The 144,179-nt window shown below is 43.0% G+C and overlaps 4 protein-coding genes across 6 annotated transcripts; 1 reads left to right on the top strand and 3 right to left on the bottom strand.

Annotated features, from left to right (window-relative positions):
- Positions 1-32,932: 32,932 nt before the first annotated feature.
- On the bottom strand, positions 32,933-79,881 carry GYS1 (glycogen synthase 1). The gene is made up of 16 exons (XM_075839843.1): positions 79,585-79,881; positions 66,165-66,346; positions 60,489-60,680; positions 60,207-60,395; positions 58,985-59,129; positions 52,508-52,625; positions 49,835-49,955; positions 49,646-49,752; positions 48,215-48,274; positions 47,977-48,055; positions 45,339-45,452; positions 42,915-43,041; positions 36,636-36,731; positions 36,386-36,549; positions 35,500-35,580; positions 32,933-34,623 (listed from the first exon to the last, which is right to left on the bottom strand). Exons 1-16 carry the CDS (start codon positions 79,700-79,702, stop codon positions 34,303-34,305), a joined length of 2,214 nt encoding a protein of 737 aa, XP_075695958.1. The 5' UTR covers positions 79,703-79,881; the 3' UTR covers positions 32,933-34,302.
- Positions 79,882-85,849: 5,968 nt separating this feature from the next.
- Positions 85,850-120,955, top strand: RUVBL2 (RuvB like AAA ATPase 2). 2 transcript variants are annotated; one of them, XM_075839839.1, is made up of 16 exons: positions 85,850-85,947; positions 89,743-89,794; positions 92,324-92,379; positions 93,512-93,653; positions 94,226-94,355; positions 96,284-96,350; positions 97,336-97,442; positions 98,658-98,751; positions 99,113-99,236; positions 106,371-106,465; positions 106,568-106,686; positions 111,358-111,477; positions 111,801-111,930; positions 114,483-114,597; positions 115,947-115,995; positions 118,784-120,955. In XM_075839839.1, the coding sequence occupies exons 1-15, from the start codon at positions 85,933-85,935 to the stop codon at positions 115,952-115,954; spliced, it is 1,374 nt and encodes a 457-aa protein (XP_075695954.1). In that variant the 5' UTR covers positions 85,850-85,932; the 3' UTR covers positions 115,955-115,995; positions 118,784-120,955. The 2 variants fall into 2 exon arrangements, with proteins under 2 accessions (XP_075695954.1, XP_075695953.1); XM_075839838.1 differs by lacking the exon at positions 115,947-115,995.
- LHB (luteinizing hormone subunit beta) lies at positions 120,451-124,711 on the bottom strand. The gene is made up of 3 exons (XM_075839842.1): positions 124,540-124,711; positions 122,341-122,509; positions 120,451-120,836 (listed from the first exon to the last, which is right to left on the bottom strand). The coding sequence occupies exons 2-3, from the start codon at positions 122,506-122,508 to the stop codon at positions 120,606-120,608; spliced, it is 399 nt and encodes a 132-aa protein (XP_075695957.1). The 5' UTR covers position 122,509; positions 124,540-124,711; the 3' UTR covers positions 120,451-120,605.
- Positions 124,712-130,729: 6,018 nt separating this feature from the next.
- SAXO3 (stabilizer of axonemal microtubules 3) lies at positions 130,730-139,903 on the bottom strand. Of its 2 annotated transcripts, XM_075839840.1 has the most exons (5): positions 139,700-139,901; positions 135,097-135,297; positions 134,027-134,188; positions 132,598-132,725; positions 130,730-131,195 (listed from the first exon to the last, which is right to left on the bottom strand). In XM_075839840.1, exons 1-5 carry the CDS (start codon positions 139,793-139,795, stop codon positions 130,787-130,789), a joined length of 996 nt encoding a protein of 331 aa, XP_075695955.1. In that variant the 5' UTR covers positions 139,796-139,901; the 3' UTR covers positions 130,730-130,786. The 2 variants fall into 2 exon arrangements, with proteins under 2 accessions (XP_075695955.1, XP_075695956.1); XM_075839841.1 differs by lacking the exon at positions 134,027-134,188 and having other exon boundaries at positions 139,700-139,903.
- Positions 139,904-144,179: the final 4,276 nt, after the last annotated feature.

Below are 144,179 nucleotides of genomic sequence, written 5' to 3'. Positions count from 1 at the left end.
CGTCCTTGGCTCCCTCGAGGAAACCTCCTGTTCCCGTTCTCACCCCTGAGGGGGTGGAATTCGAGGTGGCCAAGATTGTGGACAGCAAGATGGTCCAAGGCTCCCTCCAGTACCTGGTCCATTGGAGAGGACTTGGGTACCCGCCCGGGATGTTCACGCTGGGGTATTGGTCAGGAAGTTCCACCTTCGTTTCCCCAATAAACCAGGTCCACTTAGAAAGGGTCCGGTGGCCCCTCATAAAAGGGGGGGTACTGTAAAGGATATGCCAGGCACAACTTCTGTGTATACGCCCATAGGTAATCAGTCTGCACCTGAGTCTATGTCTCTGAGACTGACTCCATCTTCCACCACTCAGGATGGCAGGCTTAGGAGTGGAAGAGCCTATCGCAGCCTGGCCAGACGGAGCTAGCTCCCGCCCTCTGTCTATTTATACCTGCCTTTCCTGTTCCTCCTTTGCTTGTGATTCTTCTCGTGTGGTTTCCTGGCCCAGCTACAGCTACTAACTATTTGATCCTGCTCCATACTGACCCTGGCTTACTGACTACTCTCCTGCTCTGAGTTTGGTACCTCGTGCACTCCTGGTTTGACTCGGCTCGTTCACCACTCTTGTTGCTCACGGTGTTGCCGTGGGCAACTGCCCCATTTCCCTTAGCTTTGTGTACCCTTGTCTGTTTGTCTCATGCACTTACTGAGCGTAGGGACCGCCGCCCAGTTGTACCCCGTCGCCTAGGGCGGGTCGTTGCAAGTAGGCAGGGACAGAGTGGCGGGTAGATTAGGGCTCACTTGTCCGTTTCCCTACCCCCATCATTACACCATCTTAAATAAATTAATCTGTCCATACAGTGATAGCGGAAGGTTCCTCCAAGTGCTCAACTGTCTCTCGGTGACTACCACCAAAGGGTCCAGATTCAGTTCCCCAAATCTTGCTATACTAAGGGAGATCTTGATCCCTAGATATGTAAACTGGGAGACTATCTGCAATGGAACAGGGAGGACTTGACGGGAGCAATAACCAGGAGTAAGTGGGAACATAACTGATTTGGCCCAGTTTACTGTTAAACCAGAAAAGCTGCCGAATATATCCATCAGCTCAAACAAGGAAACCAAGGAAGGACCAGCATCCGTCAAATACTGGTCCACTCCACGGTCAGTAGTAACCAGCTGAGGTGAAGAGCTTGGCTTGTCTGGTATTGAATTCAGAGCAGAGAGCAGCCTAATCTTTTTGTTTCACAGACACTAGCACTGGAGGGGGGGGGGGACAAAATGGAAAAACAAACATTTTTGGATTACAGTATGGGACAGAACAGGGTCAAGGAGAAGAATATTGTGACCGTTCTTGAAAATATTTTGTATTGCTCATTTATCTTTTAACTTTTGTACCCCTTTAAGTGGCTCTTCAAAAGGGTTAGGCTTAGTAATGCGTAATGCACTCAGGTCTGTGGAAACATGGACTTCCATTGCTTGCAGTAGTAAGATAATACCCTCTTGGCTATTTGACATGGCATATACTGTAAGTTTACAGAAGCGGCTCCTTTGTAATAGGTGTGGTCCCATAGAGGAGAACATATAGTGTTTACTTTATAGGACGGGGCTTATTATCCTAATGGTGAGGGTTACTATATATATATATATATATATATATATATATATATATATATATATATATATATATATATATATATATAAAACAACATGTATACATTACAGGGACCTTATATTATACACTAGGTTCTACTGTTCTGAAAATCTGTCTACACAGAGCCCATTGTGAAATATTTGCTAAGGAATGGCCATTTATTTTGATATATTCTCCATGCGGATGCTGCAGCTTTTTTTCCTTTAGTATGTACCTAGGGGGTTGTTATCAGTGGTCCCCAAGGAGTCTGTGATGGTATGAGTGATCTAAATGATGAATGATTCCTCCATTTTGGATTTCCTCATATACCCCTCATGGTCTCCTATTAACCCAAGCTCTAGGCAGACTATTGATTGTTTTTCACCAGTGTATAGACAGAGATGGCCCTGTCCCATGTCTATGGATAAACCTAAATAAAATTGTCACATAGGCATTTTATATAGGTCAATTTAAAGAAAATGTGTTGTCATCTAAATCTATCAATCTCTGTCATTCTTATGGAGGCAATAGGCTGTATTTATGGGGTCACTGTGGCCAGCTCTGTGATGAGGAAAGTAGCTAGTGCTACTATGAGCTAAAATCGATGGCAAGCTCCGTTATGGTGACATAATGGCTGAATCTGTTATGGGGACCCTCACTAATTGAAGGACATCTGTATGCCTGTACTCCTAGGCTGACACAGTGTTTTCTAACGGGTCTGACAAGGAAATATGGGGGAGTGGTCAAAGAATATGTGGGTGGAGTTTATATATGAAAAATGGCAAGCTATGCTTCCTTTTGTAAAAATAGGCTTACATAATTTAGGATTATATTTTTGTTATTTTTAAGTAAACCATAATAATTGAAAAACGTACTTTCCATCACCTTGGTAGACTGACACTTCCTGAAATTATCTTGGCAGAGATATCATGAAGAATCCTACCGGTATATGTTTTGGCAGAAGAAGTGACTTATCTTATTATATAACAGCATGTGTTTGTTCTGGAATAACATAAAACGCATTATGACATCTACATTCAGATGTAGCAGGGCTGAATTTGTCATTAGACAAACTTTTTTGGGGCACCTTGAATTTTCTTGTGGACATATAGAAAACAAAACAGGTAACATTGCACCAAAATGACACACATAGTTCTTTTAGGCTATATTCACACTACAGGGAAAAATGTCAGTGTGAAGGCCGTTTTTTTAATGGCAATCGCACGGCCATTTCTTTTACGGCCATCACATGGCAATTTTCAGAACGTAGTTCTATGGCTGTATTCTAACGGCTGTTTTTTTTATGGCTTATGATTACTTGCCGTCAAAATATAGGACATGTCTTATTTTAGGCCGTTTTAACGGCTAGACGGCCCCCATAGAACTCAATGGATCGTTTTTTAACCCGTTAAAACTGTTCCTGGCCCTCGGAAAGGGATTTCCTAGGCACAGCGCAACTTTATGTGCTGAGCCCATGAAAGCCCTTGACGTCACACTGTCCGATGCCAGGGCTTTCAACTATGGAGTCCCCGGCCAGAGCATCGAGAGCTCTCTGGTTCGGCACTTATGTCTTGGGAAAGCCCTTGACATCACTGTCCATATATAGACAGTGACGTTAGGAGCTTTGAGATGCCGGAATCACCGACAAGAGCGTCGACAATGCTTTAGCCAGGGATTCTGCACCTGGAGGAGCCCCTGGCATCCCTATCCATATATGGACAGTGACGTCAGGTGATCATCCTGGAGCGAAATATCCGACTAGGGCATTGCTGATGCTCTGGCCGGGGATTCCGCTCCTAGAGGGAGCCTATGCCGTCAATGTCCATATATGGACAGCGAAGACAGGGGCTCCTCCTGGAGCGGAATCCCCGGTCACAGAGTTGCCGATTCTCTAGCCGAGGATTCCGCTCCTGGAGGAGACCCCTGGGGTCACTATCCGTATATGGACAATGACGTCAGGTGCTCCTCCAGGAGCAGAATCCCAGGCCAGTGTCGGCAGTGCTCTGACTGGGGATTCCGCTCCTAGAGGGAGTCCCAATGGCGCTATCTACTGGGGAGGTGTAGCACTCTGCACAGGGTGGAGAGTGGGTGTCTATCCACTCCATTCTCTTTAGGAGTTTCGGCGTATAATGTAGTCTGTGAACTATCATAAATGTGATAAATTGATGTGCATGACTTAAGGAGATCTTACTTATACCCCTATCGATATCTGAGCATGGATTTGAGGATCTCTCTCCTATATCCCTTGCCTATATGTCTTGTGAGAGGATTAAATATTGTGAAGACATGATTGTTCTTAAAGGCTATGTACACCTTTGAAATAATTTTTTGTTTTTTTTAAATAAAAATGTCTATATAAGTGTGTTTGGTGCAACTTTCTAAATGCTTTTTATTGAAAATTATTTAACTTTTTGAAATACAGCTGCTTTGTATCCTGTATATAGAGCAGCTGTATCTAGCGCTGAGACCAGTATCTGTCAGGTCAACGGCACAGGATTGAGCTGTTACCCATCGCATCTAAGTTCAGAGATGCGCAGGACCCGCTGACACTGATGGATTCAGGTCTCAGCGCTACATACAGCTGCTCTGTATACAGGATACAAAGCAGCTGTATCTCAAGTAAAAATAATTTTTAATAAAAAGGCTTGTACCTCTTTCCAAAATAAAGAAAGGGGACATCACCCCATTGATACCTACTCTTGCCCAGGGTTCACAATATAATATTTTGCACCATGTTGTGAAGCGGTCTCCAAAGCCACACTTGCTCAAAATCTCCAAAAGGAAAAGCCTCTCCACCGTGTCAAATGCCTTCGTAGCATCTAGGGAAAGTAAACCTCCCTCTTAAGTATTCAGGTATATTGCAAATTTTCAAAGGTTCTTCTGATGTTACAAGAATTTTGACATCTGTTTTTAAGAGGGAGATTGCTCAACATGGAGGGAATCTTTCCCCTTTTTCAATATAGTAATGATCTCTGTCTCATTCACTGAGGGGGGTAAGTTCCCTTTCTCATAGGCAAAGTTATATGCGATGAGGAGCTCTGGGAAAAGAATCCTAGAATATTTCTTATACACTTCAGAAAGTATGCCATCTAGGTCTGGTGATTTATTATTAGAAGTTTTGCTTAGGGCCTTCACCATTTCCTGTAATGTAATAAGACCTTCAAGTTTGTCACTTTGTACAGAGTTCAGAATGGGAAAAATGAAATGATCTATAAAAAAAAATTGTGAAATTCTTTCTTTTTGCGACCATAAAAGGCACATTTTACAGGAAAAGAAAGAATACAAAATCACAGCAACATAAGAAAATGAATGTGATGGACAGTTCACAACATTCATGGCACTTTGGTGAGGCAGGAGGGCTCAACGATTAGAAGGTCAATAAGATAAATAATAGTGCAAGACTGTGGACAGGGATAGAGAAGGGGGAGGGGAGAGAGAGGGAGGGGGAACAGGGGGGGGGGAGTTTGTTACTCCAGATAACTATAGGTAGATGTGGGAGCGGAGATCACATCACAAAATATGGTGATCCATAGCAGTGCGGAAGAGGCCTAGGTGGTAGGGTCAGCAAGGCTAAAGTCTTGGAGAATATCCCTGTAGGAGACTGATCCTTGAAATACGATCCATTGAACCCATGTTTGACAGAATTTGTCATGAAAATTATTGAGAGAGGATGTTAAGTCTTCCATGTGCATAATGTCATTGACCTTGGAAATCCAGAGGGATAGAGTGGGAGGAGAGGTTTGCTTCCATTTCAGGGGGATGCAATAACGTGCTGCCATCACTAGGAAGTGGAGCAGTGAACGCTTGTAAATTTAGGCAGGAATATCGCAGTGGTGGAGAAGAAAGAGAGCCGGACCCAAGGTTATTCCGGTGTCTGTGACTTCGCGGATCACCCGCTTGACCACTTCCCAGTATGATGCTAAAAGGTTGCAGGACCAGAAATTATGTGGGGGGTTCCATCTTCCACACCGCATCTCCACCAAAGGGGGGATGCATTATGGAACATGGTAGGTAAACATGTTAGGACTCTGTACCATCGAAGGCGTGACCGATGGCACAACATGACTCCAACTTTCTAAGGCACAGGAACAAGGTAGCACGGGATACTGGATACAGGTACGGGAACACTGTAAACAGGATAACACTAAGGGACTATTTGCAAGACTAACACGGGTAAACACAACAATGCTCAGGGAAGGAGTAAAGGGGCAGGGCCCTTCTTATAGTCCAGGGTGATCATGGTCTAATAGATGATTATTTTCATGTGCGAGCACAGGCCCTTTAAGGCTGGGCACGAGCGTGCGCGCGCACCCTACGGGACACAGCAGAACGGTGCGGAAGTAAGCGCTGGCGTCTCCTAGGGAGGAGATGCGGGCCAGCGCTCACAGATCCATAAATGCGGCTGTCGGGGTTAGAGTAATCCCGACGGTCCGAGATCTACACTGACCTTGGTTCTGGAGTTGTATATATATATATATATATATATATATATATATATGTACTGAGCTTGGTTCTGGTGCTGTATATATGTACCAAGCTTGTTTCTGGTACTATATATATGTACTCAGCTTGGTTTTGGTGCTGTGTATATGTACTGAGCTTGGTTCTGGTATTGTATTTATGGACTGATCTTGGTTCTGGTATTGTATTTATGGACTGAGCTTAGTTCTGGTACTGTATATATGTAGTGAGCTTGGTTCTGGTGCTGTGTGTGTATATATATATATATATATATAGGATATTGAATGTGCACATATAGGTCTAAACGTAATGGGTGAGTTTAATATAATGAGTGTCGGTAGGTATGTATGTTTATGTAGAATACATAGTGTGGAAATCCAGTTAAACATTCTGGACAGGGTGTTTCTTTATTTAGAGTCCACTTTAATACAGGGTGTATTTGGAATATTATAATTGTTCTATTTGATTATTAGAATCATTTTCCATGGCGCGATACACACTGAAGCACCGCGACACCCCCCCCCCCCCCCCAATGCACCTATGTCATTGTCCGCAAAACAGGGAACCTGTTGTTAAAAATTTTAATCCCACCCCTGGATAGTTCTGATGAACCACAAGTTGCAATACTGAGAGGTAAAGTCACAGCCTCAAGGAAGGATAAAGGCATATAACATTTTGTAACGGTGACATTCATGGATGTTTGCACAATTACCTGTCTAACCACATACCATTTCTCTAAAGCGTGAATCTGCACAAACACAATGACTCAGGACTTAAGTAGTACTCCAGAACACAACGCAGGCATGTCAGATAACAATGGTAATAAAAAAATAAAAAAAGCTAAAACAGGAATGTAAAGGTGAGCTATTATTGTTCTTATTTCCTCTGACATCTTTAAAGTTCAAGTTATGAATGATGAGAGAGGGGGCTCAAACCATGAAGCAGTAAGGGAGACCATGCAGCCCTAGCACAGAGTTAGATGTTTGAGTTAGGGGATCCCAGCTCCAAAAGAAAATGTTCGGAAGATGGCGCTGCCCTCCCGACCTGTGGAGCCCATATGTTGGCGGACGGAGAAGGAGCGGAGGCATTTCCTCACCTGGATATGGTGGATAATAGAGAGAATGTGTTGATGGGTTAGTAAGTGGGCTGGGAGCCATAGGGGGATAAAAGAGGTAAGGAGAGGTGAGGTTCGTACCTTTTAGAGATCCTAATAAGCAAGACAAAATATTGGCTAAATGTTTGATAAGAAGGTTAGTGTTTCGGGAGAGTTTCCATGATTTACCACCTGTGCTCTTTAATGGCTGGAAGTTTCATAAATGACCAAAAGTCTTTGATCTGGAAAATTGATATCACACAGTAAACAAGTCAGAGTCAAACATTGTTAATAATTAAGTTTCATGTCAAGATTCATATTATGCAACACTGACCGGGATCTGCTAACACATTGGAAAAAATGGTGGGAAATTACGTTGAAAGTGTAAAACCGAAAAAGAGAACGTGATTGTGCCTGCCGTCCCTCCCACACCTGACACTTATTTCCTATAGTAAATATACACTTGTTTATTAGGGAATGGTATTTATAGCAACGTCCTACAATCAAACTTTATCAGGCTTCATGGTAGCCCAGGAGGAGACAACAGCCTGTGCCTACTATTTCATAGACTGAATACAATATGTCACAGGCAGCTCATAAATGAAATGCTTCGGACTACTACTAGTGTGCTTAGGGGTTAGTATATTTTATGCTGGTTGATTTATGGGAGTGGAGGGGTTAATTCTAGCATCCCTGGTAGTCTAGGGTGGTGAACTGGTTTAATGCCAGAATCCCTGGTGGTCTAGGGGGTAGTGCAGGCTCAATGCCAATATCTCTGGTGGTCTAGGTTTTTAAAGGGGATAATGCAAGAATCCCTGGCCTAGGGCATTGAAAAAATTCAGAGGTGGTCGAGTGTAATGCCAGCATCCCTGGTGGTCTGGAGTAGTGAAGCATCCCTGGTGCTCTAGGGTTTTCGAAGGGGTAATGTAAGCAACTCTGGTAGTCTAGGAAAGGGAAAGGCTTAACTATTACTCACCCACCAAGGCTCAAGCAATATCTCTGTAGCTTCTGGCAAGAAGGCGATAGCCTGATCACATTCAGCTTCCTCTTCCTGCCCTGCACTGTTCATAGACATCATTTTAGGGTAGGGGATGGAGATGACTGTGGCAGTGATTTACCAAACACAATAATCCCTATGATCAGCAATGAGCATTCTACCCAATCGCTAGTAGTCTGGGAAAAATGACGCTGCCAAGCCCCTTTAATTTCAAGGCCTGGCAATGTGAGCCCGCTTTGTCCTATTGAATGCCTTAGTGGTAAATAGCCATGGTCAAGTACTGGTTTTCAAGATTTCTTCAGCACAACCTATTCCTGAAAGAGCAGCACATGGCATTACTTTTCCATAGTAATTCATTAGGTTGCACAGATTGTCTAATAGTTGACTGCTACTCTAGTAACTGACATTATTGCAGGACACCAACAAACTACAAAGGTCAATGGAACCTGACACATCATAATGAGTTGAAAAAGCCAAATCGCACGAACATAGCCCTCAAGACCCACTAGGTTGTTTTCTTAGTCTAAACATAAAAGTTGTGGCTCCTCGTATGAAAAGGAATGAGATGTTTCCATATATCTTATTCTTTTAAATAGAGAGTGACCATCCACATGTAGCTACAGTATAGCCACTGACATAGCCAGTTCTCCATTGATGTTGCCACCTCTCTATTGGTTGGTTGGCATTGACCGCCGGGGTCTCAGCGGAGCCCCACTGATTCTTTTTCATGTTAAACTATATACCCATCTCACAGGCAGACACTATATAATAAAGTGATTCAGCAAGACAGTCATACCACAATATGTCCCAACCATTTGGGACTTTTTTGTTCATTAGCAAGGAATTTTACTGATGACCAGTGTTCCCTCCGTGTCACAGGCAGCGTCAGGGACTGCTAAAGGAGCCCTACCAAAGAAAACCCCAACAAACAGCAACTTATATCTCAGCCTCCCACACCCCTGTGAAAGAGACACAGAGGGATTACAGGGGTTAGTGGCTTATTACATCTGAATTTTTAGGCATTACGTGGAGTTAAACAAAAAAAAATTAATTCCCCCTGCCCGAAGGACCTAGTTTGAGTAGAACATTGATGACATTGTGAGGATGAGCCGCCCTGTATCTAGTTTACACATATTTTACATAGCATTCCTTTACATGCTACCACCTTTATATCTGTCTCCGGTACATTTTATGACATGTGCCTAGGGTTAATAGCTTCAGAGGAAGCTCCTGATCTCTTAAGTTGACCTGGATACATGTCTTCATTCTGGAAAGGACATAATCTAAAACTGGCCAGATACATATCAGTGAGACATTTGAGAGACATTTCTATGTAGATGTCCCTCATCCATGGATGAAAAACGTACAAAAGACTCTTAGAACCACGTCCCTCAAAACCTGTGTTCCCCAACCAGCCTTCTAGACCCCGCATGTAGCTCTTAGGCCCCCCTCATATGGCTCCAGTCCAAGGCTATTGGTAGCAGAACGTTTTATTGTACTTTTGTATTGTACATTATTGCACAATGGTTTGTGATGTCATGGCATTACTGAAACTTGGCACCAGAGTCAGATCCATAGCTGTATAAGCTGGTTCCTGCGTCAGAATCTTGTTTGAAGGACTTGGCACCACAGTCAGCATTGTACTGTAGAACCGAACTGTGCAGTAACGTTGTTCACATTGAACGTTTGTTGCTTATCACCAGTAATTAATTCATTTTAGTTTATTAATACAGATAACATTCCTATAATTTCATCCATTTTTGGAACGTGTTCAGAAATATTTTTGACCAATTTAATGTGGCTCAACATTACCTGTTATACTTCAAAGGGGTATTCCCATTTCACAGGATATTGCTGCTGCCAGCTGTTTTGCATCTGGAATTGGGAGTTAGTGGATCCTGATTCTACTAATAGATAGGCAGAGGAAACTTGAAGATCCTGGGCCCCAAAGCAAAATCTGTAAAAGGGCCCCCAACTACTATGTGTAATTTACAATGCTGGTCTCCTCATATGGGAAGAGTGGCCTATTTGGCTTTATTTGACTCCGGGGGCCGAGGTGAGACTGCAGCCTGTGCACTCCCTATAGTTAGGGTCTTCTTGATGGCACATGCTGTGTTTATGCCATAAATGCTTTATATTGGAATACCCTTTTAATGCAGCTCCCAAGCTTATGACACTTATGCCATTGAGTGTGTTATGGAATTAGACCATGACTTGTGCTCGATTACGTGAGTATTTAAGAGGGTTGCCTTAGGGTATGTTCACACGCACTAATTACGGACGTAATTTGGGCGTTTTTGCCCCGAATTACGTTAGAAAATAGCGCCTCAATAGCGCTGACAAACATCTGCCCATTGAAAGCAATGGGCAGACGTTTGTCTGTTCACACGAGGCGTAATTTACGCGCCGCTGTCAAATGACGGCGTGTAAATAGACGCCCGCGTCAAAGAAGTGACCTGTCACTTCTTTGGCCGTAATTGGAGCCGTTATTCATTGACTCCAATGAATAGCAGCGCCAATTACGTCCGTAATGGACGTGGCGTTCAAGCACCTGCACATGCCGTTACGGCTGAAATTACGGGGATGTTTTCAGGCTGAAACATCCCCGTAATTTCAGCCGTTACGGACACCCTCGTGTGAACATACCCTTAGACTAGAAAAAAGGTCATTTTTTTTTTTTTTTACAAAAAGTGCCAATTTTGTGCCGTGGCTATGTCTGGTATTGCAGCTAAGCCCCATTTAATTTGCTTATGGCTACACGGAGACATTTTGAAGAGCTACTGACAGCTGCAGTCCACAAGATTGCAACTCAATGTATTCCTTTGGTCTGCAGCTGTAGCTGGATAGTTATAAATCAATCAATTAGTAGAACTACAGAAAGTATCAGTGTAGCCTTAGAGAATGTTCACGCATTTTTCTCATCCGGAATTCGGCGCCAAAATCCACTCACAAACTGACTCCCATTGAGTTTTAATAAGAAATCCATGTGGCAGTTCAAACGACATAGATTTTTCCGGCGCGGACCTGAAATCTACGTCAATAACTGACACGTCACTTATTGATTCAGATTCCGCATCAAAAACCTGAAGGTAATTATTCTTCTCACTCCTCATTCTGTCGTCTGAACATGGTCTTAGCCTCAATGTGTGGAGCTGTGTCTGGGAATCTCAGTCAAGCCAAGGAAGAGAAGCAGCTGTATGTTACAGAAAAACTCCAGCGAGACTTCGCAACGTCTGAAAGTCTTCGGAATATATAATTACAATGCGAAAACTCCACTTTTCCCCTTCAGCTATATTCCCTTGTTCTAATAAAATCATAAAAATGCTGCAACAAAAGTAACAAAAAAAATATCACTGTGATAACATCCACTATTAAAACGCTACTGATCTTACCGAACCAAAGAAGAACTCAAAGATTTGCCCTCAGGTCTTTACACAAGTAGAGCAGACGTTATCCTGACCGCACACAAAAAATAATCTAATACAGATACTGTAATAAATGCAGAGACACAACAACCATCCCATGTTAGCAATGAGGACCTGGGCTGGAGACCAATGATGTTCTCCATGCAAAGGCATGCTGCAACTACTGGTTCCACAACTCATACAGAACCATACGTTATTACATACAGACTTACAATATCAGAAGACTGTTAGATGTTTCATAACGTAAACCCATGTTCATCATAAAATATATGTACTGCATGTATTTATTCCATTACCGCTAATGTCAAAGGACAGACAATTATATATATTCTCACTCTTACCTGCTGCTATGTTGTGTTCCGTCCCCTTGTTAGACCAGAGATTACTGTGTATATGGCGCACAGTAAATGAAACTCTCAAAATAGGCGTGGTGACACCTGATAAAGTTACACATACCTCGAGCTACTAATGTGAATAGTGAACACCTGTCTACAGTAACGCTAATGTCCACTAGAGGGACAGGGGGACTTTAGTTACCTGGTTTTTTTGGGCATGGAATTGGGTTCACATCACTGTATCCTTTTACTGTTATTACCCTTGTTTTCTTTCCTAGGTCCTGTGCGACCAACGTTGTTTGGTTATTTTATTTTTCTGACATGTACAGTGGATATAAAAAGTCTACACATCCCTGTTAAAATGTCAGGTTTTTGTCATGTTACAAAATCAGCACAAGATAAATCATTTCAGAACTTTTTCCACCTTTAATGTGACCCATAATCTGTAGAATTCCATTGAAAAACAAACTGAAATCTTTTAGGGTGGAAAAATAAAAATAAAGAACAAAAATAATGTGGTTGCATAAATATGCACACCCTTAAACTAATACTTTGTTGAATTACCCTTTTACATTATGACAGCATTTAGTCTTTTTGGGTAGAAGTCTATCAGCATGGCACATCCTGAGATGGGAATTGTTGCCCACTCTTCCTTGCAAAAGTGCTCCAAATCTGTCAGAATCCGAGGACATCTATGTACAGCCCTCTTCAGGTTACCCCACAAAATTTCAATGGTATTCAGGTCTGGGCCATTCCAAAACTTTGATCTTCTTCTGGTGAAGCCGTTCTTTTGTTGATTTGGAGGTTCTGCTACGGGTCGTTGTCGTGCTGAAAGGTGAAATTCCTCTTCATCTTCATCTTTTTTTTTAGCAGAGGCCGGCAGGTTTTGTGCCAATATTAAATGATATTTGGAACTGTTCAGAATTCCCTTCACCTTGACTAAAGCCTCAGTTCCAGCTGCAGAAAAACAGCCCCAAAGCATAATGCTGCCGCCAAGGTTCACTGTGGGTATGGTGTTCTTTTGGTGATGTGCAGTGTTGGATTTGCGCCAAACATACCTTTTCGAATTATGGCCAAAAAGTTAAACCTTGGTCTCATCAGACCATAACACGATTTTCCACATGCTTTTGGCATACTTTATGTAGGTCTTTGCAAAACATAGCCGTGCTTGGATGTTTTTATTTGTTAGAAAATGCTTCCGTCTTGCCACCCTACCCCACAGCCCAGACATATGAAGAATACGGGAGATTGTTGTCACATGCACTAGACAACCAGTACCTGCCAGAAGGTCCTGCAGCTACTTTAATGTTGCTGTAGGCCTCTTGGTAGCCTCCCAGACCAGTTTTTAATCTTTTCATCAAGATTTGTTGTGCCAAATGTAATCCAATTCTTGATGACCGTCTTCACTGTGTTCCATAGTATATCTAATGCCTTGGAAATCGTTTGGTACCCTTCTCCTGACTGATGCCTTTCAACAATCAGATCCCTTTGATGTGTTGTAAGCTCTTTAGGGACCATGTCTTTTGCAGTCACATGCAACAAAGAAAATGTCAGGAAAATCCTAATAGAACAGCTGAACTTTATATTGGGTTACTCAGAATAACTTTAAATAATGGCAGATGTGTACTGACTACTATTTAACATGAGTTTAAATGTGATTGGCTAATTCTGAACACAACCACATCCCCAGTTATAAGAGGGTGTTCACACTTATGCAACCACATTATTTTTGTTTTTTATTTTTATATTTCCCCTCTAAATGATTTCAGATTGTTTTTCAATGGAATTGTACAGATTATGGGTCACATTAAAGGTGGAAAAAGTTCTGAAATGATTCTTGTACTGATTTTGTAACATGACAAAAACTGGCCTTTTAACAGGGGTGTGTAGATTTTTTTATATGTTCAGTCCTGGCCAAAAATGTTGAGACGGACACAAATTTTGGTTTGCACAAAGTTTGCTGCTTCAGTTTTTATAGTGGCAATTTGCATTAACTCTAGATTGTTATGAAGAGTGATCAGATTAATTGCAATTAATTGCAAAGTAATTCCTTGCCATGAAATTTAACTTAATCAAAAACCCCATTTCCACTGCATTTCATCCCTGCCCCATATGACCTGCTATCAACATTTCAGTGATCTTCTCGTTAGCTCAGGAGAAATTGTTAACGAGGACAAGCTAGCTGATATCACTTATAAGAGCAGACTGGTTGCTTTAAAAGGGAGATGGTGCTTGAAATCATTATCTTTTTCTGTTAACCATGGTTACCTCCGAGGAAACACGTGCAGTCATCATGGCTTTGCATAAAAAAAAAAGCTTTACAGATAAGGACATTGCTGCTTATAAGAATGCCCCTAAATGGACTGTTTATTGGATCAAGAACTTCAAGGAGAGAGGCTCATTTGCTGTGAAAAAACACTTCAGGGTGCCCAAGAAAGTCCAGCAAGTGCCAGGACTGTCTCCTAAAGAGGATTCAGCTATGGGATCGGTTCGTCATCAGTGCAGAGCTTGCTCAGGAATGGCAGCAGGCAGGTGTCAGTGCATCTGCACGCATAATAAGGTGAAGGCTTTTGGAGTCTGGCATGGTGTCAAGAAGGGGAGCAAAGAAGTCACTTCTCTCCAAGAAAAACATCAAGGATAGACTGACATTCTGCAGGAAGTATAGGGATTAGACTGCAGAGGACTGGGGTAAAGTTATATTCTCTGATGAAGCCAACTTCAGACTATTTGGACATCTGGAATAATGATTGTCTGGAGAAGAAAAGGTGAGAGCTACCATGATTCCTGTGTCATGCCAACAGTAAGGCTGGGTTCACACGACCACATTAACGTCTCAGTGCAGGGAGCCGGGCTCCTAGCATCATAGTTATGTACGATGCTAGGAGTCCCTGCCTCTCTGCAGGACAACTGTCCAGTACTGTAATCATGTTTTCAGTACGGGACAGTAGTTCCACGGAGAGGCGGGGACTCCTAGCATCGTACATAACTATGATGCTAGGAGCCCGGCTCCCTGCATTGAGTTCGGTCCGGGACTTCCGGCCGAAATACGTCCGTCCATTACGGACGTTAATGTGGTCGTGTGAACCCAGCCTTAAGCATCCTGAGACCATTCATGTGTGGGGTTGCTTTTCATCCAAGGAAGCATCCTGAGCCCACTCACTCACAATTTTCCATAAGAACACTTCCATGAAAATGGTATCTAAACATCCTGGAAGAGCAACTTCTCCCAACGATGCAGGAGCAATTTGGCGATGAACAATGCTTTTTCCCGCATGATGGAGCACCATGTCACAAGGCAAAAGTTATAACTGAGGTTCGGTGAACATAACATTGAAACTTTGGGTCCATCACCATGAAACTCCCCAGACCTCAACCCCATTGTGAACCTGTGGCCAATTCTCAAAAAGCGGGTGAACAAACAAAAACACAGAATTTGTGATACACTCCGATCACTGATTAGGCAAGAAAAGGTTGCCATCAGTCAGAATTTGGCCCAGAAGCGGATATCCAGCATGCCAGGGCGAATAGCAGAAGTGAAAAAGAAGTGTCAACACTGTAAATATTTAGTCTTTGTAAAAAAATTTTGTGTTTGCCAATAAAAGTTAAAAAATTTATGAAATGCTTAGAATTCTACTTCAGTGTACCATAGAAACATCTGACTAAGGCTGTGTTCATATCAGCGTTGGGCTCCCGTTCATGGGTTCTGTGAAAGTGAATAAAATGCATTTAAGCGATTCCGTTTTGTATAAACTCCATCTTGTATATCTTGCATCCATCTTGTATTCTAAAGAATCCATTTTGGGATTAAGAGGTCATCTGTTGCTTTATGACAGTATATTCACGCTGGGATCATGTGTCTCTCTGTTCCTTATCTGAGTCTGTTACAAGAAATGTGTACTGACCTTGAGGGTTGCAATACTATCAGAAAGGTCTTTCATGAAAATGAATGGGTCATAAGATAAGATTGTATTCTGGCCTGAGAAATGGTTTTATTCAAATTGCAGGTGTTGGCTACCAGTTAGGTTGATGTAAAGTTTCATGAGAATTATAATTTTACATTTAAAAAGTCTTTCATGCCTGTGATTGGTTCAAGACGAATATCTCTTCATTGTATGCTATTGGCTGAACCAGACTCAACGTCACATTGTAAACGATTGGCTGAAATTAAGCCTACACCCTTTTTGAAAGATTTTATTGTAATTGCTTTGATCACTAAAGTCAGAGAAGGATATTTGAGTATAGAAGCATGGTCTCTGTCTCTTACTTCTCTCCGATATATCAATATAACCTATGATTTGGATCTGGATACGTTTACTGGGCGGGTATCGGTTGACATACCCATTTAAAACTTCACTCTAATATATTTTGGCAATGATTGTATCAACAGGTTCCATTATAACTTTCCGTCAAAGGAACCCATTAATGGAAAGCCAAACGGAAACCATAGCTACCGTTTGCATTACCATTGATTTCAATGGTAATGCTTCCGTTGCATTTGGTTTCCGTTCCGTAAGGTTTCCATTTTTTAGCGGAAACAATAGCGTAATCGGCTTCTATGGTTTCCGTTTGGCATTCCATTCATGGGTTCCTCTGATGGAACCCATGAACAGAAGGCCGACACCGATGTGAACAGGCCGCAAAAAAATCTAGAAATACTGAAGCAGCAAACTTTGTGAAAACCAATACTTGTGCCAGTGTCAAAACTTTTAACCCCTTCCCTCTGCATGCATTCTGGGCCCTAATAACCAAGCAATTTTTTTAGTTTTTCCGTTGTCACATTCAAAGAGCTATATATTTTTTATTTTCACGTGGACATAGCTGTATAAGATCTTGTTTTTTGCGGGAGGAGTTGTATTTTTCAATGGCACCATTTCGGGGTATGTAGAATTTTTTTATTAACTTTTATTAACTTTTTTTTGGGGGGGATATAAAAAAAAACAGCAATTTAGCCATGCTTCTATACATTTTACATTTATGCTGTTTACGGTGTGGCACAAATAACATGCTACCTTATTCTATGGGTCGGTACGATTACAATGATACCAAATATGTATCGTTTTTTTCATGTTTTACTACTTCTGCAAAATAAAAACACTTTTGAATTAAAATTTTATTTTGCATCGCTGCTTTCCAAGAGTCATAACTTTTATTTTTCTGTCAATGTCGCAATATGAGGGCTTGTTTTTTGCGGGACTTCATTGCTATTTTGGGGTACATGGGACTTATTGATTAACCTTTTATTATAAAAAATTTTTGGGGGGGAATGGGAAAAAATAGCAATTTTTCCGTTTGTTTTTTTACAGCGCTCACCTTGTGGTTTAAATATTATGCTAACTTTATTTTTTGGATCATTACGATTGCGGGGATACCATATAGGTGTAATTTTCATTTTTACACTTTTACTAAATAAAACCATTTTTTTTATGGCAAAAAAAAATGTTTTCTTTTTTTTAATGTGTACCTTTTTATAAATTTGTATTTTACATAAATTATTTTTTCAGTCTCACTAGGAGACTTCACTATGTGATCTTTAGATCGCAGATATAATGCTTTTGTATACTTCGTATACCAGAGCATTATTGCCCGTCAGTGTAAAACTGACAGGCATCTATAAGGACGTGCCTATGGCACATCCTATTAGGTATATAGCCAGGGCAGATCTTGGGGCCTTTGTTAGGCTCCCGGCTGCCATGGCACCCCATCAGATGCCTGCAATTGCATTTGAGGACCGCCGATGGGTGACAGAGGGAGCTTCTTCCCTCTGTAAACGACTCAAATGCAGCGGTCGCTAATGACCGCGGCATTTGAGGGGTTAAACGGCCACAATCTAAGTAAACTTTGATCGCTACTGTTGGAGCAGGAGCCTGGCTGTCATTAGACAGCCGAGCCACAGCTCCAGCCTGCACAGGAGACCCGTGCAGGATGGTGATTAGGCCACTGTGAAAAGGCGGCAGCCTAGAATAAAGCCCCTTGATGACCGCCATGAAAAAGTGTATCGGCGGTCATTAAAGAGGCTCTGTCACCAGATTATAAGTGCCCTATCTCCAACATAATCTGATCGATGCTGAAATGTAGATAAGTGTTTTTTATTTTGAAAAACGATAATTTTTTAGCAAGTTATCTGGTCATTCACAGAGTGATCTCGTGAGATTACGCTGTGCCGTGTGTAAATCCAACAGAAATTTTACCAAAGTGTCGGGAGTGTGAATAGCCATCGCATCCCGGCTGGAGGTGATGTCTATTCACTCTCAAGACACTTCGGTAAAGTTTCTGTGGGAGTATGTGACAGCACAGCTAAAGATGAATGAAAAGAAGTGTATGACGCTGATTGGTCACTGTATATGTCTTGTTCTTTTATTGAAAACTTTAATAAAATTGATTAAACTTAAAAATATGTTGTTTGGGTACCTTTAAACAAATTAACACTCTTAGCAAAAACTGATGCACTACGTCATGCCTAGTGCAGGACCTGAGAGGTGATGCATAAAATAGTGAATCAAAGAACACCAAAGATAGAAGTCGCACAGTGTATCAGTATCAGAGCGTTCCTTTAAAGGCTATGTAAACCTTTAAAGGGCAATTCTTTTTTTAATAAAAAAAGATTAGTCAGTGTGATTAGTGCAAATTTGTTTTACTTCTTGAGATACGGCTGCTCTGTATTTTCTATACAGAGCAGCTGTATCGTTCGCTATGACCTGAATCCGTCAGCCCCGCGGACCTGACGGGTTCAGTGTCAGCGGGTCCTGAATGTCTCCGACACGCAGGACCCACCCGTAATCTATCACATCTAAGGTATGAATTTAAATGTCAGAGACACACAGGACCCGCTGTCACTGAACCAGTCAGTCCTGCAGACCTGACGGGAGCAGGATTTAGCGCTACATACAGCTGCTATGTATAGAGAATACAAAGCAGCTGTATCTCAAAGAGTAAAAGTTATTTGTAATAAAAAACTATCTAGAAAGTTGCACTAATCACACGCACGTATGTATATATATATATATATATATATATATATATATATATAAAATATAAAATATATAGCCTTTCAAAGGTTTACATTGCCTTTAGCCCCTTCGCTGCCAGTGGTTTTTGGACATTTTGCACCTCTGGTAGCCAGGACAATTTTCACACTTTTAACATGTACAAATAATCCGCAAAACATTTTGAAGCGATTCTGCATAAATCGGACGAAAAAGCGCAAATTTACTGCTAAATGTCAATACAAACTAACCCTGATCAAGAAGTGCAATTACCTAAACTTGATCTTATATGTTAACTAATACAGATTTTTTTTAAGTGGAACTATTAGTCTATGATTATATATGGCGAACGTCAGTAGATGAAAATGCATTTTCTGACTGATGGAAATCGTTTCTATCCATCAGAAATATATTAGAAATTTTTCTCTAGTGCTAATGGGCCAGAAGATTTTTTTGCTAAAGATCAGGTACAGACAGGATAGGGTCAGGATAGGGACAGTGTAAAGTACACCACACACAAACATCAATAACGATTGCTTGGTGCGACTTATTTGACGCCGCGATCCAGATGCTGATAAATGCCTGGATAGTGGAGTCAATAAACGTCCCAATTAGGCACATTGAGCTAAATAGATGTTACTGCTCACCTTCTTACTCCTTTTCTGAAAAAAAAAAAAGACATTGCATATATGATGAAGAGGGTGATTACATGAAGAAAAGTTAATGTTAGCCCATCCTTGGAGTCATCTACAGCTAGGGTGCAGAGGCTGGCTAGCAAATTTTAGCCTGGGGGGGCAAGTACACAGCACTGGTCCACGAGTAGCGGCCCATCCTTAACCGGTTTACCTCCGCCTGCCGTATAAAAGGTGGCAGAGGTAACTGGTCTTTAAATCCAGCCGATGTTAAAAGAGTGATGTTTTCCTGTTGGGATCACACACGCATGTGCAATCTCTGATACAGTGCTAGAATGACGATAAAAAGTGCTTAAAGGCAGGGCCGGCTCCAGGTTTATGTAGGCCCTTGGGCAACAGAACTTCAGTGGGCCCCTTTGCGGTGCAACTCGAGCGGCGGCAGTATAAAGGCAGAAACACAATGCCAGAAGGATGTAACCATGGATCACTCACCAGTCACATGTAAGTCATGGGCCAATGAATCCAGATAGTGCCGTTTCTGCGATGTGTGAATCTTGATGTAACTGTTACATGAGACATATATTTACCCAAAAAAAAAAAACTTTTACATACATATCGGAGATAGCATATCTATAAGACTAAGGCTCCTATAGCTGCACCACTGGATAGAATTGGATGCATTTTCTCAGCAGACAGTATCACACATGATAGGCTTAGATATAGGGCACAGCTCGCTGACATTGCGGCTCCAGAAAAGAGAAGTTTAAGAATTGATTTGCTTTTTTGATGCGTTACTAATTTACTTTGCGTTTGTGTTTTTTTACAGGTTCAGATGTTGGACTACTTCGATGACGGCATTTTTTATTCTCAATAAATTGGTTAATGAGGGTTGTGTGGGAGTTTTTATTTCAATAAAATATTTCTTCCATGTCCTTGTATTTTTTTTTAAACTTTATTACTACCGCCTTAGTAATGACCGCCCTGGTTTTCTGGGAAGAGCCGCGTACGATCCATTACCAGACGTCTCTTCCCAGTACCCCTGGTGGTGGTGGGTACCAGGGTAATAACGGGGGTTAGTGTTAGCCTCTGTACCGGCTAACACTAAGCCCGTCTTAGTAATGGACGCGGTCTATCAGCCATCGGCCATTGCTAGGGCGGTAGTAATAAAAGTTTAAAAGTAAATACAAAGACATAGAAAAAAAATATAGAATTTAGTCCGTTGTCTGTGCTCCCATATAAAAGCTAATCCCCCAGTTTGGTGCCTTTGCTCCAATAAAAAAAACAACTCACCTAACACGTTCCCATGACGAGCTGAACGGTCCCGTCACTGCCTTCTTAGTGGTACTTGGCGCCCCTCGCATCTACAATAACAAAGCGGTGGGCGCAGATCACGTAATCACGTCAGTGTGACACGATTACGTCATCTGCGCCGCAACGCATTGTTATTGTGGATGCGAAAGGCGCCAAGTACCAGTAAGAAGGCAGTGACGGGACCGTTCAGCTCGTCATGGGAACGTGTTAGGTGAGTTTATTTAAATTATTTTTATCTGCTCCTCTCTGCAATCTACCACGGACGGCTATAGTTCATTTAAGCAGGTGGGCGGCGTAAAGCACCCGGCGGCCGTGTGGGCCCCTACAAGAGCAGTGGGCCCCGGCACTTGCCCGGGTTCTGACACCGGCCCTGCTTAAAGGGTTTGTCTGATACCAGAAAATCTAGGTACTTGTATAGCACTTATAAAAGAAAAAACGTATGAATATAATTTCATTTTCATGCCTTATCGTGGTCCTGGAAGTGGAGCTTCTCCCCTTAGCTGTGATGTGTCGACGCAGCCTCAGGCCTCATGCACACGACCGTATTTTTTCCCACCCGTAAATACTGGCGTAAATACGGGTCCGGTGTCACAAGTATTCCACCCGTTTTGCACCAGTATTTACGAACCCGTGCCCGTAAATATGGGTCCGGTGTCACCCGTATTCCACCCGTATTTACGGGCACGTTTTTGGCGGCAAAATAGCACTGCACTAATCGGCAGCCCCTTCTCTCTATCAGTGCAGGATAGAGAGAAGGGACAGCCTTTTCTGTAATAAAAGTTAAAGAAATTCATACTTACCCGGCCGTTGTCTTGGTGACGCGTCCCTCTCTTCACATCCAGCCCGACATCCCTGGATGACGCGGCAGTCCATGTGACCGCTGCAGCCTGTGATTGACCTGTGATTGGCTGCAGCGGTCACATGGCCTGAAACGTCATCCAGGACGTCGGGCCGGATGTCGAGAGGGACGCGTCACCAAGGCAACGGGCGGGAGACCGGACTGGAGGAAGCAGGAAGTTGTCGGTAAGTATGAAAGTCTTTTATTTTTATTTTTTACAGGTTTATACTGATCGGTAGTCACTGTCCAGGGTGCTGAAAGAGTTACTGCCGATCAGTTAACTCTTTCAGCTCCCTGGACAGTGACTATTTACTGACGTCGCTTAGCAACGCTGCCGTAATGACGGGTGCACACATGTAGCCACCCGTCATTACGAGAGCTCCATAGACTTCTATGGACTGTCCGTGCCGTTATTACGGCCTGAAATAGGACATGTTCTATATTTTTCAACGGCACGGGCACCTTCCCGTGAGAAAACGGGAAGGCACCCGTCGCCAATAGAAGTCTATGAGCCCGTTATTACGGGTCGTAATTACGACCCGTAATAACGGGAGTTTTTACGGTCGTGTGCATGAGGCCTTAGGATGCAGGGAGCTCCCACCCCTCTCTGTGCGTCCATGACGTGATGGACTTGGCTTAGCTAATGAACTGAGCCAAGCAGCCAACCCCTTCTCTGCAACGGCTGGAAGACAGTAGCCCCCTGTCTAGTCTGCTAGCGTCCCTCCTCCTTCTGCTCGCCTTATTACCGGTTATCTCCCTTCCCCCCCTTGATGGTCAGTAAGGAGCTATGCTCTTTCAGTGTGTGCTCTCTTTATTACAGGGGGCTGCTTTCTTCCAGCCGTAACAGAAAAACGGGCTGGCTTATCTAACAAACTGAGCCATGAAGCCAGCTCCTTGATCACGTCACTGACATATAGAGAAGGGGGAAGGAGCTATTGTGTCGGTACGTGACAGCTAAGGGGAGGAGCTCCACTTCGGGGACCACGACAGGGCATAGAAATCAACTGTGCAGTTTTGAAAATGAAAGTATATTGAGTGTTTGAAGTTTACATTTGCTAAACAATTAAGAACATTTTCTGGCGTCGTACAACCCCTTTAAACAATACCGTAAAAATTCCAAATTATATTGACACAATAAAGACACATATGTTCACTACATTTTACAAGCAGACAAAACGCACACTCACCAAACACAGGCATGCACACATCCACTACCTAAATGCACTTACGTGTTATACACACACTATGCACATACGGGCACGCACAACGCACAATGCATATCTAAGTGAGGTCTGTGCGTGCTGGCCCGAGAGTGGACCACTTCGGTCACCTGACCTCACTTCCATGACGTGAGGTCAGGTGACCGAACTGGTCCACTCCCGGGCCAGCAAAGTCCAGTCACCTGACGTCAGTGACGTGAGGTCAGATGACTTAAGTCAGGTGACTGGACTGGTCCACTCCCGTCACAGCACGCACCCGACCTCACTCTGACTGCTGTGGTTTTTGTGCTTTTGTGCTACAAGCAGTTACAAATGTGACCGAACCTGTTTTAGTCCTTGACAACTCTTTTCCTAATATATAAACAAGAAGGAATAGTAAGGGTAGTAATACAAACACCATGGGCACGTCAGAACACATGAAGGACTTAAAGGGGTTTTCCCATCAGAGACATTTATGACATATCCACAGGATAAGTCATAAATGCAGATAGATGCGGGTCCCATCTCTGGGACCCGCACCTAACTCTAGTACGGGGCCACCTAAACCCCGTTCTACTGCTCTGTGTCGTGGCTGAAACTTGTGATTTCTGACCATGAAAAAGGAGACCGCGTAGCTCGCTAAACTACGCTGTTTCCAGAAGTCCCATAGTACTGAATGGTAGTTACGGCTGCTTCCGTAATACATGGAAATAATCTGGAATACAGAGATTAGAAAGGGGGCCCCTAAACCCCGTTCTACGAGATAGCTGGGACCCGCATCTGACATTTATGACATATCGTGTGGATATGTCATATGTCTCTTATGGGAAAACCGCTCAGTAGAAACATCGTCAATACCGGCGAACATCACGCGCCTCACCAAAGAGAAGCAGTTCCAGCCATCACATTAGGGATGAGTTAATTAAATGTTTGACCAAATATAGCAGGCGATAATTTTGTATGGCCCATGAAGGATGTTATTAATATGCAAATGGCCCTTGACAGAAAAAAGGTTCCCCACCCCTGCAGTAATTGAAGAGTTTTTCTGTATTTATTTATTTTTTTAAAGCTTGTATTAACAGAGAATGAAAACATCAGAAACGTTGTCAGTCATCCACTTAGGCTGGCTTCACACTGAGTTTTTTTGCAGGCGGAAAATCTGCCTCAAAATTCAGTTTGCAATTTTGAGGCAGATTTTCCTCTCCCTGTACGTCGATTTTCGCGGCATTTTTCACCCATAGCCATTGAGCGCCGCGGGCATAAAACGCTGTGAAATACGATTTCTCTGCCTCCCATTGATGTCAATGGGAGGTCAGAGGCGTAAACTCCCGTAGATAGGGCATGTCCCTTCTTTTTCCGGCGAGCCGGTTTTTCCGCTCGCAGGAAAAATCCGCCTCTGCCTCCCATTGAAATCAATGGGAGGCATTTTCGGCCGTTTTGCGGCGCGGTTTCCGTGTCAGAAAACTCAGTGTGAACTCCCCCCTAACATTTTCTGATTCTTGGCTGTTCCGCCACTGACTGCTTCCTAAATGCTTCATTTTTTATCACTTGGTGTCATAGTGTATAGTCCATAATATTGTCGGTCACATTACCACAGCATGATGTAACATTGTTTTGGACAATAGACATGAGCCCAGGAAACCATGAGGGGTGGAATAGCCAAAAATCAGTAACGTAAGTCTATGGTATGTATTTCATGCACAGACCAGATTGATCAAGAGAGAAACCCAGAAACCCCTTCAATTAATGCATTTCTTCAAATTATACAAATATTAAACCTGTTCTCTCAAATTGAGTGTTGGGGACAGGCCTGCCATTACAAAACTTTTGGGCCCATACTGTTCAATGACCAGGGCCCTCATAAAATAGGGGGGTCCTGGGGCGGTAGATCATCTACCCCTCCTCCCCTGTAGGGACAACAGGACAAGAGTCACCACAGCACAAGCCTGTCACATCCCCACATGGGGGCCCCCCCCCCTTCATGTCAGCACTGAGAATGAGCAGGTGTGCGCCAGTATCCGTTGCCTGCAATGCCGCTTGCAGAAGGGGCTGGAGAACCTCTTTCTTTCTCTGCTCCAGGAAAAGTGGGAGCTGGCTCTTCGATCTGCTCTTCTTGCAATCATGGTACAGTCAACAGCCTTTTACGTGGCTGCAACCTTTCAGGGGATTTCGACTGATTAAACAGTCACTGGAGCCTGCCCAGTTCTAGATAAAAGTCACTGGAGCTTCTCCAGGCAGCTCCAGTGTCTGGGGGTGTAACTGTGCCTTGAATAGCAAGTGGTTTGTATATTAAGTGGAGTTCCAAAAACCGGAGTTCAAAAGAGGAGTTAAAGCCCAAGTAAGTGCTCTTCTACTTCTTTATCTGTTTGGTTAACACCTGTTCGCTGTTTTTTTGTAACTGGGATAATGGACAGCAAGATTGGAGGTTTTCTTCAGTGCACAGTTTGCCATATGTATGCACGACTGGAGCCGGAGTTCCAGGGTGAATATCTCTGTGGCAGATGTGAGCATATTGTTCACCTGGAAGCTCGTATTAGAGATCTGGAGGAGCAGAATGCAACACTGAGGAGGATAGACAATTTTGAACGGAGCTTGCTGCTCACAGAGCATGCAGTTAGTGGGTTACAACTGGAGGGTGAAGACATGGGTGAGCAGGATCAGGTAAGTAGCTGGGTTAATGTAGTTAGGGGCAGTAGAAAGGGGTCAAAGACAAGGAAGGCCGATCCGGTTTCTGACATTCCAGGCAAAATTGCCAAGTTGGGTGATGATGCGAGGGTGTCAGTCTCAGAAATGGCAGCCCTAGTGGATACTGATCTCCCTAACAGCCGGGAGAACAGCCCAGCTAGTAGTCGGCGGGATGGTAATGCAGGTAAGCCAAGACAATTGATAGTCGTAGGGGATTCTATAATCAGGAAGACGGATAGAATTATTTGTCGCCAAGACCACCTCAACCGAATGGTTTGCTGTCTCCCTGGTGCCAGGGTTCGGCATGTGGTGGAACGGGTGGACAAATTGCTGGGAGGGGCTGGTGATGATCCAGCTGTCGTGGTCCATGTCGGTACCAACGACAGAATAAATGGTAGGTGGAGGAGCCTTAAGAATAATTTTAAAGAACTAGGCTACAAGCTGAAGGGAAAGACCTCCAAGGTTGTATTCTCAGGAATACTGCCTGTGCCATGCGCATCACAGGAAAGACAGCGGGAGCTTAGGGAGTTAAATGCATGGCTGAAGTCTTGGTGTAGAGGAGAAGGATTTGGGTTCCTAGAGCACTGGGCTGACTTTTCATTGGGGTACAAACTGTATTCTGCAGATGATTTGCACCTAAATGGAAGGGGGTCCGCTGTGCTGGGGGAGAGAATTCTAGCTGGGGTGGCGGAGTATTTAAACTAGGGCTGAGGAGGGAGGTCAATGTAGAAAAAAAAGGGGTAGCCAGGTTAGAGAGGGGTCAGACTATATTGGTGGGGGGAGAAACAGAATGTGGGGAGAGGACTGGACAACAGGATAAGGAGATCCTTTCGTTACAAAACATCAGTGTAAATAAAAAGGACCGATTAATGTCAAATCACATTTCTGATAATAAAAGTGAAAAACTGACAGGCAAGTTAAAGTGTATGTTCACAAATGCCAGAAGTCTAGCGAGTAAAATGGGGGAGCTGGAGGCCTTGATACTGGAAGAAAATATAGATATAGTTGGTGTTGCTGAAACATGGCTGGACTCTTCACATGACTGGGCTGTAAATCTACAGGGTTTTACACTTTTTCGTAAAGACAGGACAAATAGGAAAGGTGGTGGTGTATGTCTGTATGTGAGAAGTGATATGAAGGCGAGTGTGAAAGAGACAATAGTGGGTGAAGACTGTGAGGAGGTTGAAACCTTGTGGGTGGAACTAGAAAGGGAGGTAAACACTGAAAAAATTACTTTTGGTGTAATCTATAGACCCCCCAATATAACTGAGGAGATGGAAGTTCAGCTATATAAACAGATGGAGCGGGCTGCACAGGCGGGTACTGTAGTGATAATGGGAGATTTTAATTTCCGGGATATTAATTGGTGTCATGGTTCGGCTTCAACTGCAAAGGGGAGACATTTCCTCAACCTGTTGCAGGAAAATTTTATGGGCCAGTTTGTGGAAGACCCGACTAGAGGTGAAGCTCTGTTGGATCTGGTCATTTCTAATAATGCAGATCTTGTTGGGAATGTCAATGTTCGTGAAAACCTCGGTAACAGTGATCACAATATAGTTACATTTTACCTATACTGTAAAAAACAAACGCAGGCTGGGAGGGCAAAAACATTTAATTTTAAGAAAGCCAATTTCCCCAGGATGAGGGCTGCAATTCAGGATATGGACTGGGAAGAACTAATGTCAAATAATGGAACAAATGATAAATGGGAGATTTTCAAATCTACTTTGAGTTATTATAGTGCAAAATTTATTCCTACAGGTAATAAGTATAAACGACTCAAATTAAACCCCACATGGCTTACACCTTCTGTGAAAGGGGCAATACATGACAAAAAAAGGGCATTTAAAAAATACTAATCTGAGGGTACAGCTGTAGCCTTTGTAAAATATAAAGAGCTTAATAAAATCTGTAAAAATGTAATAAAATTAGCAAAAATACAAAATGAAAGGCAGGTGGCCAAGGATAGTAAAACAAATCCTAAAAAATTCTTCAAGCATATAAATGCAAAAAAGCCAAGGTCTGAACATGTAGGACCCTTAGATAGTGGTAATGGGGAGTTGATCACAGGGGATCAAGAGAAGGCAGAGTTACTAAATGGGTTCTTTAGCTCTGTATATACAACTGAAGAAAGAGCAGCTGATGTAGCCGGTGCCAGTGCTGTTAATATATCGGCTGATATACTGAATTGGATGAATGTAGAGATGGTCCAAGCTAAATTAAATAAAATAAATGTGCACAAGGCTCCGGGACCAGATGGGTTACACCCTAGAATTCTTAAAGAGCTTAGTTCAGTTATTTCTGTCCCCCTTTTCATAATATTCAGAGAATCTCTAGTGACTGGTATAGTGCCAAGGGACTGGCGCAGGGCAAATGTGGTGCCTATTTTCAAAAAGGGCTCTAGGTCTTCCCCGGGTAATTATAGACCAGTAAGCTTAACATCCATCGTGGGGAAAATGTTTGAGGGGCTATTGAGGGACTATATACAGGATTATGTGACAATAAATAGCATTATAAGTGACAGCCAGCACGGTTTTACTAAGGACAGAAGTTGTCAAACTAACCTAATCTGTTTTTATGAAGAGGTAAGCAGAAGTCTAGACAGAGGGGCCGCTGTGGATTTAGTGTTTTTGGACTTTGCAAAGGCATTTGACACTGTCCCCCATAGACGCCTAATGGGTAAATTACGGACTATAGGTTTAGAAAATATAGTTTGTAATTGGATTGAGAATTGGCTCAAGGACCGTATCCAGAGAGTTGTGGTCAATGATTCCTTCTCTGAATGGTCACCGGTTATAAGTGGTGTACCCCAGGGTTCAGTGCTGGGACCACTATTATTCAACTTATTTATTAATGATATAGAGGAAGGGATTAATAGCACTATTTCTATTTTTGCAGATGACACCAAGCTATGTAATATAGTTCAGACTATGGAAGATGTTCATGAATTACAGGCAGATTTAAACAAACTAAGTGTTTGGGCGTCCACTTGGCAAATGAAGTTTAATGTAGATAAATGTAAAGTTATGCATCTTGGTACCAACAACCTGCATGCATCATATGTCCTAGGGGGCGCTACACTGGCGGATTCACTTGTTGAGAAGGATCTGGGTGTACTTGTAAATCATAAACTCAATAACAGCATGCAGTGTCAATCAGCTGCTTCAAAGGCCAGCAGGATATTGTCGTGTATTAAAAGAGGCATGGACTCGCGGGACAGGGATGTAATAATGCCACTTTACAAAGCATTAGTGAGGCCTCATCTAGAATATGCAGTCCAGTTCTGGGCTCCAGTTCATAGAAAGGATGCCCTGGAGTTGGAAAAAATACAAAGAAGAGCAACGAAGCTAATAAGGGGCATGGAGAATTTAAGTTATGAGGAAAGATTGAAAGAATTAAACCTATTTAGCCTTGAAAAAAGAAGACTAAGGGGGGACATGATTAACTTATATAAATATATTAATGGCACATACAAAAAATATGGTGAAATCCTGTTCCTTGTAAAACCCCCTCAAAAAACAAGGGGGCACTCCCTCCGTCTGGAGAAAAAAAGGTTCAAGCTGCAGAGGCGACAAGGCTTCTTTACAGTGAGAACTGTGAATTTATGGAATAGCCTACCGCAGGAGCTGGTCACAGCAGGGACAGTAGATGGCTTTAAAAAAGGGTTAGATAATTTCCTAGAACAAAAAAATATTAGCTCCTATGTGTAGAAATTTTTCCTTCCCTTTTCCCTTCCCTTGGTTGGACTTGATGGACATGTGTCTTTTTTCAGCCGTACTATGTAACTATGTAACTATGTAACTCTCCCCAATCTCCTGGCGTAGGAAGTTATCCAGGACTCCGATACAGCTCCATGCACGCTTATCCTGGTCTACACTTCCACAAGCCTTACCCGATGTTTGTGTATAATCTTCCTTAATGATCGCCCTAAGGATGGCCTCTCTGATGGTCTCCTTCCCCTGCTTGGAATGTGGACACGGCCGAATGGTTCCCAGGTTGTTTGGGGCAAGAGGGGGCTGTATGGGCAACATATGGAATACGTCGCAGCCTTCTGACAGGGTGGTATATGCTGGGAGTCCTCCCGACATATACCTCTCACGGAAGGCCACAACGTAATGTGAATAGGCCCTAGGACGGACAAGAGGAATGGTAACACCCAATTGTCAATTTAATCATACATTTCCAGGATCAATAAGGGAACATGTGGATGCGATTTTTTAAGTCTAATCTACTTGCCTGCAACAGTCTTAGGTTATGTTCACACAGTTTCTTTGCAGGCAGAAAAATCTGCCTCAAATCTGTGGCAGATTTTGACCTACCTGCACTTTCTTTGCCGCGTTTTTCGGTCATGGCCATTGGAGCGCCGCGGGCAAAAAAACGCAGCGACAACCATTTTCTCTGCCTCCCATTGCTGTCAATGGGAGGTCAGAGATGGAAACACGGGAAGAGAGCTTGACGCTTTTTTTTATTTTTTATTTTTACAAGACAGGAGATCTGACAGATTCTCTTTAACCCGTTAGTGACTGCCCCATAGTGTTTTTACAGCGGCCACTAATTCCGATGCAATAGCCTTTTTACGGCGCTGCATTAGAATAAATAAACAGAGCAGGGAGCGGTTAAATCTCCCTGCTCTCAGCTGCCATATTAGTATCGATCTCATCCGTTTAACCCCTCAGATGCGGCGCTCAATAGCGAGCGCTGCATCGGAGTCGTTTTGGAGAGAGGGAGAGAGCTCCCGCTCATCGCACTGACACCCAGCGATAAGATCGCCGAGTGTCTGTGTCTCCGATGGCAGCCAGGGGCCTAATAAAGGCCCCCAGGTATGCCTGCTAGGTCATGCCTCTGGCATGACCTAGCAGATGCCTGTCCGTTTTACACGGACAGGCATAATACACTGCAATACAGGAGTATTGCAGTGCATTATAAATGTGATCGGATAATCGCATGGTGAAGTCCTCTAGTGGGACTAGAAAAACAGTTAAAAATAAATAAGTGAAAAAAAAAAAAAAAGGGAAAAAAAAATTAAAAACCTACTTTTTCCCCCTTACAAAATGCTTTATTTTGTTTTTTAAATCAAGTAAAAAAGTTCACATATTTGGTATCGCCGCCTCTGTAACGACCCCAACTATAAAACTACAAGTGACCCCGCAAAAAAAAGCCCTCATACAACTGCATAGGCGAAAAAAATCTAAGTTATGGCTCTTCAAATATGGAGACACAAAAATAAATAATTGGGAATAAAAATTGTTTTCACTGTGTAAAAGTAGTAAAACATCCAAAATTGATATAAATTTGGTATCGTTGCAATCGCAACAACCCGCTGAATAAAGTTAGTGTTATTTATACCACACGGTAAACGGCGTAAATTTAGGATGCAGAAAAGTGTGACGAAATTACAGGTTTTTTTCTATCCCCCCCCCCCCAAAAAAAGTTAATCAATAAATTCTATGTATCCCAAAATGGTGCTATTAAAAATGACAACTTTTCCCGAAAAAAACAAGACCTAATACAGATATGTTGACGCAAAAATAAAAAATAAAAGATATAGCTCTTTGAATGAGACGATGGAAAAACGTAAAAAACGGTTATTCAGGTTATTAAAAATTGACAGCCTTTCTTTAGGATAGGCCATCAATATTAGATCAGTAGGGGCCCGACTGTTGGCACCCCCACCGATCAGCTGTTTGAAGAGGCCGCGGCGCTCATACAAATATTGCACGTGTTATTAAAAACAGAAATAACCATGTAAATAATGAAAAGGCTGCGGCGCTCTTATGATGACAGATGATCGGCGGGGGTGCCCACAGTCGGACCACCAACAATCTAATATTTATGGCCTATCCCAGTAAGTGTGCTGTATAAATTTGCAGTCACAGGTGTTCTTCCACCTGTATACACGTTTTGTTTCATTTTGTTGGAATGTGCTGCTCAAACTTTTGTACTGTTTATGTGATTCATATATGAGGGGTTAGTGACTGCCTCAGTTTCTTGATCTTGCACTCCTCCCATTCCGCCCTGGGTGATTTTAATTAGTTTAATGCTGGTTCCTACCATCCCCAGATATATATGTAGGCTTAGTCCCAGTTCTGGGTGTATGTGCATAGTAGGTCCCCACCTCATGGAGGTCTCCTTGTCGCGGCAGGTGGGCTCATACAATTTGATCAAAATGTGCGCTAAGAACCTCCCTATTTGTATGTAGATTTAGCAGTAATGCAGATTTATTAATATTTAGTGGCTTAGGTGGCATTAGTGTTCGCAGTGTGCGATCCCCATTTTCTTGTGTGCTGTCCTAGTAATATGCCATCAATTTTAAAGCAGTCCTACATACATAAAAGTATGTGGACACCTCATGTTTGAGTACAGGTGTTTCAGCCACACCCACTGCAAAAAGATGCAAAATTTTTTTAATAAAAATCAAATCAAGCACACAGCCATGAAAACTCCATAGACAAACATTGGTGGTGGTAGTAGTAGTAGTAGTAGTAGTAGTAGTAGTAGTATGGGCCATACTGAAAAGCTAAGTAATTTTAAAGGTGGCACAGTCATGCCACCTTTGCAACTTCAGTTCATGAACTCTCCAGAGCTTAAACTTAGAATGTCCAACCAGCTTATAGGCTGGGTTCACACGAGCACATTAACGTCCGTAATGGACGGACGTATTTCGGCCGGAAGTCCCGGACCGAACTCAGTGCAGGGAGCCGGGCTCCTAGCATCATAGTTATGTACGATGCTAGGAGTCCCTGCCTCTCTGCAGGACAACTGTCCCGTACTGTAATCATGTTTTCAGTACGGGACAGTAGTTCCACAGAGAGGCAGGGACTCCTAGCATCGTACATAACTATGATGCTAGGAGCCCGGCTCCCTGCACCGAGTTCGGTCCGGGACTTCTGGCCGAAATACGTTCGTCCATTACAGACGTTAATGTGCTCGTGTGAACCCAGCCATATATAGTTGTGATGGTATGGAGTCCATAATTTTGGCCATATAGTGTATGGACAAAAGCCCACTATCACATCACTGTATGATGTGCCAATTACGGTAGCCCTTTAAAAACGTAAGTACATCGGGGCTGGGGCAAGTATTTAGTTCTAGGGATGACGACAAGAATGGTGGAAGTGGCAAGAAATATGTATTGTGTCTATGTTTCTCCATCACAACAGACGAAACAAGCACTGTATAGTCTAATGCTGCATTCATACTCGCTTTCATCTGTCGCTTACTTTTGGTAGGTTAGCAAGAAGTAGGGGAGATCAATGGGAACGTGACTGCAGGATCAGACTACACAGAGTTTGTTTGTAGTCTGTTACCATGGAGACAAAGCTCTTTGAGTAAGCTGTAGATACAAAAACAATAGAAGATTGACTTTTTGCAAAGTTTATTCAGTGCTTAATTTTTCATTGTAGATGCAAATAAAAGGCTTAAAAAATTGGTTGCAAATGAACACGGCCTTTTATTCTGGCCATAAAAAAAAGAAAATAGCGGACCACAAGGTTTCATCAGATTTAAAAATTTATTTTTAAATACTACATATTTGTATGTGAGAATTCAATCTCAACACCCCTACCATATGATCACTCACAGATATGAAAGATGAGTCAGAGCACTATCTGTCGTGATCATGAAAGGCTGTGCCGAGGGACAAGCAGAGTGTAAAAAAATACAATTGGAAACCCAAAAACCTCTGAATGTCAAACATTGATGGATTCAGCTCGTGAGAAGGGGAACACAGTGTCTGATGGGCGGCCATGACAACCTCTTCCCGACTGGGGCAGTCATGCACATGGGCCAGTGAAGGCATCAGTATAACCTTCCTGCCTACCTGAGAGCTCCTGGCGTGTCCAACGTTCTTTGAGATAAGGACCTCCAGCTTCTGATGTGACAATGCCTTGCTACGAACAAGTCCTCAGCATACAGTTACATACCTGGCTTAGATGATCACACAGTGCAATGTGCTCAGATGTGCTATAACCTACACAAACCGATTATCCTTTATTTTCTAATCTGAAAGCTATAATCTTGTTATCACTTCTGGATTACAGCAAATCTGCACATCTTGCAATGCCATTTACAATACAAGTTATACAATACAGTCACATTCTAGTAGCTCACATTCTACCACAGTAGCACACATAACCAATACCCTGAGACCATTTCCAAAACTAGCAGCTTTATCTTAATGGTTTATGTTGCTGGAAGACATCCTGTGGGAACACAATGATTTAATACATGGCACAGACATCAGGCATAGCCAACACTAGCTACATTGCCCTATACTGTGAATCACACTATGGACTGACAGAGGGTACTCTAAAAAATAAGAGGTAAAGGCCATTACCAATAACTGTGGGGTTTAGGCCTTGGTATACAGATATATATCCTCAAATAGCCTTTGCATGATAAGTGAAGCCAAGAAATTAGACAATAAAGGGCGACCGATGATACTTTGGTGGAACCAAGAGGTATCTTGGTGGCCACTGCCCCTCAACAATGATCCTAGGTGACATAATCTTCAGAATCAGGCAAAGAACAGATACTTAGAACTTAATACCAATTGATCCCCTTGAAGCCCTTTAGCACGTTATTGTTGCAGGCAGCAGCAAATGACTTGGGAAAAGCTGCAGTCCCTTTGACCCTTTAACGATGTTCCTCTTGTACTGCTTCTGTTCTCATCTTGTCTTGGAAAGGACCCATAACTTGTCTTCATATTAGAGGTCGTTAAGAGAAACACTTAGTTCCTCTCCTCAATGAGCGAGCCGGTGGGACTGCTTAGGTCACTTGGGCTACTTGGGTTAGTAGGAGTGCTGGCATCGCTCGCATTACTGGAGTTGCCAGCATCAACCGAGCCTTTTTTGGAGCGTTTGCGCCATTCAGGAACCTGTGCTGCATTTGACATTGTTGGTTGCTTGATATTCTGACGATCTTTCTCGGCTTCTTCTTCCTCGTCATATCTCTCATCGTCTTCTGTTTCACTGTGATGTGGACTGGAGTGGCGGGACAGGGAAGGAGAAGGGGGCACAGAGGCTGGACGTGGATAACGGAAACCGGAAGCCTGAAAATAAACAAATCTAGTTTGGTATCTAGCGCATGAAACGTCACTGCTCCATACCATGGCCCAGATAACAGTGCTATAATTCTTTCTGTATTGCAAATGACAGATTATACGTAACCGACTTCCAACCCCAGCAGTCACATTTGCATTGCAAACCAAAATATCTTCCATACTGCATAATGAGATGTGCACATAGTAGTAGGTTGAATTTTCCTGGGAACCAAATACAAAATCTGTATGGGGGGCTCCCAACCATCATTTATAGGACTATAGTCCTTCAATGTCGTAGATGGGTATTTGGGCCTCCTCAGGAATCAGGAGGGAGACTGCAACCTCGCCCCCCATAGCGACACCACTGGACATGCACAAAAATACAGATGACTGACATTTACTATAAATACACAGAAATGTGTCAAATATTAATACTAATGTATAACCTTACAACAGCCTCATATAAAAGCATTTCTCTCCACATTGCTTGCAACACCTAACACACCTTTCCATGGCCCGATTCTTACATTTTTTTCATTCCTCAATTCAATCACTTTATATTCATTCATGTGGTATTCTGCTTTGTTTACTTCCTGGAAGCAGTTGTCAACAGTTCTGACATCACCCTTTTCTTTACAGCAGTAGGTGGATGCTTTACAGTCAAAGTTTGGAATGTGAGCTATGTAGTGTAGCCTATTTGGCCACTAGATGTCAGCCTGCATGCAACTACACTAAAAAGTAATAAATATCAAATATGTAAGGAATATTAATCTAGATGTATTTAATTTTTTTATTAAAAAGAAAATTGTTCAATTGCAGGTAACATTTGTCAGCCTAAAATAATAAAACATTTATACACTAGTACATACTACAATTTGTACTTACTGCTGTTGGTTCATGAGGCTCATACGTAAAGTTGTCTGGGAACGCCTTGGCCAGGGCCATGTGCCGAGCGTACATGTAATACTGACAAAAAAAAAAGTAAAAAACTCAATATTAACAGAATTCATGTTTATACATTCACATAAAAGTTGCAATATAGAACTAAAAGGAGAACAAACAGGCGTTGTACAGTTCTAGAAATCTAGTCTTAAGTGGTTATTCATAACTCTTATATAAAGGGTATGTTCAATCTTGCTGAGACTTGTCCCAAATCAATGTTTTTTTTATTAGAATGCTGTGCCAAAAGAAACGCCTAAGAAATTTTGCATGTCTATGGAGACCCACAGCCACTTTTATCTGTAAATATTTGATTGTCTAAACTCTCGGACTCCACTGGTGTAATCTTTGCCTTTCACTGTGTTTCCCTTTAAGGCTTCGTTCCGACGTCCCATATGAGCTTTCCGTCGGAACGGAGCCCTGACAGACACAAACAGAACCCATAGGTTTCCGTTTCCATCATAGATTTCAATGGTTTCCGTTTGTCTCCGTTGTGAAAGGGTTCCGTCATTTTGACGGAATCAATAGCATAGTCGACAAAGCTATTGAATCCGTCAAAACGACAGAACCCTTGCACAACGGAAACAAACGGAAACCATTGGCACCGGATCTGTCACCATTGAAATCAATGGTGATGGAAACGGAAATCTATGGTTTCCATTTGGGTCTGTCAGAGTCCCATTCCGATGAAAATCTCAGACGGAACGAGACCGTGGCGCAGATATGAACGAAGCCCAAGTGCCACGAGTTTAGCTGTACTGTGCAATGAGATGTAATGTAGATAGCACAATACAATATCTGACTTCCACTTATAAGTGTTATTATGAATTACCCTGGCCAGATATTTCCAGTCCAGCAGGTCAGAGAGGCGCTCTGTGCGGTTCCTCTGAATGATGCGCTGACGACGGGTTTGCTGACAGAAGTTGTAGAGGAACGACGTGAGCTGAGTGCAGGAGTCGTCCACGCAGCGGAAGCGCCGGTCTAAGATGTAAATACCTGCAGGAGCACAAGTCCTCATTATAGAGAGCATGGCATTAAATACCCACTCCAGAAGGATGCATTATAAATGTAGAGCTGCTTACCATAGGCAGAGGGGTCAGCAATATGCTCCTCCATGAAACAGCCAAATCCTGACAAGTTGGTAGAAATGCTGGGAATTCCCATAACGGTACATTCAGCTGAAACAAGATTAAAGGGGTATTCCGGAACTAAAAAATTACATTTATTTAAATAAAACAATGAAAAAGATATAACTTTCCAATGTACTTACGTTTCATCAGATGGCTGTAGCGTCGTATATCCTCCTCCGTCGCCGTCCCCTTAGCAATGCAAAATCTGCACTTCCTGTGCAGACCCGTCCATTTGGTCTTCTGCCTTGCTTCCGGTTTCCGGCTTACACACTGTACGGTTACGTCAAAAATGACGTAACCGTACCACGTGCTTCTTTATTGAATTAGAGCATGCGTGGTGAACACACTCCACCGCGCATGCTCTGTGAAATTATGTGGCTGCGTCTTCAGCGGCCGTGTATATTACACTGCGCATGCGCAAGGTTGAAGGTGTGTAGCGGTGTGTATACGAAGTTGCAGGAATAACGGCCGTTTCGGCCGTCTTCCCGACAGGTGCAGGAGCTGTGACAGCTGCTGTCTCGTACAGCAGCTGCCGCAGCTCCTACAGCGGGGACCGATCGCTGTGTCCCCGCTGTCTAACCCCTTAAAAGCCGCGTTCTATAGAGATCGCGGGTTTTTAGGGGTTAAGTTACCATCGCCGGCCTGCTACACGATAGCGGCCGGCGATGGTTACTATGGCAACCGGACACCAAACAAAGGCGTCCGGCTATGCCATCGACGGAAGCCTAGTGGGTCCTGACAAAGTCAGGACCCACTATGCTTGCTGTCAGTGAATAGCTGACAGTTCTAATACACTGCACTACGGATGTAGTGCAGTGTATTAGAATAGCGATCAGGGCCTCCTGCCCTCAAGTCCCCTAGTGGGACAAAGTAATAAAGTAAAAAAAAAAGTTAAAAAAGATGTGTAAAAATAAGAAATTAAAAGTTAAAAAAATCCCCCTTTTTTTCCCTTATCAGTCCTTTTTTATTAATAAAAATATATAAATAAACGATACATAATTGGTATCGCCGCGTCCGTAACGGCCTGAACTACAAAATTATTTCGTTATTTATCCCGCGCGGTGAACGCCGTAAAAGAAAATAATAATAAACCGTACCACAATCACAATTGTTTGGTCACTTCACCTCCCAAAAAATGTATTAAAAATAGATCAAAAAGTTGCATTTACCGAAAAATGGTACTGATGGAAACTACAGTTCGTTACGCAAAAAATAAGTCCTCGCACGGCTTTATTGATGGAAAAATTATAAAGTTCTGGCTCTTAGAATAAGGTAACAAAAAGTGAATGATTTTTTACAAAACGTATTTTATTGTGCAAACGCCATAAGACATAAAAAAACTATAAACATCTGGTGTCACCGTAAGGCCGAGTTTACACGAGCGTGTGCGTTTTGTGCAAGCAAAAAGCGCGGCGTTTTGCGTGCGCAAAAAGCACTTAACAGCTCCGTGTGTCAGCCCTTTATGATGCGCGGCTGCGTGCTTTTCGCGCAGCCGCCATCATTATGACACTCCGTTTGGATGTTTGTAAACAGAAAAGAACGTGGTGCTTTTCTGTTTTCATTCATCCTTTACAGTGCTGTTGCGTGAATCACGCGCGTCCCACGGAATTGCTTCCGTGCGACATGCGTGGTTTTCACACACCCATTGACTTCAATGGGTGCGTGATGCGCGAACAGCGCACAAATATAGGACGTCGTGCGTTTCACGCAGCGGACATACGCTGCGTGAAAATCACGTACCTGTCTGCACGGCCCCATAGAGTAACATAGGTCCCTGCGACGCGCGTTGCAAAAACGTATAATACGCTCGTGTAAATGAGCCCTAATCGTATCGCCCCATAGAATAAAGTGAATATGTCATTTATAGCGCACGGTGAACGCTGTAACAAAAATAGAATTAAAAAACAATAGAATTGCTGTTTATTAGTCACCGCGCCACTTAAAAATAGAATAAAAACTGATCAAAAAGCTGCATGCACCCCAAGAAAACTACAATGAATTCCTCAAGTGGTCTAGTTTCCAAAATGGGATCACCTTTTGGGGGTTTCCACTATTTTGGTACCACAAGACCTATTCAAACCGGACATGGTGCCTAATAAAAAGGCGGCCTCAAAATCCACTAGGTGCTCCTTTGCTTCTGAGGCCGGTGCTTCAGTCCATTACCGCCCGAGGGCCACATGTGGGATATTTCTACTGCAGAATCTGGACAATAAGTATTGAGTTGCGTTTCTCTGGTAAAACATTTTGTGCATAAACTTTCTAAATGCTGTTGTGAATACTTTGAGGGGTCTAGTTTCTAAAATGTCGTGTTTCATAGGGGTGTCTAATATATAGGCCCCTCAAAGCCACTTCAGAACTGAACTGGAAGCCCAAAAAAAATAATTAGGCAATACTTCGCTTCTATACGAACTAGTTAGCGATTCACAGTGTGATGAAGTAAGGGGAAGCAGCGCTTATACGAGCGGTGCACCCCCTTCAAACAGCCGATGACTTTTCAGTTCACAGGTAGCAGAGTTACATGATGGGGAATTTGTTTTCCTGTTGTGTAACTCTGCTACCTGTCAATGGAAAAATCAGCTGCCAGAGTGAAAAATGTTTCCACACAGAGGAGTACCGCAAAGAAACACCTGGGAATCAGACATGATGGACTAACATTTTTCCCTGTGGTGGATGACTTTTCAGTTGACAGGTAGCAGAGTTACATGAAGGGGAATTATTTTTCATCGATGGCTAGTTAGGAGCGCTGCTTCCCTTTAGTTTTTTCTTGCTCACTGTGAATCTCCGACACAGGATGCAGCGGCGATCCACAGGTATTGCTCCTTTTATCCCAATTCACATGTTAGAATTCAATTTTTTTTATTTTATATATATATATATAAAATACAGTATTTAAAACTAAGACTGTATAAACAGTTAATATACATTTAGAAAACTTATAATTATAAAGACCAAACTTTACGTATCATCATATAGGGTCAGTGTTGTTTAAAAACGCAGATATCCAGTGATTTCAGCTTGTGCTAGCAGTAATAGAATGAGAGCACCAAAATGAAGACTGGGATTGCAGAAGTTAGTAGAGCTGGGTGTAGTAGGCGGAGCAAGTGCACTGCTGCATGCACATTGCATGCTGGGACTAGAGCAGTGCATGCAGGGAGGAGAAACACAGGAAGAGAAGAGGAATGAACTTACTGAGCAAAACAAACCTCTCCAGGTAAACAATAGGGAGTAATGTTACTAAAACCATTTATTATCAAGAAAAAGCTAGACAGAGTGCACTAATATCTTAATAGAGGAACATTGCATTGATTTAAGAAATAAAAAAAAGTATTGGAAAACCCCTTTAATAGGATCCAGATAATGACTTGAGTACTTGTCATTCTGAATTTTTAGTGTGTCTATCACCTATGTCCCGCAGATGGGGCTACTTGTGGGCTTAATGTGAAAAATCAGACAATGAAAGGGCTCTAGGGTACAATTAAAGGGGCAATAAACTACTCTAAATGCAAGGACTTGACTTTGATACAATGTAAATTACAAACTTATAGCATCTTCAAAGGGGTTGTATGAGATTAGAAAAGGGTCTACTTTTTCCTAGAAACGCCTCTGGTTCATGGGCTGTCTGTTATAGCAGCTCAGCTCCATGGTCTTGAATGTTGCGAAATTGCAATACCAGACAACCCATGGATAACAGTGGCACTGATTCTGAGGGGGGGGGGGGGCTATTGGACATGGCCTGAAGGTATTTCAACTTTGCAATATGTCAACATTTTTAGGCTTCCATGTGGGTAAAATGAAGGCCGCCATTTTTAGGCTTAAAGAGTAACGGTCATTCCGTAAAACTTTTGACTTGTTGTAGTGACATGTCAGAAGTTTTGATCAGTGGGGTCCGGGTGCAGAGACCAACACCATTTGCTGAAACAAAGGTGTATAAGTGCTCAGCTGATTGATGTGCGCCTACGGCTGTAATGGGATAAGTTTGGCTCAGCTCGGCTGTTCTCGGAGAGGCAGGGTTAGCTGAAGATGGCTCATTGAAGTCTATGAGCCTGTCCAAGCAGATGCGGTCCCTGAAACTTATTTTCTAAAAAAAATTAGTGACTAGTTAAATGAGCTACGGTTAGATAAAACAGTGAACAGTGGCGGATTAAGAAGACCATGGGCCCTGGGCTGTTACCCAAACTTGGGCCCCCCTTCTCCACCACCACCCTGCTGCGCCGTAACTATTGCTAACACTACCTAAACACTAGTACACAAAGTAGGCACATTATGCACAAAGTACGCACATTATGCACAAAGTACGCACATTATGCACAAAGTACGCACAGTACACAAAGTACCACATTATGCACAAAGTACGCACATTATGCACAAAGTAGGCACATTATGCACAAAGTACGCACAGTACACACATTATGCACAAAGTACGCACAGTACAAAGTACGCACATTATGCACAAAGTACGCACAGTACACAAAGTAGGCACATTATACACAAAGTATGCATAGTACACAAAGTACACACGAGTATGAACATTATACACAAAGTACACCTTGTAAACACATGAATATGGACATTAAACACACATGAATATGGACATTAAACATACATGAATATGGACATTAAACACACATGAATATGGACATTAAACACACATGCACTTACCTTTTATGTCTTCACTGCAGCTCTTCTGCTCACAGCACGACACAGAGCCCGCCGACAGTCTCCCCTCCCCCATGTCCCGACAGCTAGCAGCAGAGGAGAGATGTTTAGAGCAGGGAAGGGGGAGCTTCTAAAGCAGCACAGACCACGGCTGCTAAGTAGAAGCGAAGCTCCCCTCGCCTGACAGGTGCGGTCCTGGCACCGGGGCTCCCTCCGGTGCTAGCGACGCCACTGGACATGAGGGGGTTCGGGCGGTCATGGGCCCCCTGGGAGCCTTGGGCCCCCTAGGAGCCTTGGGCCCCGGGCGACCGCCCGAAACGCCCTAATGATAATCTGCCACTGACAGTGAACCCAGCTACATGAGAGGCTTTTATATACTGCCTGCATCCAACTGAAAAGGACATTTAGAGGAGCAATGTGAGAAGAGCCGTCAGTTGTTCACAACCAATCAGCATTATGTAAAACCCACCCATCGATGACGATTGGTTAAGAGCAACAGCCAGACATTGGTCTCCTCACAATGTTTTAACAGCTCTTAAAACGGGTCTTATATGTTGAACACTCCCTTTTTGGTAGAAGGGTCCCCAACAATAACATGATCACAGCATGTGCCACTGCCGGGATCTCCAGCAATTAGCTGTAATCTGTGGGGGAATCCTGAAACAGGTGTTAAAATTCCCTGCAGCGCCACCACAGGTGAAATGGAGCATTACAAAGCAACCATTGTAATCAACGAGCTGTCTGTAAAATACATGGACATGCCTGGTCATTAAGAGCAAGAGACTATTTCCAGCGGTTCTCTCTTCTGGCTAGTAGATAAGGATCCTGAATGGGCCCCCTTCCTCTATTAACTTAGAATTCTCTAATATATATGTATAAATTGTATAAATCTTACTACATTTCGACCTTTGTCTGGACCAGATTACAAAGACAGACTGCTCAGCAGCAACTAGTTTGTCATTTTCCATTTATCGCTAGGTCAAACAAAGCTCAAAAGCACACTGTGTGAAGCAGCTTCATGCTGATAAGACAGCGTCGGAGGCTGTGAGGAGGCTCCACCTCCGGAGAGTCGCTGGTGTTGACACCCACTTGTCTAGTATAGCCTCATTTGCATATTTAGAAAAAAGCTCATAACTTTCAAAATAATAAACGTATTAGGACACAATTTTCACTAGTATTATCAGGGTGACAGCGACTATTAGATTAGCTAGGAGATCGGGCATTAGTAAACTAGTGACAGATCCTCTTTAAGCTATGCTTACCTAGCAGGGCACATATACATTATCTAAAATACACGGTGTTAAAACTGCATCTCTAAGAGCATGGGGAGTGCTATAAGCAGGGGACATTTACTTACAGGGACACCCACCACTGTGGGGACAATATCTGTGTATAGACTTCAATACAATTGTGTAATCTATAGAGAGAAGCTACCTGGTTGAGAAACAAGACACATATGGAAACTCTCCCTGCATGTTCCAGTCTCCTAGATCATCTCTCGGAGATCGAGTTTTAAACACAGGAAAAGGGCAACGAACTAAAATGAAAATATGGAACTGGACAATCAAAGCTTACCGGGTGTGTAACCCCAAGGCTCATAGTAAGAAGGGAAGACTCCCAAGTGGCATCCCCGTACAAACTCCTCATAATCCACAGGTAAAAGAGGGCTTGTAGAGGAAAGAAACTCTGGATGGAAAATGACCTGTGACAGGAGGGAACGGAAAGAAACAGAAAAACAGAGATAGAGAGTCAGTAGGAAATGTGTTAATAATCAGATAGAATATAAAGCGAGGTACAGTCACACTGGTGCAACCCAGTTTATGCCCGTTCTTCTATAGCAGTAGTGCACCACGGCAGAATCTCTGCAGCAGCGCCACCGTCTTTCTGCTGAACAGACATACCACGGATGTAAAATACAGCATCAGAACGACTGGCTTCCAGACCTAAATAATTATTTTGTGATCGCACCAAAAGCTTCCAATGGGATTTAGTATTTCTCACCAAAATGTGTTGGGTTAAAATAAAAGGGATACATTATGTATTTTTTTTTTTCTGCGGATTTCCCTTTTAAGCACTTAGCACGAGTATGCACTAAAGATACGAAACCTCAAAAATGAATGGGTTAATGTGTTAGTGGCTAAAAATAAATCTGCGACCTATCCAAGGGTAAACAACACCTTTAAAATCCAGGTGACCCTGAGACCTCCAAAAACAGAGTTTGGGCACTAAAGTTAGGACTAAAAATAGAAATCAATTGAGGTTATAACATGAAGCCTATCTGAACGTCAATTGTCAAATGGCTACCTAAATCTACTGGTTTTGGGCCAGGTGCCACACACGGATGTCAACACAGGTTAAGGCCCTATAACGAACTGTACAGCAAAGATCCCAATAAAGAATATAACTGAGCAATAAAATGAATGACTATTATAGAGAAGTGAAGGATGAAGACCATAATTCATTGTTGGTGCCACCTTGAAGGAGTTATCCCACCACAACAACTTATCACCTATCCTATAAATAGATAAGTGTTTGATCGCTGGGGGTCCCACCTCTGTGACCCCCACCGATCAAGAGAACGGTGTCCAGAATCCCCTTCTGTACGGTGCGCCAGGTCACGCATGCGCCCTGCCGCTCCATTCATTTTCTACAGGAATGACTGAGATAGCCAAGTACAGTGCCCGGCTATCTCCGGCAGTCCCATAATGAATGGAGTGGCAGGGGCGCATGTGTGACCTGCCGCTCCGGTCATAAGATGATTTGGGACCCCCGTTCCCTTGATCGGTGGGGGTTCCAGTGGTGGGACCCCAACGATCAAACACTTTTCACCTATCCTGTGGATAGGGGATAAGTTGTTGTGGTGGGACAACCGATGTCTCAGCAGATTACCACAGGCAATATGCATAAATCCAAGCTGGGATAAAGAAAATTCTCTGAAAGCCACTTCTTTTATTTTCTTAACTCCAAATCTCACAAGCTTCTAGTAAACAGAAGTAGTACGAGGCCTTCACGGAAGATACAGGATGCAGAGTTTTAGGTGTGGTCCCCTTTTCTCGAACATTCCCTGTATTACAGACTACTGACCTTTACACCAACAAGTCAATATCAAGTGTCAGAGAATGTTCCCCATCACAGATTGGACTTACACAAATGGCCGGCTGCTGATTCGGAAGGCGAGGTCCCAGAATCAGGAGCTAATGAGGCATCTGCCCAGGACTGACAATACGTGATCCTGGAACAACAAGAAGCACCGTTCTGTATTACACTTAGTCATTCTTAGATCTCTGTTTGACAATAGCCTTCCGACATGTAAGACATAAAAGGAAAAAGAATGGAGGTAAACAAGGAACTATGGTAAGCACAGTGGGAATTTGAGTAAAAGCAATAAAGGTATACACACATTACAGAACAGCCAACACTTAGTGACCAACTGAACTCAGTTAAGGGACGACAAAGATCTCTTCTAGTCGGCATGATCGCTATCGCAAACTGAATCCCTCTGTTGGGTATTTTGTTTCTAAAGCGAGGCACGGTTTTCTGGGATTTCAATGAATAGCCTATCCTTCAGATTTGTTATCAATTTATGAACAATAGGGGCCTGATCTCTGGGACCCCTATCCAAACAGCAGCACTAAGTGGCATCGGTGCCCCTGCCTGCAGTACTTGGCACAGCGCCAGCCATACGAGTGCGACTCTGCCTAGTACTGCAGTTTAGCCCTATCCAGTTGTATGGGCCGAGCTGCAGTACCAGGGGCCATCAATTGAAAAAAACGGAAATCCTTTAAAATGCCAAAATTGCAGGGAATTCATAGGGCTAAATAATACAGCCATTAAGAACAACAAAATAAAGTGTGTGTAATTTGTAGCATGCGAGTAGCTTTACAGAAGAAAATATACGGCCCAGGAATCAAGGGAACAAAAAAACAAAAAAAAAACAACGCACAGTCGATGATGTATGTGTCGGTGAATGCAGTATATGAGACACCAAATCTTCCTCACCTTCACACGGTCAGCACTACTGTTAAACAGACCAATCCTTCTGATAGTATTCAAGATGGCATCTGTGGAGTCATCCAGCATGTTATGGGTGCAGATTGGGGGAAATGATTGTCTCTGTAGGAAAAGTCATTGAAATACAAGGTCAATTATACATACATAGTAATACATGGCTAATCGATGCAACTTGAAATCAAGTGCACACATCGACGACAGATCTGTTCTTATTAAATAATTTTTGGAGTGACCATTAATATGAATGCTCATTTAATAAAGTAATCTCATGCAGACAATCCTTTTTTATAATAATAATAATCTTTATTTATATAGCGCCAACATATTACGCAGCACTTTACAATTTAGAGGGAACATGAAACAAACAATATCAGACATTACATAGTGACAAAGTTCATTTACAATTCAAACCTGGGGAGTGAGGACCCTGCTCGCAAGAGCTTACAATCTATGAGGAAATAAGGGAGACACAAAGTGTGACAGTGTTTGTTCTGTACAATGGTCCGGCCATTTTTATACACATGCGGTGGTAACATAAAGCTGCATGAGCCGGTCACCAGCCAGTATCCGTGTATGACAGACATGAAGAGAAGGAGTGTGAGGGAATCTTATTCTGATGACTAATCTAAATGGAGGGCCATGAAAAGGAGTCAGATTAGGGAATGTTATAGGCCTGTCTAAATAGATGTGTTTTCAGGGCACGTTTAAAACTGTGGATAATGGGAATTAATCTGATTGTCTGGGGTAGCACATTCCAGAGGACGGGTGCAGCACGAGAGAAATCTTGGAGACGGGAGTGGGAGGTTCGGATTATGGAGGATTTTAATCTAAGGTCGTTGGCAGAACGTAGAGCCCGAGTAGGGTGGTAGACAGAGATGAGGGAGGAGATGTAAGGAGGTGCAGCACTGTGGAAAGCTTTGTGGGTGAGAGTAATAAGTTTGAATTTTATTCGGAAGGGGATGGGCAACCAGTGCAGTGACTGGCACAGATTAGAGGCGTTGGTGTAGCGGTTGGTCATAAAGATGAGCCTGGCTGCTGCATTGAGGATAGATTGGAGAGGGGAGAGTTTAGTGAGGGGAAGACCGACTAGTAATGAGTTACAGTAGTCAAGACGAGAGTGAATCAGAGCAACAATGAGAGTTTTGGCAGTTTCCTCCGTAAGAAAAGAGCGGATTCTGGAGATGTTTTTGAGGTGAAAATGACAGGAGCGTGAAAGTGATTGTATGTGAGGAGTAAAGGAAAGATCTGAGTCAAAAATAACACCGAGACAGCGGGCGTGCTGCTTAGGAGTTATGATCGAGACAGCGGGCGTGCTGCTTAGGAGTTATGATCGAGACAGCGGGCGTGCTGCTTAGAAGTGATGATAGTGCCACACACAGAGATGGAGACATCAGGTTTAGGGAGGTTAGTAGATGGTGGGAACACAAGGAGCTCAGTTTTAGAAAGATTCAGTTTCAGATAGAGAGAGGACATGATGTTAGAGACGGCGGACAGACAATCACTGGTGTTCTGTATTAGAGCAGGGGTGATGTCACGGGAAGAGGTATATACTGATAAAACATTGAAAAAATTCACGCCACTCACCATTCAGTAACATTAAATTAAAATTCTACTGAATGGTGAGTGGCGTGTATTTTTTCTACTTTTTTTGTCTAATCCCACCACTGAGCACCACCTGTTGTGGATTCAATTGAACCCATTTAGATCTATGTGGCCCTCTGATTGAGACTTTTAGTGCTCCAAGAGCCAAACCAGTGCCAATCTTTTTCTCTTTGAACATTTGCCCTTTTTTTGTTATACTGAAGCTGGCTCAGTAATCAGATATAAAAAAAAAAAAAGATAAAAATTTGCTGTAATATAAATAGTTGCAGAAAAAGACTTCAGAGCGGACCAGAACCCACAGCGCAGTCCCAGGAAAACCAAGGTGCTCCTGGGACTGCGCTTTGGATGCTGGTCCGCTCTGAAGTCGGTTTCGGCAGCGCTTCATTTCACAGCAAGTTTTTACCCTGTTTTTCATACATTGCCGAGTCCAGTTCTACCGATAAGCTGCAGCCATGGAGTATTCAAGAATGCATTAGCGTTGTACATAAAAAAAACACAACCCTAATAGGAGAGTTTGTTTCATAAACCACCCTCACCCCCAAACACCCTGTCCATCGAATTTTACCCTATGGTTCGCTTTGTGACTTTTTACATTACGGCTCAGTAATCAGTCACAGCTCTGGTTTCAAAGACCTCTGTTCAGCTGTAAACGATGGCCGCTCACACATTTCCCTTATAATGGCCACTGCAGGGAAAATCTAGTATTACGTGTCAGCCATTCAAATGAACGGTTGTCCATCTAATACATAGATGGGCTAGATCCGCCAGAGTAAGAGACGTTCTTTGTGATCGGCTCTAGCTAATAAGAGGGGTCATGAGTGGGACACAAATCTCTGACGTCCATATACCCTATGGAAAGGGGCTATCTTGACAAGACAATCCCTTTGAGAAAAGGGGCAACGGGGTGTTGCCCAAATCAACTCGCCGGTTTCTGGCAGATATTCGCAAAACCTTTTCATTTTGGTGTACATATTTTCTACAAATAGCCCAAAGCATTCTCATAACTATATTTAGGAAGTCATACCTGTGTAGCAAAAATAGCTCTCTTCATCATAGTAAAATCTTCTTTATCCAGCATCTTATTCATGTCAGGTAAATTCCCCCTGCAAAAGAAAATTAGCCAAATTGTGACAAATTCCTTCCCCTGTCACATTTAGACCAGTTTTCTAGATTACATTTTTTCTTAAAGGTGACATACCCCTTTAAATGGCGAGACATAGACTAGACAAAGTATTAGACTCATCAGTAGGTTTCTCACTTACACTAGTAGTGACTCATACAGTTTCTTCCCAAACTTCTCTTTCACTGCGTTCGCTGTATCCCTGCGGAAAGACAATATAACATGACTGAGAAGCTGAGGTGGAAACACAGTTCACTCATGAGGTTCCCGTTTTCTTAGATAGTTAAGGACATAGTAAACACAGTTCGCTCATGAGGTTCCCGTTTTCTTAGCTAGTTAAGGACATAGTAAATAAAGTGAGCAGTTTTATGGACACAAGGACGCAGTTGACCAACTTCCTATTCTCAAGATCTTAAAGGAATTCTATTACCAGGACAAAACACCTTTAAAGCATACCTCCATCGAAAAACACAACATCCCAGTGCTCTTAAATCCTCATGTATTAAAGCTCATCAGTTAGCGCTGCAGAGCTCTCCTTCCTCCTAATTCACAAACTGGAAGTTTTCATGGTCTGCCATGTTGCAAATACAGTGGAGCTGCAGCCCGGTCACAGTCACATTACACTCTGCCCTCCCACACTGCAGAGAGACTGCCTCGTTGAATCAGCGCCAATGCTGAAGTAATAACAGGACTTTATTAGCTGGAAAGTTTTCTAAACATACACAAAGACCGCTTGTAATTCCCTGTTCGGGTAAGATATTTACATTATTTAGCTGTATCTGTCTTTCTCTCAGCAGGGAGGAAGTAAAGGGCTGCAGTAATTCAATTCTCCTCATATGCCCTATATTGAAATTCATTTAAGGTAGGGATGTTACCAGATTCTTTGAGAAAAACAAGCCCACCCAACATCCTGAAAGTGTGAGCTTTATGTTAAAGTGACATGGAGTCTGCCAAGTGGCTGAGCAGGATGCTCAATTAGCAGAGGGCGTGCTTTAAGGTGGCTCAAATGTTCACGTTAATAGCAGTGCCCCAAGAAAGGAATCGTTTTTGGTGGCAGATTTCCGTAAACATTTATACTAGCGGATTGCAGAATATTCATATAACAAGCAATGACTGAGCGACACACGCTGCTACACAGCAATTCTTCCCCTAATATCCTTTTCTCATTTGATTCTATCTTTAGATTGCCATCAAAACTGAAAAAATATAAAGAATTATTTTATAGGTGTCCCAGAAGATCAGCCATTTTCCTCTCCTCACAAACCACAGATCTGACCCTCGCTAACTGTAAGGCAATTCTGTGCAGCAGAAGCTCTCCCCCACTACTTTGTCTGAAATAGCAAACTAGTCATCTAAGCCCCACCCATTTAACAAAGCCACACCCCCTTCAGTTATCCACCAGCTAAAGATAGTAGGTATTAGTAGTAAAATTTACAACTGTGTACTATAAGATTTCAACAAGAGTGTTTGTCAGTCTGCAGGATTTTCTATTTGCTCCTGAAACAAACATGGAAACAAGTTTTTTTTACTTTTAGCCTTAATTTCTAGGTTTACTGTTCCTTTAAGCACTTACCATAGTTGTTTCCTTACTGCTTGACCCTTTAGTGTTTCCACATTAAAATTATTGGTCCGAGCAGGCATAATGAAGAATGCTACAATTGTGAGGTCACTGTGATTCACCTGGTGGAAAAAAATAATAAATGTAACTGGTGTCCAGTGATAATTGGACAAGACGCATATGGCAGCCCTGCTTTATTCTCACCCTAAGAAGATAATTGAGTCTGGCTAAGGCCTCCAGAAAAACATCCGCTCCCTTGTTCGAGAACTCATAGCGACCAGCGATGAAGAAAAACAGGGTCTTGTCTAAATTGAAGTCCAGGTGCCTAAAAGACAAAACAAAATAAAATAAAAATTTGCATTCATTCAGAATAAAATAATGAAGGTGCCTTATAAAGGAGAGATAATCAGAGAACACTCTCCTCACTGACCATTCCTAGGCGGGTGAATTTCCTATTACGGAACCATATTTGCTGCATATAAGAAAATAGAGGATGCAATATGGGCCTGTATTTTTGCCTCCATTATTTTCTAGGTGAAAAATGCGTTACATAAAAGGAAACTCGCCCATTGGCGAAATGCCTTAAATCGAAATATGTAATTTCCCAGATCTCCACATTTCTTCTCAATGATTACACTAAGTAACACTGAACAGTTACATAAAAACTGATTGCATATGTTAACCAGTAGGGGAAGGAAACTGTACAAAATGAAGCAATATTTCTCAATGTCTTTAATATTAAAGAGAATCTGTCGCTAGTAAGAAGACCTGTAGGACACCTACATTATGTTATGGACGATATATCACCCACTGAGTATTAAAAAGGGGAGGGTGAAGAGAATCGGCACTAATGATAAGATGCAGTGACTACTGCCTGCACATTGATCCCTATCTGTCAATAAGCAGTGCTATGGAAGGTTATATGGAGTCCTGGACTATCATGTGATCCTTATCGGTGCTGCTGACTGGTCAAGAGAGTGTTCATTAGGGGATGGAAGGTTCCACATATGCTCATTACCAGAGGCGCAGCTAGGTTCTCCTGCACCCGGGGAAGTTTCAGATTGGCGTCCCGTCCCCCCAACTTATTTCTCGACATCTCCTTCCCCCTCGCCATGTTTGCTTTCACTACAAATCAACGAGGTGTAATTGTTTTTTCACCATTTTTTTTAATGCAACTCAAGCATAAAACCATTTCTACATTTTACAAGCGATATAGTTATATAAGGGAGTTAACAAAAATAAAGTAAATAAATTAAAGTGGCCACACACAGCCCCCTGTAGATAGCGCCACACACAGCCCCCCTCTTGTATATAATGCCACACAGCCCCCGTTGTAGATAGCGCCACACAGCCCCCCCCCTTGTAGATATCGCCACACACATCGCCCCCTTGTAAACAGCGCCACACACAGCCCCTCTTGTAGATCGTGCCACACAGTCCCCTGTTGTAGATCGCACCACACACACAGCTCCCTCTTGTATATAGTGCCACACAGCCCCCCCTTGTATATAGTGCCACACCGCCCCCCCCCCTTGTAAATAGCGCCACAGTCCCCCCTTTGTAAATAGTGGCACACACACAGCTAGCTGCCCCCCATGTAAATAGCGTGACACTGCCCCCCCCCTCCCTCTTGTAAATCTCGCCACACTCCCCCGCCCCCTCTTGTAAATAGCGCCACACGGTAAACAGAGCGGTAGCCTACCGCTACTACTCTCCACTCTGCCTGACGTGACTCACCGGAGGAGCCAAGGAAGTCATGCAGCCCAGGCCGGAGTGGAGTTCCTTCTGACTAGGGTCGGTGACAGCCCGGGAATGGAACAGTCCAGTCACCTGACCTGAATCCTTTGACCCCCATGTCACGGACGTCAGGTCACGTGACAGGTCAGGTGAGATGACTGGACTGGTCCACTCCCGGGCCGTCACAGACCTCAGTCAGAAGGCCGCCGCATGAACTACTGGCTCTTTCTAACGCTGATCGCTGCTGCATGTGTGACATACAGGGCGCCTAACAGTAGAGATCAACTGGTCTGCGGCGCCCCCCCTTCCCTACCACCTAGTTGCGCCCGGGGCACATGCCCCGCCTGCCCCCCCTAGCTACACCCCTGCTCATTACCATATACAATGCAGTTTATTTTAGCACATCATCCTTTGGCACTTTGAGATACTGTTAAGTAAACGCACCCACTTTTTTACTGGTATTCGGGAATCTAGGAGTCACATTTTCTGATTTTATGTTAACAGAATTGAAACATTGTAAAATTAAAAATTCGGAAACTTTCTAATGTACTCGGTTTCAATTCCTCTCCATTTTCAAGATATCTACTTGCTGTCTTACATCCAGAGACAGAAAACTTGTCCTGATCTATTTGCACATCTTATTAAAAGTATCACAGCAATCCTGGTGCTAAACAGGAATATTTTGAATTACTGGCTGCAAGCAGAGATCTTGAAAATGGTAAGGAATTAAAACACAATGGGGAGAAATAACATTTCAATGCCAGTTTTTTGGCGTAGAAATATTGTGAACGGCGCAAAAGTTGCAAAATTCGCGAAATTTGAGCAGTTTTCCCCACCCATGCTAATTTGTGGGCGGAGCTTGGTGAAACACGCTTGGGCATCTGCAGTCAAACACATGTACTATAATTTATGCCAGAGACTGGCGTGAATCATAGCGGAAATCTACAGCAACTATACGGCTCAGTGGTAAAGTAGTTATTTGTATTTCTTTATCGGTTGTAAAAAGGGAGATTTGGCACCCCTTGCCTTTACCTGCTCTGGCCTTTCAAGAAGTGATTGTGGTATACATTTTGCTTTAGTATTGTATCCTTTAAGATCTATTTAACTAGGTTAGAACGGAATGTAGTGAGAAAGTCTTACCCGTAAAAATGACCGCGGATAAACTCCTGGATGCGGTTCTTACTCTGAGCATGGAGGTTCTGAAACTCGTGCATGGCAGAGAACTTCTTTACGTTTAAACCGTTTGGGGTCACAACATCTGAAACAGCAGAACAAATGACTGGGTTAGAGTTCCCAGCAAACACATCATCCAATGCAAACGTACAAGTTCGCTAAGTTTTAGCTATATGGCGGCTATGTGCCTGGATAAATAGGAGCAGCAACCACATTATAAAACCACCTCCACTTAGACAAATCGGTCTGCTCTCTTGACACGTCAATTTAAGTAAATACTTATATTCCCCATAATAATAAAAAAACAATTCTGAAGCATCTTTTCTTGGAACTCTGCATTGTGCCATCATACTGTTTTTCCTCCTGGAAACGTATGAATAAATTGACAGCTTGTTGTTACTATTACTCTGGTCAATGAGGCGTGTCCATACGCACCGACATTGTCCAATCAATGCTGACAGTGTCAGACTGTGTAGGGACACGCAGGGCCAACCTTAGGGGTGTGCGACCTGTGCCTTTGCACAGGGCGCATCACTCCAGCAGGTGGAAGGGTGCGCTGCGCTGGCTCCCTTCCCCTGCAAATTTCAGAAGCGCCCGGGCCCGGCGACTCAGCAGTCGCCTTTCCGTCCGGGCGCTTCTTCACCCAGTAGCGTCGCTACCACTGTAGCCGCCATAGCGGCTGCTAGCGGCGACACCGGGTATAAGGGCGCCCGCACCGGGGCCCCCCCCATGGTCAGCGGTGCAGCTAGAAGCTGCTGCTACAGAGGTAGGGACGGCACTATAGCAGAGCAGGGAAGTATCTCCCTGCTCTGCTATCTACTAGCGCCACTGTAGCTCCCTGTAGGAGCGGAATCCCCGTGTGGCCAGGGCGCTCTGCTTGCTGTCTCTGTCCATATATGGACAGGGACATCAGGGGAAACTCCTGAAGCGGAATCCCCGTCCACAGCATTGCCAACTCTGTGACCGGGGATTCCACTCCAGGAGAAGTCAATGATGTCATTGTCCATAAATTGACACCGACGACAGGAGCTTCTCCTGGAGTGGAATCCCCGGTCACAGCGGGATTCCACTTCAGGAGTTTCCCCTAATGTCACTGTCCATATATGGACAGAGACATCAAGCGGAGCTCTCCAGGAGCGGAATCTCCGGCCACACAGGGATTCCACTCCTTCAGGGGGCTACAGTGGCGCTATATACAGGAAGTGCGGCGCTCCCTGCGGGGGAATATGTGAGTGGCGGGCTGATGGTCATTTTACGGTGAGTGGCAGGCTGATTGTCATTTTACGGTGAGTGGGGGGCTGATTGTCTTCAAGTGGTTTAAACCTCTGACCTCCAATTGAAATTAATGGGAGCCAGAAAATACCTGCGTCGCCCGCTTGGAGTTTTTTTGCCTGCGCCTTTTGCATTAGCTTCAACGGCTTAAGAAAAAAACGCAAAAAAAAAAGTCAAAACAACGCTGTCCATTCTGGAAAGAATTTTAAGGCAATTTTTTTTGCCTTACAAATAACGCTGTGTGGACATACCCTACGAGTGTAGTGCTTGTTTTTAGCCGTTTTCTGTCTTTCTCGAAACAATTTTTGGTAGGGGTGACCTGAGGAAATTTTATTTTTCCAGTGATGCCTAGAGTCAGAAAAGGGAAACTCTGTACTAGGCTACAGGATCACACCGGCCTACGCAAGGATCCCGTTGTGGAGTAGCTCAGTTCGTCGTGGGAACGGGGCCTAGGTGAGTACAATTTGTTTTTGTTTGGGGGCACTGTCTACAAGGTGGAGGTGGGGGGGGCTTAATGGCACGATCTACAAGGAGGTGGGGGATTATGGAACGTCTACAGGGAGGCTGTATGGCAAAATCTACAGGGGGCACTATACTGTGTGGGGGCCACTAAGCGGACATTATACTGTGTAGGGGTACTACAGGGGGCATAATATTGTGTGCACAATTAGAGGTCAAAATACTGTGTCCTTGAAGGGGTTGTAATATATTAGGTTATTAAATATTATTATGCTGCATGAGGGCACTAAAGGGGCATTATACTTTTTTTATGGGGCACTTTTTTTTAATGATGGGGTGGGTCGCCGAAAGATCATTTCGCACGGGGCGCCATCTATACTAAGGCCGGCCCTTGGGACACGCCCTGGCAAGGGAATGGTAATGCCCAGCTGTCAATTTGTTCATACATTTCAAGGAGGAATCACAGGAATGGCACACTGAAGAGTTCTAAGAAAGGATGTTCCAGAATTATTTAATGGGGAATAAAAGTATTTATTAAAACAGACATGTCAGGAGGGGTGTCAGGTCCTCTTTAAAGCATACTAGTATGAAAGGGGATTCCTTGGTAATACTGGGGTTGTAATTATCATCATTCTCCTTGTAACTACGACCACCGGAGAACAAAAAGACAAAGGAAGCCCTAAGCTAGGACAGATCATTATAGTTGAGTGGGGCCAGCAGAGTCAATGATACAGCCCCAGCATCGCTAGGCATCAACCTTTTCAAGTGGAGATTCCTTTTAACAATTTCCAAGCCTCCAATGGTGCTATATATATATATATATATATATATATATATATATATATACAGTGGCGTAGCATAGGTGGGCCCATGTCGCCCCTAGGCACGGGCCCCCACCATGGCCGGAGGCTCCGCTAGCTGCCGCTATGGCTGCTACAGCGGGACGCCACTGAACACTACGGCAGAGCAGAGAGGTATCTCCCCGCTCTGCCATTAAACAAAAGACATGTATCCCCTCTCCACAGGATAGGGAATACATGTGTGATCGCTGGCATTAATAGGGAGAACGGGGGACTGAAAGTCCCCTGAAGATCTCCATCACAAACCTCAGACTTCCGGGGTCTGTGTCGGAAGCTCCGTAGAAATGAATGGAGCGCCGGTCGCGCTTGTGCGCATGTGTGACCAGCGCTCCTTTCATTTTTAGTGAGCTGCGCAGACGCCGGAAGTCAGAGGTTAGTCATGGAGAACTTGGGGGGACTTTCGGTTCCCCGTTCTCCCTATCGCTGCCAGCGATCACACATGTATCCACTATCCTGTGGATAGGGGATACATGTCTTTTGTCGGACACACTGTAGGTCGCATTTTTTTGGGAGGGGGGACGCTGTATGGCGTTCCCTACAGGGGGGGGGGGGGGAGACGCTGTATGGCGTTCCCTACAGGGGGGGGGGGGAGACGCTGTATGGGGTTCCCTACAGGGGGGGGGACGCACGCTGTATGGCGTTCCCTACAGGGAGGGGGAACGCTGTATGGGGTTCCCTACAGGGGGGACGCACGCTGTATGGCGTTCCCTACAGTGGGGGGGCGCTGTATGGCGTTCCCTACAGGGGGGGGTGTATGGCGTTCCCTACAGGGGGGGCGCTGTATGGCGTTCCATATGTGGGGGGGGGCGCTGTATGGCGTTCTCTACAGGGGGGGGCTGTATGGCGTTACCTACAGGGGGGGGCTGTAGGGAACGCCATACAGAGCCCCCCTTGTAGGGAACGCCATACAGCCCCCCCTGTAGGGAACGCCATACAGCCCCCCCTGTAGGGAACGCCATACAGCCCCCCCTGTAGGGAACGCCATACAGCCCCCCCTGTAGGGAACGCCATACAGAGCCCCCCCCCTGTAGGGAACGCCATACAGAGCCCCCCCCCTGTAGGGAACGCCATACAGAGCCCCCCCCTGTAGGGAACGCCATACAGAGCCCCCCCCTGTAGGGAACGCCATACAGCGCCCCCTGTAGGGAATGCCATACAGCGCCCCCTGTAGGGAATGCCATACAGCGCCCCCTGTAGGGAATGCCATACAGCGCCCCCTGTAGGGAATGCCATACAGCGCCCCCTGTAGGGAACGCCATACAGCGCCCCCTGTAGGGAATGCCATACAGCCCCCCCTGTAGGGAATGCCATACAGCCCCCCCTGTAGGGAACGCCATACAGCCCCCCCTGTAGGGAACGCCATACAGCGTCGTCGTCCCCTGTAGGGAACGCCATACAGCGTCGTTGTCCCCTGTAGGGAACGCCATACAGCGCCCCCTGTAGGGAACGCCATACAGCGCCCCCCTGTAGGGAACGCCATACAGCCCCCCCCGTAGGGAACGCCATACAGCGTCGTCGTCACCTGTAGGGAACGCCATACAGCGTCCCCCCCCTGTGGGGAACGCCATACAGACCCCCCCTGTAGATAACGCCATACAGTCCCCCCTGTAGATAACGCCATACAGACCCCCCTGTAGATAACGCCATACAGTCCCCCCCTGTAGATAACGCCAGACAGCCCCCTCAGGGGGGGGATGTATGGCGTTATCTACAGGGGGGCTGTATGGCGTTATCCATAGAGGGGGCTGTATGGCGTTATCTACAGGGGGGGCTGTATGGCGTTATCTACAGGGGGGGCTGTAAAAAAGGCACAATCTACAAGGGGGGGGGGGTTGTGTGACACCCAGGGGAGGGGGGGCCCAGTCTTTCCTAGTTACGCCCATATATATATATATATATATATATATACATATACACACACTACCGTTCAAAAGTTTAGGGTCACTTAGAGGGCGGGGGTTTGCGACAAATTTGTATGTATATATATATATATATATATATATATATATATATATACACACTACCGTTCAAAAGTTTAGGGTCACTTAGAAATTTCCTTATTTTTGAAAGAAAAGCGCAGTTTTTTTTAATGAAGATAACATTAAATTAATCAGAAATACACTCTATACATTGTTAATGTGCTAAATGACTATTCTAGCTGCAAACATCTGGTTTTTAATGCAATATCTACATAGGTGTATAGATGCCCATTTCCAGCAACCATCACTCCAGTGTTCTAATGGTACATTGTGTTTGCTAACTGTGTTAGAAGGCTAATAGATGATTAAAAAACACTCGAAAACCTTTGTGCAATTATGTTAGCACCGCTGTAAATAGTTTTGCTGTTTAGAGGAGCTAAAAAAAACTGACCTTCCTTTGAGCTAGTTGAGAATCTGGAGCATTACATTTGTGGGTTCGATTAAACTCTCCAAATGGCTAGAAAAAGAGAGCTTTCATGTGAAACTCGAGAGTCTATTCTTGTTCTTAGAAATGAAGGCTATTCCATGCGAGAAATTGTCAAGAAACTGAAGATTTCCTACAACGGTGTGTACTACTCCCTTCAGAGGACAGCACAAACAGGCTCTAACCAGAGTAGAAAGAGAAGTGGGAGGCCCCGCTGCACAACTGAGCAACAAGACAAGCACATTAGAGTCTCTAGTTTGAGAAATAGACGCCTCACAGGTCCTCAACTGGCAGCTTCATTAAATAGTACCCGCAAAACGCCAGTGTCAACGTCTACAGTGAAGAGGCGACTCCGGGATGCTGGCCTTCAGGGCAGAGTGGCAAAGAAAAGCCATATCGGAGACTGGCTAATAAAAGGAAAAGATTAATATGGGCAAAAGCACACAGACATTGGACAGAGGAAGATTGGAAAAAAGTGTTATGGACAAACGAATCAAAGTTTGAGGTGTTTGGATCACACAGAAGAACATTTGTGAGACGCAGAACAACTGAAAAGATGCTGGAAGAGTGCCTGACGCCATCTGTCAAGCATGGTGGAGGTAATGTGATGGTCTGGGGTTGCTTTGGTGCTGGTAAAGTGGGAGATTTGTACAAGGTAAAAGGGATTTTGAATAAGGAAGGCTATCACTCCAGTTTGCAACGCCATGCCATACCCTGTGGACAGCGCTTGATTGGAGCCAATTTCATCCTACAACAGATCAATGACCCAAAGCACACCTCCAAATTATGCAAGAACTATTTAGAGAAGAAGCAGGCAGCTGGTGTTCTATCTGTAATGGAGTGACCAGCGCAGTCACCAGATCTCAACCCCATAGAGCTGTTGTGGGAGCAGCTTCACCGTATGGTACACAAGAAGTGCCCATCAAGCCAATCCAACTTGTGGGAGGGGCTTCTGGAAGCATAGGGTGAAATTTCTCCCGATTACCTCAGCAAATTAACAGCTAGAATGCCAAAGGTCTGCAATGCTGTAATTGCTGCAAATGGAGCATTCTTTGACGAAAGCAAAGTTTGAAGGAGAAAATTATTATTTCAAATAAAAATCATTATTTCTAACCTTGTCAATGTCTTTATATTTTCTAGTCATTTTGCAACTCATTTGACAAATATAAGTGTGAGTTTTCATGGAACACAAAATTGTCTGGCAAACTTTTGAACGGAATTAAGTGTGTGTGTATATATATATATATATATATATATATATATATATATATATATCTCAAAGTTAGTAAAGTAAAAAACATTAAATAAAAATGCTGAACTATATGTTATGAAGGGGGAAGTGCCTGAGAAAGCACGTGAATAAAGCTGGCATATACATACGATATCTACTGATAGTCCCCTGGCATGCAGATCAATCACTTTTATGATGTTTTACCATCTTCTTTCTTACCAGGCTTGCGTTTCAGCAGATGTTCAGCTTCTATTGCAGTGATCTGAGAGACCGTGGTGAAGACATGGCTGCACTGAACCGCAGCACGTTCCATACAGTATCTGTGATAGATCTGACGATCTCCAGCTTCCTTATCTACATTAAACTGCGACAGACAAACTTTGATTAATGAAATTAATCAGCAGAAAACATGCGGTCTGGAAATTATATAATAAAACCGCATTTGGTTATATGGCTCTAATGAATGCACCCACAATAAAACAAGATCTTATAAACCGTAAACCATCGACTTACAGTACAATTCTGAGTTAATAAAAAGGAGTCCACCATTCAGTAGTGGAAAGCGAATACAGAAAGAGTCTCTTAATCTGGAGGACCTGGCCCGTCTGTGCGTTGCAGGAATAGTCAATAAATTCAATGAGCAATGTGTAATGTCTCATTTATCCTGTCGGGGCACTGCAGGGACATTTTACACTTCCTGCTGGATTTCCCTGCAAATTACAGCTAATAACTGAAGTCCAAGCAGGGGGATACGATACCTGTAAGTCCAATTTATGGGGGACTTTTACAACAAAAAGGGACTGTTGAAAGTGGACAACCCCTTAAAGGCCCCATTAATCAAGCAATTACTAGTAGACTTCTGAAATGGTTATGAAAGTAAGATGGCGGTTTAAAACTTTACTACATTATACGTAGCTTTTTATTTGCATATTCAATCATATTGTTAGCAGTACAGTAGTAACTAGAAGTACAACCATTTACATGTTACAATTGATTCCGTATCCATTCCTACCTCACATAGGAAGCTACCAAAATGCTAGTAAACGCACTTATAATATCTGGGCGAGACTGCTACAACATCGTCCTCGATGGCCTAACAGACTAGCACTCACAGTCCTACACATCTTCTCTAATTCTTTCAGACCACACTACATGCAACCTCCACTCAACCAATGAAAAACCCAATCTACCAATAGTTGGTGGTCCCAGAGGTGAAGCTCCCACCTATCACATTAATGGCATACTGTGGGTCCAGGCGGATCTCTCTATTGAGGTCTATAGGAGTTATGGGAACAGCTATCCTGCGGATATGCCTTAGTTGGATTACATTGGAAAATAAAACGTACAGATTATATAGCTAAAAATATCTTAATAATCCCAAATACCTAGCACAAATAACCTCTAGCTACAATCTGACATTTATACAGTGTAGTATTCTCACCGACTGAAGGTGGTTGTAGAAGTCCACGCTCCCAGCACACAGATAGCGGCCCAGGAGAGTGGCATGAGTGGTGAAGATGGTTGCCACTGGGAGTTTACGAACTCGACACATACATAAGCCAACGCCAGCTAGCCACTCGTGGAAATGAGCCAGGATAAAGGGCTTCTCATCACCACATTGTGCTGCGAACTGAGAACATGAACAGTACGGACAGGGTATTAATGGGTGAAATGGTAATAAAGAGTGTTTGCATTGGTCAGCCTTACAGGTTGGCACACGTACCTCACCCAGGAACCACGCTGTTAAGAAGCCAAATAATACAGCATCGTTGGCTTCTCTATCATACCATGGGATCCCAATGGTGCAGCTATCCCAAAGCTCAGTCTTCCAGCGGTCGAGGCTCCAAGCGGTGGCTGCTATGTCGATGAGGACTACGTATGGACTGCCTTCTATCAGCCAGCGTCCAAAGTAGACCTAAGCAAAACAAAGAGTTACAATGGCTACTAAAATTGCCATCTTTAGAGCTAAAAGATTATATAATTTTATCTTTGGGATGGTTTGTATAGTGGTCTATCGTATTACACCCGAAATTTCAAAACACATCTATCTCTACAAAGCCTGGACCTCAAATCCACCGCTATACAGATGCTCATCCACATAGGTAGGTCTGAAGCATTTAAAAGGAGTTGTATCAGGGAAAAAGTTGTATCCAGAAACATCACCACTTTTTTTTTCCCCATGGGCCTTGTCTAGTATTACAGATCTAGGAATAGGGCTAAGCAGCAACACAAGACACAGCCTATGGACAAGAGTGGCGCTGTTTCTGGACAACACGTAGACCGGTTTATCTCTAATCTCATATAGCCCATTTTAAAGGAAAACTTTATCAAAACCTGAAAACTCTACTTTGAGCATCTTTTGTCTAGATCACGCACTAACGGGAAGGTTCATACTTCTGTTTTCATTCAAACTAATTTGCTATGGAAACAATACAAAATATATTTGATACTGTCCACTAGATGGCAGTGCAATATACTTATTGCCAATGTAAGGCTGAGTTCACACAGTTTTTTGCAGGAGGAAAATTCTGCCTCAAAATTCCGTTTGGGATTTTGAGGCAGATTTTGACCTGCCTGCACGCCGTTTGCTGCGACGCGTCCGCCTCCCATCTAAATCAACGGGAGGCATTTTCTACCGTTTTTTTGGCACGGTTTCCACGTCAAAAAACTGGGTGAACAGGGCCTAAAGGTCAAAGTTGGCTATACTGCGTGCAGAACTCAATTTCCAGATGAAGGTTCGCTAGGACGACATGCCGCCTGTCATTACTGTTTTTTACAGATGATGCCCTACAATAGGCTGTTAGTATCTCCTTTACAACTGGAATTAACTCTATTTCTAGGCCAAGAAGACAACACTGGAAGTAGAGAAGTACAAGAACAGAGTCTTACCAATACCCATTATAGTATATCATTGTACATATGTACCTAGACCAACAGCTGGCTTTTCAATGAAACTTTCTCTTCTCTGCCCATCCACCTTGGACATTCTTCCCTTGTAGAAAACCGGATACACAGTAATTCCTCAATATTCGCCTACTGATAAATCCATACCTCCCATAAAACGTAGAGAAGGAACTTTTAAGATAACGGAGAGGAGTCGAACGCGTTGATGCCATCAGCAGAAACCAAGAGGTGTTTATATAATGGCGCAAATGGTGCCAGATCACAGGCAATGGTCCCGGCAATAACAAATATGATTTTCCTGCTACTGCTCTTGTTAAATAGAAGTATATTATGAAGAGGTTATATATGCAGCTCCTCAATATACAAGTGTTCAATGAACCTTTGTTTTGCAAAAATGTATTGTATAGTGGCCTTAAAGAGAATCTGAATTGTGTGTGTTATCTCGGTCTTCTCCATGGCCAACCGATGCCGTGTGGCAACCATTACGGAGTCTATAGGAGTGGTTACCCAGATTTCCATAATAATCATGTAGCATTAAAAGGGACACATGGACATCCCCATTATTAGCCAGAGCGAAGAGCGAACAAAGTGCAGCTATCACTCTGGCAGACTTGGCCCAGCCAGCTTTTACATGGACGCCCATTCATTTGAACATACGCCATGTCAATACTTCATTACCAGGCGAAGCTTTGCCCGGACAAGGGGCGTTCAGCGGATGTCTGCTCCAGAATCCATTTATAAAGAGGTTGCCTTCATAAAAACAACCCCTTTAACCATCGGTGCCAGTCCGAATCAGGGCGATTAGTCTGACCAATGGTATGGATCAAGAGTTTAAAACGGTGTTGAATAACGGCCACTAACATACAACACTACAATAATGCTTCGTATTCTACGTGCAGATCTAATTCACTTTGCAAATGTAAGTTATTCATGTTAGGTTGATTATCTTTGACCTTCTTGTGAAAGACACGACCTCATTCACGAGGACTCCCTGACCTCCACGTGGTCACCTTCTCCCTGATCTCTCAGCTGTCGGGACATCACGGATCTTCAACACCAAACTAATTCTGTGATCCTGTTTGGGAACTGGAGGGCTGACACAAGTGTGGTTTACAATTTTTAGAGTTGACCTTTTCAATGGGCAGTAACCGTATCCCTGCATAACACAAGGTCACTGCGGAGGAACGCTTAAATTAGCGCTCAAACATGTGCTCTTGAACTAAAGGGGGTGGGGAACGTTTTTAGCAATGTCACAAGATGGGAGGTATTCTCTTCCATACGTAAGAAAAAAAACATGACCGTAAGACGCTGAAGGGAATTCAAAAGGAAGACTGTTGGGGGCTCAGCCCAGATTGATCAGTTACTTACTCCACTCTGCTGCATAGAACAGAACCAAAGGGGAATTCTACCTAAATCTTCTGATCGGTCAGGGTCCATGAACTAGCACAATTCCGTAGCGCACTCAAACTTATTTGCTGCCACTTCGAGATATCCGGCATTGTATCGTTGATGATAAATCCCCAATGAAATCAAAGGTGCATGACACAGGGATTCAAAGAACACCACAGAGAGAACCCCCAAATCACGCCCACCCATTGCGCTAGGCATAACACAGGGTATTCCTTAAGCCCATGGTGTTCTTTTAGAGGAGCACTTCCACAAAGTTTTTTTTATTCACTGGCCCATTGGAGAAGCACATTATGTAAATTGTGCTGAAGTGGCTGTATGTCAGTTTCCCTCACAGCCTTGATGTGAGTCTTAGGCCCTATTCACACGGCTGGAATTCAAAGAACGGCCGTCACACGGCCACAGTAGGAACAATAGACCACAAATGGGGCTATTCAAACGGCCAATTTTTGGACTGCCCGGTAAACCGAGCCGTCCAAAAACGGAGCATGCCCTATTTTCGGCCGTTCTCCCGGCCGCACGGCTCCCATAGAAGTCTATGGAGCCGAGTAAAGCACGGCTGCCACTTGGATGTGATCCGAGTGACGGCCGTGCTTTCTGACGCTCACTCACTCTCTTGTCCTCACAGTGCGAAGTGCATGTGAGAAGGAGGAGTAGATTGTTTTGCTCCCTGTTGTAGCAGAATCCCTAATCCCAGGCCACCGCTTCGGTGGCCAGGGATTCCGCTCCAGGAGAAGTCCCTAACTTCACTGTCCATATATAGACAGTGACGTCAGGGACTTCTTCTGAAGCGGAATCCCCGGTCACTGCCGTCCCTGACACAGCTGTGGCCGGTGATTCCGCTCCACGAGAAGTCACTGTCCATATATGGACAGTGAAGTCAGGGACTTCTCCTGGAGTGGAATAACCGGCAGACGGGCCACTGTGGACAGGGATTCCGCTTCAGGAGCAGGGGACTGCTCCAGGACAAGCCTAAGGTGTCACTGTCCAAAAATGGACAGTTAAGTCCGGGACTTTTAATGGAGAGGTCCCCTACAGCGCTGCCATCTACAGGGGGCTGTGGAATTATCTACAGGGGGCAGTGTGTGGAATTATCTACAGGGGGCAGTGTGTGGCAAAAAAATTGACAAATTAAATGTATCACTTTTTAAAACGGACGAGGAAAAAAAAATGATGCAAAATGGGTCAAAATCAGCCGTTAAAAACGAAGCACGGTCCGGAACGGAAATGGATTCAAAACTGCCGAGAAAAACGGACCAAAACTATCCCCATCGTGTGGCTAGAGCCTTAGAGGAATGAACGGGGACACTGACTTCCTGTCCACACAGGAGACGCTGTGGCGGTTGGAGAGAGTCTCATCACTGGTCACATGACACAGCTGAGGAGCAGAAGGGAGGGGATAATTCCCACATACAGCCACCGGTAAGATGATTACCTTCACCGTAGCTTACATAATGTGCCTCTCTAATGGGCCGGAGAATAAAAAAAAAATGGTGGGAATGCGGTCACCAGTATTTCACCTATTAGACCAGCAATACCTGGTAGAAGTGGGTTAAAAATCATATTTATGTAACCTATAATTATCTTCTAAGTCGGCTCTGTACCTTTACTATTTTGTTTTTTAGTGTTACTGTGCCATATGCTAATGAGCATAAGAGTCATATCTCCATTCCTCAAGCCTTTCCAAGTTAACCCCGCCTCCTTCCTTTTGATGCACAGCTCCTCGCCTCCCCCAGCACACATGAAATCCCACGCTTGCGCATCGCTGTCCTGGCGGGTGCGCACAACGGGACACCATAGCGGCGCATGCACAGTAACTAGATTTGAGGCCCGGACGAAGCAGGAAAGGGTATTGGACCATACAGGACAGGCGCATGCGCCCATCATCTCAGGCAAAATTTTGGCATTCAGAGCTGCCAGTTTTCCGCAGTGGGCGGGCATGAGAGGAACGAACGAGACTTCCGAATTATTACAAAAAAAAGGCGTAAAATGTTTGCCGACCGTTATTTACGGTCAGAGGAGGAGTTTAGGAGCGGGGATAATGGCAATAAACTTTTGACAGCAGCGGCCAGCAAGGGGTGAGTAGAATTCAATTGGTGAAATGCTGGTGACAGGTTCCCTTTTAAGTGTCGTGGTTTTTGATCATGCAGAATCTCTGACACAGTATTGCATGTCTGAGACTGGGGGATTAGAGGGGTGTACATTCCTCCAGCGATGTGTCGTCGGTTGGCGTTTGAGCACCAGGACTATAGCCATATTTGTTTTTCCGCACCATGAGCCGCTGCTCTTAAGATTTGTATCTCAACCTGGAAAACATCTACAAAGCCTCTAAGCCGTCCCAGGGGTCTGGGCACCCAGTCTCCATTAATGTGACATATCAGAATATTAGGCAGGTGTGATGCACAACGGTCCTCATGACTCAGGTATAGCACAAGTTTAGTGGAGGAATAGACCGCACCTCGTGTTTGTGATGGGTACACATTAAGATCACCATATCTTTATAGGTTATCCTGTACGTGCAGATGGAGAGTTCATTTGTAGTTAACGTGTAGTGGCACCAGAGTGGCCGGAACTCACATCACCATATTTCAGGCTGTACAATGCTCTAAGGGTTATCGCAGTATGTTATTCTCTCTGTATGTGGCAAGACGGGCTAGGAAATCATAGCCTGGGCATCAACAAGCGGATTAAAATATTCACATTAAGACAAAGCAATGTTGTGATAAGAGCGAGACCTTTCCTGTTCTTGCAGCCCTTATGAACTGGTTGTGGCACGGCAAAAGGCCAATCCTTCCCTTTTCTACAAGAGAAAACCAGCAAACCCCCCACCCCGTGAAGGTCTTCTTTATAAAAATCGCCTAGGCCTCAATGCTAATGGAAGAAATGGACAAATGGCTCCACAAGACGATTGTCAAGTCAAATGCACTCACCCCTCAACGAAAAACGGATCTGAAATGAAGGAAAAGAAGGCGCAGCCAGACATTCAGACTCGGACGAGATGAAGTCATTGAGCGGTCTGTAGTCATATTAAAATACATGAAGGTAGAGATCTGAAATGTAAAGAAATACAGTGACGAGGCCTCCTCACCTTACATCCCTTTGAGTTCATGGAATCCATAGTGCGCTTGATGGCAGGATTTGGGGGCTCAATCAGCTCAACCTGAGTCCGTACATTGTGCTCAAAGTAGGGTCCGATAAGGAAGTAATTCTCTCCCCATTCATCTGTCGTGATCTTGGCTTTGGTCTGTATAACCGTATAAATTCCGCCCACTAGGGAAAAAAAAAAATAAAGGAAATCTCTTAATAAAACCATCAAGGAGGACACCATGAAACGAGGAATGTATTATTATCTATTCCATAACTACAAGGACATGAAATAAACATAATCCCAATGGTCACATCTCCTGATCTACAAGGTAGGATTTTCTAACAAAATTAAAGGGGTTGTCCAGTTTCAGAAAAAAATCATGGCTTGTTTCTTGGCATATTTAAAGGTTATACATTTTTCTAATATACTTTATTAATTTCTCACATTTTTCAAGATCTCTGCTTGTTGTTATGGAGTAGGAAACTTTATATTTACTTCCAGTGAACAAAATTCTGTCCATGGTCATGTGACGGACACACGGGTGCTGGGATTAGACTCCGCTCTGATACACTGTAATGAGCCATGCACCTGTGTCCATCACATGACCTGGATAGAATTTTATAAGCAGAGATCTTGAAAATTGTGAGGAGTACAGAAAGTATTAGAAAATTGTATAGCTTTTAATTCTACAAAAAAAATAACATTTGCTTAAACCGCACTAACTTCTGCAAGGACATACGAAAACATCCTGCAGATTGACCCTGATTTTGTGTAGAAAAATAAAAAAATAGTAATTTTTTTTAAAATCGAATAATCTATTTTTTTTTACGCAAAAAAAATCTGCATTTAGACAAACATATGATAATTATCATGTTCTATCTTTGTGCAGACTTTTTGTGACATATGAATAAAGATTATTATCTAATTGTATCTATCGAATATCATATATATTGATGTATTGTACGGCTTCAACCTGGGGCTGCACGGAGACTTGGGCCATGACAGGTCGGACGCCCAAAGAGATTGCCATGTCCCGCAGCCTACATTGCTAGTAATGAAAGTCAATGTGGTTGTGTCGTGACGCGCACGTTACCGCGACATGATAGTTGCAAGAAATCCAAACTGTCGTATCACGATTACTTGCAGGTGGCAACGAGACCACATTGACTTTCATTACTTGTGGTGCTGGCTATGGGACATAGCGATCTTTGGCTGTGCGATCTATGTCGCGACCAAAGTCACCATGTAGTCCCAGCCTTAGGGCAATTTTACATGTGGCGGATTTGCTGCAGATTTCACCTGTGGATCTGCGTAGGTAAAGTCTGCAGTGGATTACAGTACAAGGCAAGTAGATGAGATTTTACAAATCTCACCCACATACTTCAAACCTTTTTTGCTGCAGATTTTCTAATCTTTTATACGTCGTTAAATGAATACATTGGGGGAGAGGTGGGTTTAATTTCCTCAAATACATATTTTTTTTTAAAAAATACATTTTGGGGGTGTTGACAGTGTAATGGCACTTTTCAACATCTGTAATGGTCATATGGTGTTGGCAAACCAGCTTCGGAAAGTGTGCTCTCCATAAGCCATTCATTGTAAGCTCTACCGGTCGGCAGAAGTAGAACATACATATATATATATATTTATTTTGGAAGAGTAATAAGACAACAATTTTCTTTTAAATTGGCACATGTCTAAAACTTGAAAATTGGCCTTTTCAGGAAGGCGAGGGGGGGGGGGGGTAAAGCCTCTGGTCAGGAAGTGGTTAAGAAATAAACATTTCGGGCAGCTGGGTCTGAAGTAGGGTTGTTGCGATACCACAATTCCAGAATTTAGACACCAACACTTTGTGTAGTATTGCGATTCTTGATACCAAAACGATACTTTGCCAACAAAAAAAAAAAAAAAAATGAAGAAAAAGGTTCTTCCATTTTCTGATGTGAGGCACGTGGTGTGATGTATTTTAAACCACCATGTGCCTCACATTTAGGCCTCATGCACGGCCCGTGATTACGGCACACTTTTTAGCGGTCCGGGCTCCCGGCCAATGCACGCACCGTGGAAACCATGGTCGTGTGTAGGGGCCCATAGAAATGAATGGGTCCGCATTTTTGCAGATGAAATGCAGATGCAAAACCACGTTCATGTGCATGGGGCCTAATAGTAATTAACCCCATCATGTACCTCAGTCATAATGGACAACATTGGGTTAATGTGTGAGATATATGATGGGGTTAATTACTATTAGGCCTCATGCAGGGTGCTATCCGTTTTTTTCACCGATAGCACCCAGACCCATTCACTTCAATGGGCCCATGCACACTTCTGTTATTTTCACGGATCCGTTGTTCCATTCCGTCAAAAGTAGAGAATGTCCTAATTTTGTCAGTGATTCCGTGACAGCTCTGTCAATGGGTCAGTGAAAAAAAACAGACGGCACACGGAAGGCCGTGTGTCGTCAGTTTTTGACGTATCCGTTGCCCTAGCAACGGCAGGGCATGCCAAAGTTCACAGACTGGGACATGTGACAAGTTCAAATGAGGTTCAATACCTTCAGGTTTTTTTTAACGGAAACACAGAAGCCAAACAGAAGCACAACGTCCGTTTGAACCTGAAACACTGAACGGACACAGATTACACATGGATACCACAACAGACACACTGATCCGTGATAAACGGCCGTGAAGACGGTGATGGAAGTGTGCATGAGGCCTTAAAGTGAGGCACATGGAGATACTAAATTCATAACACCTTGTGCCTCACATTAATAAGTGAAAGAAATTTTATTTTATTTTTTACAGGGTACACATCATAAAAATGGCGCTATAAATCTGCTGTGCAGGTTATTACAGTAGAGACGATACAGAATATGTGTATATTTTATTTAGAGACTACTATAGTAATGTTTATTGTAAAAAATCTGGGTGTGTATTTTTTTTATTTAGCATTACTTTTTGACTTTTTTATTTTTAAACTTTAATGTACTGGTATATATCTATATCCTAACAGGAAATATGATCCTGGGCTGTCTGCCCATATATGGTATGTCCCTCGATCGCATCACAGGGATTCCCTGTGACGCTATCCACAGGGCATCCCACTTCTCATTTGAGCCTTGAATGCTGCGGTCAGCTTTGATCGCAGCATTCAAGGGAATAGCGGCAGTGATCAGAGGTTTCCCGATTTCCACCGTTGGAGCGGGGCTGCGGCTGTGTATTACAGCCATTGCCCCGCTCCTGACAAGTGCGCACGTGCGGTCTGTTTGAGGTGATGCGGCTGGTGCTGCACTAATGAGCGCTGGGACTGAACATGGGGTGTTTTGCAGTGAGCCCGCCATGTTCTCAGTCTTCAGTGCCGGCCGCATTACATCATGCTAACCGCGCGCATACACTTGTCAGGAGCGCCCCGCTCGGACTACATTGATGTATTACAATACTGCGGCCACACATCTTAGTATCAAAATACATGAATTGACGGTATTAAACCGTTTGAGGGTGCATGGCCTCTAAATAGTATCGATATTTTGATGCATCGTGCAACCCTAGTCTGAACACTGCAATTACGAGAAGAATGCGGATATCAGATCAAGACACATCCCTGGTAACAATATCAGCCCACTAGTTTACAAAAAAAAAAAAAATAGGCACATGGTTGGACGTTATCATGCCATGTGATGAACCTGTGCAAACAAAGCCTGGAACTCTACAATAGCATCAGGAGGACTAAACGATCCAACATTTGGCAGCATGGAACCGATGAAAACCGATGCTTCGCTGTTTAGTTATTATCGTCTGAAAATTCTGACGGCCTAACATCTGTGGAGGAGAATCCAAAAATTTGATTTTAATCTAGATTCTAGAATGATGCCAAAAAGTAACAAATAATCAGAACAGAGTAGAGAAGTTTCCCGTAGGGTTCGGTAGGACACATTAAAGACATCAGTATTGTGGGGGTCCTAAACTGGGACTTGCCTCTTTTTCTAGAAAAGTCGGCCACTGTGATCAGTGAAGCAACCAAACCACGCCGGGACGGCTTGTAGGCATCTCACACAAAGCAGCGCATATGATGCACATGGTGACCAGTACAGAATGTTCTAGATTACTGGAAGTATTTTGGTAGCCCTGAATAAGGGAGAGATCCAAGTCCCTCACCGATGGCTCAGCAGTTTTAGCTAGTGCAGGAGGTATGAAATTCCTCACTGTGGTTTGCCGGGATCATGTGTAATATACGACGGAGCCAAGAACATCTCACAGGATCAGGGAGATTGACGTCATCTTGTGTCTAATAATCCTTGTGGAGTGATGGACATAAACCCGAGCTTCATGAGTCCCAGAACCCGATAGGCCTTGACATTTGGCGGCACCAAATTTTAAGTGAAATATTCCACGGATATCGATAAAAGGCTTTGCTTGGTTACATTTACACCTTTACAACTATCATATATATATATATATATATATATATATACACACACACACACACACACACCACTAATTATTTTCTATACATACTCTATTAACGTAGTAATACTGTACAGTGGTAACAAGTAGAGATGAGCAGATTTCCCAAACTTAGTTTCAGGTCCCATTTGGACCAAATAAATTAGTCGCGAATCAGAAGTGCCCAGATTGCCCTGAAAAGTCATGAATGACACTCTGAGGTCTTCTCAGACAAACCAACCCTTTTCAAGCTCCTTAACTTGAAGCACTAGAGCATCAAGGGTAGCTACTAAAAAATTAACTTTTAATCATTAAAAACAAAAAAAAAGTATTAATAGGCGAACAGTACAGACAACACACTCAATTATAGGCTGTCAGGCAATCACAGTCTAAAAAAGGCCAATCCAACAAACTGACCAGATATCGTCGAAATTACACTACCGTTCAAAAGTTTGGGGTCACCCAGACAATTTTGTGTTTTCCATGAAAACTCACACTTATATTTATCAAATGATTTGCAAAATGACTAGAAAATATAGTCAAGACATTAACAAGGTTAGAAATAATGATTTTTATTTTTAAACTTTGATTTCGTCAAAGAATGCTCCATTTGCAGCAATTACAGCATTGCAGACCTTTGGCATTCTAGCTGTTAATTTGCTGAGGTAATCGGGAGAAATTTCACCCTATGCTTCCAGAAGCCCCTCCCACAAGTTGGATTGGCTTGATGGGCAGTTCTTGCGTACCATACGGTGAAGCTGCTCCCACAACAGCTCTATGGGGTTGAGATCTGGTGACTGCGCTGGCCACTCCATTACAGATAGAATACCAGCTGACTGCTTCTTCCCTAAATAGTTCTTGCATAATTTGGAGGTGTGCTTTGGGTCCTTGTCCTGTTGTAGGATGAAATTGGCTCCAATCAAGCGCTGTCCACAGGGTATGGCATGGCGTTGCAAAATGGAGTGATAGCCTTCCTTATTCAAAATCCCTTTTACCTTGTACAAATCTCCCACTTTACCAGCACCAAAGCAACTCCAGACCATCACATTACCTCCACCATGCTTGACAGATGGCGTCAGGCACTCTTCCAGCATCTTTTCAGTTCTGAGTCTCACAAATGTTCTTCTGTGTGATCCAAACACCTCAAACTTCGATTCGTCTGTCCATAACACTTTTTTCCAATCTTCCTCTGTCCAATGTCTGTGTGCTTTTGCTCATATTAATCCTTTCCTTTTATTAGCCAGTCTCAGATATGGCTTTTTCTTTGCCACTCTGCCCTGAAGGCCAGCATCCCGGAGTCGCCTCTTCACTGTAGACGTTGACACTGGCGTTTTGCGGGTTCTATTTAATGAAGCTGCCAGTTGAGGACCTGTGAGGCGTCTATTTCTCAAACTAGAGACTCTAATGTACTTGTCTTGTTGCTCAGTTGTGCAGCGGGGCCTCCCACTTCTCTTTCTACTCTGGTTAGAGCCTGTTTGTGCTGTCCCCTGAATGCAGTAGTACACACCGTTGTAGGAAATCTTCAGTTTCTTGGCAATTTCTCACATGGAATAGCCTTCATTTCTAAGAACAAGAATAGACTGTCGAGTTTCACATGAAAGCTCTCTTTTTCTAGCCATTTTGAGAGTTTAATCGAACCCACAAATGTAATGCTCCAGATTCTCAACTAGCTCAAAGGAAGGTCAGTTTTATAGCTCCTCTAAACCGCAAAACTGTTTACAGCGGTGCTAACATAATTGCACAAGGGTTTTAAAGTGTTTTCTAATCATCCTTTAGCCTTCTAACACAGTTAGCAAACACAATGTACCATTAGAACACTGGAGTGATGGTTGCTGGAAATGGGCCTCAATACACCTATGTAGATAGTGCATTAAAAACCAGACGTTTGCAGCTAGAATAGTCATTTAGCAAATTAAAGAAGTATAGAGTGTATTTCTGATTCATTTAATGAAATCTTCATTGAAAAAAACTGCTTTTCTTTCAAAAAAATAAGGACATTTCTAAGTGACCTTAAACTTTTGACCGGTAGTGTATGTCAAAGGGTAAGGGGGTAAGTATCTATTCAATGACCACCGCCTCAATAAACTTCAATAATTGCAGCAAATTATATAAGTAGTAGGAAAACAGGTGGATCTTACCAGACTTGTAGGACGATTCAGCGTACGGCATTCACCGAGATAAATGATAGCAGATGCTTTATCCCACCAGGTCTGGAATAACTAGACAGTAACCACTATCTCCAAAACTCGCCCTACTGCTAGGAGAACAACAGGCCAGATATTTAGACCTGTTACAGACCGTAAAAAAAATTAGGAAAAATGGCCAACACAGCCCTATCCCTATACACTATACAGACCCTATTATATAATTATATCATCCCAACGCATTTCTTCCCTCTTGGGAGTCATCAGGGGGATTCAGAGTATATATTGAGGATATATTTGACAATTATTTTTTTTTGTGCTTTTTTTTTTATTAAAAACATGGAAATTATTATTTTGAAATTTTAGATAAAAGGGGTCAACCATTATTGAAGACAATTTATGTTTTATTTTTTTAGAAATAAGCTGCTTAACGCGAAGGCAGCATTAGAAATGTCAAAGTGACAGCAACATAAATACGAAAATGGTCATAACTTGGCCAAAAATGCTTGTTTTTTAAAAATAAAAACGTTACTGTAATCTACATTGCAGCGCCTATCTGTGCAATAGCAGATAGGGGCTGCAAAATCTGGTGACAGAGCCTCTTTAAATTGGACTTGTACTGATTTTGAATATTTTTGTGGACGTCTGCTTCTATTTCTGTAGATATTATTATTGTCTGAGCTGTCCCTTCATTTTTATGAGAAAAATGGGCATCTCTTATCATGTGGCATTTATAGACTTCAGTCTATTATGGAGCCGCTGTGTGGTGCCTACTCCCCTACAAGTAATGTCTCTAGAGAAGGATGCTTCAGTAATATGGCATGCCATGGAGTATGCTGCCATATTTTTTTTTGCTCATGGATTCTGCATGAATCTGTGAGGAAAAACCAGTGGGTCTACCATGTAAAATTAGAGGCAAACGGAGGTACAGTCTGGGCCTATAGCAGTCTATAGGCATCATGTTACATCCATGTGCATAATGCCTTAAAGGGCTTATCCAGGCACGGACAACGGTTGACCTACCCACAGGATAGGTCATCATTATATGATCGGTGGGGTCCGACAACCGGACACCACACCAATCAGTTGCTCCGGCTACCTCATGTCCATGCCGGAAGCAGATGGCTCCAGTCACAGAATAGCGGCTGAGATGCAGTACTGCTCCTGTTCAAGTGAATAGGAGAAGAGCTGCAGTTCGCAAACGGCCGCTATGCAGTGTACGGAGTCATCTGCTTCCGAATACTCCATACCATGCATAACATTTGGCGCTTGGAGGCAGCCGGAGCGGCTGATCAGTGCAGGGTCCGGGTGTCGGACCCCCACCAATCACCTATCCCGTGGATGGGTCATCACTTGTCCATACCTGGACAACCCTTTAAGCTACCTATACACATTATATGAATGTCAGCCGGACCGGACGATCATCCAATGTGTATGGAGGTGTCCCAACTCTCCCTTGACGTCAGGTGTTGGAGGAAAGAAGGATCGGGCACATTGAACTTCAACATTACTCACCCTTTGTTCTGAAGTGAGATAAGCCGCGGTCTGAGGAGTCTGGCAGCAGCTTACTCCACTCTTCCCATTGGGTAAACATGCACTTGCGGCCGAGCCAAGCATGCGTGCGTTCAGGAGGAATAGCTGTCGGCTCATTAAGTCAAAAGCTATCTAAGGTATATGGCCACCTTTAGTCTTGCATGACCTGTGTAGAATGGGCAAACTATAGACTGCCATGAACGTCAACCTATAGTCTGAGGAAATGCAAAAAGTACAGTAGGACCATCAAACCGTTGTCCACTTTCTGGACAGCATTGCATTGGTCTTGTAAGTTGTGTTGGTGTTTTGTTTTACTGAATCCGTTCACGAGCCAGAAAATTAGATAACCAATATCTCAAGCCACGTTGGGGCACATGTCAGAAGCCAGCCATGACAGAACCTCCATGGTGCCGATATGGTAATCTTGTAACGTTTCGTATAAGGATGAGAGGATTTATATATTCTTTTTCCTTTAGATAGAATATTGCAGCATGCTTTCACAGTGACTTCATACAGACCCCTAGAGGCAGGACAAACCAAGTGGACTATATATTTTAGAACACAATCAAGTAATGGCTAGAAAAAAAATAAAACCATAGTAGATCCAATTTTTAACATATCAGTCAATTATCACCATCTCGGACCAATGAACGTGACAACATTGACACATTTGGACTGGTTTGTTCGAGAATCATCTAATGTCTATGACCCCTGAATACATGGAGATTATTAGTTCTCTTTTATTCACTGGAATTTCTTACAATTTCCGGGCAGAAAACCACTGGATCAATCACGACAGGACATTCCACACTCATTGGCATTTTCCATCTTTAGCAAACAATGGAAATAGATACAGAAACCGCACAAGAGTGATCCGTAATGGAGAATGTTCTAGAACGTCTCAGAATCAATGCAATTAGTTAAAACCAAAGTTCATTCTTCATTGATAACTATTGTGGGGAAGTCGCTGCTCATAATAAATTAAACATCGGATTATAAAACAATATTGGCTCCAAATCAAATGTTTTAGAGGAATGATCTGATAAATTTCTGCTGATCAGTTCATAGAAAGGTGTTTAGCGTTAGATATTCTGTACGTCTTATCGCCTCCTTTTGTCATAGTCTTACTGTGTCTATTTCTACCCCCTCCAATGATATACCCATAGATATTAGATGGCTGGACATTACCACTGTTGTAGGTCCAAAGACCTTCAGTATGGAGGATATCTTCAAAAAATATACATTCAAGATTATTTGCGAGTACTCGGACAGCTATTTGGATGAGATTTTTTTCTTTTTCGGTCAGCCCTCATTGAGACTCTTCGAAAAGGCAGAGATCAGTTTTCCACCCCTGCTGTAAAAGGGAACTTTTAATGCTGCTTCTGAGGAACTCCAAGGAAGAACAAGGTTTCGTGGAAATTTGGTTGGGAAACATAGGTGTTAAAAGGAACACCAGCCTTTAATACATCCCTCTCATCATTTCCCCATGTATTCCGCCTAATATAGTGGTATAGCCTCAAAGCCAACTCCTATCAGTACCTGAAAATTCCCATGACCCCCAATAACCTCCCCCTTTTACAGAGTCACACTCAGCGGAGATACGGGTATTTAAGATTTACCAGAAGAAAAGCTAGTGGTCTCATGTTTTTTTGGAATGTTTTTCTAAAAAAAAAAAATCGCAAGCGACTATAGACAATACTATAGTATGAGATCCCAGCTAAACATCTTCCCATATACCATTGTATGCTCATCTACTCATTATACTGCTCTCGGAGTGAGTTATGCTCCGGTACTTCAGGTTGCCTAGCAGCCTTTTGTCTTCCTGTCTGGGTGACCATTTGAATGCACATGCACCCCTCCTCCAACTCCGGTTACAGAAAGCATAGACATACAGCATCCAAAAACATTTTCAGGGCGAACCAGTAGGTAAAGTAAAGATTATAAGTTATAGGAAGTTTATAGGAGGCTTGAGGGATACTTTGTGTAGCAAAGGGAGATGTAGACTTTAATAAAAATATGTGTAACTCTTCCATGTCACGGCCGTTAAAACGTTTTAACGGCCATCACACGGACTCATGTATTTAAATGGGTCCATTCACATGGCCGTTATTTCAACGGCACGCGTGAAGGGTCTGTGGAAAAATAGTTTCGCGTTTTCATGCATTACTCCATAGAATCTGGTCTATGAGGGATCAGTGTTAACGTGTCCCGCACGGGAGCACCTCGCACGTGAAAAACTTCAGTTTTTCAAGTCAGAGGTTGCACATGCTCGTCTGATTGTAGCCTTAAGCATCATAGAAACCCAAGTCAATTAAACTTCTGGGATTTCCATCTGTCCATTAAGGGTCCATGTAGATGCTGCAGTTAAAACCGCATCGAAAAACTAGATCAGAAACATCGCCGCAGATTTTCTAGGAGTATTACACACTGGGAATCTGCAGTAATTTACAGTACAATATCTGTGGATCTGGTTTTCAAACCCTCATCTACACGTAGCCGAAAACATGCGGAAATCAGAGAAGAATCATGATTTTCAAAATGCATAGGGTGAAATCCATGGCAAATCTGCACCAAAATCCACATGTAGAATACGGGGATTTTGCAGGAAATTTGCTGTAGATTTCACCCTATGCATTGAAAAGCGTGAAATCTTCGAAGAAAATCCGCAGCATGCCTGGATTTCCACTACGTGTGGATCGGTTTTTGAGAACCTGATCCACATGCATTGTACTATAAATGGACACAGATTTTCACACTGAAAATCCATAGCAGTTCCGTCACGTGTGAGCATGGCCTAAGAGTGGCTCCTGCTCCGGCAGACCTGATGCGTTATATGGACGGCCATACATCTAAAATCCCCATCATGTAATTCTATATTATTTGGGGAATTGTATAACCAGGCACAGCCAGGGCAGAAGTGACTGGGGGTTAAGTTAGAGAGAAGCTGTGCCCAGCTTCTCTAACCCCCCATTGGCTTTCATTCAAATAGGGGTTGTCTTCACGAACATCCCCTTTAATAACAGAGATTGTTGGTATTTCGAAGAACAGAAATCAGACTTGCCATGATGTTCTTATCGGCAACGAGCGTTCTATGCCCGATAATTGGCACGTGTATGTCACAGACGTTGGGTGACATGGACAAACCCTGGCATTATCAATGGGGGTGGTGGAGAGCATGATCAGGACATGTGCAGAGTACACCGACTAGTTTACTACAGAACATGCTACAACCAAGTCCCTGCCAGGAGACCGTACAATGGCAGGTGTCAGGCCGAGCCTTCATGCCCAGTGTTTGCTGAAAGAGCTGGCGCTGAATCAAGGAACACACAGTCTCACAGTGAACTTCACAGGCACCCGGGCGCAAGACGTAAACGGCACTCAGCGGCTGCAGCCGTAATATAGTCACATCTTCTCTAGGACCTTCTCGTATAACAACTACTTTTTACACCTATTTTAATAACTTTACTTTTATTACATTGTAACCACTGGATATTTTGCATGTAGCATAGAATCTAAAAAATCTTTAAATCTGACATTTGAGTCACAGACATTATATATGTCATCAATGGATAAATCGCTGGGACACCCACTGATGCCGAGAATGAAGGGGCCACAGTCTCTCTCTGACGCAGTGCCCTTCCCTACCAGTGAATGGGGATGCGTTGCAATTTCCTACATAGCCCAAGGTCTGCGTTAGGGAAAAACCAGAAAGGCCGCTGCTCTTCCCTAGCGACCCCTTTAGTCTAAGGATCACGGGAGTACCACCAATATGACAATGACGGCATAGCCTATTTATATGCAGATGTATGTGGTGAGAAGACAATCTTACAGTGCAGTCACCTACAGGTATATGAGGAAATTGCATAGATAACAATTCCCAAATCATGAATGGAATTGCTGACTTTCGGAGCAGCTGGTGCTTTCTGCTACTACAGCAGGACATCCAGGGAAGTCAAATTCTCTGTATTCTTGTCTGTCTTACAACGTTTGCGGAATCTATATGTGAACTATAGGAAATAGGATAAATCTATATAGCTCCACTATCGGACCATCAACAGAATAAGGGCAACTTCAGGTGACCGTTATATGTCCACATATTTGTGGATGCAATAGGGTGCAGTCACACACAGCAGATATTGTTGCAGAAATCCATATACCTGTTGCAGAAACAACCCCATTCAGATAATTGGAACGGATTTTCAGTCGCAGAAATTTCTGCAACAAAATTTGCTGCATGTGATTGCATTCTTACAGCTTCAAGACTCGGACCACGTGTGGTTCTGATGGACAGAACATAGATCACCATGGAACCTATTGGTTCTGTACAACTGTGAATGGTCCAGGTGATACCTTTACAATATGGACACAAATACAGGTGCAATAAGCACGTCTCTGGAAGCCCTACAGGAGGTTATATACATATATATTGTGCGGGACCATCAGAACCACATATAGATCCCACCAGACCATGATCAGCTGTGTGATCAGCTCTAGATATTTCCAGGTTTTCCCTCATTACTGTACAATAGATACAAACTGAAGCAGTTTTTAAAAAAAATGTTTTTGTTATTTAAAGGAGACTGCATAATATAAATGAAACACTAAAGAAGTCAATGGAGATATATATATATAGATACACGCACAAGCACAGAGCAGCAACACTCACCACAGGAAAAATGTAGACAGGTGCCAAGTAAATGGTGTAGTATATATATATATATATTCTGACTCTGGTACTTGACGGCAGCTGAAGAGGTCTGGATGACCCCAGCGGGCAGGATGTGGCCAGGTCATTTTGTTTTCCATTGGTAGCCATCTCTTCTGCAGGAGCGCACCATCCACTACTAACCCATCGGAGAATGAATGATTCCTCACCCGCCCTCCGGGGTCATCTGGACATGTTTGCAGAGAAAGACTGAAATTCGCCCAGAGGTCACCATACACACTCAGACTTTTCCAACCCCATGGTGCCATTTGGACTGGGGAGATAATGAACGCTTCGGCCATGTTGGAGAAGATCTTTGAACCGTCCTTCCATCTTCGCATAGAATCGCCAAGGTCATGCAACAGGAAGCGGTCCATCATCTCAGGTATACAGAACTCATATCTGGGACCCAAAAGACAACCCTACGCCGACGAGCTGCCATAGTGGGCACCAGATAATTGGTGAGGAGTAAAAACACACAAACCCTTTTTTTTTTCCATTGCTCTTCACATTAAGTACAATGACCTTACACAATGCAAAAGAGGAACCCAGAACTGCAGGCAGGGGCACATGCCAGCACACACATAGCCACTCACCTTTATTTGCCACTTCCCATGCCACCTCGAACAGCACACTGTTGTCCAGGTCCAGGTCATCATCCCAGTCATCCAGTCCGCTCAGAGAGGTGACTGATAAGCTGCGAGCCAGGGGCATTTTGCACAATGCCTACAGAGATGTACTACAAGTTACAGTGAAGGGTTCAGAAGCCCACCGCAGAATGGGCTGTCCTTGAGGTGCCAGCTGCTGAGAAGCTCTCCTGCTCCCGGCAATGACAAGCGCCGCTCCGGCTCACTACCTCCCCCTGCAACACTGACAGCAGGGAACTGCTACAATGTAACGCCGAGGAGGGGCGGGGCTAACACGTTCTCTGTATTCTGGCCTATGAGTCACGAACCTCAGGAAGCTCTGATTGGTGGAACGGAGCCACGATAAAAGTTTCTTCTGAAAGATGAGGCAACGGTGGAGAGCAGGGATTGGCTGAGTGGTACGTCAGTCACTGTGATTGACTTTCGAGCTTTGTCTACGTGCAAGCAAAGACTGACTGTCTTTATGTGGCACAGGCAGAGTGACATTGTGAGTGTCATGGCCATAGTCAAATGTGCGAACTATTTCAATTATTGTTACGAATCCTTCATTTTCTGACTTATGCCCAGATAGCGTAAATGCACGAAAAGTAAAGATTAACGATCAACAATAAAATTATAGTTTATCGGTGATCAATATCGATTGTCCATACATAAAAATGATCGCCATTGTCAGCAGCAAAAAAGTCGCTAATTTCAACATTTACAATGCGTATGTCTGCCCTTCACTCTGGTGAGAGTCAATGTTGGGTAATATATCAAAAACTTCCTGCGGTGTTAGCAATAAAGCATTTAGGATCCATTAGGTTCTGTTCATGTCTGCGCCGTGACTTCTGTTAAGAAAAGCCACAAAGCTATACCAGATCCATACTACAATGCAACCAAGTGGTGCCCGACTACACCCATTGACTTGTAATGGGGCCCTTTGCAGTTCCTTTGAGGTTTCTGTCATTTTGGTGAACGGAACCTGGCGGTGTGAAAATAGCCTCAACATATTCTTTAAATTCCCTAAATTGTTACAACCATGAGATGGATTAGAAATCCATTACCAAGACAGACCCTTTAAAGCGACTTTCCAGGCTCCCCCTTACCCTGACGTATTTCCATTAGTATATGTGCGGAAATGCCCTGATAATCTTTTTACTGGTGGTAAAGTTACTTGTAGTTTATAATCAATAATCATTCTGCCCTTTCTGTAATAGAAATCAGCATTCATGCACTGACTTCCTGGTGGGCTTGTGTTTATACACAGCAGCCAATCTGAAGAGGCAGAGCTGCAGTGGGAAGGAGAAAGCAGCAGCCATAACCAATGATGAGACAGGAGGTGTGTCTCAGACTACCTCAGATTCCCTCTGGTCACTGTAGCTAAACTGCAGTCACAGATCACAGCTCTGCCCTAATGGAGTTGAGCTAAAAAACAGCCAAGCGTCAATTACTGAGCAAAATAAATAGCAGACAAGCAACAGCCATTGGTACCACCTAACAGCATTTTTTAGCTCACATTTTTTTTTCTTACATAATCTTATTTTTATTACCTTTCACAATAAAATATACAGAAAAGAAAAATATAAAGCAGTACCATATTGCTAGCAATTCCGTTCCTCTGGAAAGGGTATGTTGCACAGGTTCTTGCCACCCAATACTAAAAGGTGGCAAGGAGCCCATAGTAGGCTCATGGTCTGCCTGTATGGCACATACACCCTTCCGAAAGAAAAAACACTTTCAAATTCAATAAATTATTAATATAAGGATAATGAGTTTTTAAGACGGGAAGCACAGGTAGATTTTATTGCAGATTTCATCTGGATTTCTCCGTGAGGCTGGGTTCACACGACCTATTTTCAGGCGTAAACGAGGCGTATTATGCCTCGATTTACGTCTGAAAATAGGGCTACAATACGTCGGCAAACATCTGCCCATTCATTTGAATGGGTTTGCCGATGTACTGTGCAGACGACCTGTCATTTACGCGTCGTCGTTTGACAGCTGTCAAACGACGACGCGTAAATTGACTGCCTCGGCAAAGAAGTGCAGGACACTTATATACATTATATGCAGGACACTTATATACATTATATGCAGGGCACTTCTTTGCAACATAATTTGAGCCGTTCTTCATTGAACTCAATGAAGAGCAGCTCAAGATTTACGAGCGTCACAGACGCCTCGCATAATGCGAGGAGGCGCTTTTACGGCTGAAACGAGGCAGCTGTTTTCTTCTGAAAACAGTCTGTCATTTCAGCCGTAAAAGCCTCTCATCGTGTGCACATACCCTCACGAAGGCAGATTGGTGAGTCACCTGGGAGCATCAGGCCAGAAGACTCAATGAGGCGAGCTCTACTGCAAAAGATGAGGAACGGGCACGTGAGGTGTCATGAGTGGTGTTGATACATTTAAAAAGATTTTTTAAACAATTGACTTTTGCGGTATGTCCATAGCACTCCATTGTGAGTGAGCTTTAGTGACTCAAACCGACTATAATTTTTCATACACCCGGCTATAATGTAGCTCAGATTTGTACAGAACCATAATAGGGCACACGTAGGAGTTCACAAGGCCTTTAGGGTATGTTCACACGGCCAAATTTCAGACGTATACGAGGCGTATTTTGCCTCGTTTTACGTCTGGAAATACGTCTCAAATACGTTGTCAAACATCTGCACATTACTTTCTATGGGTAGAACGCTGTATTGTCCACATGACGCGTAATTTTACGCGTCGAACGGCAATTACGACGCGTAAAATTACGCCTCGTAAAAAGAAGTGCAGGACACTTCTTTGGACGTTTTTGGAGCTGTTTTCTCATAGACTCCAATGAAAACAGCTCCAAAAACGGACATAAAAAACGCCGCGAAAACGGTGTGAAAACGCCGCGAAAAATGCGAGTTGGTAAAAAAACGTCTGAAAAGCAGGGTCTGTTTTCCCTTGAAAACAGCTCTGGATTTTCAGACGTTTTTGTTGACTACGTGTGAACATACCCTTAGGGTATGTTCACACGAGGGCGTCCGTAACAGATGAAATTACGTGGATGTTTCAGCCTGAAAACATCGCCGTAATTTCAGCCGTACCGGCATGTGCAGGCGCTTGAACGCCGCGTCAATTACGGCCGTAATTAGCGCTGCTATTCATTGGAGTCAATGAATAGCGGCTCCAATTACGGACAAAGAAGTGACAGGTCACTTCTTCTACGCGGGCGTCTATTTACGCGCCGTCATTTGACAGCGGCGCGTAAATATACGCCTCGTGTGAACAGACAAACGTCTGCCCATTGCTTTCAATGGGCAGATGTTTGTCAGCGCTATTGAGGCGCTATTTTCAGACGTAATTCGGGGCAAAAACGCCCGAATTACGTCCGTAAATAGGCCGTGTGAACATACCCTTAGGGTATGTGCACACGTAGTGACCAAAAACGTCTGAAAATCCAGAGCTTTTTTCAAGGGAAAACAGACCCTGCTTTTCAGACGTTTTTTGACCAACTCACATTTTTCGCTGCGTTTTTCGTGCCGTTTTCGCGGCGTTTTTTACGTCCGTTTTTGGAGCTGTTTTCATTGGAGTCTATGAGAAAACAGCTCCAAAAAATAAAAGTGTCCTGCACTTCTTTTGACGAGGCTGTATTTTTACGCGTCGTCATTTGACAGCTGTCAAACGACGACGCGTAAATAACAGGTCGTCTGCACAGTACGTCGGCAAACCCATTCAAATGAATGGGCAGATGTTTGCCGACGTATTGCAGCCCTATTTTCAGACGTAAAACGAGGCATAATACGCCTCGTTTACGTCTGAAAATAGGTCGTGTGAACCCAGCCTGAGGGTATGTTCACACGGCCTATTTACGGACGTAATTCGGGCGTTTTTGCCCCGAATTACGTCTGAAAATAGCGCCTCAATAGCGCTGAGAAACATCTGCCCATTGAAAGCAATGGGCAGACGTTTGTCTGTTCACACGAGGCGTATATTTACGCGCCGCTGTCAAATGACGGCGCGTAAATAGACGCCCGCGTCAAAGAAGTGACCTGTCACTTCTTTGGCCGTAATTAGAGCCGTTACTCATTGACTCCAATGAATAGCAGCGCTAATTATGGCCGTAATTGACGCGGCGTTCAAGCGCCTGCACATGCCGTTACGGCTGAAATTACGGGGATGTTTTCAGGCTGAAACATCCCCGTAATTTCAGCCGTAACGGACGCCCTCGTGTGAACATACCCTTAGGGTATGCTCACACGGCCTATTTACGGACGTAAATCGGGCGTTTTTGCCCCGAATTACGCCCGAAAATAGCGCCTCAATAGCGCTGACAAACATCTGCCCATTGAAAGCAATGGGCAGACGTTTGTCTGTTCACACGAGGCGTATATTTACGCGCCGCTGTCAAATGACGGCGCGTAAATAGACGCCCGCGTCAAAGAAGTGACCTGTCACTTCTTTGGCCGTAATTGGAGCCGTTATTCATTCACTCCAATGAATAGCAGCGCCAATTACGGCCGTAATTGACGCGCCGTTCAAGCGCCTGCACATGCCGGTACGGCTGAAATTACGGGGATGTTTTCAGGCTGAAACATCCCCGTAATTTCAGCCGTAACGGACGCCCTCGTGTGAACATACCCTTACTGTTCCAACGTATGCCACCGATTGTGCCATGATGCCATATTCTCCTCTAGAAGCAAAAGCTAACCATTGAAAAGCCATGGAATACAACGTAGGTGGTTAACCGCAGCTTTCCTTGATAAAATAAATTATATAAAAAATTACGACCCCAGCTGTTTAACCCTTTGATCACTGTGGTCCGTGAATCATGCAGAATGAACAAAGGGGCTCCCCTCAAATCACCCGAAACCTGGTGAAGCAATTGGAGACTGGGGGAACCCTCTGCAGTCAGCCCTGGGGTCCTAGAAAGGACCCCAGGGCTGTCTGCTCAGTAAGCCTGCTGTTAGGGTACACTAGGTGTTGCCCTAACATCAGTCTGTGTCATAGTGACGCAGTGTCATGTATTAGCATACAGGAGTATGCTAATACATTATAAGTAAAAAATAAAGTTGTAAATAAAATAATCCCATCATAAGATGAAAAAGAAAATGTAACAAAAAATACAAATAAAAAATGTCCAAAAAAAAAATATTTTATTGCCCATATAATAAATAAAAACAAATATCCTACACATATTAGGTATCTACACGACCGTAATAACCTGAAAAATTCATTTAATGTGAAACATGAAAGGGCTAAAAAATAAACAAAACAAAATTATATAACTTAAATAGTAATTTTTTTTACCCCCAAACCGTGCAGACATTTTTTTAAAAAAATTCTCCCGCATAAAACACGGCCTCATACGGCCACGTCAATGAAAAATTTAAAAAGATATGGTTTCTGAAAAGTAGAGAGGCAAAATGTAAACATTTAGCTGGTCATTAGAGTGGTTTTCCAGTCACTAAAAATGAATGGTGCCATCACTAGCTGATGTGTCGGGGTCCGACTCCCGGGACCACCGCCGATCAGCTGTTTTGAAGTGGCCGCAGCGCTGCTTCCCCTTCATTTCTTCTTGCTCCCTGTGAGTCGCCACACACCACACGCATTGTGCGACGATTCACCGGTATTGCAGCCTTTTCTCCCAGACACTTCCATGTTATGTGGGTATATTATTGCTTGTTTGTGTCTTTGCTTTTTACAGTCCATCTAAGATTTTTATTGATTGGAAAGTACAGGAGATCTGCTTAGATTGAGTGTCTACTGCCCCCAAATGCCTGTTGGAGTCCACTACACACAGAGGCTCTATTCCTTGTGCTAGCATACCTGTATATACATTCATACTCCCTCCATCTTTATTACAGAGGAGACTGTGACATTACAGTGATTGAGCACAGACCATAGACTGTTCTCACCGAGGCCCGTTTACCCCCTCCCCCCCCTGTTTTCTGTGAATGTGACAATTGTTGCCTTGGAGTCCACGGTTCGAATCCAACCGAGGCATTTTCTGGAATGTTTCTTTATGCAAATGTTTTCCTTTAACTCTAAATGTAATATATGTAATATTTATGTAAAATATAATATACATGTAAATATCAGTGTCTGTATAGAATTTATGTTTATGTATTTATTTCAGATAATATATAAATATGTGGTCGTTTTCTCTGAATGTTTACATTTCCCATGGAACTCTACCTTATGACGGTTACATTGCTCCTCCCCTAGTGGGCGTGTTTATGTGGAACCTTTAGACTGGGGTTTGTTTCCTAGCCGGAGCTGTAACATTGTTGCACCGTTCGTGTCCCTGGCGGTTGTGTAGTGAGGAAAAGCGGCAGCATGGCAACCATGGCGGTAAGTCAGAGCAGAAAGGCCGTGTAATCATGGAAGTGGCCCAGTATTTGTTGTCAGTCAGTTGTGTTTTATACGGGATCAGTACAGATATATGCGGTATGTGGCTGTGTAGATGGCGCGTTATGCCGGCTCATGTTGCTATCACCAGGCTGGAGGTTGCTGTAATTCTAGATCTGGAAATTCATGAGTGAAGGCAGAAGATCGTCGTTTTGGTGCTGGTTCTGACCCATAGAAGTCAATAGAAACCGACGCTCACAAGCTTAGAATCCATTTCCATTCATTTCTCTGGAGGGAGAGGTTGGGACTTGCTTGTTTTTCCAGTTGGTACATAATCTAGGTAGAAACCTGAGACGTTACATTCGTGAGTTACACGGTGTAAGGCCCCACGCACACGACCGTAACACGGTCCGCAGTTTTACAGACCGATACAGTTCTATTGGCCGTGGACCCCTTTCCGTATCGCTACGGGTGGGTGTCCGTGTCGTAGAACGGTGCCGGGAATTATGGAGCATGTCCTATTTTTGGTATTTTGTGGGCTGTGCTCCCATACTCTGTGGCCGGCCGGCCGCTGGATGGATTACAGGCACGGCCGTGTGCAGGGGGACTTTAGGCCGTGACTACAGGCACGGACGGCCGCAAACTATCACCCCCATTCGCTGGTTGTGCTCCCGTTATATAAAGTATAGGAGCATGGTCTGTGAATTCAAAAAATAGGACGTGTCTATGGCCTGAACACTTATATATACGGGAAGGTGTCCGTGGGCCATAGAAATGAATGGATCAGTATTTTGATCCGTAATTGCGGATCAATATTACGCTTCTGTGCATGGGGCCTAATTATACTCTGCAGCTGCATGTGCAATTCTGATGGTCCTCAATGGAAACAGTCAGCAAGCTTGTTGACAGACACTCCCCTGACAGTTTAGCGAAATTATTACAATGGACAGTTATTCCCTGCAGAAGATTACTGGTTCAAAGAAAATACACATCCCAGAATGCAAATCACTAGATAGAGCTCTGAGCAGGCATTGAACCAGCTAGGAGAGTGCTCTAGTACAGACTTTAAAGAGGCTCTGTCACCAGATTTTGCAACCCCTATCTCCTATTGCAGCAGATCGGCGCTGCAATGTAGATTACAGTAACGTTTTTATTTTTAAAAAACAAGCATTTTTGGCCAAGTTATGACCATTTTTGTATTTATGCAAATTAGGCTTGCAAAAGTCCAAGTGGGCGTGTATTATGTGCGTACATCGGGGCGTGTTTACTACTTTTACTAGCTGGGCGTTGTGATGAGAAGTATCATCCACTTCTCTTCAGAACGCCCAGCTTCTGGCAGTGCACAGACACAGCGTGTTCTCGAGAGATCACGCTGTGTCGTCACTCACAGGTCCTGCATCGTGTCAGACGAGCGAGGACACATCGGCACCAGAGGCTACAGTTGATTCTGCAGCAGCATCGGCATTTGCAGGTAAGTCGATGTAGCTACTTACCTGCAAACGCTGATGCTGCTGCAGAATCAAATGTAGCCTCTGGTGCCGATGTGGCCGACACGATGCAGGACCTGGGGCAGGAAGTGAGTGACGTCACAGCGTGATCTCTCGAGAACACGCTGTGTCTGCACTGCTAGAAGCTGGGTGGTAACGAAGAGAAGTGGATGATACTTCTCGTCAGAACGGCCAGCTAGTAAAAACGCCCCGATATAATACACGCCCAGTTGGACTTTTACTTTAAACACGCCCACTTGGACTTTTGCAAGCCTCATTTGCATAAATACAAAAACGGTCATAACTTGGCCAAAAATGCTCGTTTTTTAAAAATAAGACGTTACTGTAATCTACATTGCAGCGGCGATCTGCTGCAATAGCAGATAGGGGTTGCAAAATCTGGTGACAGAGCCTCTTTAAGGCTGGGTTCACACGACCATGTTACGTCCGTAATGGACGGAACGTATTTCGGACGCAAGTCCCGGAGCGAACACAGTGCAGGGAGCCGGACTCCTAGCATCATAGTTATGTACGACGCTAGGAGTCCCTGCCTCGCTGCGGGACAACTGTCCCATACTGTAATCATGTTTTCAGTACGGGGCAGTAGTTCCACGGAGAGGCAGGGACTCCTAGCGTCGCACATAACTTTGATGCTAGGAACCCGGCTCCCTGCACTGTGTTCAGTCCGGGACTTGCGGCCGAAATACGTTCCGTCTATTACGGACGGAACATGCTCGTGTGAACCCAGCTTTACTCAGAATCCGTAAAAGAGAAGTTATGTGGTGTATTTACATACCTAGAGTGGCCTCCGTGTTGTGGACTTTTAGTGCCCACCACTGGTTTACCAGCTGATGTGATGTTCTCTGCCACGCAGTTATCACTGACGGCTCTTTGTGCAAAATGCTGTGGCAGCTGTACAGGATACATATACGTAGTGCGGGTGGCAAGCTGTCCGTTTTATACTTCTGAGTACAGACGAGAATGTCGGGAAAAAGCTCCCGATGTATATATTAAACAGACTGTGGTGGATTCCGAACAGTGTCATTCGTCACCATAGACTTCATTCAACAGATACCATAATGAACAGGGATCATGACGTTTAATGGATGCCATTATAACCTGTGGGTGACGGAGGCAGCGCTTGCTCAGCTGTTTGCATAACTCCTGTTGAACGGAATGGAGAGAGCCACGCGCATCTGCACCAGTCCCCGCCTGGAATCGTCAGCTTGCGGCCACCACACCAGGCGAAACGGGGTCGGGTGACCCTGCTCTCTATGTAGGTGCATGTCCCAGAGGTGGGACCCGCATTTATATGCAGGATGTGGTGGGATGGAACGGCGTAGTCTATTCTATTCCATCCTTCAAAAAAAAGTATACCTGCCCTAAGGACGCCAAAAGAACACTCTTTTGGCCTCTGTCGGGCTAATGGAGCCCTATGGACACATTTACTCTGAATGCACACGGTGCATATTTTGCTGCGGAAAATACGCAGTGAAACCGCAAGAAATTCTGAGCAAAAAACGTGCATGAATTAGCTTTTTTGATGCATTTTTTTGCGGCGGTTTTTACGTTTTGCTGCATAAATCGTGGCGTTTTAATGCTGCGTTTTTTTGTAGAACTAGAGGGATAGAATTTGCGGGATAAATTGATGTGCCGCTGTTTCAAAAAATACGCACCGCGGGCCAATTTCCATCTCGAAATATACTGCAGCGTGTACATGAGTTTCCCTGGAATCTCGTTGACTATGCTGGTACTGTATTACTCTGCAGTTTTGCCGCATGCAAATACATGCGGCAAAACTGCATGTAATATGCATCGTGTGCATTCAGCCTGAGGGTGCACGTTGGGAGGTAATCCAACATATACTCTAAACCTAATCTTCTCCTGAATGTGAGCAGGGCCTTATGCATTTCTGTGGACTCTCCTTGATTTGAATGGAGTCATGGCTGGGCATGTGGTAACCCCTATAGTAGTGGTCTCCAGCCACGGGCAGTCAGATCGTGCTTGAAGTTGTTGGAAGCCAAATGTCCATAGTGACCAATCAATTACTGCTCTCGTTTTTCTCTGCTAGGTTGGGAAATTAATGCATCGGGCAACTACTTCTCATCTCTTTCTTTGCATTCGTTTTAACAAATCTCCATGATTGTCTCTGGAGAACCAGTTTTATGAAAATTTACCAGTCATGTAGCGTGGTTGATTACTATTCGATACAATACTGACCCATGTGGGAGACAGTTGTATCTATAGACTTAAGTTATGCAGAATTATCTTGTGTCTTTGAGTTTAATGTTAATTATTCCTTTTCTCACAGACAACCACCAAGGTGCCAGAAGTCCGAGATGTCACCAGGATTGAGAGAATTGGTGAGTTTTTCGCCGTTTTTGTTTCCTCTTTAGACTCGCACATTGTATTGTTGCTGGAGAGGGAGCCAAGAGTCGGGTGACGTTATTGTGACTTGTAATGTGACTCTTGTGTGTGGAACAGTTGATCTTGGTGCCGTATTGTAATGCAATGTGGTCATTTGTCTCCTTGGGAACGTGATCACACCCAGCAGATGGTATCCATAGTAACAAGGGTCGTCCATAACAAAACCCAAACTTACACATGAGGACCCTGCAGATAATCTGCTGACTGTTTCTTATACAGTTTCAAATCAAATAAAAAATAGTAGTCATTTTTTGCATTTAATGCCAGGTTTTCATGCAGTCTTCTAATTTTTATGTATGCCAGTGCATTAGAGAAAAAAAAAATAAAGACCATTTACGTTAATACCTTTATTTTCACTTATTTCTATAATTCACTTACCAACTTTTCTGTGTACATAGACTGTCGGTTGCGCCTACGTTGCCTCTGTCGTTAGCTGATGGTAACTTGCTATTCTTTCTCTGAGTCAGTGTAAACGATATCTGCGCATGCGCCGTCTGGCGCCGCTATACTTAGGTGACACACACAGACTAAGTCCGAGTTTGTTCCTCTGCGCCTGTGCCATAGCCCTTGCGCTATTGGTTAAACTCATATAGTTTTTCATTTGTTGTGTTTCCCTCTCCACGCTACGGACATGTTACCTTTGACAGGATTGGCTGTTCTGCTGACACACCCTCACTAAACGTCAGTTACTGGCCCATATCAAGAGCTTCCGTCTCGCCGCGTCGCCATTAGCCCCGTGTACCCCTGAGGACGCTACTCAGTAGCGAAACATGTCGGGGGGGCTTTCTAATTTTTAAACCCTATCACTGACCGGTTTCACTTGGTTATCCATCTAGTAGACCATTGTCAAACAATCTAACTTACTACACTTGCTAATGCGTACCTTATTGGTAGCTAATTCAAGCCTGCACCACAGGCAAAATATTGTTATCCGGTCATCTGACAGTGAGAATTTTAAATTTGTGTATGTTGTCGTCTTGCTATAAGTAGCTAATAAAGATATACTTTTAATTTTTCTGTAGGGTAGTTGGGAAATTAGGCTGGTCGCCTGAGGGCGACACTTTCTTCTCCTGCAATTCATTAATGTGCCTGCCAACTACCTGGGGTCGTTTTCATCTTTTTGTGTTCGAACAGTTGATCTTGGTGCCGTATTGTAATGCAATGTGGTCATTTGTCTCCTTGGGAACGTGATCACACCCAGCAGATGGTATCCATAGTAACAAGGGTCGTCCATAACAAAACCCAAACTTACACATGAGGACCCTGCAGATAATCTGCTGACTGTTTCTTATACAGTTTCAAATCAAATAAAAAATAGTAGTCATTTTTTGCATTTAATGCCAGGTTTTCATGCAGTCTTCTAATTTTTATGTATGCCAGTGCATTAGAGAAAAAAAAATAAAGACCATTTAAAATCCTCCATTAGGATAAAAAGAAAATGAATGTTTAAAAAAAAAAAAAAATGAATGTTTAAAAAAAATATATATAAACATATAAAATTGCTTTCTTTCTGCAGTTTTTCCAAAATAAAAAGAATTAAATTGAATAGGAATTTCTATCTTAGACATTTATGGCATATCCACCGGATGTGCTATAAATGTCTGATTAGGTGCGGGTCCAAAACGTGGGACTTGCATCTATTACCAGAATGGTAACCAACCCCATCCCGTCTGGTGAGGCGGCCAAATCCAGGCAGAGGATTAGCAGAGAGGTGACCTGGAATTACGGAAACAGACGAGCTCTATGAGAGCGGCTCAGTTTGGGGGACTTGCTGCGTCCTTGGATTACATGGACCGCCATTCATTTCAATGGCTAGGATGTAATGCTATGTTTCCCCCTGCAGCGGGGAAATGTAGGGCTGGTCACAGCTTCCCCTGGCGATGACAGCTGGTTGCCGGGAAAGGGGGGGCACAGTGAACCCGGGCCTATGGTGATCAGCTGGCCCATGCCAACTTAAAAATAAAATAAAAAAAGCGGTCTTTGAGACAACCCATTTTAATTATGCTCCTTCACTGTTCACAGAAAGTCACCTTCGCTTTGGGGATTGACGGGGGTCCCTGATAGTGATGTCATATAGCAATATATCCCTTTTAAAGTCCACTTAAAGAGGTTCTCCGCCTTCTGACAACTGATGACCTATACACCGGATAGGTCATCAGTGTGGGTCTGTCACCCGGACCCCACCTGTGGATCAGTCATCAGTTGTCAGAGCTGGAAACCCCCTTTAAGGAAGCACTGCCTCCATAAACTGCGGTTCAGGCAAAATACATTCCATCCAAAAATGTGTGGATTCCATGGATTTACAGACTAAGACCAGCAATTGATGATGATATTGATTGTTGCACTACACAGGTCCGCTATGTACTTGGGTATACATTGATTTTGTATTATATATGAGTTTGTGCAGGAAAATATGAAAAGTCATCTGGTGTAACATGTCATTTAAAGCTTTTCTCTGCTTCTAGGTGCTCATTCTCACATTCGAGGGCTTGGACTGGATGATGCTCTTGAACCCCGGCAGGTAATGCCTAAATTCTGAAGTCTTTACAGAAAATATTGGAATAAGCCTGTAAGGCCTCGTGCACATGACTGTATTATGGCTCAGTTTTTGTTTTGTTTTTTACAGGTCACCCATAGAAGTTTATAAGCCCTTTAGTATTACCTCCGTATATCTCCGATTTCATAATTATTTTTTCTATTATATTCTTTATGAATCTGACATATATAAATCATTGCGTGGTCCATCAGGAGACCTATGAACGGAGGTACTTCGGGTCTGTTCACACAGAAACTTCTCCAACTGATAATCCGTACCATAAAACAGAATGTAGTTGTTTCTGCTGCATGTACAAGAATTTCTGCAAGCCCAATTCAGATGAATGGGACAGTTGCAGAAATTTCTGCAACACATTCCCCCTATGTGAAAATACCCTTAGATAAGTTTTTCTAGGGAAGAATACCTGCGAAGTCCCATACGACTCTAGCATGGAGCTGCTTTTTTTTTTTTTTTTTTTATCACACCTTCACGTAATGGAGATAATGCATCAGCCGCTGTTCGGGATGAATATAATAGCGTAGAATTTCTCGATGTTTCCCATCTAATAAACCACAATTTTGATTCATGATTTTAAATCCATGTATTTTGTTAGAAGTTATGCTGCTCATAAATGGTTTGCTTTTCCTGCCGAATCTGTATCAGGTGCTGAGGACGGTGGAGCACAGAGATGAAGGTGGAAAAACTTTTCATTTCAAAGGGTTATTCCCATCACACACAGTGATTGCATATCAATAGGATATGGCATCACCTTGTGATTGGTGGTGGTCCGACTGCAAGGACCCCCACCGACCCTAAGAATTGAGCAGTTCCCTGCACAGGTAGATGGTTGGGAGCACCACTTTGCAGGGAAATCCAAGAAGGGGACATACACAGCGCTAAAGAAGCACTGCAGCCTTTTCAATTTCAGGGTTGCTGCCGGTCAGACCCCCCCCCCCACTGATGACAAAGTGATGTCATGTCCTAACGATATACCATCACTTTGTCTAATGTAAGAAATATGACAATTCTTTTTAAAAAAAAGTGGCCGAACTCCTCAAAAAGGTAAAGGTTTTACAGGTAGCATTAATTTGTCTGTAATATGTATCCATCTCTACAGGTATCGCAAGGCATGGTTGGACAGCTGGCAGCTCGCCGAGCAGCTGGTGTTATTTTAGAAATGATCAAAGAGGGAAAGATTGCCGGACGCGCTGTATTAATAGCTGGACAGCCGGGCACGGGAAAGACCGCTATAGCAATGGGTAATACTTTCATTCATTATACCATTGCTTTAAATCAAATGTCTTTTTTCATCTTAGGAATTTGCTTATAGATCTGCTATTGATGTATAATATCATTGCCTGGACACGACATGGTCAATAGTATGTAAGGATCCCTTCTCATTCATGTGTGTGGCGGTTTCAGCCACAGCCAGTCATTTGATCTTCGTTGACTGCCTTATGGCTGCCACATTTAGTTGTGAAATGAGAAGCATCCATATGCTGCTACGATGACTGTAAAATGATGGGGCGCACGTGTTCACAGAAAGTCAACAATGACAATAGTTGGGTAAAAAGACGTAAAAAACCTCATTGGATGAATCTGGGTTCCGCAGATGGAAGGAGATGGCTTCCTACCTAAATTTAAAGCACCACCTCATTTTGGGGAAGGAATAATGGTCTGGTTTCATGGTCTGAGCGGCACCTTGGCAATTCCCCATGTACAAAGAGAGATGTAATAATTTACTAGAAAAATCCTGAGCTAGGTCCGTTTGCATGCAGTTAGATTTTCCAGTACTCGCTATGATTGAATATGTCTTTCTGATTTTACACAGGAATGGCTCAAGCCTTGGGCTCAGATACACCATTCACTGCCATCGCTGGCAGTGAGATCTTCTCTCTGGAAATGAGCAAAACAGAGGCTTTGACACAGTCCTTCCGCCGATCTATAGGTGTCAGAATCAAGTAAGTGGTTCAACAGGTCACACGGGTGAGCTCACCTGTAGGCAACTAGCTATCTTTTAAAGGGCCATTCCAGTTCAAGTAAGGGCGGATTCAGACGAACGTGATTTTTCGTCCGTGCAGCCCGCGTGTTTTTCACGCGGGTCGCACGGACCTATACAAGTCTATGGGGCAGTGCAGACAGTCCGTGAGTTTCGCGCAGCGTGAGTCCGCTGAGTAAAACTCACGACATGTTCTATATTTAGGCGTTTTTCGCGCATCACGCACCCATTGAAGTCAATGGGTGCGTGAAAATCACGCGCACCCCACGGAAGCCCTTCCGTGGGACGCTCCTTATTCGCGCAACAACAGTAAAAGAATGAATGTAAACAGAAAAGCACCACGTGCTTTTCTGTTTACAAACATCCAAACGGAGTGTCATAAAGATGGCGGCTGCGCGAAAAGCACGCAGCCGCGCATCCATATGAACAGGACACACGGAGCTGTCACGCTGCTGCCACGCGCGCAAAACGCTCACGTTCGTCTGAATCCGCCCTAACTGCATTGTTCACACTGCGCTCATATCGTGTTTTTCTTTTTTGTTTAATGTAAAAATGCAATATCGCTACACCATGTCAGTTAGGGCTGTCACGATAGCAGAATTTGGACTTCGCTACCGATACTTTGTGTAGTATTGCGATACTCTATACCAAAACTATACTTTGCCAACAGTTGTTAAATAAAAAAAAAGAAGTTCTGGTGAGGCACGAGGTGTGATGAATTTTGAACCTCCATGTGCCTCACATTAATAGTAATTAACCCCATCATGTTCCTCAGTCATAATGGGCAACATTGGGTTAATGAGGTACATGATGGGGTTAATTACTATTAATGTGAGGCACATGGAGGTTCAAAATTCATAATACCTGGGGCCTCAATTAATAAGTGAAAGAAAGCCGTTTTTATTTTATAACCGCGTAAACCTCATAAATGACACTATAAATTTGATATTATGGGTGCGACAATACCGAATGTGTATATTTTATGTATTGAAACTTATTTTAATGTTTATTGTAAAAAAAACGTGTTTTTTATTTAACATTACTTTACTATTTTTCCTTTTTTTTTTTTTTTAAACTTTATTGTACTGGCATATATTGATGCCAGTACATTAGCCTGTGCACTGATTGTACACAGGCAGTTGTTAGGACAGCTAAGTATGTCCTGACAGCAGATCTGGCCAGACAGCCCTGGGGTCCTTCAATGGAATAGCGGCGGAGGTGAGAGGATTCTCTGATCTCCGCCGTTAGAGCGGGGATGCGGCTGTGTGATGCAGCCGGCGCTGCACTAATGAACGACGGCGCAGGCACTGAAGACAGAACATGGGGGTATTTTTTAGTGTGCCCGCCATGTTATCTGTCTTCAGTGCCGGCAATCATTTGAGCTGGTCGCATCACATCATGCTGACCGTGCATGCTCTTGTCAGGACTCTGTAGTGGGGCAATGGCTGTATTACACAGCCACAGCCCCGCTCTAACGGCTCAATGGGCGCGGCCGAAAAAAGCAGCAAAAACCACGACAAAGTGCAGGCAGGTGAAAATGTGCCTCAAAATTTCTGGAGGCAGATTTTTCTGCCTGCAAAAAAAAACTGTGTGAACAGGGCCTTACATTTATGAAAATAACAGCAGTTCGGTGACGTCATGACTGAGCAAAGAAAGCTTGGGTAATACATTTTTTTTTTTTTTTTTTTGGGGCAACCTTTTACAAAATCATCCCCTAAGGTGTCCATATCCTCCAAGTATTTCTGGTGAATATTCGTAGCAATTGTCTTATCAGTGTAATGATTCAGTAGATCTCATGGTATTCCTGACACATTTCTAACACACTAGTCATCCTCATCCTTCGCGCTCATTACATATTAAATCTATTGTATGTTTGACGTTTTTACATAGGGAGGAAACGGAAATAATTGAAGGAGAAGTTGTAGAGGTTCAAATTGATAGACCGGCTACAGGAACGGTGAGTTTAGTTTTTTATGTTTCTTATCTTTCACTTTATGTATGAAATCACTCCCCACATTGTGTATGGTCCGCATTTATTGTGTGCAAGAAGTTAGTAGTTGTGACTGTGAAGACATTGGCAATGGACAAATAGGGAGGAAATGCCATGCAATGTGGGCTTCACACAGTATGTGCCTGTAACCTTGTAAGAACTGCATACAGGTTTGTATTAGACCTTCTTCACATCGAGTCTGTGCCCTATGTTTATTGTGTACGTCTCAAAAGCTCCCACCATACATGTTTCCATAGGGCTCCATTTTCCCGACAGACCAAAAGAGTGTCTTTTTGGTCTCTGTTGGACTGTTATATGTCGTCATACATTTTTTTTTAATTTTTAAGAATGGAATAGTGTTGTAGACTACGCTATTCCATCCTGAGGGATTCTACAATATAAAACAACTGTTTAACACATGGTATGACCGGGGACTCCAGGGTTGAAGGTCCTGACGTCAGGGGCGCTCTGGCTAGGGACTGCTGATATATACGGACAGTGACGTCCGATACTTCTTCATTGATGGTGTACTTCTGGCTGGGGACTCCAGCATTGTAAAGCGCTTGACATCACTGTTCATATATGGACCGTGACGTCAGGAGGTTTGCCAGGGTGCAGCACTTAAGATACTGCTATGCCCGGTGGTGGGATCGGGTTACTTATCCCACTGTATGCCTATTCAACAGCCTTCTGTCGGAGGTATATCCTCCAATGGAAAGCTAAAACGCAATGTAAAGGGGGCCTAAGTTAAAGGAGTATTCCCAACTGAAACATTTCTGGCATGTCCACGGGACTTTCATCTATCAGACATTCATGGCGTATCCCGTGGATATTCCATAAATGTTTCAGTTGGGAATAACCCTATAACACTCTTATGTGTACCAATGTACTGCAGATCTTTTACTTTATGAAAAAGGATTCAGACTTACAATATCATTCTCTCCACTTTAAGGGTGCCAAAGTAGGTAAACTGACCTTGAAAACAACAGAGATGGAAACTATTTATGACCTTGGCACAAAGATGATCGAATCATTGACAAAGGAAAAGGTCCAGGCTGGGTAAGTAAAAAATGTTTAACCCCTTCCCTCCGCAGCCAATTTTTGGATTTTCACACTACACAAGACACCATTTATTGTACCATATATTGTATTGGGAAACTGGGAAAAAATTATTTGTGGTGTGGAATGGGGGGAATCTTTTTTTTTTTATTTTTTATTTTTTTGTTTTTGTTTTTTTTGTGGGGTTTTGTTTTTACAGCATTTACCATGTAGTAAAAAGGACATGCCAACTTTTATCTGCTGGCCAATACGATTACAGCGATACCAAATTAATATAGTTTCTTTATATGTTTTACTACTTTTACAAGGAACAAACGGTTAACCCCTTAGTGACCACCAATACGCCTTTTCACGGTGGTTTCTAAGGGGCCTTCGGCTAGGTCGCCACCTTGTCACTGCGGCCCAGTCTAAGTCCTGCATGGGTGTCCTGTGCAGGCTGGAGTGGAGCTCGGCTGTCTGACTACTTAATGGGTTCCGTCTGAGCTTTCCATTGGAGGATAATACCCATTACCCATAATCGGAAACCATAGCTTCCGTTTGCGTTACCATTGATTTCAATAGTAATACTTCCATTGTTAATGGTTTCCGTTTGTCTCCTTTCAGTAAGGTTTCCGGTTTTTTTTACGGAATCACTGCGCTATTGATTCCGTAAAAAAAACGGAAACCATTAGCTACGGAAGCGTTACCACTGAAATCAATGGTAATGCAAACGGAAGCTATAGTTTCCGTTTGCCTTTTCGTTGATTGGTTCCTCTGACAGAGCGCTCTGACAGAACCCATCGCCGGAAAGCGAACGCTGATGTGCACAGCCCTAAGTATGGAGCGAGCTCAGCCTGTCAGCGTTCTCCATACTTCCCTTTAGCGCTTATACAGTTACGTGATAACAAGTAAATGTAAAGTGTAATAGACTTTTCAGTTTTAGACTTGTTTGAAATGTAGCAGCATTCTGTTTTAATTGTTTTTATTGAAGTAATACGTGATAGACATATTGACATAGCATTGAAAAAGAGAACCGCAAAATCTGCAGTCAAAATATAGAAGGTTTAGAGATTAAGCAGGCTGTCCACTTCTGTCAAACCCATTCCACCCCGCAATGTGCGCAAGCGGTTTATATGGGAAAAAACGTCATATATTTTATTTTCAATACAGTCTATGGTCATAATTGTATATATGGGAAATATGGAATTATACATAATTTACTTTTTTCCTATTTAGGGATGTCATAACCATTGATAAAGCAACAGGCAAGATCACAAAATTGGGCCGTGCCTTCACAAGGGCAAGGGACTACGATGCCATGGGATCCCAGGTACAACCTTACAATGATCAGATTTATTGCTGGTTTTCTCTAGAAGATGGATTTCTTCGCCATGGACAATCTTTGTATTATAGGTCCCTCAGTGGTAAACTGATCAAAAATTGTCATGTTGCTCTGACCCCCAGTAATCGGCTGTAACATGTGTGGGAACACAGCAGCAAGTACAATTCTCTTTCAGGCGCATCGTAGGGTAAATGGAGAGGCATGCATTGTAGCTCCTCTCTGCTCAGGCTAATAGATTAGTCCTGAACGGGGTACTCCTCTATTAACGCAGAGAGGCCTAATAGGTTATTTGAGATTGGGTTTTCTAAACCAGACAAGCCCTTTATTTCCACCTTTCTCTACCCTCCAGACAAAGTTTGTACAGTGTCCTGATGGCGAGCTACAAAAACGCAAGGAAGTGGTTCATACAGTGTCATTACATGAAATCGATGTGATAAATAGCAGGACGCAGGGATTTCTTGCTCTGTTCTCAGGTAGGTCTTTTACCCGCAATGTGAGATGTTGTAATGTTATATATATGCGTCACCCTCAGCCGCAGACATGGTTGTTTTAGCCCCTGCCAAGCTCACGGCATGCGGGCAAATCTTTCCAGCCTCCCTGCTGTGTCCTATTCTGGCTCTCCTTCACTCCAGCGCCATCTTGGATGTCAGGCCCTGGGCTCGACGTCGGCGTTTTCTGCTTCTTTTGAGCGGGTCATTACCGCTAGACTCTGTCATAGATCCCTCCAGCCTTACAGCCTCCGTGGGTATAAATATGTGTGGAACAGCAGGGTGTAAATTCAATTACAGGATGGGCAAAGCGGCGAGTCCCGGCCGCAAACGTCCACTTACGTTCACCGCTAGGCCACGCCCCAGCTTATATACATTCTGAAGCCCCATGCACACGACCGTAAAATCACCCGTAATTATGGGCCCATTCATTTCTATGGTCGACGGACACCTTCCCGTATGCCTATGGGAGGTTGTCCGTGCCGTAGAAACCGGACGAAAAAAATAAGACGTCCTTTTTCCTTATTTTTACGGACCGTGCTCCTATACTTTATAATGGGAGCATGTCGCGTAAAAACGGTCGGCCGTGCCCGTAATTGCGGGTCGTAATTACGGGCACGGTCGTGTGCATGGAGCCGAAGTGCTGCAATATACAAGCTTTTCTCAACTAAACCTGCGCAATCAGAACTGGTGTCGTTCTTATCTATTCAACTTAAAAATACAATTTATTTGCCTGTATAAACCTGCTCGTTATTGGTCCACATTTCCTGTGGCTTCCTGATGTTCAACATATGCCCACCCTTCTTCCAGAGCCTTGAATAAATTGGTTAGCATGTTTTACTTTGTAGATGAACAATAAAGGTGGTGTTGTCTTATCTGGACATTCCCTCACTTCAAAGCTAGAACTGTAATCCGCTGATCTTTGCGGATCCAGCGGCTGGGTTTTTGCTGAGAGAAGCCGTGGGCGGCTGCTCCTTTTTCTGCAGGTGATATGTAATAATGCACGGTGCCTGTTTTCGGTGAAAGAAGCCGAGCCAACACCAGAGATGATATTTAACTGGTTCAGGACCATTCATTTTTAGCACGCATTGGTAAACGGCTATAACTTCTTTATTTCTTGAGCTAGCAATGTGACTTTACAATGCAGGTCTCTTTTTTTTTTTTTTTTTTTTTTTATCGTTTTTATACACATCCTTTTTGCTATTTTAGAATTTCTAGGCTTAAAGTTTGAAAATCATAGTAAAAAAAATTAGCTTTTTTGAGATTTTATTTTTCTGGTAATCTAGCTTTACCCTAAAATAGACCTTTTATTTGTGATCGTCATTGTCTGCCGTAAATTTTGATATAGTGCATGTCTATTTTAGGGTAATTGGGTCTGGGTTGGCGTTATGACAATGATTGGCGGGGGGGGGGGGTTCTTTTGGGTGGGTATTTTATGTGTTTTTATTATTTTTTTGCACTTTATTTACATTTTATCTTATTAACCCCTTAGTGACTGGGCCTGAAAAGACCTTAGTGGGCAGCTAAATTTTTCAGTTTTTGTCTCTGCCTTTCAGCAGCCATAACTTTTATTATTTTTTTCATTGACGTGGCTGTATGAGGCCTTGTTTTATGCAAGAGAAATAGTATTTTTTTTCCCTACATTTTTTTTTTTACGCTGTGAATATAGGAAAAAGCGATTCTCGCCATTTGTTTTTCTTGTTTATTTCTTATCCCGTTCACGTTTCACGCTAAATAACCCATTGGATTAATTCTTAATTACGGTCGTGTAGATATCTAATATGTGTAGGTTTTTTTGTTTTTATTTAGTGTAGGGGCAATAAAATGTATTTTATTCAAAATAATGACTTTTTTTGGTGACTTTTTTTTAAATCTTATTAAGGGCTTAAAAATGACAGACTGCTGAGTGTTAGCAGTTCCCGAACAGCAGGCAAACTGAACAGACAGCCCTGGGGTCCTTTGTAGGTCCCCAGGGCTGACTGCAGAGGAATTCCCTGTTGTGTGATCGCATCACCGGAACGCCGGTGATGCGATCAAAGAGGAGCATTCCCTTTGATCATGTCGCGGACCGCGGCAGTGAGTGTTAAACAGCTGGGGTCCGAATGTTTTCTGACCCCAGCTGTGTTCAGGAGTTAGTTATAGCTCCTGCTTAGAGGATGAGCGCTCATCAGCCTGACCTACAGCCAAAGACGTCGTCGTAGGCTGGGGACCTGCACCGCCTGCCGTCAAGACGGTGGGCGGTCATTAAGGAGTTCATGTCTGTCCCTCAAAGGTCAGAAAAGACCTTTGTGGGTCTTTTTTTTTATTTTTATTTTTCTCTTTCTTCTTTGCACCATATTTTTCCACTGTAACTGGCTGCACAGCAGGCCCAGTTACAGTACAGGGGAAATCAGCCCTCTTAATTGTCACTAATAGGGCTGTGCTGGGTCTAGTAAGACCCAGCAGCAGCCTGCCACTAACGGCACCTGGCGATCATGTGATCACTGGGACCAATAGAGGTAGCGGTGCTGCCTCTCTTCATATATACAGGGTTAATTGAACGCCGTGTGGAAGGGATCAGAAGGTAGAAGCAGCGAAAGCTGCTTCTATCTTCTCCTCCGGGTCCCCGGGAGTCACCGACTGCCGGGGACCCTGACATTCAGCTATATTGCTCGGGCTGCAAGCTAAAACTTGCGCCGTAAATACTCTATGGCGTGGGTTTAACGGACCCTGACCACTGGACGGATATACACAGCCGGCAGTCGAAAACCGGTTAAAGGGAACCCATCACATTGAACATGCAGTCCCATCTGCAGGCAGCATGCTATAGAGCAGGAGGAGCTCAGCAGATTCATATGTAATTTTGTTGTAAAGATTCAATATAACATGTAATTTATTTCTTTAAATCACTGCTCGTTCTGGACTTAGGAGTCCAGTGGACGGTCGGACTCAGTGGTTGACAGCTTCCAGTATGAGTGTGCGTAGAGTTTGCTGTCAATCACTGAGTAGGACCGCCCACTGGACTCCTAAGCCCAGAATAAGCATGGATTTAAATGAATAAAGTTATGCTTAATCTGTTCCCACAAAACTATAAATCAATCTGCTCAGCGCCTTCTACTCTATAACATGCCTGCAGTACAGACTGCATGTTTAATGTGACAAGTAGCCTTTTCAGTTGGGTATCTAATAGATCCCCTAGTTTAACCCCTTCGCGCAATATCACATAACTGTACGTGATGAGGGTTAAGCAGAAGTATGGAGCAAGCTCACGCGCTAAGCTCGCTCCATACATGTGATGACAGCTGTGTTACGCAGCCAACACCTCACTGCAATGGGCGGAATCAGTTAACTATGATTCCGCCCGTTCAAGACCTTAAAGAGGCTCTGTCACCAGATTTTGCAACCCCTATCTCCTATTGCAGCAGATAGGCGCTGCAATGTAGATTACAGTAACGTTTTTATTTTTAAAAAACGAGCATTTTTGGCCAAGTTATGACCATTTTCGTATTTATGCAAATGAGGCTTGCAAAAGTACAACTGGGCGTGTTGAAAAGTAAAAGTACAACTGGGCGTGTATTATGTGCGTACATCGGGGCGTGTTTACTACTTTTACTAGCTGGGCGTTCTGACGAGAAGTATCATCCACTTCTCTTCACAACGCCCAGCTTCTGGCAGTGCAGCACTGTGACGTCACTCACAGGTCCTGCATCGTGTCGGCACCAGAGGCTACAGATGATTCTGCAGCAGCATCGGCGTTTGCAGGTAAGTCGATGTAGCTACTTACCTGCAAATGCTGATGCTGCTGCAGAATCAAGTGTAGCCTCTGGTGCCGACACGATGCAGGACCTGTGAGTGACGTCACAGTGCTGCACTGCCAGAAGCTGGGCGTTGTGAAGAGAAGTGGATGATACTTCTATACACAACGCCCAGCTAGTAATAGTAGTAAACACGCCCCGATGTACGCACATAATACACGCCCAGTTGTACTTTTACTTTTAAACACGCCCAGTTGTACTTTTGCAAGCCTCATTTGCATAAATACGAAAATGGTCATAACTTGGCCAAAAATGCTCGTTTTTTAAAAATAAAAACGTTACTGTAATCTACATTGCAGCGCCTATCTGCTGCAGTAGCAGATAGGGGCTGCAAAATCTGGTGACAGAGCCTCTTTAAATGCCGCTGTCAATCGTGACCGCAGCATTGAAAGTGTTAGCTTGTTTGAGAGGGTGCCCCCCTGATTCTATCGCGCCCCCCTGTGGCGCGATTGGCCGGTAACAATGGTTGCTATGGCAGCCTGGAGGCCTAACAAAGTCCCCCAGGTTTGCCATCTTTGTACTCCTTTGAAGCTCGACATCTGGCAGGGCTTCAAAGGAGACTGTCAGAATCACGATATACTGCAATACATTAGTATTGAAGTATCATGCTAGTGATCGCTGCTTCAAGTCTCCTAGGGGTACTAATAAAAAAAAAACGTTAAATAAAGTTTTAGTTCTTTTTGGTTTTTTTTCACGTTCCATTAAAAGTTAACCTAACTGGTATCGCCGCGCCGGTAAATGTCCGAACTATCACAGTATAGCGTTGTTAAACCCGCTCGGTGAATGCCGTAAAACAATAAATTTATAAAACATGCAAATTGCTGGTTTTTGGTCACCTTAGCGCTCCAAATAAATGAAATAAAAAGTGATCAAAAAGTTGCATATTCCCCAAAATGGTATCGGTGAAAACTAAATTGAAGGAAAAATTAAAAAGTTAGGGCTCTCAACATGGCAACAAACGATTTTTTAATTTAGCAAATAGTTTTATTCTTTTAAAAGTGGTAAAACCTAAAGCAAAACATATAAATATGGTATCGCCGTATCAACCTGTAGAATTAGGCGAATATGTCGTTTTTACCGCCTGATGGACGCTGTAAAAATAAAACCCCCAGAAAAGTGGCTTAACTCCTTAACGCCGAAGGACGGATATCCGTCCTCAGCAGCTGCTAGTTCGCGCCGGAGGACGGATATATCCGTCCTGTGATGGCGCGGGTACTGAGACTGTACCCACGCGATCAGCGGCAGGAGCACGGCTGTTATACACAGCCTGGCTCCTGCTGCAACTGCCGGAATCGAAGCGCGCGCCGATTCCGGCAGTTTAACCCATTAAATGCCGCTGTCAATAGTGACAGCGGCATTTAATGTGTTTGACAGAGGGGGGAGCTCCCTCTGTCACCCGATCGGCGCCCCCGCAAACAAATCGCGGGTCGCCGTCGGGTTTCCATGACAGCCGGGGGTCTAACAAAGACCCCCAGGTCTGCCTTCAGCATCTGCCTGTTAGGCGATGTCGGAGGCATGACCTAACAGGTTGCCTGTCAGTTTTACACTGACAGGCAATAATGCTTTGGTATACGAAGTATACCAAAGAATTATATATGCGATCGGCACATCGCATAGTGAAGTCCCCTGATGGGACTAAAAAAAAAAATGTAAAACAGTTAAATAAAGTTTGTGAAAAAAATAAATAAATAATTACAGTCAAAGTCAAATAAAACTACTTTTTTAGCCCAAAAAGTGGTTTTATTTAGTAAAAGGGTCAAAACAAATCACACATACACATATATGGTATCCCCGCGATCGTAACAACTTGACCAATAAAATGAACACATTAATTAAACCGCCGGATGAACGGCGTCCAAAGAAAACGCAAAAAACAACGGCAAAATTCTCTCTTTTCTCCCATTCCCCCCATAAAAAATAAAATAAAAGTTAATCTATAAGTCCTATGTACCCCAAAATAGTACTAATGAAAACTACACATTGTCCCGCAAAAATCAAGCCCACGTACGGCCACATCGACGGAACAATAAAAACGTTACGTCTCTTGGAATGCGGCGATGCAAAAACAAGTAATTTTTTTCTAAAAGGGTTTTTATTGTGCAAACGTAGGAAAAACATATAAAACCTTTACATATTTGGTATCCCCGTAATCGTGCCGACCCATAGAATAAAGTTAACATGTTATTTACGCTGCATAGTAAACGGCGTAAATTTATAACAAATATGTTATAAGCATCTAAAAATGGTACAATTACAAAATACAACTCGTCCCGCAAAAAACAAGCCCTTATACAGCTATGTCGACGGAATAAAAAAAGAGTTACGACTCTTGGAATGCGACTGTGAAAAAACAAAAAATAATCCTTGGTCATTAACGTGCAAAATGGCCCGGTCATTAAGGGGTTAATCCCTGTTTTTTGCCCATTTCACCCCACAAATATTTTTTTCCCGTTTCCCAGTACATTGCGCTGTACAATAAATTGTGCCATGAAAAACCACAACTTGTCCCGCAAAAAAAAAGCCCTCATATGGCTATACAGACGGAAAAATAATAAAATTATACCTTTTGGAATGTGGGGAAGAATAAAGTGGAAATCCGAAAAATGGCTGAGGGAAGGGGTTAAAAGAGGACTTGTCCTGTGATCGTTCCTCTTTAACTGCATACAGTGAATCACCGTAGATAATGTGAAGTAAAAACTAGAGATTTTATGAATTGGCATAAGATCAGTGTAAAGAGATCAACAAATATTTTAATATTACAGATGTGTAGAATCAAATTTGAACTCCAAGCTAAATATTAAAATCACTCAAAAAATTAATTTCCTTTAGTTTTTTTGGCACGGATTTTGCTGCAGAATCCACGTCGCAATCGGCACCAAAGAACGGGTCAAATTGCCCCCCCATTGATTTCAATGGGAGGCAGAGGCATTTTTTTCCAGGGCAACTTTTGGCGGCTTGCGGGGAAAAAAAAAAAGCGGCATGTTTTTTCTTCCCGCAGTTTCTGCCTCTGGCCTTCAACTGAAATCAATGGGAGGCAGAGAAAACCTGCGACACTCGTTTCTGAGCGGTTTTTTTGTGGCGTTACTTGCCCGTGGTCCTAACATTCGATTCAACAGCCGCTGGCAAATAACGCAGTGAAAAATTTGGAGAAAAAAAAAGCATTAAATAACGCTGGCCAAAATCTGTCTCAAAATTCCTGAAAGTTTGGGGAGCTTTTATTTTGTTGTTTTTTTTTCTGCATGTAAGAAACTGAACGCCACCTTAGAAGTAGTTTAGGTTTATTTTATTCTTTAACTCTAACTTCAACGTTTCGTGTAAAATGCAGGTGACACAGGAGAGATCAAATCTGAGGTCCGAGAGCAAATTAACTCCAAGGTGGCAGAATGGCGAGAGGAAGGAAAAGCAGAGATCATCCCAGGGGTGAGGAGATATGTTGATCTCGCTGCTCACTAGTGGCATGTCCGCGTTTGAGTCGAGTGAGCTTTAGTGTCCTCATAGATTTTTCCTGCTTTTCTTTGTTAGGTGCTGTTCATTGACGAAGTTCACATGTTGGACATTGAGTGTTTTTCTTTCCTGAATCGGGCTTTGGAAAGTGACATGGCTCCAGTCCTCATTATGGCCACAAACAGGGGAATTACTAGGTAAGCCGCTAACCTGCTGCTTATTCTTTTAGCATTTGTAGTAGATCATCATTATATGGTAAGGCCTTCATTTACCCAGGATTGTTAAATAATGAGGACGACTAGAACATCTGCAGTAAAGTCAACTCTAACAGTGAATTACAAAGAAAATTACAGGAGAAGAGGGGTTTCCAGGAGTAAAACATTGATGGCCTAACTTTAGAATAGGCCATCAGTGTTTGATCGTTGGGGGTCCAGCCCCCTTATGTTATACACAGTCACAGTGGAGCTGCTGATCAGTCTTATTTAAGTCATATCCACACTGATCAAACATTGATGGAATATACTAAGAATAGGCCATCAATGTATAGTCATAGAAAATCCCTTTAACCACTCGATCGCAGGGTGCCTTTGGTTGGCATGGCAGCCTGGGGTTCTGATAAAGGCCCCCAGTTCTGCCATCTTTGTACTCCTATGAAGCCCTGCCTACCGCACGGCTTCTTAGGAGAGTGTCAGTATCACAATGTACTGCAATACATTAGTATTGCAGTATATCATGCAAGCGATCCATCGATCGCTGGTTAAAGTCCCCTAGGGGGGCAAATAAACAGTAAAATAAACTTTTTTTTTTTATAATATGTATAAAAAAATAATTTCATTCTTATTCTATTACAATATATTATTATCTAGGCTGCACAGTGAACGCCGTAAAAACAAAAAAAAAAAGTTTTTTTACTCCATTGCCGCCAAAAAAAATTGAATAAATAGTGTTCAAAAAGTCATGTACCCCAAGATAGTACCTATAGAAACTACAGCTCGCCCCGCAACAAATAAGCCCTCATACCGCTCAATGTACGGAAATAAAGTATTGACCCGCAGAATAGTGTCAACGCACGGTGAACTCCGCAAAAAAAAACACCCCCCCAACAATTGAGGAATCGCTGTTTTTCTCCTACTCCACCGCAGAAATATATATATATTTTTTCTAGTTTCTCACTACATTATATGGTACAATAAATGGTGACGTAAAATTCTACAACTCGTCCCACGAAAAACAAGCCCTCGTGTCAATTTTGATGGAAAAATAAAACCGTTCTGGCTTTTGGAAGGTGGAGAGTGAAAATCCGAAAATGGCGGGTAAGGGTTAAAGGAGCGTCTCGTATTAGAAAAACATGGCTGATTTCTTCAACAAACAGCACCACGTCCGTCCACAGGTTGTCTGGTATTGCAGCTCCGCTCCATTAAAGTGAATAGGGCTGAGCTGCCATATCACGCCCAGCCTGTGGACAGATGTGGCGCTGTGTTTGGAAGAAAGCAGCCATGTTTTTCTAATCCTGGACAACCACTTTAATACTGGCCTTTGTATGAATGTCACTGATTGGTGAGGGTCTTCTTTCTTAGGAACTTCATGGTTGTCCATGGGCCTGCTTTGACTCTGACTATATTTCTGTAATTTTGAAAATCTAACATTGGTTTCTGTATTCTTGGCTGCAATATTAAGCAACAAATATCCTGTAGCTGTCATACAGGTCTTTGTTATATTGTTTGGCTGACAGAAACATCTGACCGGGATCCCGGAAAATATATTCTATATTATTTTTTGCACCTAGAGAATATAACTGAAATGCAGAAGATCACCTTCAGGAAGATTGACCCGCTGCACTTCATGTTCCTTATCCCTGCCCAGTAGTTCTGCACACATCTGAGAACTCTGGGATGAGAGAATATCTTATACCAGGCAGCTCATGGTTCATACCATTGGATCTGTAATGTTCTGTTTGTCTTAAAGGGAATGTGTCGCTAGAAAAATATTTTTTTTTTTAAGTTAAACTGTTAGTATATAAATGATTACACATTTGGTCTAATTTTTTCACAAGTCAGGAAATATTATAAATTAGATTATAATTTATAACATTTCCATGTTCTGGTCGCTAGAGGGAGCAATTCCCAAAATGGCAGCATTGGCATGTGGTAAAGCAACCTCATTGCTTTATGCTGCAAAATTGGAGAAGACACACTCGCTCTAACAATCCCCCCTAATGCTAGGAGAAAGGAGGGGGTTGAATGTTCAAACCTCCTACACTGTGTGCCGCCATTTTTTTAACGAATGCACAGTGTACGAGGATTAGATACAGTGGTAATCACACAGTATTACACAAACATAACTTACCTGCTCCTGCCGCTCCTAGTCCTTGCTTCTGAACATATGGATGGAAGCCGCGACCGGAAGTAGTCACCTTACTGTCCGGCCGTGGTTTCCGGTCCACATGAAAATGGCGCCGGATGTCGCTCGGCCGAAGACCTACCTTTTGGACTGCGCATGTGCTGTTCCCACACAGACGGCATACGCTATAGTGAATGGAACGGCTCCCGTTCGCATTCACTATGGGGATGTATGTGCCGTATTCCATCTCTCGATGTGTCGTTAATCGACACATACAGAGATGAAAAAAAAATGGCAGCCCCCATAGAGAAGTAAAAGTTAGAAAAAAGTAAAACACAAAAACACAAATAAATAAAATGTATTTTAATAACATACTCAAAGCAAAAACATATATAAAATTTTTTTCCCCGTGACACCTTCCCTTTAATTTAGTAAATTTGAGCAGATCAGAATTTTTGGACCTATTATCTCTAAATGTGATTTTTATCTTTTTTTGTCAATGATCTAATCTAAATCGTTTGGTTTATCGGGCAATTAAATTTCTATAAACTTGGAGTAAGGTGTGTAAAGAAGATCCTGATATTATATAGAAGATACTGGATATTATGGATAAAAAAAAATTAGCATTATATTTCTGTAGATATTCGTGTCGTTTTAATACCTGCTGTAGGTAGATCAGAGTGCCAAGAATTTTTGTTAGCACCTCTGGCATGGACTTAACCCATTCACATAATGTTTTACCCACAGCATACAGATGTAGCAGAGCTGCTTTTGTCAACTATTTGTTTCATGATAAATGGGCACGTTCACCTGCAGGGACACCAAAGAAAAAACATTGTGAGGTCACTGAATTGTGCCAAATGTCAAAGTCTGCTCTGCTATATCTGTAACGTTCTTCCTACATTTGATCTTTTAAAAATGCCTAAATCTCTTTAAAAGTCCTCTAGGAAATACAGAAAGCATTAAGGCTATGTTCACACGGGGTATTTTGCCGAGTTTTTTGACGCGGAAACCGCGTCGCAAAAACGGCCCGAGAACGCCTCCCATTGATTTCAATGGGAGGCGTCGGCGTCTTTTTCCCGCGAGCAGTAAAACTGCCTCGCGGGAAAAATAAGCGACATGCCCTATCTTCGGGCGCTTCCGCCTCTGACCTCCCATTGACTTCAATGGGAGGCAGGAGAAAGCGTATTTCTCGCTGTTTTATGCCCGCGGCGCTCAATGGCCGCGGGCGAAAAACGGCGCGAAAATCGGCGTGCAGGGAGAGGAATATCTGCCTCAAAGTTCCAAACGGAATTTTGAGGCAGATATTCCTCCCCCAAAATACTCCGTGTGAACATAGCCTAAAGAGCCCGTTTGGGCTCATTCACACTGGTTTATACAAGTTTTCTAACTGCTGGGATCTGTTTCTGCCTTTTAAGAAAAAGGTGCCGATGCAGCATGGACCAAACATAGAGCTTTTGTCAATGAGCTTTTAACGGAACAGTCAGATAAAAGGAAAGCACTAGATATTAGCAGCACATACCATGATATCCCCCTCTTCCAAATTGTAAGTTAAAGGACAAAAAAAAAACAATCATCTTTATGCTTCGCTATTCAATTTATCTTCCTCTCCTTCCTGATGTTAGACTCTTAAGAAGATTGGCTTTGTGAAAAGGAGCGACTCTGCTTACCCTTCTGCTATTGTTTCCTTAACACCGGATATTCTCAGGGGTGGAGGTGGGGTACTTGAAATCGGCGATGTTTTTTTTTTTTTTTCATCGAACATTTTGTTTTTATGTTTTTCCGTTAAATGGACACTAACTTTTAAAACAACTTATGCTGATCTAATAGTATACCAGATTTATATTAACTTTGTAGTTTACTTATTAACATTTGATTCATGTTTTATCCATGCAAATTCTGTGTGATGTTAGGTGTCTTCAATGCCTGCCCATAGAAGTCTAGGGAGGAGGGAGCAGAGAGAGAGAGAGAAGACAGAGGCTGCTGCCCATAGAAGTCTATGGGAACATGAGGAGGAAGCAGAGAGCGATCCAGACACGTATGCTGCTGCCCATAGAAGTTTATGTAGTTGGGAGGGGCAGAGAGAGAAAGATGGTACTGTCCATAGAGAGGGAAGTGGAAGCCGAGAGCGAGAGGAGACACCAAGGTGCTGGTAACTGTTCCTCATCCTGGTGACTGTTATGTCACCCCAGTGCTTAATTCTCAGCTACACTGCTCATTACTGCTGTGCAATGTCCTCCGTGCTGCTTTTAAGAGTGTCCTACAGAGAGATGATGGATATATAGAATACTATTTACTAGCTCAGGGAAAATCCTGAGGATAAGAGAGCCTGCTAAAAATGCCATATACAAGTCATATAATGGCCAGAAATAGTTATTCCTCATTTACACACACAAGACTGCTTATACTGAAATGTGAGGTTCTCTTTAAGTGAACTCAGTGAGAAACAATGCTTAACTCCTATTCAGAACTATTCAGAACTATTTTGCAATATGGCAAATTTTCTAAAGATTGAGTTTCTCCCTCAGGATCCGTGGCACAAATTACCAGAGTCCCCATGGTATCCCTATTGATTTATTGGATCGGTTACTGATTATTTCCACTTCACCATATAATGAGAAGGAAACCAAACAGATCCTGAAAATCAGGTGAGTCTGATTCTGTTGTAGTTGAGGCTCTATGCACAAAGGAGGGGGGATTGAAAAAAAATAAAAATTCATTTTCTTCCCAGAAAAAGCCAGTCTCGTTTGTGCCGTGTCTGGTATTGCTGTATACAAGTGAATTGGTCCGAGCTGAAATACCAGACACAGCCAATTGACGCGACGCTGACACTGTATCCAAATGCAAACTCCTCCTCCTCCTTTTTTTTTTTTTTTTTTCTTTTTTAATTTATTTTATTTGATGGGATACGGCAATGCTACATCTGTATTAGGTGTGTACACTGTTTTTAATGATGGGTGCTCTAATTTAGGTGTGAAGAGGAAGATGTGGACATGAGTGAAGACGCTTATACTGTATTGACAAGAATTGGCTTGGAGACCTCTCTGAGATACTCAATGCAACTCATCACTGCCGCAAACCTGGTCTGCCGGAAGAGGAAGGTGAGCCACAATTCATAACTGGCGTACTCTCTAGTACCCAGGCTCCCTCATCACGGCTGATGACCTAACCAGGGTCTTCTCTAGGACATCAAAATATGAAGTACTGTCCTGTGGGAGATGAGAGATTTGACAACCGAACGTCCTTTTTTTTTTTTTTTTTCTAGCATGGGCATTAGGAATTTGCTCAAGCAAATATCACGACGCCTTGATGCATTAACAGTTAAACACTTATCCTACTTAGATGTAATAATCTGAGTGATTTTTCTCGTATGTCATTTTTGGTGATCTAAGATAATTATCAACCGTGTTGCAGTTTCCTGTCCAGCAGTGTCGAAGAGCGCCGCTATGCCGGCAAGGTATATACAGGAGACTTATTGCTCCGGCGCCTTAATTCGGTGTATTGGTGAGGGTCCTGACAGTCCGACCTCCAGCAATCAAGAAGCAGTGACATATCCTTGTGATACGCCATCGCTGCTTCTCATGGGAATACCCCTTTATTAAGCAGGCAGGTTTTTTTTCATGTTGGAATAACCTTCCTCGGCTGTATTTTTTTGTTACTGTGTTTTTAATACTTTACAGTTGTCTTTATCACTGTTTATCTGTTACTTATTATTAGTAACGTATTCTACAGTGCTGTAAAATAAGGACAAATACAGAACATGTACATCAAAAATGCTTTGAGAGTAACAAAGCAAATTCAAAATGAACCCCTTAACAACATACTACGTATGTGGGTAGCCGTTAAGGGTTAGTATGGAGCGGCCTCACGCACTCAGCAAGCTCCATACTCAGCGGGTGACGGCTGTGTAATACAGCTGACACCTTACTCACTGCAACGGGCAGAGTCAAAGATGACTTTGATTGCGCCCGTTTAACACCATAAATGCCGCAGTCATTCATGACCGTGGCATTTAAATTGGCCCCCAGGTCTCCCATCTTTGTACTCACTTTGTACTCGTGCAGGGCTTCAAAGGAGACTGTCAGTATAGCGATATACTGTAATACATTAGTATTACGCTATATCATGCAAGCGATCCAATGATCACTGGTTGAAGTCCCCTGAAGGGACTAATAAAAAAAAAAAAACGTAAAAAAACTTTTTTTTTAATGTTCCCCAAAAAATATTAGAAGTTCCAAAAAAAAAACGTTTCCCCCTTTTTTTTTTTTCCCAAAAGCAATTAAATTTATTTTTTTATAAAAGTTAACATAACTGGTATCACCGTATCCGTAATAGTGAACTATCACAATAATAGGATGTTTAACCCACTCGGTAAACGGCGTAAAAAAAAAAAATGCACTCCAAAAAAAGTGATCAAAAAGTCGCATGTAACCCAAAATGGTATCGGTAAAAACTACAGCTCGTCCCGCAAAATATAAGCCCACGCATCGCTCAATTGATGGAAAAATAAAGTTATGTCTCTCAGAACATGGCAACACAAAACAATTATTTTTTTTTTAGCAAATCGTTTTTTTTTTTTTATAAAAGTGATAAAACATAAAAAAATATATAAATTTGGTATTGCTGTAATCGTATCAACCTGCAGAATAAGGTAGTTTTAACCACCTGATGGACGCCGTAAGAACTATACTGCCCAAAAAAAAAGGAGTAATCGCTGTTTTTTTGCCCATTTGTCTATTTTTTTCAGCTTCCCAGTACATACAGGGCTAGATAACTAGCAAAACACTAATCCTGCCTATCTGTAAACACGAGATCTTCACAGTGGAATCCACAGCAGCAGCAGCTGAAGCTGTATCAGCTCCTGGCACGTACTGGGCTTGATAAAGCAGCTGATCTGCTAATAAGAGAGCTGCACAGAGATCTCTATAGCAGCAGTAGCTGAAATACAAGATATTCATATAGAGGAACTCCTAGAGCAGCTGCTCATGTTGCATCAGTTCCTGGCACACACCTTGTGACCAGGAGGGTACCGGTCCCAACTTGGAACTAAAATATTTAAATATAATATTTTTTAAAAAAAATATATAAAAATAAATAAAAACCAGGAAAATTCTAAAATAAAATATATAAATACTAGAGTGTGATGGTATTAACCATTTAAATCTCATCCTTGTCCTATCCGAATTTATTACATATGTCAATGTAAAGTGCGCAAGCACTTGTGAACGAACTTTATGGATACAATTGTATCATTATCTTAAATTGCTAAAAAGTGAAATAAATCTCACATTAAAGGTTAGGCTCTAACCAAAAAATTCCCATTGGTATTTATCAAGGGAAACACATATATTACTCAAGGGAAAAACCACGTATGTTTACTATTGCACAGTGAATAATTCCCAGTACATTATGCGCCACCATAAATGGTGCCATGAAACACGACAACTTGTCGACGAAATAATAAAGTTATGGCTTTTAAAAGGTGGGGAGGAAAAAAAACGAAAATGAAAAAAAAAAACCTGAAATTGGTCTGGTCATTAAGGGGTTAATAATGTCATAGGAGGGATCCCGGCCACTACTGGCGTACAGTTCCGTAGTGTGATGGGCGGATTATTTTCAGTTTGTCAGTAACTGGATGTTGCTTCTGTTTCAGGGTAATGATGTCCAGGTGGATGACATAAAGAGGGTTTACTCTCTGTTCCTTGATGAATCTCGATCAACACAATACATGAAAGAATACCAGGACGCCTTCATGTTTAATGAAATGAGTAAGTCAATATCACATAAGAATTAAATGCATTTATTGGGAAACAAGACTCCTAAACTTTGCTTCTATCCCTTTATGGTTTGTCGACAATAGTCAGGATGCAGATGAAATCTATGGGATCAATGACCGATATTGAATATGTATAGGTGAAAAAGGAAGAGCACAATGCTTCATAGTGTAATACTTTAAATAAAGAGGTTGGCAGGCGAATAGCAGTAGGTTAGAGTTCTCACCTTTTTGTGTTGTGCGACAACAACAATTTAATGATTTAACAGATCGTAGCTGCTGCCGTCCGTCCGTCCGTCCGTCCCTTCGGGTGGTCGCTAGTGCAAATACCTACTCTGTATGTGGCATATTTGTAGGGCAGAAATAGTGGGATTTTCCAAGGCGATGCTATTTACAAACTCCACTTAAAGCAGGAGATATAAAGAAGAGCTTAAAAAGCATAACCTATTTTAAAAATAATAAAAAATGAATCCAACCGGTTTTGGGACTGAATTAGTCCCTTTAGGGAAAAATAGTTTGAGCAGTTTGATACAGGTTCTAAATGCAGTGAAAACTGAGGGTCCGGGCATTGCTGACACTTTTTGGAACGCCCACAAGTCTAATTTTGGTTTTATACAATATGTGACACATACAAGCATAGAACACGGCCGGTTTTGTATTTACAGAAGTTTAGATAGCTGTATGGCCCCCGGAGGAGGCAGTGGATAAGCCTGGGGGGGTGGTCATAGTGAAAGATATTTAGTAAAGCAAAGGGGTGGAACTGTGCTGGAGGCTGGAGAGAAGTGATCGCGTGGCGTTACTAAGGCAGATGGAATAGCGCTGCAGTGGTGCGGTATGAATGGGGGTCTGGAATGCAGCAGTGACGTTGGTAATTGTAAGTGCGGTTCTATATGGCCCAACATCTGGTGATCAGAGGAAGGAACTTGTATATGAAAATAAAAGGGGTTCTATGGTTAATGATTGCGACAAGGGGAGTCTCTTAGGGAATGGTATGTAATGGAAAGTACAGCAGTAAACCTTTGTGTCGTTTTGGATATCGGTATTAGGAGTGCAGGTTGTGTAAAAGAGGTGGTGACAGTATATTAAATGATTAGGGATTATGGGGGAGATAATAGAATAGTGACTTGTGGATATAGAATGATGCTACTTTTGGGAGGATTGTGTCATGTGAGTCAAGGCTGCAGGAGATGGATTGATATGTGGTTTGGAGATGGGTGATCGGGGTGAGTTTTGTGCAATGTTCATATCGTTTCCGTGAGTTTGTTTAGACCTTCAGGATAGAATGTATTTAATTTGTAAATCCAATATGCTTTAAATTTGTAAATCTGTTCGGTGTTTCCTCAGAGATCTGATCAATATTTGTGATTTTGAGACATTCAAAAGAGCTGTTGTGGTGAGTGACGCAATGACGTGAAGTCCATGTTTGATAAAACGATTATTATTGTATAGATGTTTGTTAAGACGGCGGAGTAGAGTTTGAATAGTACACCCCACTTATTGTGTGTTGTAACTGCAGCCCATTAGATATACACTATATGGAGAGAAGTGTTGGGACACCGCTCTTAATCATTGAATTGAGATGTCTCATTCAGTCACATTGCCCCCGGTGTATAAAATCCAGCACTAGCCATGCAGTCGCCTTTACAAGCGTTTGTGAAAGAATAAGTCGTTCTAAGAGCTCACTGAATTCCAGCGTGGTCCTGTAATAGGACGCCACGGTTGTAACAAGTCAGTTGGTGACGTTACCTGCCTGACTGCATTGTGCCAACTGTAAAGTTTGGTGGAAGAGGGATAATGTTATGGCGTTGTTTTTTAGGAGTTGGCCTGGGCCCCTTGCACAAATTCTCTAGCTTAGTCCCCTGAACCTTTCTAGATAATAGATTGTTTATGTAACCGTGGCATCGTTTGATATGGGCATGGAGGGTGGCATTGGAGTGGATAAGGTCTTTTAGTTTTCCCAGGAATAGCTTGGTGCCACCCTCAGGCCCATCGCGGTGCCTAATCTCTGAGGGTACTTCAGGCCACTGAAGGTGAAGTAATTGTTTTGTAAAATAAATTCCATTCCTTTTAAGGATAAATTCTTTTTGAAGGATGGGTATTGTTGGATCCTTTATAAGATCGTAATCTATGCTGTTAGGCCCAGATCTTGTTGAGTGTTGCTGTATAGGGATGAATACGCTTCGGGTTAGTACAATGTCATCTTGCTTGCAGGTGGTGGAGTTTAGTTCTTGAATAAGTTGTCTGAAGTCAAGAATGAAACTTGAGAGGGCAATGACATAGTTTTTAAATGGGCACTAACTTTTCAAACAACTTCTTCTAATCTACTAGTATACCCGATATAGAATAGCTTTGTCATTTACTTACTATTAGAACGTAGTTGTTTTGTCCATGTAAATTCTGTGTGAAGTTACTGCCTCTAGGTGTTTCTGTTCCTCTAATCTGCTGTCCACCCCCTGTTAAGCAAAGTCGGTCCTGCTTACAGAGCAGAATTGGGGGCTGCAGAAGGTGGGGGGGGGGGGTCTCTTTACTGCCTGTCACACAAACATGCTGCCAATACAAGTCTATGGGAGGGGGAGCAGGAGGGGAAAACTGCTAAATAATGCAGAATACAAGTCATATAATGGCCAGAAATCGTGTTATGCCTCATGTACACACATATGACAGCCTATTCTGAAAGTTTAGGTGCACTTTAAAGAAAGAGGTCCAGGAAGGGGGATTTATGAGGGATTTTTGGAGACGATATAAAAAAAAAAAAGAACAGATGGATTGGTAATGGTGGTTGTTTTTTTTGTTTTGATGATTTCTTGTGTTAGGTTTTTATTTTATCGTGTGGCATTGGTTGATAGTAGACCTTGTCTCAGAATATTTTGTGCTTTTAGGTAGTACACTGTCTTGGATGACAGCGCTTTCCTTTGTCAGCTGTTCGAATGACTATCTGGGTTGGTTTGTAGGTTTTTCAGAGCGATTTTCTTTTTAGATTTTTTTTTAGATTTTGGTATGTTGTGTTTTGAAGTTTGTATGGACTGTATATAGCGTTGAAGTCTGATGCTACTAGTGAGTGGAAGGTCTCAAAGTTGGCTTGATTTTCAATCCAGTAGTAATGTGACGGAGCCTTGTTTTCTTGGTGAAGATAGGAGTCTGTATCAATAATTGATGACCCTGGACCTGGAGTGATTGGTGTGTTGTACAGTTTCTCTTGTAACTTGAAATTCCGTGTAAGGGTTAATTTACGTGTGAAAGAATGCAGATGTAGGAACTGGTCAAAGTTGGTTGTTGGGGCAGACAACCCCTTTTGTATTAGGCTTGTGTTTGTTATTTATTTTGGAGTAAAAAAGGGACAGATGTTGTGTTGCCGACTTGTGTTTTGTCAATGGTGATTTTGTTGGGGTTCCGGGGCAATGTTTGTTGTTAGTGGGGGAGGGGGAAGTATCATGAACTGTGAACGTAGACAGACTGAGTGGAGAATCTGAAGTAGTTGGGGAAGGGGTGATATGGGTAAACTGTCCGCAGGCTTGACCAGGCCGTGTTGTGAAGGGTTTAATATAAGGTCGGTGGGGTCTGACTCCCAGCACCCTCAATGACCAGCGGACTTAACGGGCCGCGCTGACCACCGCTGAGGCTTCTTGATAGTTTACCAGGCGCAGCTCCGTACACAACCGTAGCTGCTGTGCTTGGGATTGCAGTTCTTGACCCTGGCAACCCTGATCCACCTAGTTTATTTTGGTACACTTTCATAGGGTTAATAAATCTTTAAGAGGAAAAGTCCCTATAAAGGTGTATTCACGCAGTGTGGCTTTGCTGTGCGGCTAAAAGCGGCACGATAAAAATGCATGTGTTTTTAACCACGACTCGCTGGGGTATTGCAGTTAGCATGGTAAAAAACGCATGCATTTTGACGATTTTTGACCGCACCGCAAAAAAACCTCAAACCGCACCATGTGAATACACTAACTTATCCTAGCAATGTGGTTGTCTGGTAGTCCAAATGTCCCATTGAAATGTGTGATTGTGGAAACCTCTTCTTCCCTATAGAGAAAAGGGTCGTCCACCTACTGTAAATCCTCCTCCGCCTGAATACTACTTCAGCCTTCCTACATTATATCTGTCCTTTACATTGCTCCTCTCTATGTTGAGGTTATTGATCAGTGATCTGAAATGCTGTCTTTCTTTTGTCTCTGCAGAAGGAGAAACTATGGACACCACTTGATGATCGATGACCTGGATTAACGTGCTCGTTGTCACCCCCTCCCCACTTTCGTCTCCGCTCTTGTCACTTGCCTTAATGTTTATTCCCTGTCCTTTTTTTATTAAAACAAAGAGTAAAAAGTCTCTGGCGTTTCTCTAAGGTGGTCGCCATACAGACTAGAAAACTGCTGTCACAATGCTTGTTCATCAGACCGCGATCTCCAGAATACACAGTCCTAATAAATCTGCCCTGTTGTGCATGGCAAGCTTTAGGCAGGATTCACATATCCAGTTTTTGATGCAGTTTTGGAAGCCAAACACTGGAATGGATACAAGAGAGGAAAGGCATAAGTCTGTCATTTAAGCTGGATTCATACACAGCATTTTGTGGCGTTTTTTTAGACCATTTTTCCGGTCAGTGGCGTTTATTTTTGCAAACACAGCATGTTCTGGTCTTTTTTTCAAGTGTTTTTCCCATAGGCTCTCTCTAGGACTTTAAAAAAAAAAACGCCAGAAAAACAGGTTGTACAAAATGACACCAAATAAAAAAATGTATAAAACTGATGTTACATTTTAATAATGCTGGTGTTTTTAGGAGGGTTTCTTTATGCAGTTTAAATTGCCTAAAAATGTTTGTGCGTGAAGGAGGCCTTAGACCGGGTTCCCATGTAGCGTAAATGCTGCAGAATTTCCGCAACTGAATTCTGAGGAGTGGAAATTCCGCAGCCTTTACAGTAGCAGCAAAGGGGGATGAGATTTCGAAAATCTCATGGACACGCTGTGAAAAAAAAAAAAGGAGCGTAAACGTTAATAAATTCACCTGCGGTGCAGAATGTAAATTTTCGTTCTTTCTGTTGCAAATTTTCCCCATTGAATTCAATGGGGATGCAAAACCCGCAACAGAAAGCCTATTGCTGCGACTTTTGCGGCAGAATTGCTGCGACTTTCGCCGCAAAAATGTAAACTCAGGAAAAAAAAAAATCATACTTTCCCAGAACTACTTCTTGCTGCAGTCCGGCCTCCTGGGATGACTTTTCATCGCATGTGACCGCTGCAGCCAATCACATAACCTGCAACGTCATTGTAGGAGGCCGGACTACACGCAGAAGAGAAGGAGGGGGTAAGTATGAACGTTTTGATTTTTTCCCAGTGCTTTCTGCAGTGGAAATTCTGTCCAAAAAACCGCTCCACGGATGGAAGGTGCTGCAGGTTCCAGGTCGGATATGCTGCACAGTTTTTATGCAGCGTATCCGACCCATGGGAACTTCTACTTTTTTTTTTATGCATCTATGGCTAAAAAAGAACTGCACCAAAAACTGCATGTGTGAATCCAGCCTTGGACAACCTTTTTAGGGAATATGGCGATGAGTCCTGATAGGGGAGACCACCACCACTGTCTATTAGCCACAAAAAGAGTGTCTCTCACTTTGGAGCACAGCATCACATGGATGCTGGTGAACTTCATTGGGTGGGTTTCCTGAGTAGTTCACGACCACGTCTCTAGTTTTCCTGTGCAGCGGTTGTATTACATATCTCCTATTCTTGCAGTAATGAATAACCCTTTGGGTTTCTTTGTACTGCCCCCGAGATGACTAAAGGCAGTCTGGTTGATCTATACACATATTCCATTATTGTAACTTATTACTTATGTCTTATGACTTTACTCGCTGTTGAACATACATTGAGTAATCTGCCAAATCACTGAGGCGTCTACAAAGAATGAGGTAGAGATGTGTAAAGCACTCTCATTTATTGGGGATATATAATTTGTAGGATTTTGTTGAATTTCCATCAGTTTTGTGCTTTGCCGGGAGACGCTTACATGTCTCGGCGGCTCTTCATGCAGACATCGGGCTCACTACTCTCCACCGTGCAGTCACTGTAGTCCATCTTGCAGTGGTCGCAGTCACAGCTCAGGGCCACTGGGTAGGTGAAGAAAGGGTCTGTGCCTGGTAAGCAGTCTTGAAGTTTGATGACGTCATAGCGGATTTCTTTATAAGTGCAGATGTGTTGTTTAAATGAAGAAAGGGCAGTTTTGTACACAGGATCCTGTTTAAAGAAAAAAATGATAGAAATTCTGTTTAATATATCACCCCCATTAACCACAATTATTTGTATTTCTTCTGAATTGGTTTTATGAAATGAATAAACAAATTGGTTTTTTTTAACAGATCTTCAAACGTTTTTTTTTTTACCTGAAAGACAGAGTTCTGGTATACTGATGGATTAAAACAATGTACAGTTAGACCAAGTTTTGCTTAAAGGGGTATTCCACCTACATTTACTTTTTATAGGAATCGAATTATTATGACAGTATCTAGCAAAAAAAAAAAGCATGGTCTATGTTCTGCCGAGCTACGTCCTTTCTTAGCGTTGGCAGACAGCAATAAAAAAACACTACGATAAGGCTGGGTTCCCACGTAGAGTAAACGTTGCAGAATTTCCACATCGGAATTCTGTGCAGCGTTTACACTAGCCGCAAAGTGCATAAGATTTAGAAAATCTCATGCCCACCCTACGGAAAAAAACTACGGTGTAAACGTTAATAACTTGACATGCGGTGCAGAATTTAATTCCACAGCATGTCAAGTTATGCTGCGTTTTTGTTCAATTTCTGTTACTGATTTTCCCCATTGAATTCAATGGGGATGCAAAACCAGCAGCAACAAGCCAAGCGTTGCGACTTTTGCGGCGTAATCATAGTGGTTATGCTGCAAAAATCGCAACGCCGGAAGAAAAAAAAATATCCTACTTACCCAGAGCGCCCTCAATCCTTCCTGCAGTCCAACCTCCTGGGTTGACGTTGCATCCCATGTGATCGCTGCAGCCAATCGCAATCTGCAGCATCACATGGCCTGAAACGTCATCCAGGGAGGCCGGAGCGGACGTCCAAGGAGGGAGAGGGTAAGTATGAACAGCTTTCCTCCGCAGCGGAACTTCCGTCCAAAAAATCGCATCATTTATTTTTTTCCCGGACGGAATGTACAGCGGGTTCCAAGTCAGACATGCTGCGTTATTTTTACGCACCGTATCCGGCCTAATGCCAACTATTCAGCTCTGAGCTGAGGATGTGAGTAATCTGAAACAGACTGGGGCTATGGCATCTTGCCCGATAACTCCATTTAAAACGATTTATCTGTTAGTTTTCCTAAAACCAAATAGTGTTAAGAAGCACCTTGGTAGTTGTCAAGCCATGTCTGTCTCAATCTACCCTCCCCCCCCACCGTCTCCAAGGACAGGCAAGCCCTGTAAGGAGTGTTCTGGTAGGTTTATTTCATTAATAAATGGGGAACCACGACCCTGACTGCACAGTGGAATAGTAGAACAGGTAGTTGGTCATGTGACCACGGCATTCTGTTAACGGTTACATAACCGGACATGTCATGGGACTTGTGGGCTAACTGAATAGGACTAAACATGGCGCTAGTATCTTGACCAGATCCTGTGTCATTTAAGTTCCCACTCAGCTCTCTCAGATTCTATAGGCGTAGCGACAACACAGCAGTGGCTCTATAATATATACCACTATATCAAAGCAGACTACAAGTCTCACCATTGTCTGACAGTGACCACTGCAGATCGTTGTGGTGAAGGTAACACACGTTGGACAGTGGTCTTTCTCAGCAGATATAGAGGCATTGGTAAGATGACATGGCCGCCGTCCTTGCACAGCAGACAAGTAAGCACCGAGAACCAAGAATATTAGTTGATAGGTAAACATCCTGTGTTAAAGCAGCAAGATTATTAATGCATTGCAATTCAAAGGGTTAACAGCCTATACTGTATTATAGCAGATTGAGATTTACACCATTGTAACACATAATAATACTTAAGGTCTGTTCACACCGTGATGGCAAACTGCAGTTTTTTCTAAATCACATGGTATTGGCGACAATGAGCTGCAATTTGACAGCACCATGTGAATAGACCCTTAATGCAGCTGAAAACGTCACTTTTTTTAGGACGTGTTTTTTTTATTTTGAGACCCTACTATGCCCGATCTATCATGGATTGACCTCGATAACTCAGGAAAACTGGCGTTGTATGTTTCCATGGAAATGTTTTCCTGAATCCTTTCTTCAAGAAAGCTATGATTGTAGCAATATCTACTTGCTTTTATTCCGTTTTTGTGGTGCAGCTCAGTTGTACCTCTACCAGTACACGTGAATGTAGACTTACACCGTTTCTCAGTCTTGTCTGCTTCACATATATCAGTGGTGTCCAGACAGTTTTAGGGTACGTTCACACGTAGCATAAATACTGCGGAGAAATCCACGCACGGCATTATACAGAAGCAGCAAAGTGGATGAGATTTGAAAAAAAAATCTCATCCACACGCGTAAATGATGAGCAGAAAAAACACAAAATTGGGCTGTGGTGCGGTTTTTAATCCGCATTTAAATTGTATTTGCGTAAATTGTTGCTTTTTTGTTGCGAGTGTTCCATATTGAATTTAATGGGGAGTAAAACCCGCAACAAATAGCAGATGTGAATTATGTGGGGGGAAAGCTGCGCTTCTGCCGTAAAAATCACAGCTCATAAAAAATATATATATATATATATATATATATATATATATATATATATATATATACTTACCCAGAATTCTGTGCTTTGTCCAGGCCGGCCTCCTGGGCAGAAGTTTCATACCACATGGACCGCTGCAGCCAATCACAGGCTGCAGCGGTCACATGGGATGAAACGTCACCCCAGGAGGCCGGCCTGCAGGACATCTGAGGGACACGTCGCCATGGCTACATAAGTATGAAACTTTTTTTATATGTGCAATTTCTGCAGCGGATATTCTGGCCAAGAAACGGCATCACAATTTGGTGTTTTTGTTTTTCGGGCCAGTATTCTCTGCGGTGCCAAGGGTGTTTTTATGCAGCGTATCTGCCCTGTGTGAACATAGCGTTATGCCTGTGCCGGATGCAATTGATGATTTTGTGCTGTGGATACCAGACAGAAAAACTTTCCACGCAGCGTTTTTCTGCTCAGGAGATTCAGGCATCATAACTGATGCATTGGATACCAAAACTGGCAGCAGAGCAAAACTTGGGATAAATTCTGGCATCCGTTTACCTCTGGTGTTTCTGTACTATGCCAGAATTAAATAAAACTGGCTCGCCAGACATGTCAGAGGGGCCTCAAAGACTATGTCCACCATCGCAACCATTTTTATTGTCCCAATGCATCTAAAATTAAAATTGAAGCTTTGCAAATACTATTATGCCTGCAGCTCTTATGCAGACTTATGTATCTCCATGGAAACAGACCACAAAAACCTGTGTAGTCTGATACTGCAGCCATACCATCTTCCACTTGTACCCTACATCTATCGAATGTAAATGTAGCAATATGTAGAGAACAGATTGAAGGGAGTATGGCTGCAGGATCAGATTACAGAGGAGTTGTCTCTAGTCTGATACTATGGCTATGCATCCTAGCTGTAGGCATACAAGGGTTGGGTGTTTTTAAGTTGCTTAACTTGTACATAAAAAAAAATAATTTTTCCTCAATCAGACATGAGCGTGACTATCACAGACAGATCCAATATAATAGGGGTCTTTTATAAATGGCCGAGCTTTGAAGGGTCAGTAGGGACCAAGTCCCTTATAAATAGATCACACATACTGCATGCCAGTAAGCCATTCTCCAGAACATGGCGCACCTAAAATAACATATGTATATTATTTACTGGCAAACCTGTATACCTGAACTTAGAAATAAATGTAATATCGAGGCCACTTACCTTGCAGCAGGGAGCGTAGAGAGAAGACTAAATGGTTCTTGAAGGTGCCTGGGCCGGTCTAGTCAGCTTGTTCAAAGAAGTCCTGCATTTAAATGTTCACGTATGACCCGGCCCCACCTGCCGGGGCCACCGCTTGTGGGATTGTGAAGGCTGAATGGATCTTCTCTGTCAAATTTCCCTGAAGCAGATTAGTGAATTATTACCAAGAGATGTTCAACGGATCTTCTATATCCTGAAATGAATGACCGCACTAATCCACAAAGGAGCAGTCTGTCCTTATCTGCCATCCATGGAACATATTTGAGGGTTTCTGTATTAATCTTAAATAAGACCGTTATTCGTTTCAATTGGAAATTTTATATTTAGGCCATTTTTCATAGAAACCCAATATTGTTGTTTGCTTGAGTCCAGGTTCCAGCGTTACATGGTATTCGCCTCATTTATAACTATAGCGCGGCACTGTTGCTAATCTGAGAAGAGATAATGACTGTTTTAGTTAGAGTGCCTCAGAATTTCCCCAATCCAGAGCCCAATTATAGGCCTCATGCACACAGCCGTCCGCAATCACGGACCGTGCACACACAAGATGTGCATGTATTTAAATGGGACCGGACTGCAATGGCGGACCGTAAAATGACTTGTCCTGAGTTTTTACGGTCTACAATTGCGGCACCCGGACGGTAAAACACTGCCATGTGTATTGACCCATAGAAACAAATGGGTCCGCAATTCATCTGCACTTTTGCGGATGCAAAAACACGATTGTGTGCATGAGGCCATAGGGAGGGCAAAAGGGGCTAATGCCCTTGAGGCTTCCACAACCCTCCTCTGAACGAAATCACAGTGGGGTCTAACTACAAGTCTCTGGTATTTGTGCCCTCTATAGTACTATTATTTAGACACTATATAGATCTGTTATATGGGCATTGTAGTGGTATTATTTTGGACACTATATGGGGGTATTATTAGGACTCTGTATAGAAATTATTTTATTGAGTCTGTGGAAACATTTTGTAATTCTCTAGTATATTGTAGCTGAATTATTATCTGTCACCACTAGCCCAGGTTTTTTTTTATTTTGAACAGGTCCTTATCCCCTTCAAAACAATAGACGCCCCTCCACAAACCTTGATCCGGGTCCTGCCACAAGTTTTGCCTGGGTACCAACCCTAATTTTCTTTATTGGGGAGTGGGAGAGATGGTCCACAGTAGGCACATAAGCCAATGGTCTCAGCGTTACTGCGCAGGGCAGCCTAACAGGCCATGTTTTTTTGCTACAACACAACCTCCCCTAGCCCTGCTCTGTGCATAAGTAAATACTATTTTATCCTGACTGTGCACAGCAGTACAGAGCTGCTGGAGGTTGGGTACACATGATCACTGTTTGAGTCAGTAAGGGTATGTTCACACGAGGGCGTCCGTAACAGATGAAATTACGGGGATGTTTCAGCCTGAAAACATCCCCGTAATTTCAGCCGTAACGGCATGTGCAGGCACTTGAACGCCACGTCCATTACGGACGTAATTGGCGCTGCTATTCATTGGAGTCAATGAATAACGGCTCCAATTACGGCCAAAGAAGTGACTGGTCACTTCTTTGACGCGGGCGTCTATTTACGCGCCGTCATTTGACAGCGGCGCGTAAATTACGCCTCGTGTGAACAGACAAACGTCTGCCCATTGCTTTCAATGGGCAGATGTTTGTCAGCGCTATTGAGGCGCTATTTTCGCACGTAATTCGGGGCAAAAACGCCCGAATTACGTCCGTAAATAGGCCGTGTGAACATACCCTAACACTTGCTTTTACCTACAGAGATTTCATCTGTGATCTAAGTTCGGCTCAGTAGAACCACGGGAGACCCTATGAGGACACATTATGCAAGATATCACATTGCAATCTAATACAATTGCATTAGGTTGTTAGGGTATGTTCACACGCTAGCCTAAAAACGTCTGAAAATACGCAGCTGTTTTCAAGGAAAAATAGCTCCTGATTTTCAGACGTATTTTGTGCCACTCACGATTTTCGCAGCGTTTTTTTATGGCCTTTTTTGATGCTTTTTTCAATAGAGTCTATGGAAAACGGCTCCAAAAACGTCCCAAGAAGTGTCCTGCACTTCTTTTTCGCGGCTGTTTTTTTACACGTAAAAAAACGCTTCGTCGGAACAGAACTCCGTTTTCCCATTGAAATCAATGGGCAGATATTTGGAGGCGTTCTGTTTCCGATTTTTCAGCCTTTTTTGGGCGTTTACGGGCCGAAAAATGGCCGAAAATAGGCCGTGTGAACATACACTAATAGTCGCGGTGGAGCCAGGTGTGAAATGTATAATTCAGTGTAAGAACAAATCACATTTATACGAATTGGTAGTACTAGTAAATTCTCAAAGTACGGGAACCTGAGACTGGAAGTCATTTATCTACATAAGGGAACTAGTGATTTATATCAGATGGTTATAAGTCTTAGGCTACATGCACACGTTGCGCAATTTTGATGGGGAAAATCTGCGTCAAAACTGCATGTAAACACAGATTGTTAGTTTTTTTTGTGTTTTTATGTGTGGTTTTTACATTGTTGCAGAAATCTGTTTGTTTCTTATGCTGCGGATTTTGGTGTATTTTTATTTTATAAACTTACCAGATACAATTCTGAGTCGGAAACGCAAGATAATTTGAAAGGCCGCAGATTTTCAATACATGCACCGCAGGTCAATTTATGTGCGGAAATAGTCTGCATCGTGTAGATGAGATTACTTCAAGTCTTATTTACTTTGCTGGTACTGTATTACACTGCGGTTTTTCCTCAGGAAAATCTGCATGGCGAATTCGCACATAATACGCATTGTGTGAATGTGGCCTTATAGACTGGTTAAATTGGAAAATACACCAATGCAAAGTCTGTAAATAAATATTAGACTAGTAATCTAATATATATATATATATATATATATATATATACATATATATATATATATATATATATATATATAATCATTAGTGTCACCCCTACACCGGGATCTGTTTCAATGCCACTAAAACTGAACTGCGGAAAAACCATTGGCTTATTCTCGTTGGAATCGGCATGAAAATTGTGCTGTGTGAACAGTGCCTTAATTGCACCGTAATCTCTCTGTCATAGACTTTCTTGTGGATAAGGTCGGTTATCAGATAAGCGCCTGGGCCCACCGGGGGCTTCTCCTATCCACTGGTGGGCCATTCTGATTGAACTCCGCTATCCTTTAGTTATATAAAAGATTTCATGCATGGGGATATGACTGTATTACATAATCAGGTTTTATATTCCCTGTATAGCCTTGGATTTATCTGTATGCTCAGGCACTGAGTGTTCTAGGAAGCACAATGACTGTATGTGGGAGGCTGTAACTAGAGAAACCGTTTCATCTGATAAATGTGGCAAATTAAGTCCTTAGATTTCCACCTTTGGCTAAAACTGAACATATGAATGGAAAATTTACTTGATTTTCTAATAATAAATGGGGTTTCCTGGCCTAAAACATTGATGGTCTATTCTTAAAGTGTAGCTAAACGTTCAAAAACTTCTGACATGTTATAGTGACAGAAGTTTGGATTGGTGGGGGTCCGAGCACGGAGACCCCCACCAATCGCTAGAATGAAGCAGCTGAAGTGCTCGGGTGAGCGCTCAGCTGCTTCGTGTCTGTTCGGCTTTTTCCGGAAAGCCGATGTATCGGAGTACGGGCTCATAGACTTTCTATTGGGTCCGTATACCGACGTTTATTTCCGGAAAAAACCGAACAGACACGAAGCGGCTGAGCGCTCACACGAGCACTTCAGCTGCTTCGTTCTAGAGATTGGCGGGGGTCTCCGTGCTCGGACCCCCACCAATCCAAACTTCTGTCATGTCCCTATGACGTCAGAAGATTGTCGAACATTTAGCTACACTTTAAGATAAGCCGTCAATATTTGATCATGGTGGTCTGACCCCCAGCATGGGGCATAGTGGCCCCTTCAATGCTTAACCAGTCGCAGTGGCTCGTCCCTACATGCAGCCCTGTCCTAGTGAATTAAATGGGGCTGAAATGCAGTACCTGGGGGTACGGGGGTCAGACTACAATTGATCAGCAGTAGCCCTCATACAGCACTACTGTAAACCATGCAGAGAGAAGAGACTGCCATAATACAGCCGCAGCCTTCTATTGCAGAGTGCAATTACTTTACTGAAACCTCAATCACAGAGAATAGTGCATGAGCAGGAAATATGTCAGTGCCTCCTGGTGGCTGATTAGGCTAGGTACACACCACGTGTTTGCATCCAGTTGAAAGGTACTGTTGTTTTGTTTCTTTGTCAAAATTACATTTGACAAACAGGATGCAACAGGACACAAAAATAATGTAAGCTGCTTTTTATCCAGACGGATCCTGTTGTTTTTTTTGTACAATAGAAGTCAATGGCAACAGGCTAGGCACCATGGCTGTTTATGTACAATGTACTTCTGTATGGTATAGATGTTAGGGCCAGTAGCCCACTCAGTATTTTCTTTACTGTGAGGACTTATGTTTTAATCCATTTTCTGCATATGTGTTTAGGCTAGGCATCCTGTTGCATTCTGTTTTAAAGGTAACTTTTTTTTTCTAATTTAAAAAGACGAACTTACATTTCAACAGGGAGGAAAAACATGATGTGAACAGGGCCTAACTTGCTTAGCAGCTGGTCTATATATTCTAGCATGGCTTTCATGGGGAAACTGTGGTTGGCATTGTGGCTGGTATTCACTGGAGAACTGGGGCAAGTCACATATGGGACCACCTTGGCTAGCATTCTTATGGTGGGTTTCTTTCTGGAACAGTTTGGGTAGTGTTGTGTCTCTCACTATTATGGAGGCATTGTGGCTGTCACTGTCTTGGTGTCATTGTGGCTGTCACTGTTATGGAAGCGTTGTAGCTGTCAGTATGAGGGTACAGTCCTGGTTTTGACGCCCAAAAAACCTGCACTAAAATGTCTTTTTAGGTCTGATACTGTCAGCAGTGATTGGTGATCGGTGTCGGGCTATGTAGGAACATACCCTAGTGGCAAGGGAAATGGTAAGTCCAGTTGTCAACCTATTAATACATTTCCAGGAGGAACGGCACAAGATGCTCCAGAATACTACATTCTGACATGCCGGTAGATTCCTCTTTGGCAGCTGATTCCAGCATCCAGACCCGTGGTGATCAGCTCTCCGCCAGGGAAGCTGCCTGAAGTTAGAGGTTGGTCTCCTTTGGATAACTTTTAGGGTATGTTCACACGGGCTATTTTCGGCTCTTTTTTTGGGCCGTAAACGGCTGAAAAACGGGAAGCAGAATGCTTCCAAACATCTCCCCATTTTGAAAAACGGCCGCGTAAAAAAACGGCTGCGAAAAAGAAGTGCAGGTCACTTCTTGGGACTTTTTTGGAGCTGTTTTTCATAGACTCTATTGAAAACAGCTCCAAAAACAGCCGTAAAAAACGGCACGAAAATCGCGAGTGGCTTAAAAAACGTCTGAAAATCAGCAGCTGTTTTCCCTTGAAAACAGCTCTGTATTTTCAGACGTTTTTGGTATTAGGCTGGGTTCACACGACCTATTTTCAGACGTAAACGAGGCGTATTATGCCTCGTTTTACGTCTGAAAATAGGGCTACAATACGTCGGCAAACATCTGCCCATTCATTTGAATGGGTTTGCCAACGTATTGTGCAGACAACCTGTTATTTACGCGTCGTCGTTTTACAGCTGTCAAACGACGACGCGTTAATATACAGCCTCGTCAAAAGAAGTGCAGGACACTTCTTTCAGACGTAATTTGAGCCGTACTTCATTGAACTCAATGAAGAGCAGCTCAAGATTTACGGCTGTCAGAGAAGCCTCGCAAAATGCGAGGAGCAATTACGGCTGAAACGAGGCAGCTGTTTTCTCCTGAAAACAGTCTGTCTTTTCAGCCGTAAAAGCCTGCTATCGTGTGCACATACCCTAAGCGTTTGAACATACTCTTAGGGCATATTCACATGGTGCAGTCATATGTTTTTTGTGGCAAAAAACGCGGTCTAACCGCATTGTGTGAGTAAACCGTAAGGTGTCCAAATTAAGTACAGAGAGAGACCACTTACATTTGGAAACATTATAAAAAATGTGATAGTAATTTAAAAGTTGTATTTTATTTGGATGGTCAGAATTCTTCATCTGGTAAAGCTAACAAGTTGTTTTAATTATTGATTTTATTTTTACGATCACTGATCATTTATTCTCGGCTGTGGTCATACCGCAACTGGTCTCTCACTACCATATGTCTCATATTCTGTTTCATACATCTTAGGAACAGACATGATTTCTGGCAGTGGCCCCTGTCTTGGTTTGGTCCAGGGGCATTCCAGGGGGAAGTAAACATCTTGTGACCTCTTGGGATCCAGAGGCCACTGGTAACTCTCCTGTGCCAAGGTTTTAAGACCTGTGTGTGGGACAGATATTGCACGGGGTGGTATTCGTGGCAATTTAGTGGCAATGGGAAACTGAAGGCTGTCCCGCATTGGAGGTGGTCGTCGAAGTGTTGGTTGACTCTCTTTTGTTAAAGGGTTTTCTTTCAAACCATGTCCCCAGGCCTTAGGGTAATCCTCCGCCTGCCAATACGTCAAAATATCTTTTTTGGGATATCCTTCAAGTTCTTTCCTGGGTTGGAAAAATATATACAAAGAATGCTATAAGAAACTAACGTAACTTCTGAGATTTTATGTATAAAAAAAAAAATAAGAACATGTTAGTGAGTGACCACCCTATTTATCTGCACGATTGGACCCCTCAATGGGAAAATATGGCTGCAGACCGTGAGATAACTTTCTGATACCTTGCTTGCTCAAACAGTTTTCCTGGTTCTCATTGTGGACAATATAAATGGCAGTGGAGCCGATCCCTTCCTCTGCAGGCTACACATGTGTACCATTGGAGCATTTGGAGAAAATCAGATTGAGTCCAAACTTGGCTATCCAGTGATGCTAGGGGGTCTACATTAACTCAATAAAAGGGGTTAAAATGGACAAGCCCTTTAAATAAATATGAATTGGAAGGAATATAACTGTAGAGCAGGGGTAGGCAACCTTACAGAGGTGGGGATCTACTGTTTTAACTTGGGAGGGTCTTGAGCTCTAGTTGGTACCAAGTTACAACAGGACCATGGCGGGAATGGTGGGAAGGTTTCCACAGGTTGCTGCATGAAGATACAGGCAACAAGAAATTCTGTTTGAACACCCTGAACCCAGTGTTAAAAGAAAAACTGAAGCAAGAGACCTAGAGTTGAAAACGGTATAGATGGGCAAGTTCCACAAATGCGTGTCAGAGTTTTGTTTCTAGGCTGAAGATAGGCTCAGGGTGTGATCTTAAGAGCAGGGATCTGCTTTATATCCATCCCTGTATCCTGGGCAAAGGTGTGAACCTTCAGAGCGTACTGCTGTGAGTGACCAATATGTCTGCAATGGTGCTTGACTGTAGTGGGCGAAACAGCCTCGTATACATTAGATTAATTTTGGCGGGATCGGCCGACTATCTAATGTGTATGGGGGCCTCCCGACTCTCCCCTGACAGTTGATGCTGAGGGAAAGAAGGAATGGACATGTTGGATCACAGCACCAGATCCTTTTGGTCCCAGGTGTCTGGCGTGGTTTACGTCCCTCTTTTCATTGAAAACTCATGCATGCTCGGCTGAACTGAGCGTGCTTGGGTATGGGGAGTTCCTTGTCTGGCGGCGGCGGCTTACTTCCCTCTACCCATTGAAAACACATGCATGCTTGACCGAACCGAGCGTGCCTGCATATGGGGAGTTTGATAAGACAATTGGAAAAATCCTCGGGGCTGTAGAGTTTGGCACATGTATCAATACTGTCCCTTTTATGAATTGTAACAAAATTAATGGGACTGAGATGCAATACCAGGCATAGTCCATGGACAAGAGCGGCGCTGTTTTATCTAATATCATAAAACCTCCTTAACCTAATCAGTAGACCTCACTAAGCAGTAATGTAACAAGAAAATCCAGTTTTTTAGTACAGTCATTATCAAGCATGGTTGTTTTACTTACGCAGTAAATGCACGGAAGTCTCGAGCTGTAGTGGATGCATATATGTCATTCAAGCTCAAGACCCCCTTGTCTCTTATGTAGAAAGGTTCTCCACATACAATCTTGTTTTCTGTTGTTGCCACTATAGCCTAAAAAGCAATATATCACCATCATAAATAGTTTGCAGCAATATATTCATGAATCTTGTTTTCTTAATACCTGATACAAACTCTAGCTGAGGAAAATATGGCGCAGGCAGCTTGAAGATTTCATAGGTATTTGGGTAAGTTCACACTGAGGTTTTTGTCAGGCAGGAAAAAATCTGCCTCAAAATTCCTTTAGGATTTTTGAGGAAGATTTAGAAATGGCAGAATTTTTTACGTTTTTTAAAAAAAAAAATTCAATGAATCAAATGCAAAAAAAGCAGGCGTTTTTTGGTTAAAAACTATGGCAAAAAAATCTTCAAATGAGCAGTGCGGTTCTTTTTTGCCTCCCATTGATTTCAGTGGAGGTTTAGAGGCGAAAACCGATCCAAGAAAGGGCGAGCCGCAAAAAAAACCGCTTCTGCCTCCTATTAAAATCAATGGGGGAAATTAGGGGCGTTTTTTTAGCGCTGATTCCAATGTAGTTTCCTCGTTAGAATCAGCGCCAATAAACTCTGTGTGAACTGGACCTTAGACAAATGATCATCAGTGTCAAATTATTATTGCTATTTGTCTTCTTTCCTGATTCTAACCTGATAGCTCTGATACATTGCACCAAACTGCAGCTGGTTAAAAGTAGGAATTGGTCTGTATGGTTTTTCAGGCCTTAAAATGGAACACCTGAAAGTCAATTTCCGCACTTCTTTTCTGCGTGTTTTTTTCTGCAGCGTGTGGATTTGTTGAAATCTCATCCACTTTGCTGCTACTGTAATAAACTGCTGATTTTCCACAATGAAATCCGTTGCGGAAAATCCAAAGATAATTCGCTCTGTGTGAACATATCCTTAAAGCGATAGCTGACTTCATATAATGTGGGAGGTTTCGTATGAGCGTTAGGGTATGTGCACACACACTAATTACGTCCGTAATTGACGGACGTATTTCGGCCGCAAGTCCCGGACCGAACACAGTGCAGGGAGCCGGGCTCCTAGCATCATACTTATGTACGATGCTAGGAGTCCCTGCCTCGCTGCAAGACAACTGTCCCGTACTGAAAACATGATTACAGTTGTCCTGCAGCGAGGCAGGGACTCCTAGCATCGTACATAACTATGATGCTAGGAGCCTGGCTCCCTGCACTGTGTTCGGTCCGGGACTTGCGGCCGAAATACGTCCGTCAATCACGGACGTAATTAGTGTGTGTGCACATACCCTTACCATCTCTGTGTATATATTTCTGCCTTGTTCAGGTGAAATGACTCGTGTAGACTGTATACATGAATAATGCAGTATAGTGTAACATTAACCTGTGACGGCCCTATATTTATGTGATTTTCCAGAGAGAAGGGTTGGGGTCCTGCATGGAAGTTGGTGACGGTCGGCTGGGCTGGACGTCCCTTAAATTCGGCTTTCATCTCACTGCTCTGGTGTCCAGGATCCAGTGGGGTCCTCCACGCTCTTAGTTTCAACTACAAAGAATATTGTAAAAGAAGCATCTCTTATTATGGGATGAACAATAGCGGTGAAGAATATGATATGGTGTATTGGGAGAATTAAAGTGCATAGAGTTGAGCTGCAATACAAGACACAGCCTGTGGACAACGGGAGCACTGTTTCTGTCATTCTAAGTGGAATGTGTATTGTATAGAGATCCCATGCGTCTTGCAGGGCCACCATCACAAATATCTGGGCCCGTTACAGGCCAATGGTAAGAGCCCTCAATTATATCCTTCACCCTCCATCGCGTACATATAAAGTTGTTTCTCAGGTGCCCACTGATTTAAAAAATGATGGGGAATAATATGATCTTTATGCAGCCTCTCAGGTCCATATATTGAGTGGGTCCATAGGGAAACAGATACTTATTGGGTTCTGTGCATTTATACGTATGTGAAATAGAACGCACCATGTTGTGAACTAGGTTTTTTACATCATTGCCTATTAAATAGGGCCCTTTTATGCTATATGTGAAACTGTGTAGCTCCGATGCAGCGACTGGCAGGTACCGGGTGGGTGGCAGCCCCCGGTGAGTTTGGCCTCCATATTTACTTGGTACTGTCCAGATGACAGCACTTCTTTCTTGTATCAGCATCCAATTCCCTGGACCATGTAGACCAGCAAGCATCTTTACCATTAAAAAGATTCCATGCTTTACAATTCTCTCTCTGATCACAGCTGCTATTTGAGCGATTACGTTTTAGTAACAGATAAACCCAGAACATCCTCCATTATTGTGGAGATTCCTTACAGAAGAGGGGTCATTGCACTGCACTGTGGCCAAATACCTCACGTCAGTAATCGGTAGGGGAACATAAGGGGTTACTGACCATATTCTTTGGGGCATCAGAAGAAATGATGACAAATATGACGTTCTCACCTTATCCCATAAATCCTTGTTGTAATGAACCTTCCAATGGGGTGGGTGAAGAGGGTGACTGGGCTGTGATAGGACTCTGCCACAATATTTCCGGTTATGGGTGCTTCCAGTGGTCGTCTCAAATGTATTTATCAGTTCATCATATGGCGTGGCTTCGCTCAGTTCTCTCAGTGTTGCTGGAAGAGGCTCGAAGATGGTGGACTGGATATGGATGCAAAAATAATTGTCAACCATCATGAGATAAATATATAAAATCAGTGTTTCTGCCAATGTAGTTACTTCAGAACTGTGGATCACAGGTGGACATTGTAAGGCTGGGTTCACACCTGCATTTGGCTTTCTGTTCTGCTCTGCCAGAGAAGCAGGACCATGGAAATACCGGAAAAGTCGATTCCATTGCATGATTGAAACCACCGGTGGTCAACAGAACCCATTGACTTTAATGGGTTCTGTCGGGTTTCCATTGGGGTTTCTGCGGTTTCACTAGAAACAATAGTGCAGCATGCTGCGTTATTTTTTCTGGTATTTTTGGCCGATCTTCGACGGAGGCTCCAAACGGAGCCTCCAATGCAGATGTGAACAAGGCCTTAGAGTGAAGTCAGAAGATGTGCCAATTTTATCACAGTGGTGCATGCTGAAGGATAAATTTGCTACATCTAGCTAGACTTGTTAGACACTTTTTTGTCCTTCTCTTGCCACTTTTGATTTGGCTTAATTTGCGACAGAATTTTAAGCCAGATCTTTGGCGCATTTTGGGGCAATTTGGTGAATTTAAGCCATGCCCCAGTTCCATTAAGCCCTGCCCATTTTCTGAACTGTCTTTTTTTAAGTGTCTAGAGAGGAGCAAACATCTGTTCTAAAATAAAATACGCCAAATTGTGGTGCATTTTTCGACACATTCTAGACGCAGACACATTAGTAAATCTGCCCAATATGTAGGCCCCTTGCCCCCCGTCAAGAGATTAGTGATTGTTACAGAGTTCATCTCTGATGCATCCTTCTCCGATGTGAACCGAGGGAATGATTAACACAGCCCCTTACATGCAATGTGGTAGGCTGTAGAAAAAACTGCAATGTTTTATGGAGATGGTGGGCCCACTGACCTATAGGGCCCCGTGCCACTGCACATGTGGTGTGTCTGACCCTAGTGGCCACATATAAGCATTCTCCATATCCCAATGGATACATCACATTACCATGAACAAGCATGTGTAGACAAACAACTACCTTACTTCTTGATGTCATGGTCCCTGAGGTCAGCACTTGGGAACCAAATTTCAACAGTGAGGAGGTTGTCTAACACAGCTTGAAAACCGAACCAAAACACGAATTCGGAATTTAGATAAGAAAGGCCTAAGAGGGAATATGTGAACAGGGGTTGTCCTGATGAATCCCGTCGAAACGTGATTGTATAACATTGAGACTGGATATCATCTTCATCTGGGTGAACTTATGACTAAAGACCTTCCCAGCACTGGCGTAGCTATAGGGGTCGCAGCGGTCGCAATTGCGACCGGGCCCCGAAGCCAGGGGGGCCCACAGCCCCCAGCACCACATCAATAAAAAGTTACTATAGTAACTCGGGCCGCGGGCCCCTGTTACTATAGTAACAGACTGTACTTACCTTCCTGGTTCCGGATCGCAGCGGAGGTCCTGACGTCAAGCGCTGTGCGCCGCGCACAACATCGAGAGGACAGGACCTCCGCCGCGGCTGAAGAGGAAGGTAAGATTAGTAGCCCTGACTGGCGGGGTCCGACTCCCGGGACCCGCCAATCAGCTGTTTTGAAGGGGCTGTAGCACTCGTACGAAAGCTGCTTCCCCTTCATTCCGGTCACACTGTGAATCGGTGTCGGCGATTCACAGTGTGAGCGACTGGTGAAATGAAGGGGAAGCAGCTCTCGTACGAGTGCTGCGGCCCCTTCAAAACAGCTCATTGGCGGGTCCCGGGAGACGGACCCCAACTTATCAGCTATTGATCGCCTATCCTGAGGATAAGCCATCAATGTTTAGGGACTGCACAACCCCTTTAAGCCTACGATGTAGTAGGCTTAGAGGGCCCATTAGACAGGATCACAGATTGTGTGATCCTGTCTGCTTGGCCCTGTATCTAAGCCAATCACATGGTAGGCTTAGATACATGGTGTGATCCTGTCTGATGGGCCCTGTATGTAAGCCTACCACACTGTAGGTTTAGATACAGGGCCCCAGCACACAGTAATCTTATACTGTATAAGATTACTGTCTGCTGGACCCTGTATCTAAGCCTACCTTGTGGTAGGGTTAGATACAGGATCCCACAGACCGTATCACACATGTGTTACTATAATTGTTTTTTTCGTGTGTTTTCTTACAGGTTCGGTCGTTGGACTACGTTGGATTCCAGGACTACTTCGATGACGGCTTTTTTTTTATTATCAATAAAATGGTTAATGAGGGTTGTGTGTTTTTTATTTTTATTTCAATAAAATATTTTTTCTATGTCTTTGTGTCTTTTTTTAAACTATTTTACTACCGCCTTAGTAATGGCCGCCGGCTGATTGACAGCATCCATTACTAAGGCGGGGCTTAGTGTTAGCTCGTGCAGAGGCAAACACTAACCCCCTTTATTACCCCGGTACCCACCACCACCAAGGGTGCTGGGAAGAGCCGGGTACCATTCAGTACTTGACCATCTGTAGTGATGGTCGGCCACTGGGGTGGCCGCAGGCTAGTATTATCAGGAGGGGAAAGGCCAAAAACAGTGGCCCTTCCCACCCTGGTAATGCTAGGCTGCTGCTGCTTTATTGTATCTGGCTGGTTATGAAAAATGGGGGGGACCCCACGAAATTTAAAAAAAATAATTGGAAAGAATGATGTGGGGTCCCCCCCAATTTTCATAACCAGCCAGATACAACACAGCAGCAGCAGGCAGCATTACCAAGGTGGTAGGTGCCACTGTTTTTGGCCTTCCCCAGTCTAATACTACCAGTCTGCGGCCGCCCCGGTGCCTGCCCGTCACTACAGATGGTCGGGTACTGGTTCATACCCGACTCTTCCCAGTACCCCTGGTGGCGGTGGGTACCGGGGTAATAATGGGGGTTAGTGTTGGCCTCTGCACCGACTAACATTAAGCCCCGCCTTAGTAATGGAGGTTGTCAATCAGCCAGCGGCCATTACTAAGGCGGTGATAATAAAGTTTAAAAAGATACAAGCACATAGAAAAAATATTTTATTGAAATAAAAAAACACAACCCCCATTAACCATTTTATTGAGAATAAATAAACGCCGTCATTGAAGTCCTCGTATCCGAAGTCCAACTACCGAACCTGTAAAAAAAGACAAACACACAAAAATAATCAGTAACACATAAAGAAGCAAAATTATTATTCTTACCTTTCCTGGTCCAGCGCTGGAGCCGCAATGTCAGCGAGCTCAGTCCTGTATCTAATCCGATCATGTGTGATACTGTCTGCTGATCCACTGTATCTAATCCTATCATGTGTGATACTGTCTGCTGAGCTACTGTATCTAATCCTATCATGTGTGATACTGTCTGCTGGGCCCTATATCTAATCCAATCATGTGTGATACTGTCTGCTGAGCCACTGTATCTAATCCTATCGTGTGATACTGCCTTCTGAGCCACTGTATCTAATCCTATCATGTGTGATACTGTCTGCTGAGCCACTGTATCTAATCCTATCATGTGTGATACTGTCTGCTGAGCCGTGTATCTAATCCTATCATGTGTGATACTGTCTGCTGAGCTGTGTATCTAATCCAATCATGTGTGATACTGTCTGCTGAGCCACTGTATCTAATCCTATCATGTGTGATACTGTCTGCTCAGTCACTGCATCTAATCCTATCATGTGTGATACTGTCTGCTGAGCCAATGTATCTAATCCTATCCATAGTTTATAGGGTCGGAGTGCTATAGATATGCTATGCTGTCTCCTATACACACATTTTTTTGGGCGGACACATATGTATTGGGGCTATTTCCCCTGACATTTTAAGTCCTTAGTGACGCCCCGGCTGCTAGTGCTGCATTGTTGTGTCACTTAGCAGACCCAGCGATGCAGCTGAAAGCTGCGGACCGTCGGCCATGAGAAGTTTGCGGGGGGGGGGCCCAATAAGAACTTTTGCATCGGGGCCCATGAGCCTTTAGCTACGCCCCTGCTTCCCAGTCAATACGTTTTCTAGCTGCTCCTACTATAATAGGAATAGTTCAGTTCGCTCTTAAGATATATGTAAAAATTCCCCAGATCCGTCAAGCATTTCAATATGGTTGGGAATGGCTTGAATTACAATATTTGCAACAATGAAAATAATCTTTCATGAGGAAAATGTTTCTCAAACTGGAAATATCATCACCTTCATAGGTCCTATCTGTAAATTCTGAAGCACGTCTGATAAATGTTCTGAGGTTTCCATTGGTCGGAACGGGTCAGTTTTGCCATTTACGGTCAGATTACGATCAGATTAATCATAAAGCTCATATGTCTATGGCTAGTTTAGCCGACAAGTCACAACCGCATCTGATGGTGAAACTCACTACAAATGTATATATATTAACCCTTCCATAACCCCAGCTTCTTATCTAGTGCATACTCACATTACCTTGATATTTGCAGGTGGGAACGACACTGGAGCCTTGTAATCGTGGCCTACGCCAGTACTCGTGAGGTGCCAGTCCTGCCTCCTCTCTACCCCCATGATTATAATTACATCAAAACAAGAAGAATGCAATAGCTAGCAGTATGTGACTGTGCAGCCAGGCGAGGTCCTCTGTAGAGGCGGGGCCTGTGGAATGTTGTGCTTCCCTGTTGTCGTGGAGATAGAACACGCCTCGTTTATGTGACAATGTAAGCACAGGCAAACACAGAGACTGGTCACCTGCGGCTGTCGGAATTGTAACAACTGGGCAACTGTGGGATGAGGATGATGATTGGTTACTGTGATGATGGTCATTATTATTAGTGCACTCCACTTATACTAGTCCTTCTCAATGAATTAGAATATCATCAAAAAGTTAATTTATTTCAGTAATTCAATTCAAAAAGTGAAACTCATATATTATATAGATTCATTACACACAGAGTGATCTATTTCCAGTATTTTTTCATTTAATGTTGATGATTATAGTAACAGTTAATGAAAACCTAAAATTTAGTGTCTCAGAAAATTAGAATATTATATAAGCCCAATTTCAAAAATGATTTTTAATACAGAAATGTTGTCCTACTGAAAAGTATGTCCAGTATATGCGCTCAATACTTGGTCGAGGGCTCGTTTTGCATGAATTACTGCATCAATGCGGTGTGGCATGGAGGCGATCAGCTGACGCGTTTCATCCCGGAACGGGATTTCCTCAGATCTGTTTGACAAATGCAGCTGAATCCGTTGTATTTATAATGTCCCAAAAATTCACTTATTGGTTCCAAATAATATAATATTCCATCAAGATAATTTTAACTTGTTGCAAAGAATATATATAAATCTTTTATGAAATGCAATAATTATGATTTCTATTTTAACAGTAAATAATGCACTTTATAAACACCGACAGTTAACTCATGTTTCAATTAATCCGTATCCATAAAGCATTAATTCAAGAATCCATATAGGAAAAAAGGTCTATCAGTGGTGTGTCCCACCTGGATTTAATTTAATTTCCAAGTCGTAGTGATAGTATTGTGAAAGAAAATTGTCACTCAGAAAAACCTCCTTGCTATATAATTTTCAATGATCAATTTATATATTTATTTGTACATAGATGAAGTTAGCAGGAAATATTATTAGCATCCAAATATGACAATAATATTATGGAAAAATATAATTCTTCCCATGGTACCCATTGCTATACAATTTTAATTATTGAATATATGTAATTCATGGAACACTCCAGGGGAGGCAAGGGAGGGGGTTCCACGCTTACTCAAGCATCAGAACCCGGGTCCCCACCTACCCCGGGGATTGTCCCAAGAACCCCACAAATCAACATAAAAATAAGAGAGTCTCATAAGTATAGTTTTAATAATCAAATTCATTGTAACTTCTATATGCAAAGATTGTGTATGAGAAGAGTTATCAAGGCACCACAGGGGAGGCAGGGAACACGGTCTCATGCCATAAAGGCAATGGGTCCCGGGTCCCCACCACCCATGGGGAACCAAGCGACAACTCCTCCCAACACCAAGGGGCTAAAGAGAATAAACTTGCTACTGCTCATTCACCCAATGGGTTAAAAATTCCATGTAAAGAGCAACATTACTCCTTCTCATTATACATTTTGATTATTCCCTATACATAGGAAATGGGATATTCAGACAGAGCACACATTCTCTATATCAAAATGATTTTTGATTTTTTAAGATTTTAAGAAAGAGGAGGGAATTTTGGAGTGAGAGCATAGAGTCATATGTTTTTTATATACTAAATTGCATATTTTATTCAGGGAACAGAAGTTAACCCCCTACTTTTAAACTTGCTAATTTTCGTTTATGTATTTATTTAGAACATAAACTATTAGAAAGAAGTTCACACAATCCATTCTCAATCTAATTCAATATTTTATTGCAAGGGGAATCCAAAGAAAAATATATAGTCAGGTGTAATTCAAAATAACATTAGATATCAATAAAAGGAGAGAGCATGTGGAGACTACTGCAGACGCTGGTAATAGAGCCATCCCAGTAGAGATCCATCAGCCCTCAACGATTTAGGCTCAGAGAAACATGTTGAATTTTATTTAGTTATTTAGTCCTCTAGGATTTAGGGTTCCCAATGTGTAAATCCACATGGTTTCTTTTTGAAGGAGTAAACGATTACGGTCACCTCCCCTCCTATCCCCAAATAATTGGTAAATCCCCATAAATTTCAAGCCAGTTGGTGACTGTTCATGATATGTTTTAAAATGTGCTGCTAAAGGGTTTTTCATTTCCCCCTTGGTGATATCCAGAATATGCTCATTTATGCGTATATGCAGTTCTCGCTTTGTTCTCCCAATGTATTGTTTCCCACAAGGGCAAACAATAGAGTAGACAACCATGGTTGAGCGGCAATTGATAAAGTTAAAAACTTTAAAGGAACAGTGTCATCACAATTTTTTTTTTAATATGTTAAAGATGTTAGTGCTTTATTAAAAACGTTTATATTTATTTATATTTTTGTTTGTGTTTTACTTTTTCTTATTTTTACACTTTTTCTTCCCTATGGGGGCTGCCATTTTTTGTTCCATTTCTGTATGTGTCGATTAACGACACATACAGACATGGAATACGGCAGCCACAGTCCCATAGGGACTGCGAACGGGTCCCGTCCCATCCACTTCTGTGTACGCCGTCTGTGTGGGAACTGCGCATGCGCCGCTCCCACACAGTCCAATTTGAAATTGGCGCCGTCCGGCGCCATTTTCCTGTGGACCGGAAGTCGCGGCCGGACAGTAAGATTACTACTTCCGGTCGCGGCTTCCGGACTTGTGCACTTGGACCAGCGGCAGCAGACGGAGCGGACGGGCCGGAGGGAGCCGCGGCGGCAGGAGCAGGTAAGAGATTTCAATGTATGTTCGTGTTTGTGTACGTTTACTACTGTATGTAAACCTACTACACTGTGTGTTAGCTCAAAAAATGGCGACACACAGTGTAGGAGGTTAGACCGTTCAAACCCCTCGTTTATCCCGGCACTAGCCAGGATAAAGGAGGGGGGGGATGCTGAGAGCTCACTAGAGCGAGGGCTTTTTACCCAATTTTGCAATGCTGCAATTTTGGGAATAGCTCCATCTAGTGACCAGCAATGGGAAATATTATAAATTAGAATCTAATTTATAATATTTCCTGACTCGTGAAAAAAATAAAAAAAATTTGAACAATGTTTAATCACCTACACACTAAATGTTTAATTAAAAAAAAACAAACATGTTTTTCTGGCAACACATTCCCTTTAAATTCCTTCTTATGTTCACTGTCAAAAAAAGTGTCTGTTTTCAAAACATACTTACAGCATCTACATGAGCCGCACATGAACATTCCTTTCGGACGTTTCTGTAGCCACAAGTCATTTTCTGCGGTCCTTCTCTTAAACTCGGAACTAACTAGCATGTCCCTCAAGGTAGGGGCCTTTTTGGGGACCATACTTGGTATATTCCCCACTATTGAGTTAATTCTTTTATCCAAGGTTAGGTGTGGCCAATTTTTTATCATTAAATTTCGAAGTATATCCCAATGGGACCCATATCTCGAAATAAATCTCACCCTATTATCACTGTTGTTCTTCTTACCTCTTTTGAGGATTTCCTCTCTGTTCTGTCTGGATGCCCTATTATATCCCTTCTTAATAGATTTTTTGGAGTATCCCCTCTTTTCAAAGCGAGATGATAAGTCTTGTGCTTCATTTTTAAAATCCTCGAAATCAGTACAATTACTACGAATTCTAAGAAATTCACTTATCGGGATCCCCTTAATTTGGGATGGAAGATGGTAGCTACTTGCTGCCAATAGGGTATTACCTGATGTTGGTTTTCGATATGTAGTCGTTTTCAATCTATTCCCTTCCCTATGAATATTGAGATCAAGAAAGCTGATAGAGTTTTTACTATAAGTAAATGTCAACAAGATATTCAGTTTATTGATATTCAGGTCCTTGATAAAATTTTCTAAAGAGTCCAGTGATCCCTTCCAGCATAGGAGAATATCGTCCATGTATCTAAGCCAGGTGGCAGCACATTTTCTGAAGAGGGGATGCGGGTATACTATAAATTCCTCCCACCATCCCAGATGTAAACAGGCGTATGATGGTGCACAAGAGGATCCCATGGCTGTTCTATTAGTCTGGCGATAAAATTTGCCATAAAAAGAGAAACAATTATAATTCAAAATGAATTCTAACATTTCTATAATGAATTCATTCTGATGGGCCCAATCTCCTCCTCTCCTCTCCAGAAAATGCGCAGCAGCTCTTAGGCCGATGTCGTGTGGGATTGAAGTATACAATGACTCCACATCTAATCCAACCAATAGAATATCGTCCTCAAAGGTCAAATTTTCAATTTTATTTAAGAGGTCTCCTGTGTCCAATACAAAGGAGGGAAGTGTGCGGACAA

The sequence above is a fragment of the Rhinoderma darwinii genome, chromosome 10 (genome assembly GCF_050947455.1).
Source record: "Rhinoderma darwinii isolate aRhiDar2 chromosome 10, aRhiDar2.hap1, whole genome shotgun sequence".
Taxonomy (NCBI): domain Eukaryota; kingdom Metazoa; phylum Chordata; class Amphibia; order Anura; family Rhinodermatidae; genus Rhinoderma; species Rhinoderma darwinii.
Note: the sequence above shows the minus strand (reverse complement) of the source record. Positions and strands in the feature narration are given on the sequence as shown.

Excerpts from the sequence above, each read along its gene's own strand:
- GYS1 (XM_075839843.1), bottom strand. The coding sequence starts at position 79,702 with ATGCCCCTGGCTCGCAGCTTATCAGTCACCTCTCTGAGCGGACTGGAT. Across the intron at positions 35,581-36,385 it reads ACTGGAAATATCTGGCCAGG|TATTACATGTACGCTCGGCA; the intron begins GTAATTCATAAT and ends TTTTTTTGTCAG. Across the intron at positions 34,624-35,499 it reads AGCCTCATGAACCAACAGCA|GCTTCCGGTTTCCGTTATCC; the intron begins GTAAGTACAAAT and ends GTTTATTTTCAG.
- RUVBL2 (XM_075839838.1), top strand. Across the intron at positions 111,478-111,800 it reads AAACAGATCCTGAAAATCAG|GTGTGAAGAGGAAGATGTGG; the intron begins GTGAGTCTGATT and ends GCTCTAATTTAG. Across the intron at positions 111,931-114,482 it reads TGGTCTGCCGGAAGAGGAAG|GGTAATGATGTCCAGGTGGA; the intron begins GTGAGCCACAAT and ends CTTCTGTTTCAG.
- LHB (XM_075839842.1), bottom strand. The coding sequence starts at position 122,508 with ATGTTTACCTATCAACTAATATTCTTGGTTCTCGGTGCTTACTTGTCT. Across the intron at positions 120,837-122,340 it reads GTGGTCACTGTCAGACAATG|GATCCTGTGTACAAAACTGC; the intron begins GTGAGACTTGTA and ends TTCTTTAAACAG.
- SAXO3 (XM_075839840.1), bottom strand. The coding sequence starts at position 139,795 with ATGGGGGTAGAGAGGAGGCAGGACTGGCACCTCACGAGTACTGGCGTA. Across the intron at positions 134,189-135,096 it reads ACAAGGATTTATGGGATAAG|TTGAAACTAAGAGCGTGGAG; the intron begins GTGAGAACGTCA and ends TATTCTTTGTAG. Across the intron at positions 131,196-132,597 it reads GACTTCCGTGCATTTACTGC|GAAAGAACTTGAAGGATATC; the intron begins GTAAGTAAAACA and ends TTTCCAACCCAG.